This window comes from Lepisma saccharinum, chromosome 5, assembly GCF_977018435.1.
Source record: "Lepisma saccharinum chromosome 5, izLepSacc3.1, whole genome shotgun sequence".
Lineage (NCBI taxonomy): Eukaryota > Metazoa > Arthropoda > Insecta > Zygentoma > Lepismatidae > Lepisma > Lepisma saccharinum.
The window spans coordinates 33,231,763-33,372,454 of NC_139233.1; the positions used below are offsets into that span (position 1 = coordinate 33,231,763).

General features: G+C 37.8%; 5 protein-coding genes across 5 annotated transcripts; 4 read left to right on the forward strand and 1 right to left on the reverse strand.

Annotated features, from left to right (window-relative positions):
* Positions 1 to 10,594: 10,594 nt before the first annotated feature.
* Positions 10,595 to 22,494, forward strand: LOC145988294 (uncharacterized). The gene is made up of 4 exons (XM_083123160.1): positions 10,595 to 10,669; positions 13,390 to 13,451; positions 21,344 to 21,632; positions 22,417 to 22,494. Exons 1-3 carry the CDS (start codon positions 10,652 to 10,654, stop codon positions 21,618 to 21,620), a joined length of 357 nt encoding a protein of 118 aa, XP_082979286.1. The 5' UTR covers positions 10,595 to 10,651; the 3' UTR covers positions 21,621 to 21,632; positions 22,417 to 22,494.
* A 17,544-nt stretch (positions 22,495 to 40,038) lies between these two features.
* LOC145988295 (uncharacterized) lies at positions 40,039 to 54,502 on the forward strand. The gene is made up of 4 exons (XM_083123161.1): positions 40,039 to 40,118; positions 48,131 to 48,192; positions 50,282 to 51,924; positions 54,253 to 54,502. Exons 1-3 carry the CDS (start codon positions 40,101 to 40,103, stop codon positions 51,891 to 51,893), a joined length of 1,692 nt encoding a protein of 563 aa, XP_082979287.1. The 5' UTR covers positions 40,039 to 40,100; the 3' UTR covers positions 51,894 to 51,924; positions 54,253 to 54,502.
* An 11,565-nt stretch (positions 54,503 to 66,067) lies between these two features.
* LOC145988296 (uncharacterized) lies at positions 66,068 to 76,002 on the forward strand. The gene is made up of 5 exons (XM_083123162.1): positions 66,068 to 66,147; positions 71,414 to 71,460; positions 73,133 to 73,354; positions 74,639 to 74,826; positions 75,873 to 76,002. The coding sequence occupies exons 1-4, from the start codon at positions 66,121 to 66,123 to the stop codon at positions 74,820 to 74,822; spliced, it is 480 nt and encodes a 159-aa protein (XP_082979288.1). The 5' UTR covers positions 66,068 to 66,120; the 3' UTR covers positions 74,823 to 74,826; positions 75,873 to 76,002.
* A 30,784-nt stretch (positions 76,003 to 106,786) lies between these two features.
* LOC145988297 (uncharacterized) lies at positions 106,787 to 115,108 on the forward strand. The gene is made up of 4 exons (XM_083123163.1): positions 106,787 to 106,840; positions 110,267 to 110,319; positions 112,012 to 112,913; positions 114,970 to 115,108. The coding sequence occupies exons 1-3, from the start codon at positions 106,826 to 106,828 to the stop codon at positions 112,877 to 112,879; spliced, it is 936 nt and encodes a 311-aa protein (XP_082979289.1). The 5' UTR covers positions 106,787 to 106,825; the 3' UTR covers positions 112,880 to 112,913; positions 114,970 to 115,108.
* A 14,860-nt stretch (positions 115,109 to 129,968) lies between these two features.
* On the reverse strand, positions 129,969 to 137,014 carry LOC145988298 (uncharacterized). The gene is made up of 4 exons (XM_083123165.1): positions 136,935 to 137,014; positions 134,409 to 134,467; positions 132,859 to 133,103; positions 129,969 to 130,053 (listed from the first exon to the last, which is right to left on the reverse strand). The coding sequence occupies exons 1-3, from the start codon at positions 136,947 to 136,949 to the stop codon at positions 132,869 to 132,871; spliced, it is 309 nt and encodes a 102-aa protein (XP_082979291.1). The 5' UTR covers positions 136,950 to 137,014; the 3' UTR covers positions 129,969 to 130,053; positions 132,859 to 132,868.
* Between the last annotated feature and the right edge of the window lie 3,678 nt (positions 137,015 to 140,692).

Below are 140,692 nucleotides of genomic sequence, written 5' to 3' on the forward strand. Positions count from 1 at the left end.
ATTCTCTTGGTATAGAGTTGAAGAATGACGTGATTAAGATCTCACTTGGCCAGCCAATTCGTTGTTGACTTCAGGAGTACAATAGAAGCATTGTATCTTTGTCCAACTGTTGTTATGAAATTAAATAAAGCCATTTTTTTATTTAATATTTGAGCATTCCTTCATCACAGCGCAAAGCAGCATTTGTTTCGAGACACTCCAATTAATTGTGTTGTGAAGAGATATTCTTCTTCTCATGGTGATATTGCGTGACACAAGTTCACACACTGTTTTCTACTTCACAGGTATTATTTTCTTACCGGCAAAAGCAGCGCCTGTGACTTTCATGAGCATCAAAATGTCATTATACACTGAGGGGAAAGAAATGTCACAAATAGGCATCCCTATGTAACTAATTTATTTGGCCTGATGCATAAATATATAAAAGAATATTTTGTTATATTTATTTACAAGTTCTGTATTGCAAATGCTTTCCCAATTCTACACTTTTAGTTCAACACCTCTGTCACGTACTTAGAGAACCATTGCATCTTGCTGATCTCTGGGGGTTTCTGTAGTTAGGAAAAGTCCACAAGCACAAAAGGTGCAACCCCAGTAATATAATTTCCGGGTAGCGTTTAAATGGCTTTTCAATGGAAAGTTATAAATGTGACATTACTGTGCATGCGAGCACATTTGCACAGAAGGAGCATAGTGGGCGTAACAAAATCAGTGCGCGTTGCTGCAAACGGCTGATAATCGCAGCTGCGTTTTCCCTCCATGCTACCCATAGACATACTACTACAAGATGTTACAGCTGCGGGTTAAAAATGGTTGACAGTATGGCGGCACTGGAAGGTCGTTTCCTCGCGACCACCGACGGCAGCACCGTCGGGGAAAAAACAGAAGACGAACGCTATGCGCAAGGACTCGCGGATTGCTCGAAACGACAAAAACACTATCGTGTTCCGTACCATTAGCGTTCCGATACTTTCTAACCGCGTTCAGCCGATTTGCGCGTATAATAAATTATACGCGCAAATTGACTAAACGTAGTTAGAAGTGGCGGAAATTAATTATATCCAATGTTTTCGTTTAAGTACAAACTTTTCGCATTAAAATTGATTTCTATCACAAAAATAAAAGTATACGAAAATTATATGGAAAACGTACTATTACCAAAACTTCCTGAAATTGCACTCTTACTTTAAGCGGAAATATATAATTTCCTCTAAAGGCATTTTTAAAAACATTCTTCATCATACGAAAATGAGTCTTAAAATAGGTGACTTTTTTTTTCTTGGGTGGAGAAATGGAATGAAATAAGTATACAATAATTCAGAACGATTTATGTCATGCTAATCCATATTTGCAAAAAAAAAAAAAAAAAAAAAAAAAAAAATCCTGACTGATCCTTCCGCTATACAGGATTGTATTGCAAGATATTACACCGATCAATAAAACATTTTGTTTACCACATATTAAAACGAAAAAAATAACTGCCTACAGCAACTACGCTCCATTCGATAATAAAAATTTCAATACTGTCAGGGATCAGTTCACATACCTTATGGCCATGGACGTCCGAAAGGGGGGCCGGGTAACCCCCTTCCCCCTGGATAATGAATGTCTGACAAAAGGTATATATTTCACACATAATTTTATTTCAGTCAGTAATTTATGTTAATTATTATAAGGGCGTTGAAGAACATGATAATTTCAGACTGAAGCAGTGTTTTTTGAAGGGACATCACTATTATGGGGGAAAATATGACTCCTTTGCCCCCTGGAAAAAAAAATTGCCTTACTTGCCCCTCCCTGGAAAAAATCCTGTGGACGCCCATGCTTATGGCACTGATTAGAAATAGGTTAGTCTGCACAGAAACAATATAATAATTACCAAGAGAATGCTCGGAATTTTTCTCAAAAATCAAATAAATAAAAAGTACTAGGTTGAATGCTACGAAAAGGTTCAGCCTCTTAACACAAATTTACTGTCATGACACTGACCATTAAGTTGAAGTGAAATTTCATACCTTATTGTAGCAAGTGCAGCAGCACCTACTATATATATATGATTTTTACACTGAAAGAAAAGTATGAAAATATACTTTGGAAAATTAATAGTTGTTCCTTCTTTCAGCATTTAAAGCAACTGAAAGAATGAAAAGCCCTAATATTGAAAATTAATATTTCTACTTTAAAAAAACAGAAAATATTAACAAAAATAATATTTACACACACACACACATGTATATATAAAATGATATCTACAATATCTCTTACATAAAACAGCTTATTTAAAAACCAAATTCTCATCATTTACTAAATAGCTGAACATGAATGAAGAAATGTTGATTTATTTCCCTCCACGATGAACTTTGTGCCAGCTGATACGAGACTTAAACAGAGAAGTGCCATATTTATTACACTTCCCACGTCCAAGTCCCATACCGGACTTTGCATTTGTATCTCTTCTATCTTGATGTGTGCATAAAACACGCACACAGGTGGATAATTCCTAGAAATTAAATAAATGCTCTACAGTGCCGTACAGTAGGATTCATTTTCTTGCATTTTCATCTTAAAATACTATGTACTGGAAATTGCCCAATGGGTAACATAGTTTCCCTGGTGACACTAACATTTCAGTAGCCAACATGCTAGAATGCTCACCACATAAATGAGAGTACACTTTGAAAAAATAAAGTTGACCGACGCTATGGCAAACAAACAAAAATAATGTACTTAATGTACTCACTTTAAGAAATGCATGACTTAATTATCAACTTTGGCTGCTTTTTCCTAAGGACATACGAGCACCATTACAAAAATGAAAAATTCATATTGGACCTTGCTACTCCATACCTCCTTCCTGTAGTTATTACGCATAGTTTTATAACATGAGCAACTAGTATTTAATGAAGTACAGTGTGCAGCAGAGACTACTTACTTTCATACATCTCACTGGACTTGATTAATCTGTTATATCAGTAACTACTGTACTGCGTGTATCATGATACATGCATGTTACTGAACACAAAAATGTTCATCAAAATAGATAAATTGTGGAAATGATCACACTCTGAAGTGTTGTTTTTTTCCCACAGAAAGGTTTCTCCGAACTGCAAAGTTATTCCCACAGTTTGCAGTACTGAAAGCACCTTTTCATTCTCTTGTTATGGTAACAGTTTCATACATCGGAGACACATTTCTTCATTTTTACAGAAGAAACTACTTATGGAAATGAGTTTCTCTAAGGTTTCCAACGTTAGTAGAGGTATTTTCTTTCATCATGGTATCTATTTGACCGGGAAATCATGTCAGTGTTTCCAACCCACCCTTTTTTTAACTATTCTTGCCTAACCTAACCAAACCTAACCTTATCGGAATGGTTCGTGGGTCTGTCCGTCAGCTACCAGTGCATAATGTACAATTTGCACACCTGACGAACACAATAGTAGGTATTTTTCGGTGAAGGTTGGAAAACACTGATATTCGAAAACAAAAAAAAACGATATCATTCATAAAGTAAACGATATAGCACCGTTACGTGCGTTCAGTAGCACTTAGATAAATTAGTAGAAAAAGTGTTTGTTTTCGTGTAAAAAGCATATTGGCACCTTGAACTATGTTCCACAATACACAATTGGTAAGTACGAACCATGCAAAACACAAAATATCTGATTTTAATGTGTCTCGGATCTATGAAACTGGTACCTTTATTATTAAGTACAGATGCTATTATATTTCACACATTGTCAATTTTTGCAAGTTAAATCACTCAACTAACCACAGAGCTTAACACAAATTAAAAATGATGATTATTGATTATTATTACCACTTTTTAGAGAGAGCAGTGATATCACATGGTATAGATGATTATTTTTTGAGACATAGAACCTAACAAGCAATGCAAAACAAAATCTTACAAGAGAACGTGACTGTTTTATAAAATAATTCCCACATTGTGAGGAATCATGAGTTTAGGTGAAAATTGCACAAAAACGAGGTTGACCACTTGGTGAAAATAGTAACTGAAAATATGTTGCTTTCAATACAAAGTTGCATTTACCTCAAATGATCCTTAAGCATTAGCTACATACAAATAGAAAAGGCTGCGACTATTTTCAAATAATTACCAGAATCATAAAACAAGTAGGATAGGATCATTAGGTTTAATTATCTGATTATTTCCGCGCGTGTGTATAATTATAAAAGTAAGAGAACCAAACCTGGTCCACCTAAACCATTCAAGCAAGAAAATACGAGAGGAATTTAAAAAATAAGTTATTGTAGAAGCATAACATCACAGAATAAGTTATACACGTGGAACTTGGCCCTTACAGAACAGTATATAATATTATTACCATTTCATTAAAATTCCTGAGTTTTTATTTTAAACAACAAATGATACACAATTACAATCAGAAAGTTCGATTTCGATACTGAATGCAAGCCTGTACCACAGAGATGAAATGAACGGAATTTGGTTCGCGTTTGGCGATACTTCTTTATCACTTTTTGAAAAAAGCTTTGATACGTATTACGCAGTGATTTCATACAATGTTAAATTACGATTTCATTAACTACATTAGGCAACACTTATCGCATCCCCAAAATAATATTCTAATGACAAGAATCAGACGACACAATTTCAAAATGTAAACAGACTGGTCGGCCGGATGAAGCTACTTATCCAAATTAGAAACTAAATATTGTGTAAAATTCGGACACGGCCTTCTAAATGGCATTTTCATTAATGTCGTCAAAGCATTGCACCGCTTAGGCCAATTACCACAGTGCACTCTGGTGGTGGAATAATGTAACCTGTTTAATTAGACTACAGTGGCGAACTATTTGGCCACAATAAACGCAGAATGGCCGTTACGAGGAGAAGAGGAATTAAACCAATTTCTCTTCCAGTGCAAAGCAACAGGAGAGACAAAAATTATTAGGGAAATGGATGAATGTAACATACTAAAGATAGAGAAGGCAAAGACGTTGAGAATGAAATTCAATGAAAAATTATTTCTTAAAGGCACTAAGAACCATTATTTAATAAATTAGTAGTAAACGTGTTGTGAAAGCAAGGATGAAAAATATAGAAGTTGTGCACTTGCATTATTACACGAAGAGTACACTCTATATACAGCTGCAATAGTTCATACTTCAAATGTATTATATCCCATTCCATTAATTGGAATCATTATGCACGTAGTTAATTTTCTAACAGAACTCGTTCTGCACATAATTGATCAATGCTAAAGTCCGTTGTGAAATAATGAAAATGTGTCAAAAATCAGAGTGACAAAAAATTAAATCATTAATATTAAAGGGAATTACGTTATAATTTTGATCATTCTACCTTATCTACTTTTCCAGCATGAACATTAATTCTATCAAACCTAACTCGTTTGTTTTGAATTATATCATACATTTCGATCAGTGTTCTTTGAATTGTAATGCTATGTTAATATGGGCTACAAATTACAGTAAAACCTGTCTATCCCGGAACATGATGGTTCCGAGCAAAATTTTCTGTCTTAACAGTTTTCCTTCTTATACAGGGTTGACTTTAAATACAGTATAGAGCGCTGCAGGAAATAATGGAAAGACAGATTTACATTTCGCATTACTTATAATGCAGAGTACTAATGCATGTACGTACATGAATAAAAATGCGATACAGTCGCAATAAGCATAGCAGAGATTACAATTATGTAACTACACAACATGTTGGTACACTTTTTACAGTATTGTAAGAACGTAGAGTATGTACTTATGTATCTTGTCGAACCCGGGACCCCTGGCGTCGTAGCGCGATGTGCATAGAGGGAAAGAGAAAGATTGAAAGATGGAATAAGAGAGGTGAAGTAAGATTGAGATAAAGGTGAAGAAACAAGAAAGAAACAAAGAGAGATAACAAGAAAAATAGAAAGATGACGAAAGAACAGAGGAGAAATAGACAAAGAAAGGTGGAGAAAGAGGGTAAGTGATGAAAGAAAGAAACGGAATCGTAACAGCTGTGAGTATTGTAGCGCATTCTTTCATATCGACAATGTTACCGATAAGCGAGTGGCAACAGAGGCGTGTTCCACTTACAGTATTGCACTGTTTTCTTGCGAGCGAAAAAAAATATAGGAAGAAATTTCCGTCTTACTGAGAATAAAAACATCTCGTTGGTCTTTAAATGGTGTTCCGTTTCCGCGTTAAGGAGGTTTCCGCCTTTAACAGGTCATTTTCAGGTATAAAATCGGTCCGTTCTGGGAACTTTTTTTTCGTATTTACAGGTCTCCTTCTTATAGAGGTTCCAGGATATGCAGCTTTTACTGTACTACATATACCACCATCTAGCGTTGTCTGTATTAGTTATTTGAACATAACGTAATTACAGTTTAAATTTTAAAATATGTTCCCATAGATCTTTAGATTTTTCAAATGAGAAACAAGTTAAGCTGTGAATTATAAATAGAACGGCTTTTGTAAATTATTTCCTTCGGTTTCTCCCAACTTTTGAAGCCCCCCCCCCCCTGAACCATAGGCAGCGCCAGGTATTTGAATCTTCGGGTGCAGAGAGGGCGAGGGCTTCCTACAAAGGGTACGATGTATGCCATATAACACTTAAACAAACACAGGAAGTTGGTCTTCTGAAGTGATCGATGCTCGAACTGATACTAAACGCAGGGCCATGAAATTAGGCAGGTGGCAAAAGTTCGCGCTGTTGCCACGTCGGAACATAACCCCGTTTGTTCGGAGGCTTAAGAGAATGAAGGACCTCGTTCTAGAGTTGGTCTTTGTAATCCATGTGATACAAACTGACAGAATTTGTGTCATGGATGACACAAAAGTGGTCTGACGCTCGAACTAGGCAACGCAGCCCTGTTGACGTTGCCACACGGTATGCGGGAACCAGCGACTTTTGCGCCGCTCTCGCTTTGCTTTTCCCATATGTGGCACAAACGCAATTCTATCCAGCCGCCTATTTTCAAGCCCGTGCGTAAAATCTAAAACCAGCAATATCTTTGGTATGTGCAATATATACAGGGTAAGTCAAAATGATGGACCCGATTACAGAAATTTATTCTGTGAAATCTAATAAACATATGTTATTGTGAGACATGCGCTTCGAAAGATTAACTTTCAAAGTTTAGTTTAAATGTAGTGTTTCCACTTTCTACCGCTAGGAGTCAGCAGCGAGCAGGAAAATGGCGTGGACTGGAGAACAGAGATCTTTCTGTGTGCTTGATTATCATGTGAACAAGTCTGTGATTAGTATGCAATTGCATTTCCGTACCAAATATCGGAACCACCTATGGGGAAGGCCAATCGTAAGTGGTATGAACATTTTAGACATTCGGGCTGCATCTGTAAACGAAAATCGACTGGCTGTCTGTTGACTGGGGAAGAGACAGTGGAACGAGTGCGCACATGTTTCGTGTGGAGTCCACAGAAGTCCACCTACTGGGCAGTGAGAGAACTTCAACTTCCACAGAAAACTGTCTGGCTGGTTCTGCAGAAACGTTTACAAATGAAACCCTACCACTTGCAACTAGTTCAAGCCTTAAAAGACACTGATTATGCTTTGCGCGCGTCCTTCTGTGCTGATTTTCTAGCATTAATAGAAACGGATGGGTTCTCTGAGAGGTTAATTTGCAGTGATGAAGCAACTTTTCACCTTTCAGGGAAAGTGAATACACACAACGTAAGAATTTGGGGAACTGCTAACCCCAATGAATCTGTGGAACACGAACGCAATTCTCCCAAAGTGAATGCCTTTTGTGCCATTTCCCATGAAAAGATTTATGGGCCATTTTTCTTCCATGAACGTACTGTGACAGGACTTGTTTTCCTTGATATACTGCAACTATGGCTCCTTCCACAGCTTGCAGAGGATAGCGCAGATTTCATTCTCCAATTGGATGGTGCCCCTGCGCATTACCATGGCAGCGTTCGGGGCCTTCAATGGGGCATTGGAACAACGTTGGATAGACCGTGCATCTCCGGAGGATCGACCTCTCCTTCATTGGCCAACTCGTTCCCCCGACTTGACACCATGTGATTTCTTCATGTGGGGTTTTGTCAAGGATCATGTTTACGTACCACCACTTCCAACAACATTGGATGACCTGCGTGCCCGCATAACAGCAGCCATTGCTGATATTGACCGCAACATGCTACACAAGGTTTGGCAGGAGATAGACTATCGGCTTGATGTGTGCGAGGTGCTCACATAGAACACTTGTGATTTGTTGGAAAAAAACTTTGACAGTTTACCTTTCTTAACACTTGTCTCACAATAACATTTGTTTATTATATTTCACAGAATAAATGTCTGAAATCGGGTCCATCATTTTGACTTACCCTGTATAAAGTATGCCCAAATGAAAAGGAGACTACCGTTATATCTAAAGAATATTATATTACAGAATATTAGCATTACATGATATGTGAAGTACAGGTAATGTGTAACATGATACATACACATAATTGCCATTGATATTCATGCACTGATCCCAGTGCGTAGGAAGGGAGTGGATGGCTTCAGTGTAGAAACTCCTGTGTTGCTAACAGATCGAGTTTTCCACGGTGGTCTGCACTTCCTCGTCACAGGTGAACCGTTGACCTTTCAGTGATTGTTTTAAGGGGCCGAAGATATGACAGTCATATGGGGAAATATCAGGGCTGTACGGAGGATGTGTGAGGACTTCCCATTGAAATGTTCTCAGCAGTTAGAGGTTCTTCCTCGCCACATGTGGCCTAGCGTTGTCCTGGAGCAGCACTATCCCCTTCGAGAGCTTTCCTCCGTGCCTGTTTTCGATGGCATGCCTCTCCGTAAACGTCCTTCATCCTGTGATAAATTTGTGAAGCATGCTCGCCTTCTCCGTGAAGAAATTGGATTACAGCTCTCTCCACTGGTCTGGAGGAATCCATAATGAACCCGTCCGCGCAAAACAACTCTCGCCAACTGAGGAAACAGCATGCGAAGCCGTTCGCTACACCTGCAAACTGGGACAAACACCGCGCCATCTATCGGCAAGCATATTTACCTTCTTCGATTAGATATAACGCCGCTACAGCAAAGGTCTCCTTTTCATTTGGGCATATTATATCATCGATATTTAAGTAGCTTCAGTATTTTCTCCTTGTAGTGAGATACTTCCCATCTAAATATACCGATAACTGATATTTTCGGTATTTCGATACCTTCGGTGTTCCTTATCGATATATGCTCCGTATGCATTAAGATTTAAAACTGGACAACCCTAACACATGCAGCCTACCCTTAGAGTATTGCAAGAAATGCTCACAGGACATCGTGATTGAATTAAAATCGTTTTTAGCTAATTATAAAGATCGGTAGTTATAGCTATTGTATGTAACCTAGTATGTACTGAAATTAGAGTTTGGCCATGACTATTTCCAACAGTAATCGTACGGTGATTTATTTTATTTGGGTTTTGGTATTAGGTCCACTTTATGCACAGGAAGGCTAATCGAGACTAGACCTACAGTTTGAAGTGGGACGTTACCACTAAGCCATCGGGGAGGCCTTGACGACCATTTTATTAGAATATTTATATATATATATATATATATATATATATATATATATATATATATATATAATATTGAGGTGCTGGTTGACAGTGAGGTGTTTAAATTATTCGGTGCGAAAACACAGCCTTTGATAATATCAACAAAAAGCTTCGACATTTTAAAATTTGCACAACATACTTGAGTCTCAATTCGATTTACGTTAAGATTTACCGGGTGTCCCAGAAGTCTTTCCCTGATTACAAACTCTATTCATATCCGCTATATGCAATGTAGAGATGTGAAAGTGATGCCAAAATGTTGGAAAACTAACCAAGTTTATTTGTTGCAGGTTTCAGTAATGTGGCTGTAGTGTAGCAGTGTCAGTGCCAAGGAATCCGGAATTAATGCTCTTCACATCGGGTGGCATCTTTCCATTCAATATTTTTTGGACTTGACACGATTTGGGAATGAAGATAAATTTCATTTTTTAAATACCAACTTATTGATGGCAGATATTCTAGACGAAAGAATTCTGTACCTCTGCACTGTTATTGGTGACCGGGTCTCGTGATACCAGAGGACATGCTGAGCTTTTTCCTCATTTGTGAACATTTCCGGTTTTCTGGTCACTGACACTGCTACACTACAGCCACGTTACTCAAACCTTCAACAAATAAACTTGGTTAGTTTTCCAACATTTTGGCACCACTTTCACGTCTGTACCTTGCATATAGCAGATATGAATAAAGTTTGTAATGAAGGTAAGACTTCTGGGACACCCGGTAGAACAACGTTCCGATGTACATATAGAGTCAGCAATTACAAACTTAAACAGAGAACAATCATAAAGGTAAAGAAAACACGTCTCTGGCAGCGATTATTTTATAAAAGAATATGCTCAAACAAAACCGTAATTCTTGCCCATTGTTGTATTATGTGTGAACTTAGCACATGGCATTAAATGACAGGAACTGAGAAAATGAAGTGAAAGCAGATGTCGCGCTCCGTCTGTCGGCATCATTCTCCTGCAGAAGTTATAAAAGTCATCTCGATTCGACATCACACTTCAGTCTCTTCTCTTGATGACGTTCGACATCTTGAGGACCCAGTTCGACGCTCGAGCTAGTTACCCATGTGGAGACAGGCTGTGGTAAGATTTAGTTGTTTTTTTTAATCATGAATCAATTGTTTTAAAAAAATATAGGTGAATGATTTTTGGTAACGTACTTACCTGAACTTATGTAAACTTAACGAGTGATATGGGAACAACATTGATATCGCATAGAATTCTTGGAGGAACAAATAATAGAAGTTTGTTTACTTGAGTTTCTACTTTAAGCTCACTTTATGCACGCATAGGATAATCGAGAGTTGACCTACATACAGTTTAATGACGAATCCGAAACACTATGTGCCTCCACCTGGTAATGAATCCGAGACCTCTTGATTGCAAAGCGACGACAGTAGTACTGTGCCATCGGATGAACCAAATAATTGAAATATGTTCAGTTTTGTAAATAATATTTTAATTGGTTCGTATGATAACAAATAAATTATCCCATTTAGCATAAGGTACAATATATGATGATAGAAACCAAAATTATTCCCAATAAATCCAAGTAGACATTTCTCGTTTCTTCGCAATAAGTTGGTTCAACATTTTCATTGTAATATGTTTAGTTGGTTTATTTGCTGTTTTAAGTGCACTTTATGCACAGTAAGGCTAATCAGGACTGGCCCTACAGTTTAAAGTGGATACTAACCACAATGTACCTTCACCAGGTATCGAACCCGGGACCCCTTCACTGCAATATGTATAATTGAAAATCATATAGTATTTTACTTAATTTAGTTAGATCATTAATCCTATTCTCTGCTCTATATGTGGCACTAAAAACATGGTATTATTATTAATTTGAGGTTTTAATATGGTAATTTATGGATTTATTCGTATACTGTATTTTATATGGTAGACTTAAATGCAATTTTCAGTTTTGTATAATGAATTAATTACACATATTTTTATTCTCAGAATTTAAAGTAAGAAATCAATATTTTTTCTTAAGCAACAACGATGTATTAAATTAAAGAACAGTTATATGGTGCATATGTTCAATCATGAACATGTTATAACGGCCCCATTGTCTTTAAATGTGATCGTCCAAGATGATGTATCAGCAACTTTATCTATTAGAGCTATGGAATTTGTTCTAAACACTGCCAGAACGGATTTAACAGTACACCAGAAACTCAAGCAATTTCCCAATGTTTCACAATTTCTTATCGTTTCAATAGATTTGAGAAAATAAAAAAAAAATATTAGCAATAAATTTAAACATGTATACTCCGTTAAATTAATGATTAGCCACGTAGAGAAATGCGAGTTAATGAAAAGGTGTATACATTGTTCAAAGGGCGAAGAAGACATTTTTTGTCATTTTGTTGTGTATTGACCGGTTATTAGTATAGCCAAAATTATCGCATGATGCTTTCTTAGGAATTAATGACTCAATGAAAGTGCAGCATTTAAACAACCTAGCAACCGATCGCAAAGATTTTATTTTCCGTTCTGTAGTACAGCATTATTTGTACTACTGCAATAATTACAGTGGAATTTCATTACCCTCAACAACAATAAAATATTATTTAACATTCTTTTAACAAGACTAATCCCATATGCTAATGAAATTATAGGTGATTATCAATGTGGATTTAAACGTAACAGATCAACTACAGATCAAATTTTTCACATCAGACAGACACTTGAGAAAAAGTGGGAATATAATCAAAATATCCATCAGCTATTCATTGACTTCAAAAAAGCATATGATTCGGTCAAAAGAGATAAATTATATAATATATTAGTAGAGTTTGGAATACCTAAGAAGCTTGTTAATATGATAAAAGTATGCACCAGAGAAACAGAAAGTAAGATTTGTTTGGGTATTAATGTGTCGGACAAATTTACAATTCACGATGGGTTAAAACAAGGAGATGCATTATCTCCATTGCTCTTTAATTTTGCCTTAGAATATGCTGTTAGGAAGGTAAAAGAAACTAACGAAGGACTAAAATTAAACGGTGTGACTCAGTTGTTAGCATTTGCAGATGATGTAGACTTATTAGGGGATGATATAAATACAATTAAGAATAATGCTAAAATATTTTTCAAAGCAGCTAAAGAGATAGGTTTGGAAGTTAGCAAAGAGAAAACTAAATATATGCTTACAGGCCGAAACCAAGTGTTAGGTAATAATCAAAATGTAATTAATGATAACAACTCGTTTGAACCAGTTTCAAAATTCAAGTACTTAGGAAAGATACTAACAAATGAAAATGATATCAAAGAGGAAATAAAAAGCAGGCTTAATTCAGGAAATGTATAATTTTGCCTGTTTTGTATATGGATGGGAAACGTGGTCCCTTACATTGAAAGAGGAACATAAATTGAGAGTATTTGAAAATAAGATCCTTAGGAAAATATTTGGACCTAAAAGGGATGAGGAGACAGGTTACATAATTTAGAACTACATAATTTGTATTCATGTCCAGACATAATTAGAATGATTAAATCAAGAAGACTTAGGTGGGCAGGCCATGTGGCACGAATGGGAGAGGAAAGAGGAGTTTGTAGGATTCTTGTTGGGAAACCTGATGGTAAGAGACCTGTAGGAAAGCAAATACTAAGATGGAGGGATAACGTTGAGACGGACCTAAAGGAAATCGGTATGGAAAAGAGTATATAGATCTTGCTCAGGATAGGGACAGATGGAAGGCCTGTGTTGCTGCAGCCATGAACCTTCGGGTTAGGCTAGAGAGTTAGTTAGTTAGTTAGTACAGCATTATCTAAACGTTTTCCCTTTTTTTCAGATTGGATGCATTCTGATTTCATTTGTGGCCATGGATCCTGTCGATTCAGGCTACAAGAAAGCGTAAGTTCCAGTTCGCTTAGATGACTCATTTGCTTCACATTATTTTTGGAATTTGGCATAACTTCATTCATTCATATAGTCGCTCATTCTTCGAGATTCTTCTTTCAAGGGACAACTTCGTTAACAATAATCTTTCAACCTATTACAGGTGTTCGTAGCGTTATGTTGTCACCGAGCTTCAGTTGTTTAGTGGAGAATGTAAGTCAGCTAGATCTGGGGAGTTTTCAGACAAACGCAACAGGAGACATGGATCCCCTCTAGTCTATAAGAAAGCAATCACTGAGCATGGTCTACCATTAGACAGATGACACTATGCACGCTATTGAGGAAACAGGCCCAGTTCGAGCTTGTGGCACTTCGTTACGAAAGGTTGCATTTATTTCTGAAGGTTCGTTTCCAAGTGATATGTGTTGCCTTTCGCTCAGGTTCAAGATGGATTGATTTAAATCAGGTTGATTTAAATCAGTCGATTTTGTGAAAAAATCATTGATTTAATTCACTTTAAGGAAATAATTTATAGAATGATGTACATAAGGATTTTGTAGATATCAGAAGTAAAAGTACATTAATCTTGTAATCATTTATTGGTGTTTATTACACTCTAAGTAAGGAAAACAGAAGGGAATGTAATATGTAAATTGTAAACATGCTTAAATTTCTCTTAATTTAAAATTAAATAATTTATATAGGCAAAAATTGCAAACTTTTTGTGCAGCATAATAGTATAGACAAAATACCAATCATGTTAAACTATAAATAGTGTCACTATCATTAAACTATAAATAAACCTGGCAGCTGACATTTGCAAACTAGCATTGAAAGCATTGCCATAATTCAGAAAATAAAAAATATTTTATAGTACATCTGGAATGTTTCATTTTCATTGGAAGAAAAGTTACTGAAATTATCATAGTTTCATTAACATACCTGAGAAAATTTTTCATTGTAGGTTCATATGTACAGTATCAGAAACAGAAAAATGCACATTGACATTTTTTAATTTGCTTTAATCAAACTATTCGAATATTTTACAGGTCCGTTTACCAGAAAAAGCATTTCTACATAAAACATATACGTATCTGTATGTATGGTGCCCAAAAGTCATACAACTTATATTTAAAAATTATCAAGACTGATTTTTAAAAAAAATCATGATTTCATCCGTCCTGTTTAGGTTATATCCTAGTTTAACTGTGGTTAGGCACACAAACTATTTGAACAGGTACCATGGCATCTACTTGTGATTGGTTCATTTGACTTAATTTTGTAGGTGGGTGCGTCTAGTGCTATTCTTATCCCTCCTCCCTCTCTCTCCTCTTTCATTCCTTTTTCCGTTTCTCTACCCATTTATTTATTTCTATCTTTCCGTGTTTTGCTCTTTCATCTTCTGTTTCTGTATCCGTTCTCTGTTTATCTCTTTCTACAGCTTTTTTCTTATTTCTATCTAATTACTTATTTGTTAAAACACTAAAACAACACACAAACAGCACGATGAAAAACACTTAGGAGTTCTTCCGAGCTTTCCACTCCTTCATGGACTCATCTTCAGGGCTGGTTGAGGGAAGACGGAGTGGACGCGGTTGTAGTTCCAATGACGTTACTTGATGTGTCTGCCGGCAGATGTCGTTGCTGTCTTGCAGTGTTGGTAAGACTTTGTATGTTTGAATTGTTGGTTGCGGAGATGGAGTTTTAAGTTTTACTGTGTTGTACCAAGATGAATAAAGATTTCCACATAAATTGCCATTGAGGTTATTTGTGTTTTTGATCATGTGTACCCCTTCCTTAACATCCCGTTATATTTTTCCTTTCGCCTGTGCAAGGAAGGAAACGCAATCCTGTGGAAGTTGGTGGTTGGTTTCTATAATATGTTTGGATAAACCAGAAGAAATTTATTTCCTGCGTAAGCATCCTATGTGGTTTGCGAATTGATCTTTGATGGCTCTTTTGCATTGTCCTATGTATTTTCGGTTTCATTCGCATTTGATGCTGCAGATGCCAGAGTTTGTTAAGGGATCTTTGTCGTAAGTTTTGAAGCCTGCTAAGTTTTGTCTAGAAGAGGTAGAGAAACTACTTGCCAACAAAAGAATCGAACCACTCATCAGAGAGGATTACCTGAATATGCCTCAACAATGAATTCTTCACTTTTCAAAAGAAAATTTTCCACCAAGCAGAAGGGTTAGCCATGGGAACCCCACTTTTCCCGTGGCTAGCAAATTTAGTTCTTGAAGCCTACGAAAATGAAATCAGGTCAAAACAATCCTTCCCACACATCATTTCACACCAATATGTAGATCAAGATTATTATATATCAAGATGAAGAAAAGTTCGAATATTACGTCAACAGCTGGAACCGGGTATGTGACTCCATTCAAGTTCCCACAGAGAAACAAAAGAACGGTACCAAAAATTTCCTCGACATCACCATATTCAGAGAAAACAAATCGTTTCGCAACCAAAATCTACAACAAACCCACGGCAGGATCCCGATTCATACATAAACATTCCAACCACCCACCAGGCCAAAAAGACAACATCTGGAACAACTTCGTCAGAAGAGCCTTGCACTTAAGTTCCAACAACCCAGTGCTACAAGAAGAATTGGACATTCCAAGACAACAGGCCTCCCTCAACGGCTACAGCCCCAGTGTAATAGACCAGAACCTGCTAAAAGTGAAAGAAAAGGAAAAAAACTAGATAAAAGCCAGAAACCACCATCCCACAAACAAAGAAGAAGATCCCCGACTATGGTTAGGGATACCATTTGTACCAAGCCTATTAACCAAACTCCGACACATCCTGGAAAAACGGAATTACAGAATAGCACATAAACCCGGCAAATCCATAGGAAAAAACCTAGCAGGCTTCAAAACTTACGACAAAGATCCCTTAACAAACTCTGGCATCTACAGCATCAAATGCGAATGAAACCGAAAATACATAGGACAATGCAAGAGACCCATCAAAGATCAATTCGCCGACCACATAGGATACATACGCAGGAAAGAAAGTTCTTCTGGTTTATCCAAACATATTATAGAAACCAACCACCAACTTCCACAGGATTGTGTTTCCTTCCTTGCAAAGGCGAGAGGAAAAATATAACGGGATGTTAAGGAAGGGGTACACATGATCAAAAACACAAATAACCTCATTGACAATTTATGTGGAAATCTTTATTCATCTTGGTACAACACAGTAAAACTTAAAACTCCATCTCCCCCAACCAACAATTCAAACATACAATGACTTACCAACACTGCAAGACCGCAACGACATCTGCTGGCAGACACATCAAGTAACGCCAGTGGAACTACAACCGCGTCCACTCCGTCTTCCCTCAACCAGCCCTGAAGATGAGTCCATGAAGGAGTGGAAAGCTCGGAAGAACTCCTAAGTGTTTTTCATCGTGCTGTTTGTGTGTTATTTTTGTGTTTTAACAAATATGTTGCCGCCACGTGACGTAAGAAGTTTTCTACTGTCCTAATTATTTTTGTTTCTCATTCTTTCTATTTGCACAATGTTTGCTTTCTCTCTCTCTCTCTCTCTCTCTCTGTTTTCTCTTGTGTGTGTGTGTGTGTGAATCTTGCTCTACTACAAGCAATTCAGAAAATTTCTCATGGGCACGAGGGTGGGTTGTTAAAATGGGCTAAAACCCACGCTCGTCCACCCGATGACGACGCCCCTACGTGCATCAGCACTGACGCTATTTCCATTCTTTATCTAATACGACGACACAAGACACTTAACAAAATCCAAATATAATTTGGATATGCATGTACATTAGGGTGCATCGAAAAAGGCCTCAACATATATATATATATATATTATAAACTTATCATAAGAAAGTCTGTTAGCACACTAGTCTTTAACCTTTATCACTTACGTGCATTTACATTTACCCTACACGTGCATTCACCACTTCTGGACTCAAAGGGGGGCAGGACCATTCAATTTATTCCTCGCAGTGAGGCGCCAGGGGGAGTATAGGGACCTAATTTTATTTAGGGCGCTGTTTGCGGCTGACGTCACGGGCTCCCCTGTAAGAGAAAGTACAAGTAGAATGTGCGCGGTACCCCCAACCACAGCTGGGAACTGGCCGTAGCCAGCCGGCACCTCCGACAAGCGGGCGCTGGATAAAGGATTAAAGGATGCCGCGACACCCCCGGCGTTAGCTAGGAATCAGCAAGCCGACCGGTGTCTCCTGTACAAGGGCGGCAGGTTAGGAAGGAGGTCCTGGTGCTCCCAGACAAGCCGGGCAGGTAGAACTTGGCACATATCAGCCGAAGCGATTAGACCGGATAGTTATGTTGCTGCTAGGCTCTTCTTCTTCTTTCTTCCTTCCTTCCTTCTGGGATGGCCGGTTTTTCCCAGGATGTTTGCCAGTTGACATCCGGGAGCCAACTGAGCTCCGGTCTCGCTGCGCTGGGTTTTATACTCGCGGTGGCGCATGGGTGGTGAAAATTTTAACTACAAGTACGCGTTGCTAACTCATTTTTTTACATATTGCAAACTTCGTACTCAGAAATATCAAGGTTTTGACATTGAGAAATCACTAGTGGGAAAATTACTAGATGCACGTGACAATATAAACTAAAACTGTGTGCATTCAGACAATACAATTAGTAATGAGCCTCGCAGGACTCTGCTATTCTAAACAACACGTTGAACAGTGAAAATGAAAATAATTGATAACATTAAAAAGAATATAGCGACCACGCAGGGTCTAATAATAATTGAATGGCGACCAAGCAGGGTCGTTACAGAGCAAAAGTTGCGTAATGGTAGCAAAACATCTCACAATTTTTTTTAGCCAAATTGAAGAATTTCTAGCCGCGCCTCCAGAAAGGTCTAGTTAATCTGCCCAATGGAAGAAAGTGCAGCTCTTTGCTTGATGCAAACTGCAAACTTTAATAACTAAATGTAACTATTTAGATTAGTTAAAACAAAAACAAATATAACAATGAAACCAAAATATATTCACGTGCATGCAAGTGTCTGGTCTAGTGTAGTATAATGCTGCAGATTGCACCAACCCAGAACTCACCACGTGGCGGTGGCTGCCAGCGAGTTGCATCAAACCCTCCCTCCATCCACTTTTCACTCGCCTAAACTGTTGTTTTAATTTTAGTTTTACTTCTTTCTTTGCTCAAAATAATCAGATTTCTTCTCATATGTTGGTAATTGCTTTCTTGCATCAAGTTTAGATCTGATATAAGCATCTCTCTCTCTTTCACCAAACAGAAGCTGAAGCCTCACTCACTATTTTAACCAGACTATCTCAACTGCTTGAGTGTGACACGGGAAGGATGCAATTGCTGTTTCTGCAATATTCTGGCCATCCACCATCTTTTCAATGTTCTCGGAATTCAGATGGGCAACTAAAGGTGGCTCTGTTACAAGGCACACATCCCAGTCTATCATGTTGATGTAGTCCTCTGTCATGAAATTTATTCCTGGTACTTTGAACTTATGTATTGACCCTTCACCGGATGTTTTCCTTGCCCGAGCATCTAAAATCCTTCTCACAGATATTTCTCTGATTTCGCGTTATCATCTGTCAGCATACTGAGCAACAAATTCTCTGGATGAGCAAAAAATGAATTCCTGGCGATCACCTTATTCACTACAGTTTTCAAAGGTTCCTCAAGGTACCTTGAGAGCTTAATTGCCAGATACAAGTGCCTAGCACCATCTTTGCATGTCGGGTTTGATTTCACAGAGAACCAAAGAGGGGCATAAACAGACACAACGAACTTAGCAAGAATCTTCAGTTCTTCTGTTGGGTTTTCTGTGGAAATGTAAAGGCGACAGGCAGTAAAAGTATTAAGCCATCTAGCATGAGATAATTTTTCGGCCTTCTTGTTTCCTAAACGTGTGTCGCACTTGGCGCTGATTACAGCTTGACATATTTGCAGAAGATACTGCTGATCTGATCTCAAATTTTGTATATCTAAGGCTGGCATTTCGGCAGGTATAGCCTCGAAGTTTGTAACTGGAATATCATCACAATTATGGAGCATTTTTCCTACAGGGCCCGAAAATGTATAAGGTCCTGTTGTGTGTCCATCAATTGTCTTCAGCACGTGTCGAAGTGGTAATTCAGTGAAAGGCAGGAGGCAAATTAACCACTGCAATGGTCTTTGATCGTGGTTCTCGAGAAATTTTATGAGTCCTCCCCGAACTCCCGACGTTAATATTAGTTCCATCGCAACCAACTGCCCTCAGATCTATCAAGCACACATTATTATCTTTCAGCTTATGAATTATCGAACTTTCAATGTTAATAACAGTGGACGATCCTGACACAGATGCATGGCCAAGGTATCGACTGTTTGGTTCTTCAAATAACACATAGTGTTCCTAATTTGCAGTTTTTTTGTGTTTTTGATCGGCAATCTTCTTTAACATTACAGTCTCATCCTTCTTACCGTCAAAATATAAACTTTGAGGTTTAATGCCTTCCTTAAGTTCTCTTTTTTGCAGAAAACTACGGTTTTTTGCAACCTCTCTTTGAACCTTACTTTTGTATATCACTTTCTGTTGATCTTTGCGTGAAATTATGTTCAAATCTTCTAAAAGGCAGAAGCGATAGCAGCAAACTTTCTTAAAGTCACACCAGTTTTATCCTTTACTTTAGCTAAAGTTGGAAGTAGTGCCCTCATCTGTGTTGAAGATTGTCTTTTTCGCCTCTTTGATCAAGACTCTAGGGGATAAGACCATTTAAAGTCACTGTCATTTACGGTTTCCACTTCTGATGAACTGCGTGAATCACATGCTGTCGCTTGCATCGCACTGGTCGACGGTTCTTGCAAATCATCTTCTACGGCAGCACGTTTACTTACTCTCCTTTCTTCCAATTTCAGAAGAGTTTTAGTTTCCTGTACATCGATGGTACCTATTGCCATTTTTCTGTCTGTTCTCTGATCTATAATAAACTGTCTCTCCTTTTCAGGTATATTCTTAGATTTTTTACATCTGCACGAAATGAAATCCGCACATTTGCAACTAGCAAGATCAAAAAGTTTTTGGGAATCTTCTTTAAATTTCCCTAGTTTTTTCTGTTTGCTTATTTTTTCACATTTTTCAAAATAGCCTTGACGCCTTTGTGATATTCTTCTATCATACTAGTAATCCTAGAAAAGGAAACTGTGGGAACTGAGAATCGCAACCACGCTTCTCCCAAATTTTTTGCTACGAATCGCTGGTTCTTTGCTCCCCTCCCCTTTCAATTCTAGACGAGTAAGTCTATAGCATCTCGTCACATCACTGTATGAAGGTAACGTCCTGGAACTGAAAGCACATGGAGTTCCGAATAGAAATTCATAACTCGTACTTATGTTGCTTCTTGTACGAACAGATGATTTAGCGGTAGCCATGGTCACCACAAACACCAAAAACTACTGAATTCTGAAACTTCGATGTCGAAACTACAAGCAGGGCTGAAATTAAGCGTTCGTGAATACTTTTAGCACAACCGCGTGAACCACTTTGGCAGCAACCCTTCGCCCATGCAGTAGAATGTGGGGACGACGGTCTCTGGCCTCTGCTCCACCTCCCCCTTCCCATTCCCAAACCTATAGACCCAAAATTTTCTATTCTCACTGGTTCATTGCACTGTGTAGATAAACACAAAGCTATTTTCTTCACATTTCCCCGTGAATTTAATTACACAATACATTGTAAATTCACCAAGTGCAATCTTAATGATGTCATTGAAGAAGTAAAGAGGCTCGGCTAGAAATCTTTCAATTTGGCTATTTTTTTTGTGTGATGTATTGGTACAATAATGCAACTTTTGCGGACTATATGTTTTTGAATTTCGAAAAAAAAAATATTTCGATACACCCTAATGTACATGTACCTGAAAAGTTATTTGTCTCTCTGTTTTGCAGACACCTCGTAACGCATGCTCCGAAGATCATCATCCACCAGCACAAATATGTGCACAAACATAAACACCACCATATCCACCAGCATACGCAGTACAACCACGCACACGGACAAGCACCGCAGAAGCCAGTGGTCAGCTATACGCCCCAGGTGGAATACGAGGTCGACGGGGTAGGCGATGAAGTTGCCTACAGTCACAATAGCTACGCCTATGAGTATGGCTATGTGCCTAAATATGGCGGGGGATTTGATTTCAAGAGCAACTTTCACAGTTGGTGAGATCGTCACTAGGTAAGCGATTGGTTTGGTTTATTTTATTTGGCTTTTCTGCCACTTATGGCTAATCGCGACGATGCGGATGAGTGATGATATGATGCAGCTGATGAAGGGGCACTCACAAGGAACGCCTATTCCCAGGCCGAGATTCAAACCCAGTCAGTAGGTAGCTGAATATATTCGAACATATAAATGGAAGTGTTCCGGTCCGGATCCATCAATAGTATAATAGACTTACGTAATCGCGAAACGTTTGAGAATATCTAGATAACAGCGAAAGCGAACTACTCGAAAATTCATGTCAATGCTCTAGAAGGAATTCTAAGCGTATGTATTTTTTTCATATTTTGGAATATCACAGCGGTTTTTCGAATCAAGACGAAAGTTTGAAAAATCGACCTTTTGGCTGCCAGGGATCCAGTTGAGCCTTTAGCCAAAAATCAATACAAATAAACAAATATCGCAGACGAACTTCATTATCTTATATTTCATAGTAACTTCAAACAAAATAGCATGTTATAAAAGACACACATGTCATAAAATGTTGTCCGATTCGTTTGTAGTACAAACATAACTGACAAGACCGTGGTGAAAAGATGACATGGAGCTATATTGAAATATAAAACATCAACGTAGTACCCATGGACAACCTTTCATATTCGATTTTATTACATCTTACTGTGCTATGACACTTCAAAATCAGTTTGGAGAGATGAAGAATTTTGTAAAATTTAATATCATATTATTTTTATGTGTAGAGTGTTTATGAATGATTCTCCTTTCATATTTTATTTTGCAGATCCATCAGTATTTATTACTATCTTGTGCTTTGATTGGGTCACTTTCAATACACATACAGGACATCGATGCCTTGTGCCATCTGTACATTATAAAGAAACAATTTTATTAAATGAACTGTTTTGTTATTTTTTCTCACCTACTGAACAAACCAAGTTTTAAGTTGTAACATGTGTTGAAGTGATGGTGTATTCGTTCGAATTTGTGGTATCTTAAAATAATGTGGTTATAAAGGGTGTGCTTGTGTGATGAACTTTTAGTTATTTAAAATCGCTTTTCTGCTTCTTTTGGCTAATTTGGATGAATGACGAAATGAATGACGGGACACTTGCAAAGGACACCCATGCCCAGGACGAGACTCGAACCCTAGAACTTTCGTGACGAGATCGAAAGTCGACAACTTAACACAATCTACAACCGAGACGGCGAAAACTTTTCGAATTTAAATTAGAACATTCGCCAATAAAATCATTCCTGCCGTAGGACACTTGGCATTATGAACACCTCCACTACGTCACTGACATAACTTTGTGCAGCAATATTTTGTCCAACATAAGACAACATCAGACATCTTAAACTCATGTCTGAAGCTGTTCATCACACTTTATTCTTTTCGTGTGTCATCTCAGACAATACTTTTTCAAAAGACAAATCTTGCAGGCAAACGAGAACATCTTCAGCACTTTTTTTTTTAAAAAAATGCACATTTTGCAGTTGAAATGTTATCAGAATCTCTCTCATGACCGTATTTAGAGGCCTGTTAGAGGTTCAGCTCAGTGGCGTAGCAAGGGGTGGGCGAAGTGGGCGAAAAATGTAATAATAGAAGTGTGGAAAAAATATGGAAAAGGGTATTTTTTTGTGGTCAATAAAATTAAAACACTTGTTTTTTTCTAGTTTAAAATTCTAGTAAAGACGTTATCATTTGAATTAATAAGTCAAAGCAGGGGAGTAACATGCAGGTGGGCTGGCCCTACGCTCAAGAGGCCTGAAAAAAGTAAAAAATATTGTCGTATTTCTTATGTGAAACATTTACGCAAAAATTGACGAAAACTTGCTTGGAGTTGTACATTTTTACCCATTTATTCCTTTATTAAATAAAAAAATAATTTGTATTGTCTTTCCTTCTTTCTCTTGACCTTGCACTCCCAGATATTAATATATTAACAATAAAACACCTGCAACTCCCACGGGGAAGGTGTGAAGCATTTCAATGCTCTTATTTTCAACACATGGAGAGCATGGATAATAATAGCAGCTTTTCCTTCCTTCCTACAGCTTCAGATTTTAGCTCCCGGAAAAAAACAGAGAAATACTTTTTTTTAGGGTAAATGAAATTATTAAGTATAATTTTTTTAAGTAATTTATTATTATTATTATTTAAATATGATAATTTCTGACGTATCCCTGAAGATATTGTATCGGTTCATTTTGAGATTTCCAATTTAAAGAACGGATGGGGCCATTGCATTCTTATCTCGCCCAGGGCCTCGCGATATGTTGCTACGCCACTGGTTCAACCCACCTCCCTAAAGAAACTTCTAGTATGTTGAATTAATGGAAGTTCAGAAGCCAAAATCAGTAAATAATTTTTAATAAAATATTCAAAGATGTACGTAAATACAACATGGAGACAATGCTGAGACATCGAGCGAAAATTTTCAAACTTTTGGAATTCCTGAATCCTTCGTAACAGGTGTTATTCTTGAAAGTGCAGCTCACTACCTACCATATTACGGAAATTACGGGGCCAAAAGAGCAACTGGGCACATATTGAACCCTACATTTGGGAAGCACACTGTCGCCGTGTCGTCGGAGGGAAGGGGGGCCACCACGCCTAGAAGTTACGCGGGAAAGATACTTTTTAGGGGATTTCGTTCTGATTCTCGACGGAGATATAGTTTTCGAAGAGATAAAAATAGCGATAAGGAAATTGAAAAAGGGAAAAGCGACAGGACTTGACTCCATTCAGGCAGAATATTTCAAAGCCAACGAAACTGATTTTCATATGGCGGAAGCACAAAGCAAATTAATGGACAAGATTTTTAAAGAGGGGTACTTTTCGAAGGACTGGGCAAGCTCCATAATCTGTCTTATTTATAAAGGGAAAGGGAACAGAAATGACACAAACAGTTTCAGGGGCATTTCTTTATTACCTATACGGAGTAAAATTTACACACACATCTTAAACCGTAGGATTCAGAAATGGACAGAAATATTCGACAAAATCTCACCACTACAAGCGGGCTTCAGGAAAGGGTACAGCACGTTAGACAACATATTCATATTGCAAACACTCGTACAGAAGAAAATAAAACAGAAGCGGGGGAAATTATACACATGTTTAATTGATTTTGAAAAAGAATTCGACAAAGTTCTTAGAGACATTTTGTGGGGAAAATTGTATGAGAAGGGAAAGTCCGCGCGCATGATCAGAGCACTGCAAGCAATATATGCGAGGGTAGAATTCGGAGTAAGATGCGAAGGAAACCAAGTCTCGGCACTGCAGCCTTCGCTCAGGGGACTCAAACAAGGATGCATCCTATCACCAGTGCTATTTTCACTGTTCATAGATTGGGTAGCGCATGAAACTAAAATGGACCAGGATTCTACCCCATGTATAGGAGTACAAAGTATACCAGTCCTTATGTATGCAGACGACATAGTCTCTTGTCCGAGACAATAGAGGGTCTACAAAGGGGCATAGATAGATATATGAGGGGTGCATCAAATATAAAATAATTGTAAACATTAAAAAAACAAAGATCATTGCTTTAAAAAATGGCTACATATTTAGAAGACAGGACACATGGACATACGGGGGGGGGGGATCTAATCAAGCTGGTTAAAAACTTTACATACCTAAGGGCAACACTCTCCATGACAGGGAGCTGGACACACCACATAAGAGCAAGAAAAGCTAAAACAAAATTTACAATAGAACAAGTCATAAGGACAATAAATAAGGCATCTCAAATGACTTTCATCATGCCAGATAGTATTAGGTACATTAAACTATGGAGTAGAACTGTAGGGGTTAAGGGGGGACAACAAAATAATTGGCATACAAACCGAACTTTATGAGAGAGTAATGGGCGTAAGCAGAGGCACGGCCAACTGTGGGATTCTTAAGGAATTGGGCCTGAACAGAGACGCGGTACAAGCACGGATGAGGGTTGTTAAATATTGAATGCGATTATCAAAAGAGGGCCAATTTACGCTGAGGAGACAATGTTTGGAAATACAGACAAGGGAGGAAAACGTTTACAGCTCGGACCTGGAAGTGAAAAATCTCTTATATAATAGCGGAATGGGTTGGGTATGAGAAGAGGGAGGAAGGGGGGCATCCCAACAGAAAATCAAATCAGAGACAGGTTACTGAACATAGACAGACAAGAAATAATAACAGACTGCCAAACAAAGACCTGAATCAGGGAACAGTAAGAGTAAGATAATGGTGGAAAGCGAAATATATCAAGGTTGTGGGAAAAAATGAAAGAGGCGCGCTGGCATGGTTCAGATTAGGGGGATGGAAACAACTAAGAAAGAAACGACGCAGGGGAAACGATATGTCCTTTGTGCGATGGGGAGGAGACGAACGAGCATATCCTACTGAACTGCCCTTCTACACGTGACCTAAGGGACAAATGGCTGAACAACTTAACAGGGAGGGAGGTGGTACAAGTGCTGGACGACAGAATAAAGATAAAGGAAGCGGGGCAGCAAGTGGGGAAATACCTGGGAGAAGTAAGACAACGGCGGGGGAAAGCTATTAGAAAAGGCAGCGAAATGAGTGATCATGCTCCAGACGAGCCACCTTTATAGTGTCAGTGTGTGTAAAGTAAAATGTATGCGTTTTTTGGTGAAAGTGCAGAAATAGAGAAGTGGGGCGAGAAAGAAAGAAGAAAGACTGGAAGAAGAACTGCCGAGGGAGGGGAAGAATGTGTATATAGGGGATAAAGTAAGAGACAGCGTAAAAGAAAACTAAATGTAAGAAAATATTGTAGAAAAAATCAAAACTATGTAGTGCGTACAGGCGGTGGCTCGCACAAAAATAAAATAAAATATTCTATTCACTACCTACCGATCCCTCCATTTTCACTTTTGTTTTTCTATTTCCAGACTTGTTTCAAGTTACAAAATAGTAAATTTGTTATTTTTTTCATTATTATAATAAATAAAATTCCGTTAGTATTCAAACAAAATAACGAAAGTTAAAATTGGAATAAATTTATTGTAGAATGCATAAATCAACTTATGTTTTTCATAATGAACTTTTTAATCGAAAGAATAAAAGGTTCCACAGTTTTCAAAATTCCAAATATTAAGTTTCAGGCAAGAGGTCAAACAACATATACTTTACGACTAAAGTTTTCATCTAACATTCAGAGATTTTTTTCTTTAACATGGTACCTAAAAGTTATTAACAAAAACGAATAAGTGCATTTCAGTACACTGACTGTATGAAAAAATAATAATGTAATGAAAAACAGTTGTGCTGGATATTCACTATTAAGTAGAAAAATCTCCTCAAGGATATAATATCAATAATAATAATAATAATAATAATAATAATAATAATAGTAAAATTACACTAGACTCTCGCTAATCCGGCCATTCCATGCACACATGGGTGCCAGATTCGCGGAAGTGCCGGATTATTGAGAGGGTCGGAAATTACGTACTACTATATAGTTTAAATACATAGGGACTATACAGGCTGTACTTTACGTGTTTCCTTTTAGAAGCCATAGTATGTACTGAACTTTTCCGTAAGAAAGTCACAATTTCAAATATTGTACGTATGTATAGCATTGTTTAACATTTTTAAAACAACATTGTTGAACACGATAATTCATTTTTGTGAGCTTCATTTCTGCTTGAGTGACTGCAGGCCGGATGTGGGCGGGATTACTGAGAGGGCGGACTATTGAGGGCCGGATTAGTGAGAGTCTAGTGTATTTTATTTTTGTGAGATTTTAATTACTATTGTATAGCTAATAATATTCAATCACATTTTCATTATTCAAATTTTACTACTGGCCCGACCCCTCCTAGAAGTTTCTGGCGACCCCTCAGTCCCGAATTTTTTTCCCTTTCTACGGCCATGGCACCTAAAAGCCATTGCCTAGGAAGTCCGATTTTTAACTTTCAGAGCTGTTTGAAGAAGCCGTACTCCCGCAAGTGGTTTGATGCCGGACACACTGAATTGAGCAGAAATAAGCCTGTTGTCTTCTTGATTCGTTTATAATGCAAAAAGTCTGTCCACTACGTTCACACGTTTTGTTCTTTCCCGACTGAAACCTACCGCTGGTGAGGCAGCCAGACGGAGCTAAAATGTTTGTACCTTGAATTCTTCCTCTTTTGATTTGAATTGGTCCTGATTGGCAAGTATCATCCAGTCGGCGACAAGTTTTTTTTTCACTTCGTTTGACTAGGAATTTCTATATCCATATATTAATTGCGTTTATAGATGTGGTTTCGAACTATGCGTCATATTCACGTTGGTTTGTGTTTCACGTTGTGGATTGTAGACACGTTGTTAAACTGTGATGGTTGTACATCCAGTTAAGTGCAGAAATCGGATTGACATTTGAGCCAATATCTATAAACGAAACACGAATTGAAATGCTCTCCTCTGCGAAAACAATCGTTTTGATTTCGCCCTTGCTTCAGCAACCAGGTATTGAAGGGGTAAAAGCTCATCTTGGCCCCCTTCATTGCTTACTTAATAAAGAGCTACGTTACTTGGGTTATAGCAGGGGTGCCCACGGAGGGGGGGGGTATTATGGCGCAGGTTGCGCCATCGAGATTTTTTGGGGGGATTTTTCCCTTCAAATAATATAAAATTCAACATTTATATCTTTTTCCAAAATATATGTACACATCTTACACCTTAAATGCACCATATTTAATCCATTAGATGAAGAAAATAATGTGTTAGGCATTAATTGACGGACGCGTGGGTTCTAAGGGGAGGGGATTCTCAATTAAACGTCGGAGGGACAGTATCCAACTGTAGGTCTTAAATTATGGCGGTATTTTAGTTAGAGGGGGATTGAGCATTAAATTGACGGGGGTTTCCAATTCTTGTTTATTATTTATTGTCTTAGACTGTTGTGGAAATTCTGGTGTGGAGACTGAAAAATTGAGAATTAATTTTTTGTAGGAGATTAAGTCTTCAAAATCAACAGTAAATCTAAAATTGGCATGGAAATTTTGGTCGTAGGATTGAGCATTAAATTTAAAGGGGGAGATAAAGTTTTAAATCTTAGATTGTCAAGGGATTTCTGTAGTGGAGAGAGAGTTCGAACATTAAATTTTGGAGACTATATTTTGCGATATGGAATCCACACGTTTTCGACCCCGAAAGTGCCAAAGGAGAAGCTGGAAAAGAGTAAATATCTCGGGATCTTAAGAAAGTACTGACTCCCCATCAAATTAATAATATCCTTGAAAACTTCCAAAGAAATGGATGCAAAAATTTTCTTGCTCGCTTCGCTCGCAATATTGTGTTGCAGGATGCGTGTTTCACGCTTTACTGAGGTGAATGTGAAGTCTTTATACTATAGCTGCATTACAAGACAAGCAATATTCTCGAATATGAGGAACAATTTTAGGGGTGGTCTTGAGTGATGGCATACCTGTTTAGGGAGGAGGGGTAGAGCAAGTATAGTGTTCAGTAAAGCAAAGAAAAAAGTTACTTTCGGTAGACACGCTGTCGTAATTAATTGATTGATTGATTAATTAAGTTTATTTTACTTTGCGTTTTGTGCCTCTTCTTGGCTAATTTGAGAAGATGGGGATGAGTGATGAAATGATGAAATTGATGAATGGACATTCGCAAACAACCAAGCCCGAGCGGGATTCGAACCCGGTACCCTTGGTGTCGCAGCGCGATGTGCTGACCACTTGGCCACATGGTCCGGCCCTGTCGTAATTAAATACTTTTTGGGGATTACAATATAGTTTGAGGGCGCGAAAGATATGATTTTGGGGGACGAATGACATGATTTTGGAGGGGATGCGCCATTGGCTTTGGGGGGATGGGCACCCCTGGCTTATAGATACAGCTACTAAAGCTGACGCCGTGAAAGTAGTCCAGTCAAGGTCACGCCTGCTCCCCTACAATAAGCAACGAATAATACGTACATAATATACCAGCGAAGACGAAATCAACCGCATACGATCAATGGGCAATGTGTCGACTGTGCAGTTAGAAGAAGTGTGGCAACATTGGAGGGCCAGGGGTGTGGAGGAGCCAAGGGAAAGCTCCGACCTTGTTTTCGTGGAGATAGCTATAGTCTTCTTTTAAAGGCTGTATTAAAGAGTTACTCAACTTAAAAAGCAACTTGGTTATAATTACCCAAAAGACTGTATTAAACACTACAAATGTCGTTAACAAGGACACAATAAAGGTGGGCGCACCCTATATCAGGGTTGTTATAGGACCAGGAATTTTAAATAAATTCAATTTCGATCCAGGAGAGAAAATCAGAAGGCACAAATGGGTTCTGGACCGTAAAGAATCTTTTTATTAGTAAAGTATTTCAATTCGGTCCAGGAACCTTTTTTCTAGATCAATTTAAATACGGTCCACGAACCTCTTTTCCGGATCAATGCAAATAGGTCCAGGGATCTTTTTTTTCAATGAAACAATACGCAACTTGGATCGAATTTAAATCGTGCGAGAAAAACTGCCCTGGTCCTGCAGTGAAGCCCAATAGAACCAATTACATTTTATGAGTTCTTGAACCTTTAACAACCCTGCCTATAACTTGTTACATACAGGAGATGTGTTGGGAAGATTTATTTTAAGCGTAAAATGCAGGCTCGACAAGGGCTCGAATCGTGTAGCTGTTATACACAATGACGTAATGCGTCTCCTGTGTTTGTGCTAAGTTATACAGTGTTATTACAAATGATCTTTCCGATTACAAACTTCAATAACTCACGTTTAATAACACTCAGATACATGAAAGTTGTATCAATGGTCAAAAAGTTTCAGTGGTTGGTACAACTGTCACGTAGTTATTGATTTCGTCGCTAGGGGCGGTAGGAGAGGAAATGGCTGCCAACGAAGACAGGAAGGCGTTTTGTGTGCTGGATTTTCACGTCTGCCAGTCTGTTATCACTGTGCAACGTAATTTTAGAAGGAAGTTCAGTGAATATGCACCCAGTAGGCCCAGTATCCCAGTATCCGTAAGTGGTATTCTGACTTTAAAGCAAGGGTTCCATCTGCAAGCGAAAGCAACCGGTCGTCCACCAGTAAGCGAGGCAACTGTGGAGCATGTGAGGGAGAGTTTCGTACAAAATCCACAGAAATCCGCCAGCAGAGTATTAGACATCCCGCAACCAACTGTGTGGAAGATTTTACGCAAACGTTTCCGGTTCCATCCTTATCGTCTGCAATTGTTGCAGGCCCTGAAACCGGACGACAAAGCCAAGAGACTGACTGTCTTTCTGCGAGGACATGCAAATCGAAATGGAAAAAGATGGTTTCACGGAATCATTGGTGTTCAGTGCACAAAAATAATATCAGGATCTGGGGTCTGTAAAATCCAAGAGGTTATGTGGAGCATGTACGCGACTCCCCCAAGCTGAATTATTTGTGTGCTATCAGCCATGAAAAGGTGTATGGCCCTTTCTTTTTCGACGAGAACACAATCACGGTGATTTCGTACCTACAAATATTACGGACATGGCTTCTTCCACAACTGGAACAGGATATCGAAGGTTTAATTTTTCAACAGGATGAAGCACCACCCCATTTCCACTTAGATGTCAGACGTGAACTGAATAGTCGACTACCAAAGAGATGGATTGGGCTTGCTGGCCCTGACGATAGTGAACGTTTGCGTTGGCCTCCACGTTCCCCCGACCTTACACCCTGTGACTTTTTTCTCAGGGGTTTTGTAAAACAACAAGTGTATCGGCCACCTTTACCACCTACCATACAGGATCTTTATGTTCGCATCACAGAGGCCATTGCATTATTGGATCGTCCATAGTTACAACGTGAATGGCAGGAATTGGACTACAGGCTCGATGTGTGCTGCGTGACACAGGGAGTTCACATAGAGCACATGTGATGTTGTCATGTGAACCAAACGTAATTTGTAATACAACACTTCTTGAGTTTCCCTTTCCATTGATACTACTTTCATGTATCTGAGTGATTGATTGATTGACTTAGTTTATTTTACTTCGCGTTTTCTGCCTCTTGGCTAATTTGCGAAGATGGGGATGAGTGATGAAATGGATTAATGGACATTCACAAACAACCAAGCCCGAGCGGAATTCGAAGCCGGGACCCTTGGCGTCGCAGCGCGATGTGCTAACCACTCGGCCACAAGATCCGGCATGTATCCGAGTGTTATTAAACGTGAGTTATTCAAGTTTGTAATCGGAAAGATCATTTGTAATAACCCGTAAGGTAATGTAGAGCACGACAGAGATCAGGGTTCGAGTCTTGGTCGAGTCTGCATTTCTCGCTTAAATTTCTACGTACACTAAAAAAAATGTATTAAACAGACAGAAGGAGGAGATCAACACCACAGTTGTGTCATAATGGTGCTGATTACAGCCATTGTGGTATTTTAACACCACTGAAGTTAAGCGGTGATCGAAATGTGATATTGACCTTGTACTTGTGTAGCCAACACCAGTGCTTTTCGGCGCATGTTGTCGATGAATTTCATACCATGTACCCACATTAATTCAAAGATACACATACGAGCTGACAGCTCGAGTTACACTCTGAGAATCGCGGCTTAGAAGTCCCTTAAATAACACATATAATTGCAATCATAACACGAAAGACCTCTCTCACACACGCAACCTTTCTCGGGTTCCAACACGGCGGAAAGGAAAGGGAAATTTTCCCCTTTTGACTCTGGCAACATTGACAGCAAAGGAGAAATTTATGTAACCATCGACCCCCCACGAAAAAAACACGATAAGTCACGACATCTTACGGCCTTCATATCGCACTACTGTGAGAGACTTTCCTATTTTAATGATATTGTTTGAAACCGACAATGTCACTTTTTATTGTTCTCAGGATTTGTAAAGCGTTACGAGAGAGAGATTAGGCCCACGGGGAAAAGTCAATGCAAAAGAACAGAATCGTGAGCATTGTTGGGCATATCATGAGAAGGTAGTAACATTTAATGAGTGTAAATATTCTTCAATGATTTCCTTTTCTTCCTGGATAAGTTATTGGTAGGGACGTGAAGTTCTAGTTTTAACGATAACAGTAAGTTGAGTAAAGCAAAATAAAGTGTTTAAAATGTATTTGGGTACGTTAAGGAGTCAAGTTCTTGGTTTTTCGGAATCGCGAAATAACGCGAACTATTCAATTTTTCAGAATAATACCGAATTTTGCACTTTAACGCGAAAAAATCCGCGAAATATAAAATATAAAAATGGATGTGTGTGTGTGTTTGTTCCGGCATAACTCTCGAACGCCTGGAGCGATTTCAACCAAACTTGTAACACGTATCACTTACAATCTCGAAAGAAATACTGTGGGGCTAAGACACCCCTGGCCCTCCTAGGGGTGGGGGTGGGGAGGGGGTGACATGCAAAAATAAAAAACGACCGATATTAGTGTGGAATCCATAGTTTTTGGGGTCGCTAAGATGAATAGCAACACTCATAATACCGTTCCACTTCAAGTTCATAACCTATCGGGATGGGGGGTGAGAGGGGGTGAAAATGAAAATGTCAAAAATACCAAGATTAGTGTCGAATACATAGTTTTTGGAGTCGCTAAGCCAATTGGTGACATTCACGATGACCAAACTTGGTACACATTATGACTTACAATCTGGAAATAAATACTGTGGGGGTAAGACACCCCTGGCACCCATAAGGGTGACATGTAAAAATAATAGAAAACGACCGATATTAGTGTGGAATCCATAGTTTTTGGGGTCGCTAAGATGAATAGTGACACTCCCAATTCCGTTTAACTCCAAGACACCCCTGGCACCCCTAGGGGTGGGGGTGGGAAGGGGTGACATGTAAAACGACCGATATTAGTGTGGAATGAATAGTTTTCGGTGTCGCTAAGATGAATAATGACACTCCCAATGCCGTTTAACTCCAAGACACCCCTGGGACCCCTAGTTGTGGGATGGGAAGGAGGGACATGTACAAATAATAAAAACGACCGATATTAGTGTGGAATCCATAGTTTTTGGGGTCGCTAAGATGAATAGTGACACTCCCAATTCCGTTTAACTCCAAGACACCCATGGCACCCCTAGGGTTGGGGGTGGGAAGGGGGTGACATGTAAAACGACCGATATTAGTGTGGAATGAATAGTTTTCGGTGTCGCTAAGATGAATAATGACACTCCCAATGCCGTTTAACTCCAAGACACCCCTGGGACCCCTAGTTGTGGGATGGGAAGGAGGGACATGTACAAATAATAAAAACGACCGATATTAGTGTGGAATCCATAGTTTTTGGGGTCGCTAAGATGAATAGTGACACTCCCAATTCCGTTTAACTCCAAGACACCCATGGCACCCCTAGGGTTGGGGGTGGGAAGGGGGTGACATGTAAAACGACCGATATTAGTGTGGAATGAATAGTTTTCGGTGTCGCTAAGATGAATAATGACACTCCCAATGCCGTTTAACTCCAAGACACCCCTGGGACCCCTAGTTGTGGGATGGGAAGGAGGGACATGTACAAATAATAAAAACGACCGATATTAGTGTGGAATCCATAGTTTTCGGGGTCGATAAGATGAATAGGGACACTCCCAATGCCGTTCAATTTATTTATTCTTGCTCCTGGAGGTGGAACTAAAAATTTTGTTCATAAATTGTTGTTAAATTTATATTATAGTGAATTTGTAAAATATATTACTTTATAATTTGTAACACCATTAAGCCTTGTTTCCATGATATGAAAAACTCTATATGCTGACCAAAACAGATATTTATTTTATTATAAAACATAAACTAAACGTAATGTTTCAACCTTCTACCAAGGTCTTCTTCAGACTCTGCACCAAGAACAAATGTAAGAAGGTACACAAGAGCACGATATATATATATACAAATCTTACTCCCCTCCAAACTATTAAAAAGTTGTTCTGGAACATTCTAGCAGATGGCTTTCGCTTGTCAACTGTACTTTCACCTAAAAGGCTAAACATATTTTCCATTGTAGAATGTGGTTGGACTCTTTATCTCACGCTGTTTTTCCTTCATTCTTCTTTCTTCTTCTCTCCTCTTTCTCTTTTGTCCTTTCCACTCTTTCTAAGACCTTTTTCCATTCTTTGTTTATCTTCAGTCCCCCCATTCCAGTTCATTGCGTCTTCTTCACCTTTCTTCTCTCTTTCCTTGGACTCCTTCCATTTTCTCACTAGTATTCTCTTCTACCTTCCTAGCCTCATCCCACTCTATGTCATGTCCTGTTTCTCTCGTGTGCTTAAATATCGTATTTCTCTCTTAAGTCGTACATCATCCCTATGTTGTTTCAACCTGTCTTTCAGCCTCTTTTTCGTTTCTCCTATGTACACACTCTGACATTATTTACATTTCACTTCGTAGATAATCCCTTCCTCTTTATCTTCTCTGTTTTCATTTTTCTTGTTTGCATTCTTCGCTATTCTTAAGATGCTTCTCCCTCCCTTCCGGTAAGTTTTAATGCCCGCTTTCCTAAGCACTTTGCATATCTTTTCTATGGTCTTCCCCATACTCCTTATTCCAAACCTTCTCTCTTTTTATTTGTCTTCCAATTCTCCCCTGCCCCTTTTCTTCCTTCTTCTGTTTATATCCAGTCTATCCTCCTTCTCATAGCCATTTTTTTCCAGCTGTTATGTTTTATAATAAAATAAATTTCTGCCTTGGTCAGCATATTGAGTTTTTATAATTTGTATACTGTACTTATACTTTTAAATACCTGTAAATAAAATTAGTTACATTTTACGCTATAATTAGAATTCATTAAACACACGGGCAACGCCGGGTAATCAGCTAGTATGCAATATGAATTTGGAATAAAACTTCTTCTGTTCAAAAAAGAGTTAATTGAAGCGCTATGAGTTCTCACATTTTTAGTCTAATAGGTGTCGATTCAGAAGAGATGGTCATGTTTCATTTATTGCAGTTTGGCATAAACATGACTGACAGTGCTTTGATCTCATCCTGAAATATATAACTGTGAGGATCTTCCGAATCACAGAAAACTTGCCTCCTAGCATAACCAAATATTTTAAACATTTTCAATGGAAGTTTCCTACTGTATCGATGTGCTAAATACACCACCAGAAGGAAATGGAAATGCAAGACGATGCACATGCCATGTTTTCTTAAATTCACTTTTAGGTTTACAGTAACATTGATGGTTCTCCACGTCGTAGTAGTTGTTGATAGTATTAGGCGAAAAATCTGCTATCTTTCTGTTTAGAAGTGTGTTTTGCATAGGAAGTGTTGCGAGTGAATTCTGTAAACGTTTACTACGACATGTGTAAAAACCATCAATGTTATTGTAAACTAAAAAAATACTTCAAGAAAACAATTTTGAAAAAAAAAATTCTGGAAATATGAGTGTGTTCAAAGATTTGGGTGAAATCCTTCAATAAGCATTTCATATTTAGTGGCCGACGAGATGAAATAGTTTTCCAAATGCAAGAAATTTGGTTAATTCTCGTAAAGGTAAGCCTTAAATGCAATGGCAAATATAGACATATTTTAGTGTTAATAAAATAATTAAGAGTTACCTTTGTGAGAAATGGCCAAATTTCTTCCATTTGGAAATTCATCTCGTCGGCCAGTAAATATGAAATGTTTATTGTGAAAATTTTTAGCGTACGAGGAACAGTAAAAACGCATGTAAAACTAACACAGATATTTGTGGAACAATAAAACGAAAAGCCGGACCCCGTGGCTGAGTGGTTAGCACATCGCGCTGCGACGTAAAGGGTCCCGGGTTTGAATCCCGCTCGGGCATGGTTGTTTGTAAATGTCCATTCATCAATTTCATCACTCATCCCCATCTTCGCAAATTAGCCAAGAGCCACAAACCGCGAAGTAAAATAAAACAAATCAATCAATCAATCAAATATTACGAAAACTTCACGTCCCTAGTTGTTGGCCATTTTAATGGGATATTGTAGGCGGCACCAGGAAATTTTGTTACGAAGGCACGAGTACGAAATACTACCATGGTGTTATTTTCTCACTTGTAGAAATATTAAGTCAGGAACTTCCAGATAGAGGGATCTTTTGTCATTTGGTAATCGACAGCGGGTATATGATTTTTCATGTGCTCAAGACGCCTTTCTCTGTGACGTCAATCTTCTGCAGTTACCCACAGTCCCTCTCGATGATGTCTGACGTCATGCACGAGTACTTGAGATCTCCATATTGTAAATCAAGCAGCTTCCTCGCGGTCGAAAGAAGCATTGCATCTTATAGAACGCGCGTCATCAGGAAACACTAAGTTTTTAAGTTATTTTCAAGTTATTTGTTTTCGCATACAAGATCAGAACTATAAAATACAAAAAATGGATCTATTACATGTAGCTTTGAAAAAGAAAAGTAGTCAGATTTCTTGTACTTTTAAAATACAGACTTTAGAGAGTTCATTCTGCATTTAGACATCATGAGAAACCTAATATACGAATTTCGGTTTACAAAGCTGTGCCACTGAAGAACTTCATAAAGAAGTTGTTAAATTTCTATCAAAGGAAACTTGTGGCAAGAATAGTTTCTTTTTTCCTCAACAAGGCTAGGTCGGAAATTGAAAACAAAATCTCCATTATGGTGAATGAGCAGAAGTTAGAGGAAGATTATTTCCGTAACATCTTTGGCTGTTATGCATTAGAAGCTTCGGAACGAGTCACAAATCTCGAAGCAGCCAATTAACCAAGCGAGCCGCTGACGTCATCTCAACACAGAACCTATCGCTAAGCTCCTTGCTCAGGTTCTACACGCCCACTAGGCTTGCTAGACAGACTCGCGCAGTCCGCCGGAGATGTTCCGAAAGTAATTCGACTCTACAATAAACTGCTAATGAAGAATAACGCCATTGGCACATTTTCTATGGACGTAAAACTACGGTTAACTCACCGACCATAAAGACATAAGTTCTTAGTGAAATGGTGGAAATACTAATCCCGAAATACCCTCTTCCCTGCAATGTGTTGTGTGTGTTGATTAAAGTTCGGCGGATAGCAGAACTTCCTATTGAAAAAAGTTTCTGTTGAAATTGACTCGTCTCTCTAGACTTAGGCAACACACGCACTGCATTGCAGGGAAGCTAGTATTGCAGGATCTAAGTGGCCCATTATTATTGCCGGTGACTGTACCTGTTGAGTTAATTAATTAATAATCAGTACAGTGCATTAACAGCAGTCACTGCAGCAATATTTTGTCTACTTCTTCGATAGATTACGAGTACTTGTTTATCAAGTATTGCATTATCAAGATGCTCTGTGGGTATTAGATGAAAGCTGACTTCACATAGAGAGACGTCTACAGAAGTCATAAAATCTCACACGCACACTTTTGGTTCGTCTAGGTCACGGCCATTCTGTTCTAGGTTCCCGTTCACTTCCTACCACAATATGACTCAGTTTGCGAAAGGTATATTCTTCTCGTTCTGTTTAAGCAGTGTTAAATATTTGAGTTCTTGCACCTGTCGAAAATGTGTTTCTCATTTTTCTGTACCTTTTCCCCCCTCCTCATTCTTCCTCTTTCTTTTTAACATTTTCTCTACTTTTTTCTCGGTGGCCGCGGTGGCTCAGTCGGTAACGCGTCTGACTACCATGCTCAAGGTCCCGGGTTCAATCCCCGGCCGGTTCAAATCCGGGAACTTTTCTAACGATGGAAGCGGCCCCAGCGCCCACCCAGCGTCGAATAACATGGGTACCTGGGGGAAAACCTGGGGGGTAAAGGCGGTCAGGGGCGTGATGCTGATCACATCACCCCCACTCACGACCGGATCAAGAAAGTGTGGGGCGTTACCCCCACACCCCCTATACGCCTTCATGGCGTTGTGCTAAGCACAGGGGAGCACTTTACTTTTTTACTACTTTTTTCTCTGTTTTCTTTCTTTTGTAACTTCTTGCTCTTGTATTTATTACTCTGTTTTTCTTTTTACATTTTCCCTCCTTCTTCTAATCTTCCTTCCTCTGTTTTCTTTTTTACATTTTCCTCTAATATCTCTTTCTCTGTTTCTCTTTTTACCTTTTATCTATCCCTTTTTCCTCTGTTTCTCTTTCGTCTTTACCTTCCCCCTCCTTTTTCTTCCTCTATTTCTCTTTCTTCTTAACCTCTTCCCCTCCTCTTCCTTTCTCTATTTGTCTTTCTTTTTTACCTTCTTCCTCTCCTCTGTCTTCCTCTGATTCTCTCTTTTTTACCTCTTCCCCTCCTCTTTCTTCTTCTATTTCTTTTTCTTCTTTACCTCTTCCGCTCCTCCTTATCTTCCCTTTTACCCTTTGCTCTTCTCTCTTTTCCCCTATTTTTCTTTTTACTTCTTCCCCTCCTCTTTCGTCTGCTATTTCTTTTTCTTCTTTACCCTTTTCCCTCCTCTTCAATCCTCTATTTATCTTCCTTTTTACCTTTTTCCTCTCCTCTTCTTTTCCTTTATTTCTCTCTCTCTTTTACCTTTTCCCCTCATCTTTCATTCTGTTTCACTTTATATTTACCTCTTTCTCTACTCGTCTTTTTATCATTTGTTTCTCACTCTGTCTATCTTGCTTTCTTTCATTGTTGATTCTCTAGACAGAGGTCCTATAGATTTGAACCCTGCTTAAGGCAATGATGTATCAATTTGACATAATCATCCTTTCATCTCGTCGTCGCGATTAACCTAGAAAAGCCTGGTACAATAACCAAAAGAGAAACAAAATGTCACTCTACGTATAATACTGTTACTTGGAGGATACTTCGGTGGATGGCTCATCTGCACCTCAAATTCGACACCCCTTGAGATAACTAATCATTCACTCGCATTCAAGCTGGAGGGGGTGTGCAAGGCACTTTCTTCCTATACCAATAATTCACCTAAGGAGGGCAGAGTACCTTTTACCCTTTGAAATTCCAATATCTGAAAATAGAAAGAAACTAGTAGATATTCTATCTAAAAATGCATGTATTTGTTCAGTAGGTAATAAGGTATTTGGATATCTATAAGAAGCAGATAAGAAAAATACAACAGAAAAATAATGATTTTATACTGCCAGTAGAATAATATTGTACAATCAAATAATTATAATTTGTCTCTTAGAATTGGATATGTGTAAGTTATCAACATATATATCTCTCATAAAACGTAAAGTAAGCACCGCTGTACTCAACTCTTTACTAACAATACAACAAAGATGCGGCGATACCTCCTTAAGAAACATTCATCACAAGATTTAACCTGATGCTCATTGTTAAAGCCTGCGCAACAAAGACTCCCCATTGTTGCGGTATTTAGCACCTACGTTCCGGAGAACTGTCACAATTCTTCCTCTGGAAGGACTCCAGCCGTGACACTGGAATTTCACTCATTACTCACCCTTGGTCCTGCACCCAGTGAAAGTGTGGCGGGGCAATTACTGAAAGTGCAAGGCGTATAAAGCGTCAAGAAAATTAAGAAGCAGAACATTCACACGTCGATCTCATGCTTGTTAAGGCTACAAGTTGTCCAACGTTCGTTTCTCAGTGCCAACAATGTCCTATATACTAATCGTAAGTACTCATTGCAATCTGTTCGCAGGTCGCTTTACATGTGGGGGTGGTGGGAGTGTTATATCCAGGGAAGGGAAATACATATTCACGTGTGAAGCTGACATCAGTTATATTTAGTATTATCTTCACGCATCGTGGCATGTAGACTCGAAAATTCACTTTTTATTTTTAAATTTGTGCATATTTTGGCTGATATTTATATGAATGAAAAAAAATGTAAAAGAGAATGCCATAGCATCCTATGAAATACTTTCTGCCGTAATAAATCAATATTTTTTTTCAATTTGCAAAAATTTGGATCTAAAAATTTTGTTGCTCGCTTCGCTCGCAGTTTTCTTCATTTCTGTAATGCAATGTAAATTACCAGGGAGATAAGTTATAACTACTATGTACTTCAGAGACAATTTATTTATTCGTTATGGTGCGCCTTTGTTGCTGCATTTATATATACACGCACGCGCACACACACACTCACATACGCACACGCACACGCACACGCGCACACACACACACATACCCAGTCAATGCGATAAAACTAAGAACAGTGAGATAAAGTGAAGTTTTTCTTTCCCGACTGAACTTTTATCAAGGCTTTTGCCCCTCTAACCACAGGGTCTGTGCACGCCTATGCGCTTCTTCTATATATATATTTTTAATTTTACACTCACAACTCTTTGCTTTTGCTATTGTAAACACTTTAAATTTTCCTTGTTATTTACAATTGTTGTCAACCAAGAGAATGAGGGCATTGAGATATTTTCTCAAAATTTCGTAGGGGGCTAAAACCCCCTCAGCCCCCACCTTGCGTATGCCAGGGCTCATGACTACTCCAGCAAAAATCAAGTGCATTAGTCTGGACGGCATTAACATAAAAACTAAAATCCGTGCGATGTGCTTTTTGATTTCTCTTTTTAAATTTTGTTTTAAGCCCAATTTTATGCACAATTATACTAATTGGGACTAGACCTACAGTTTAAAGTGGAATCCGAACCATACGCACCTCCACAGAATACCGTACCCGATTACAGGAGGTGTGTTTATCAATTGTAACTCAACTTATCTTAAAAAAATACCAAGATTTGCCGCTCCTGAAAAATCTGTCATATTGAAAAAGAGTGAACAAAGTTTAATTACATGCACCAGTACAATTTTCAACCATAACTAGCATGCTACTCAACATATGTAAACTTTCCAGTAACTTCGTTTATACGTTTTTAAAAAAATATTTTTACTCTAATAAAAATGATTCTTAAATTAAAAATATTTCTACACAATAATATTTTGCCATTTTATTCTGAAATCACGAACAAAATTGCTCCACCTAGAGAAAGAGTTTATTAGATGTAGCGATGAACAACATGGGAAATTTGATATGGCTATATATCGTCACAGACGATACGATATTTTTTCGTATCGTGATATCGGCAATATATCGTCTTCACGACATACAGTGCTCAAAAAAATTTTGCATATTCAGGGTTTGTGATGATTTTATTTTACTAGATATATGGAATCATATCCAAGAGTACAGGGGATACATACAAACAGACAGTAATCATTCAGAAGAAACAAAATCACACCAGAATCACACCAGAAGCATAAGATTGAAAATGTGGGATGCGAGACACAAAACAAAGGCAGTGCAATACCGTGTACCTACGGCTCGCAGGCATGCTTGGGATCAACAGATTGGAGTTCAGTTCCGTGTATAGCCACCTCGAACCCGAAGGCATGCTTGAACACGACGGGGCATGCTAAGGATCACAGCATTCAACTTCTCCTGAGGAAGATTGTCCTACTCTTGAAAGGCAGCTTCCCGCAATTGCACCTTGTTCACAGGAGGATTTTCACGGCTGACAATTGCTCGCTTCAGGTGTCCCAATGCATGTTCTACACAGTTCATGTCTGGAGAATACGCCGGCCACACCATGCGTCGAATGCCATGCATATCAAGGAACTCTTGAATCACTCTGGCTCGATGTGGTCGAGCATTATCATCCACCAGCGTGAAGCCATCCCCCACAATTGTAGAGAAACCTGCTCCCAACGGTTCGAGAATAGCGTTTCTGTACATCAGACCAGTCATGTGACCCTGGAGGGGAATTAGGGGCGTACGTCGACCAAACATGATTCCACCCCCAAAACATGATGGAGCCCCCTGCTGCTGGTGACGTTCCTGGATGAAGAGCTCGTTCAATCTCTCCTCTGATCGTCTCCAAACCCTTTTGCTTTTGCTTAACTGGTGCAATCTGATGGTGACCTCGTCTGTAAAGAGCGTGTGCCCCCACTGTTGCTGACTCCATTCGCTGTGCATTGTTGCCCACCTTACACGGTCTCTCTTATGGTGTGGTTTCAGAGGAACCTTGGGTATGGGTCTTCTTAACGTCGGTCCTTCCTCATGAAGTCTATTCCGCACTGTCTGATTGGAAACATTTGCTCCTGAGGTTCTCCGCAGATCCTGGCACATGTCTACGACATGCTGAAATCACCACGAACCAAACTTCCCTGCGTGTTGTTTTGCATCCTTGGTCGATCAGCAACTGATTGTGTCTCCCTGAACTTTTTCCACACTCGAGAGACATCACTTTGGCTCACTCCAACACGGGCAGTGACGTCCACTTGGCGATATCCCTCTTGCAGCGGCGTTACAATTCGAATGCGGTCCGTAGCAGAAATGGTTGCTCGAGGCATGTTGCCCTTCGTTTTCCACCCGCTCTCTGTGCAGTTTCCAACTCACAAGTGCGGATAAGACACGGACAATGCCTCCCATCGGGCTGCTTTCAAATCTGCTCAGGGATCATGTGGCAACTACTGCCCTCTATCTGCTGAATATTGAACTCACTGTGGACATTATGTTGGTTTCTGTCTCGGGCATTGCTCACATAATGAACATTGTATAACTTTTGGGAATATCGCGACCCAAACCGCATGCAATCATAATATGCAAAACTTTTTTGAGCACTGTATAACGCCAAATATCGTGACGATATATATCGCCGACACGATATACATCTCCAAAATATATCTTAACGATATATCGTCTAGTTGATATCACCTGGACGATATTTTATCAATATCGCGATATATCGTCTGGACGATATATCGCCAAACATTAAAATTTTAAAAAATATAGTAATGTATAAGTTTTGGTAGAAAAACTGAACTGATCGATACAATTCACATGGCTAACATTTTTCAAGATGGCAAAATTTCAAGATGGGAAATTTTCGGGATATATTCAAGGTAATTTGAGACACACATACCAAAATGTTTATTTTTCCTATACTTTTGACCATGTTTATACATATATATTCACAATAAGTTTTTATAATCAGAAAATAGATTTCAATTCTCTCATTTTTAAAATTGTGACTATTAGATGCCGTGTTCCATTATACTTTAGCATATTCAATTATTATAAGTAAGAGAGGCGCATATAGAGGCCTAAAGTTGACCATTTTCCTGAAACAATTAGATATAATATTTTTATAAAAAATATTTACTTCTGTGTTGATAATAATTATAATAAAGTGGATATGAAAAAAAATTTACTTACATAAACTGCCATTATGTTGGAAGTAGAAATTGCGTCTTGCATTTGTTGCCTGAAAGGAAGAGAATAGTTTCAATTGTACAAAAAAAAGAACATTATAATTCTTTTTCTACTACTCATAGTAACGTTTGTCTGTTCCTCCCCTTTACATTAACTATTTCTGCACTGTGTATATCAATGTTCGTGTATGCGTTTCATTTACATTACTTCTTTCTCTACTACTCATGACAATGTTAGTGTATTCCTCTTGTTCTCCTGATTTTCATTCTTGCTCCTTCCGTCTGACATTTCTTCATCTTCACTTTCAGAATGTAACTTCCTTTTGCAATTTCCTTCCGTGTGAGTGCTATTTCAATCTTTTTATATCACTTTCCTTCCTTGTCTTTAAACATTTTGGTTTGACTGCTTATTTTCCTCCTCCCCAATTCCACTCTGTGCTACTGACCTTCAGCCACCATACAGATTACATCAGTTCTAAAGCCATAGAAACTAGTGGATTAAATCACAGATATCATCAATGCTTCTGCCCTCACAGCAAGCGTTTTACCCATTCTTGAATATGGTTCTTGTGTTTGGTCCGTGGCTTGTGAAAACAATATAATAAGCAAAGTTGATTTTTTTTTTGACAATTGTTAGGCATCGATTCTCGGTCCTTATAAACCTTTCCAAACCTGAAATTCTATTCTCTTGAATCATGAATTCTCCACTAGAGAATCCTTGCCATATCTTGATCCCATATATGAATAAGAAATGCAATAACTTGTACGCAAAGCTTCAAGGTTATTCTTTAGGATAGGGTCACTTCTTTATGGCGAATTTCTGCAATTCATTAAATAATCCTCTACGCTTCCATATCTCTGTCCAGACTTTCAGAACGGCGAACATCAAGCAGCTGTTGTTATTGTTATTCTTATTGCGTGTGTTTGTATACCTTATTGCTTTTTTTTACCGTTGATATTTTGATGTACTTATATGAATTTAATCTATGCTTATGATTTTTGAATAAATGAAAAAGGCTCTTCTTCTTTTACGATTTACATGCATCTGCCTCTCTTGCTGTATCTTCTCTTATCGCTCCATATCTCTCATCAAATTTCTCTTCCTCCTTTTTTCTTATAATTTTTCATTACTCATATTGCTTTTACATGTCTTACTCTCCAAAGCCTTCCAAGTCCAACCCTTCTTCTATCAGGGAGGTCTTCTATCACTACACTGCTTTGGTTGGTGCATTCCCAGGATATGTATCAAAAATACATCAAGCAGTATAACCGGTCACGGTGTTCCATCATCACGATAAAATTCACACTTCGTTCTTTACATGGTAGTATGTTTTCACTTTTTCGTTGTAGCAGCACGGTACAGCGGAGAGTTTTGTTCTTTCACTGCTCTTTCAGGATACACACCTCATGCGATGTGTTCACGTCTCGTCACCCGACATTTAGACAAGCACTTCTGACTTCATTCTGTCACAATGCGTGTCCTCACTCACTTTCTGCGTAAGTGAAAATATAGAGGCAGTGAAAGCTACAGCGAAATGAGAGTTGGAAGTTCATGGGCCTTATTTTGACTATTTCGCTTGGATTTCTGCCTTCGTAGACTGATAGCGAAGAGAATGGCCCGCGAAATATATAAGGGAACAAACACGATGCTCAAACTCAGAGCTCGAACTCAGGATCTCTGCACTGTAAAGAAGTTGACTGGAGAAATGTTGGTCTATGACAATAGAGAGACATACATCATTATCATACATCGAGAAACGGACAGACAAGAGAAAAATAAAATAAATGAAACATGAAGAAGCGAACCAGAGGGAAAAAGAGGAATGGAGAGAGAAAATGAAGAAAGAATAAAACACAGAGAGACAGATGGAAGTAAAATTATAGAAGACATACGTGAAGAGAGAGAATAACATAAAGAAAACTCGAGGATGAAAGAACATCAATAGGCAAACAGAGAATGAAAATCAAATAGTAGCCTACATAAGAAAAAAGAGATAAATAAGGGAACTCCAGAGAGAAAAAGAGAGAAATGAAGATATAAAAGAAAAAGGAAGGAAAGAAAATTTAGAAACAGACAGAAGAAATAAGAAACAATACACAAAAGATGAGAGAGATAGACATAAAAAACTCGAAAAAGAGGGAAATGAAAGGAAATACAATATAGAGACAGATAGAGGGAAGGAAAGAAGGATTAAGCGACAAAGTGAATACAGGAGAAAACAATGCAGAGAACGGAAGACAAATGCTTGAAAAACAAAATAAGGAACGAGAGAGAAAGTAAGTAAGAAATAAAATCCAAGACATAGCAAGAAAGATGAACATCTAGAGGAACAAGGAGAGAAGGATAGAAAAGGGAGAAAGAACATAATGAGGCCATGCTCTCATATTCCACCGATGAACCCTATGAAGGTTCTCATATACAGTGGCATCCATTTCGATCTTCAGCCGAGAGATCGGGAGAGAAGCGTGGCGCGCGGCGCTGACGGAGATGCCGACATTTGCGGCCTGTAATGCCCGCTTATTTTTATGGACATATGCAGACATTTATATAAATATTGCAAAACGAGCACTAACCTGTGTTATAATATATCATCTGTAATTCATCCAAGTTCTGCCCTTATATACACAAAAAATACGCTTTAGAAACGATGTTAAGAGCCACAGATAATAGAACATTTTAACCATAATTTTGACCAGTAACGTCCTGCTTAAGTTTATATCCTTGAAAGAGTTTTGTGTCCATGGGGATCGTTTGGAGGTTTCGAATGTGCAACACTGTATCAAGATTACGCTGCAGACGAAACCGTTAAAAGTGAATGGTTTTCGTGAGCTTCCTTGCAATCCGAAATCTCCGAGCTCGAGTATTTTTGTTCCTTCGCGACTAGATGAAGACAGAGCTGTGAATATAGTGGCGAGCAATGTAAACCAAGAGCGTGTTAATTTCGTACTGTGCGCAAGAGTGTTATTCTTGGTTACTTGCAGTTACTTGTTTGTGTTATTGCAGTGTGTATGTGTGTTGTGTCAGTTAGACGATTGGAATGCCAGCCGCAAGGTTCACGTTAGAACAAAGATTTATTATGTATGACACGTACATGAAAACAGACTCGTGTCGAGACGTGTATAGGCAATTTGTACAGAAATTCCCAGGCGTTTCAACTCCACATAGAGATACGGTTAGACATCTTGTCCTTAAATTACGAGAAACTGGATCGTTAAATTTTAAAACACCTAAGCAAAAACGACGGATTCTAACCGAAGCAAAACTCGATGATATTATTGCAGCGTTAGAACGTTCTCCATGCCTATGCCGTGTTTCACAAGAGGTGGGCGTGTCAAAATCATCGGCACATACAGCCACTAAGCTACTAAAATTAAAACCGTAATCTTATAACACAGGTTAGTGCTCGTTTTGCAATATTTATATAAATGTCTGCATACGTCCATAAAATTAAGCGGGCATTACAGGCCGCAAATGTCGGCATCTCCGTCAGCGCCGCGCGCCACGCTTCTCCCGATCTCTCGGCTGAAGATCGAAATGGACGCACGGTAGAAGAGAGTAGGCTAACGGTGTGACATGGGTCAAAATACTTCCACGGTTGTGACACCTAAGGTGTAGTCTAGTGTTAATCTTTATTTACCTTGCTTACATGCCAACTATGTATTATCATAATGAAAACATTAAGGGAAGAAGTGACAGCCTTTGAGGGTGTCAACATATTGCCTGGTACAAGTAGCCTTGAACAATAGCTTCATGCGTACGACACTTAACACAGTATAAAGCCATTTATCGCAAAAGTGTTCATGTTATTCAAAATCAAAATTTATCCTGGAGAAGGAGAATTAAAGTAAAATACGTGAATTGAACAGTGCTATGAAGAGGAGTTGAGTTGAATTGGTGTTTTAAGTCCACTTTATGCAGAGTAAGGCTAATTGGGACTGAACGTACAGTTTAAAGTCGGATCAGAACCATTATGTGCCTTCACCGGGTATCGAACCCGAGACCCCTTCATTACAAGGCGACGACGCTACCACTGCGCCATCGGGGACGCCCGAAGGTACAGAGAAAGCTTCGGATTAGGACCCTACACATTCTCGATATCGGTCACAGTGCAGATGATGCGATCAGCGCCACGCTTTTGCCTGTAAAACTTGATTGATAAATTAAGTTTATTGACTTCGCCTTTCTACCACTTTTGGCTAATCGCGAAGATGAGGATATGAGTGTTGATATTGAAGAAGGGGCAAACACAAATATATGGGGACAGCCATACAGAGGATTATCCTGACTATAGCTCTAGGCGCCAGAGCCTCGTTAGTCTGCAAATATGTAGTCCAGGATCTACAACGTGGAAGGGAAGTTGGCATTTGAGTGTCTCTATAAAGGGTCACCCCTTAAACCCCTGCATAGCTTGACTTGCGATGCACAAATTAATGAATTTGTTCATTTCTTGTTCTTTCAGATACGTTTTCTATTTCTTCTTCTTCTTATCCTCGAGACTAAAGCAGAAGGAAAACATACAGGGTAAGCTTTATTATTTTGAATTTTATTTACCTTTCTTTATGATTCACGTTCTCAATGACGACCAAACAGCTGAATTCTATGCATATTTTATTTTATCATACATATAACATGGGATCCATGAGTATAACCGTTCAAATTGTCCGTGACTGTTTTCTAAATTTTTGCTCTTACATCCTATGTGTTTTTAAGCGATGGAATTTTATGTATGCTGGTGCAGAGCTTGTCAACAGCTTGTTTTGACTTTTCTCTTAATTCTTGAAGTGCTTATCGGATTAAATAATCTGCAAGAAAATGGCGATGGACAATTTGCACTGTAATACTCATGGGTACCACTTGTACCACGTGTATGTATGACCTCTCAGTAAATCTTCTTAAGGCACGCTGTATGGAAGCAACACAGGTTCTTAATATGTAAATTGCTATGTTCCACAGTTTAGGAAGGGAAGAGAGGATTAGATCCAGTATTTCTTTTAAAAAAAGAACTTCAAATACTTCAAAACTTGGTCAAACTTAACACCCCCGACTACTAAAATAATTCCCTTACTGCTTTCCTACTGAACATGCAAGTAAGGTTACTATTTTGAAAATTACCTGTATGCATCTACCTTGGTCAAATTTACGCGAAGATCTGCCAACATGGCCCTCGGTTTCCATGACAAACGGTGCTGCCATCTGTTATTGTAAATTTACCGCAAATCGGCTTTAGTACAGCCTTAACATTAATCTCAGATTCAGTACTCAAATTTTAATGATAATATGTGATAAAGCACATTGAAACGACTTTTTTTCACAAGAAAAATAACAGAGAGAGAGAGAGAGAGAGAGAGAGAGAGAAGAGAAGATTGATGTTCTTACACACACACACACACAAAGACTGAACGACAGACAAATATTGAGAAACCGAGAGAGATAAAGATGGGAAGAGAAGGATTGGTGCGGAGCACATCCAGCTGCTAACAATTCGCGAAAATCGGTTTCTCAAACATGCTTGTAACACAAAACTTATCCATCCTAACGAACTTACATGCATTATTTTCACAATTACATTACTAATAATGTCTACGTCGTTAGGTTAGGAGGCCAGGTTTAGGCCTGCTAGCAACCAATTTTCACACTTTGTTAACAGCTGATGTGCTCCCACCCGAACCGGAAGAGATTGAGGAGATCCCTTAAATAAAGTAAGACCTACACGCGTCAGAAGCAGAGGGATAGAATCAGTAGGAATTTTAATAATAGCTAGTTGCATTTAATGCATCATAAAATCAAAAGTGGATGATAGCGAGAATGAATATAATGAGTTATTTATTTGAGAAGGATTTTACGGAAAAAATATTACGGTAATTAGCATTAGTAAGTCAATTAAATAAAAAGTACGCATTACACCGTTAGAATAGGAAACATTCTTGAAAACTTGCATACTTCCTACCAAATTGACATATTTTCCCCTCCTGTTTATAATTTTTTTAGCAATTCTCAATCTATAATCTTGGTAGCTTCTTACGAGACATCTAGTGGCAATATATGAGAATACCATGAAGAATATCAACGACGGAATTTAATAGTCTTTCCCATACATATTGGTGCACAGAATGGGTCGAAAATGAGTCCCTTTCGCGGATTTTCAGAAACATATAGCGATAAAAAGTTGAGTCTGATCCCCTTACGGCATATAGAAAATATTAATGATTTAAGAATATTTCTAGCCGAATCACGTTGGCGTTAAATATTAGTATACTTTGAAAAAATTGTATTCCGCCTTCCCGAAAAAGAAACATATTATTTTTGGAAAATTCAGAAATATTATAAGCACAAAAGAGACATTATATGATCCTATTACCTCCATTAAAAGGAAAAATCATTTTTAACTGTTTCTGTTTTTCATGGATAATGCTTCTCCTAGACATAGAGGAGAGTAACAATCAGTTGTTGACTGGCCCAGTTGCGAAACTAATGTCTAAAAGTGAATTATGAACCTCGGCCTGCATCCACCGTGACGAACTAATGTCAAGAGGGAGGCTGGAAGAAGACATATTCATTGTACTTACTGTAGTGAGTGATAGTTTTTTTATAGTCTCTTGTCCTTTTCCAGGAAGAAAAAGAACATGAAGGTGAAGGAAGTCCACGTCCCACATCTCATCCACTACAACCACCACTACTATACGAAGCACACGCACCATCATCACCACCACCACAAACACGTGAAGGTCGAAACACACTCGTACGAGGACAAAGGAGACTCGGCAGTGGAACCCTCGCATGACCAGGACAACTCGGCCAGTTCGACGGCGAGGGTCAGGAGGTACAAGGTAGCCCGGTACGGCTCCAAGGGAAAGCCTGGATACATCCCTGGAGAGGGAAGAGGATACCATCGTCACAGGGAAGGACCGTACAGCAAACTGTTCAGAAGCCACGCCAAGAAAGGGAGTCCAACAAGATACGGGAGCGACTACGCCAAAGGCCACGGCCAATACAGGAAGTATCCTCACAGGAAACACAAGATGACAAGGCCAAGAGACTTGCAGAAAAGTGAATCTAAAGGTGCGCATCTTTTCTCTGAACCGGGACACAAGCCGAAACCTGAGCACCATGGAAACGTGGTAAGGCATCCCGTGAACGCATACATTGAACCTAAACCATACAAGCAGCTTCCGCACCAAGAGCCGAGCCAGAAGGGAACTGATGCAGAGCTTGTAGAGAGCGAACTGAAGGCGGAGAAGCTGGCACAAGAATTATTCGAAGAGAACCTGAGGAAGCAGAGGAAACAGAAGGAGATGGCTCAGCACCAAGATGTACCTGATGTGGACACTGGTCACCATTATGGAAGGAAAGCGAAGCAGCAAAAGCTCTCGAGGAACAGAACTAGAGACCACAGTCGGGAACCTGCTTACGTGCACGTTGACGACACGAACTTAGGAGGATCACTAGCGTATGCAGGGAGTGAAGCCATCGAGCACAGAAAACCAGTGAACTACGGTGATGTTGAGGCACAATCGCATCTGAGACAAACTGTGTACAACATCCCGCAAGTCAGCACCTGGGAGCACCACATAGATCACGACAGCGAGCAGTGGTACCCTGGAGACCTGGGAACCAGCGAATCAAGACACCAGGCGCAAGGCAGCGTCTTCCAAGAAGCGTCTCGCTACGTTCTAGACAACCTCAGTGCACGACCAACCGACCATCCTCTGGTCCAGTACGCCAACGAAGACACCAGCAGCCTTCACACACATGAAGAATCTGCACGATACGGGGACAAGCGATCCCAGTACACACACGATGGAAATCGAGCTATATACCCGAATCCAAGTGAGGGCGAGTACGAAGAACCAAAGACCGCCTACGATCAAAACTACGCACAGTCGTTCAGCCATCAAGAGCACTGGCAGCACCACACGGCAGAACCATACCAGAGCCCCAACGAGTATTACCGCACCCTGGAGGAGGCCCAGCAGAGCACTGAATACCATGCCCAGCACCCCACAGGGGGTGAGTTCGGATCCCGATTGAATCTTCACCAAGAACATTTCTTCGAGAACTTTCCTGAAGATGACCACCTGCTTGAGGAGCGATCCTTTTCGGAGAAAAGCGACAGCCTTTCGCCCCCGGAAAACATCGAGCTGTCGCAAGAATCGACGGAGACTACAGACTTTCATCCGTTGCTGTGGAAGCCAGAGTACTTTGTGAAGTTGATCGGTAACTGAAGTCAAATCAATGAAATGATGGAATACAGAGGTAAGGAATAGTAGACTTAATTTGATTTATTTATTGAATTGGTGTTTTAAGTCCACTTTATGGACAGTAAGGCTAATCGGAACTGGACCTACAGTTTAAAGTGGAATCCGTTCACTATGTGCCTCCACAGAGTATTGAACCCGGGACCCCTTGATTACAAGACAACGACGCTACCACTGCGACATCAGGGAGATCAGTAGACTTAATCTAATAAACTAACTAACTAAATCTCTAGCCTTCTTAAACCCGAAGGTTCATGGCTGCAGCAACACAGGGCTTCCATCTTTCCCTATCTTGAGCAAGATCTATATACTCTTTTCCATCCCTACCGATTTCCTTTAGGTCCATCTCAACGTTATCCCTTCATCTTCGTCTTGGCCTTCCTACAGGTCTCTTACCATCAGGTTTCCCAACAAGAATCCTGTAAACTCCTCTTTCCTCTTCCATTCGTGCCACATGGCCTGCCTTCCTAAGTCTTCTTGATTTAATTATTCTAATAATATCTGGACATGAATACAAAGTATGTAGTTCTAAATTATGTGACCTTCTCCACTCACCTGTCTCCTCATCCCTTTTAGGTCCAAAGATTTTCCTAAGGATCTTATTTTCAAATACTCTCAATTTATGTTCCTCTTTCAATGTAAGGGACCAAGTTTCACATCCATATAATAGTACAGGCAAAATTACTGTTTTGTATATTTTAACTTTTAGTTTCTTAGATATTAAACGAGAAGACAAAAGTTTATGAAGAGAAAAGTAACATGCATTTCCTGAATTAAGCCTGCTTTTTATTTCCTCTTTAATATCATTTTCATTTGTTAATATTACACCTAAGTATTTGAATTTGGAAACTGGTTCAAACTAGTTGTTATCAATAATTAGATTTTGATTATTACCTAACACTTGGTATCGGAATGTAAGCATATATTTAGTTTTCTCTTTGTTAACTTCCAAACCTATCTCTTTAGCAGTTTTGAAAAATATTTTAGCATTATTCTTAATTGTATTTATATCATCCCCTAATAAGTCTACATCATCTGCATATGCTAACAACTGAGTCACACCATTTAATTTTAGTCCTTCTTTAGTTTCTTTTACCTTCCTAACAGCATACTCTAAGGCAAAATTAAAGAGCAATGGAGATAATGCATCTCTTTGTTGTAATCTCCTTAATCTGATTGTTATATGAAATATTCGATGGCTAGGGAGAGCATAGAAAGGTGAAATCATACATCAGAAAAATCTATGAACGAACGAACTACTCAAACTGACTCAGTCGAAAGCACAAAACTTTGACAAAAGAAGGGATTGATGTTCCAATGCTTGATTTTATTGTTGAACAGGGTCATTAATATGAGTAGAGGAAAAAAAATTGGAAGAAGGCAAATATAATTAAATATCTCAGGACACAAGGCTACAGGGCTTCATATTGCTTCTAATGGGAGTCTTCCACAGACCTTTGTATATGCCCTTATCCATAACAACTTATGCATAGATGCAGTGTGCCGATGATTGGTGATTTTAATTCCTAATTCGCCTTTCCTTTTTCCTTCTTATCTGAGCTCCTATCCATTGATCGATTGATTTGGTTTATTTAATTTCGCACTCTTGCCACTTTTGGGTAATCGCGTCTATGGGTATGAATGATGATAGGACAATAACAAACATGTATGGAAGACACAACACAAGTGCCGTATAGGATTAATGTAGCTGTGAGTCCAGACGCCAGAGAGGTGTAAGGGGTGGCCCTTCCACGTAGTACACCCAATTGTCAACCTCACTTCCACATAGTACACCCTGGACTGCATTTTGCAGACTAACGAGGCTCTGGCGTTTGGACCCACGGCCAGTATAATCCTTGTAGGGCTGTGTGTGTGTTGCCCTCTTTTTTTGTCCTTATGTGTGCTAAGTGCCCCTTTACAGCTTCAACTTCTAATTAAAGTAAGAATATGTTACTCTGACATTACAGTAATGTTATGTTAGTTATACATTATTATTGGTAAAGGGATGAACCCCGTATAATTTGACGGGTGCAAGATAGCTCGAGTGCTGACGCACTTAAAATTACATATTCAATAAATCAATCCAGGCTTCACAGCTTCGTTGGCCTACAAGGTGCAGATAGCGGGGTATACTACGTGGAAGATAGGTTGACAATCGTGTGTTAAGGTCACCACACCCTATATATACCCCTCGAGCTCGAATTCACTTGGGCTTCCTGTCTCTTGGTTATTTTCGTGAGAAGCATGATTCACTTAACCACTTCCATGCTTCACTTACAGACCACTTGCACAGAATAATGTATTTAAGTCTTACTTTCTTTTACAGTTAAAACAGATCGAGGGAGAATCTGGCCAGTAGAGACTACAGACTGGAGAAAGTAATTTCGGCAACGATGACGTCACAATCCTCTGTGCTGCAGCGAGTTGCATCGGATCGAATCGATTTTTGCCTGTGTAGGGACATTGTGATAACGCCCTCACATTATTGCTATTACTATAATGTTGTCAATGATTTATATTGTTGTTGTTTTGTTGTTATACATGTTTAATGAACAAATATAAAACACGAAAACCTTTCTTCTTTTCGGAAATTATTAGATAAACATGGTTACCTTGCCTACGTACAGTCAGGAGGAATTTTAAGTCTATGAGCTGAAACCTCTATTATTTACCACTTGGTGGCAAACAAGGCAAATAACTGTAAAACGTAAGAGATAAAATAACACATATACGGTGCAAATTGTGAGAATCTTAGGTTAGGTTTCAATAAATCCATATAAACGCTAAAGTTCTTCCGATTGTATAAATTTTGTACCCTTGCAGATGAGATTTGTTTCTACTTTATCGTAAGAATCAAGGTAAGATATACTTTAAAGTCATGCGATACGAATTTCTTAGCACATTATTTCTGAATTAATTTGCACGCTGAAAAAAAGTTAATCGTTTCAAATGATTTGACATATTAATAAATATTTTCGATTGGATTGTTGTTTTTAGTCAACCTTATACGCAGAAAGGCTAATCGGGACTGGACCTACAGTTTAAATTGGGATCCGAACCACTGTACGTTAAAAAGCTCCAAAAAGAATATTGTTGTTTGTGGAGATTTTAACATTAATGTATCTAAAGACACAGCAGAGAAAATAGTTTTCTGGATGTAATGAACTCTCTTGGTCTGTTTCATACAATTACAACTCCAACTAGAATCACCAACAAAACAAAAAGTACAATAGACAATATTTTTACCAATATAAACGTTAATAAATATTCAGTAGAAACTTGTATAGGTTTTTCTAACCATGATTCTCAGCTTATTAAGGTAAACGCAATAGAAGACAATCGAAATCATAAACCACGCGTAAAATTCAGATTTGTTAAACCCACAAACAATGATAAGAACATTTCAAAATTCAGAAACGCGCTAAAATCAGAAACATTGGATTTTATAAACAATATGGCTGAACACGTAAACGAGAAATTTGAAAAATTTCTTGATACTGTAAGATACCATTTTAATAAATGTTTTCCCATTGAAACAGCATGAGTTCACAACAAAACCAATTGCCTAAGGATAACCAAGGAAATTAAAAATCTTAGCAAATTAAAACGACCATTGCATAAACAGAGTAAATATGCAAACAGCCCTATCCTTAAAGATCATTACAAACAGTACAACAAAGATTACAAACATTAAAGCATTGCAAACAGTTGTATGTACATAAAAAGTTGAATAATTCAGAAAACAAAACTGCAGAACTATGGAAACAGGTAAAAAAACGAACACGAATCAAGAAAAGTTAAATAACGTGAAAAGATCTTTCACGCATTCTTTTTATATGGCCCCTACTACAGACGAATACATTTCCAGCATAATTCGCAATATGAAATACAAGAAGTCAACAGTGCTAGATTCAATGCCTATTAACGCGATCAAAGAGATTTGCACGTACATTAACGAGTCTTTGGCTAAATTAATTAACGAGTTTATGAAAAATGGCAGCTTTCCAGACTTTCTAAAATATCAAAAGTAATACCCTAATATAAGAAAGGAAATAAAACAAAAATTGAAAACTACAGACCAATTTCCTTATTGTCAATATTTTCAAAAAGTTTCGAAAAATTAATTTATAATAGGATAATAAAGTATGCAGAAGATAAAAAGATACTCATAAAGCAACAAAATGGGTTTGTGAAATCGAAAACAACAAAAAATGCCATTTTTTATGTAATTGATAATATTCTTTCCGACATAAACAAAATGCATTCTGTTGTTGGATTTTTTTTGTGATTTATCAAAAGCGTTTGACTGTGTGAATCATCACTTGCTACTAGAGAAATTAAAATACTACGGAATCCGCGGTCTATCAAACAAATTAATAGAATCCTATTTATCGAATAGAAAACAGATCGTTGCAATAAATAGTTTATCCAATAATGGGAAGCAAACAACATATTACTCCGAATTGAACGATGTGGTTATTGGAATCCCCCAAGGATCGATACTAGGACCGCTATTGTTTATATTGTTCATAAATGACCTTCCAGCAAATGTTGAAACAGCCCAAGTTACTCTTTTCGCCGATGATACTACGGCTTTAGTATATTCTGTTAACGATGTAACTTTAATTTAAAAAAAAAAACCGGAAAAAGCTCTTACTGAACTATAAAGTTTGTTTTCAGCAAACAAACTTTCTATTAACAACGAAAAAGTAATATAATAAAATTTGGTGTATCTAGAGCCAAAAACTCTTCTATTAAGCAAGATAATTTCACAGTAGGACATGCCGTTATAACAGCTACTAACAATACAAAATTTCTTGGAATATTTATAGATGAGTGTCTAAACTGGAAAGTTGCTTATTTAAACTTCGCTAAAATTTACCTATTGAGACTTCAGTAAAACGCCCGATAACTCAGAAAATGGTCATTTTAATGGAAAACTACATTATGAGCATTTAGCGATTTTCGACTGAACATTTAAATCAATCAAAACGATTTATTTCACGTTACAATATCATAAACTTTATCTTGATTTGCAGTAAATTTGAGATATTCGCATTTGCCGACCTCCAGGATATAATAAGCTCGCATTAGAATTAATTTGCAGCACTCAACTTTTCAAAGAACAATGTCTCGCATTTTAATAAACTACCCTTCATAATGCTGATGCAAGGGCTGGACTCTCCAATGTGTCGTATCTGTAATGTCATTTTAAGTGTTCGGCATATTCTTGTTGAATGTATACTCGGTGGCGGCACATAGTGGTTCGGATCCCACTTTAAACTGTAGGTCCAGTCCCGATTAGCGTTATTGTGCATAAAGTGGACTTAAAAACACCAAATCAAACAACCAACCAAATCTTATTGAATGTGCCGATATTGCCTTCCTCAGGCAAACTTTTCACCATTCCAACTGTTTGCCATCTTTGCTGGGAGATGGCGACAGTGTTTTAACAAATGTTTTTAGCGTTTTATGAAGAACTCATCTCTTCCACTGTCTATGAAGAAGTTATTAGTTTATTTTTACTTTTTAATGTGTGGTGTTTGTTTTGTTCAGGTCCCTTTACAACATTGTAGTTTTAACCTATCTCAAGGGCCTTCTTACACCATTTGTTTTAAACTTTTAGGTAAGAATTTTAGATAAGGGATAAGGTACAAAATGACCATAAGTGCCGACCGATTTATAATCAATCAATCAAATGCTATCCTGATGATGTCACAATTACAGGAAAAGGAAATCTATATTTGAACAATACTTTGAAGATGTTGGGAAAATTTACATAACGTCGAAGATAAAACAAGAAGAATGCGCGCCAATTCTTTAAAATTAAGTAGATTACTAGCGTATAGCTTTAAGTAACGAGGTTGTGCCTTTACAGTAAAATAGTCAATTTTAGAGTGTCTTTAGCCTAAAAATATAAAGGCCTTAACGGATTATCTAGGGATGATATCGTTTTTTCATAACTGCATTCCAAACATCTTACTGATTCCATACTTGTATGCGTTATTGAAAAAAATTATGTGTACAGGGTGGTGCAAAAGTAGGTTAACAGTAAATCATTATGTAAATCCATGGGCGTAATGTCTGCAGATCGTGGGGGCCACTGAATGCCACCTCTCAATGTAAAATACAGAAAATAATACAAAAGAAATACAAAAGAAAGACTGCCAACCTACTTGGCACCACCCAGTACAAGGAAGAGTTTCAGATTCCAAGAATCCATAGAGAAAAGCTGAGATATTACCTTCCTTTGATCCTGGTAAGGATATAGTGTTGGTTGTTGATGAAAGTCCATAGGAACTTAATTGCATAACCCTATGAATGTTCTACAAGTATTTATGCGGAAAGTATTTTGAAACACACACAGTTTCATTGTTTGTAAAGAATGTTCGCGTATTTGGTAAATAATGCTTAATGAAGTTGTCAGAATGTTACAGATTACTGCGATGGATCCCGTTGTTGGCTCAGTATAATATATACAAAATAGTATATATAGTGAGAGTGGGAGTAGCAGATTTCCTATGTCGACATCCACGTACGGGAGGGGAGGGGGTGTCAGGGTCGCCTGTTCACCCCTTAATGTATTCTCAACAAATAGAAACTACAAATAAAATAATTAAAATATTATCCCTGTTAAGAAAATAAGGATGATAAAGTAATGTTAATGGTATAAGATTGATTCCTTTTGCAACCTCAAAGAATTTAATTGTGAAAAGTACCACATTTAAACATAAAGATATCCATAAATATACCTGGTCTTCTCCAGATGGTAAAACTCATAATCAGATAGATCATATTCTCTTTGATAAGACAAGGCATACTAGTATAATTGACGTTCGTACACATAGAGGTGCTGACTGTGCCAGTGACCATTATTTAGTAATTGCTAAATTAAGAGAAAGACTCACAGTGATAAATCATAAGCAACAAAATCTAAAAGTTCTAAAATATAATACAGGAAAATTTGCTGATGAAAGAATTAAGAAAGATTAACAATTTAAACTTTCAAATAGATTTGATGTCTTGCAGGACTTAAAGAAAGTATAGGATACCATAAACCAAGAAAAAGTAAGCCATGGTTTGATAATGAATGTCATAATCTAATGGAAATAAGAAATCAGGCTAGACTAAGGTGGTTAAATAACTCTGATGATACAAATCTAAGCAATTATAATACAATAAAGCGAGAAGTTAACCGCACGTTTAGAAGTAAAAAAAGAGATCACCTGAAAAGCAAAATTAAAGAAATTGAAACAAACAGCAAAAACAAAAATATCAGAGATTTATATAAAGGTGTATATGAATTTAGAAAGGGGTGGCAACCTAAAGTAAACTTGATAAAAGATAAAGATGGTGATTTTCTAGCTGACCCAAGTGATATTCTAAATAGATGGAAGAACTACTTTAATGAACTCTTAAATGTCCATGTAGGAGATAAATCAGAAGTAAATGAAGTTCACACAGCAGAACCTTTAGTTCCAGAACCTAACTTGACTGAAGTTAAAGGTGCTATTAAAATGCTAAAGAATAACAAAGCACCTGGCATTGATTTAATACCAGCTGAGTTAATTAGATATGGTGGAAATTCATTAATATGTCAAATTCATAAATTAATTTGTTTAATATGGAATAAAGAAGAATTCCCTCAACAGTGGAAAGAATCCATAATTGTTCCTGTGTTTAAAAAAGGTGATAAAATGAACTGCAATAATTACCGTGAAATTTCTCTACTCTCAACAACATATAAAATATTATCTAACATTATTTTAACAAGACTAACCCCATATGCTAATGAAATTATAGGTGATTATCAATGTGGATTTAAACGTAACAGATCAACTACAGATCAAATTTTTCACATCAGACACTTGAGAAAAAGTGGGAATATAATCAAAATGTCCATCAGCTATTCATTGATTTCAAAAAAGCGTATGATTCGGTCGAAAGAGATAAATTATATAATATATTAGTCGAGTTTGGAATACCTAAGAAGTTTGTTAGTATGATAAAAGTATGCACCAGTGAAACAGAATGTAAAATTCGTGTGGGTATTAATGTATCTGACAAATTTACAATTCATGATGGGTTAAAACTAGGAGATGGATTATCTCCATTGCTCTTTAATTTTGCCTTAGAATATGCTGTAAGGAAGGTAAAAGAAACTAAAGAAGGACTAGAATTTAATGGTATGACTCAGTTGTTAGCATATGCAGATGATGTAGACTTATTAGGGGATGATATAAATACAATCAAGAATAATGCTAAAATATTTTTCAAAACTGCTAAAGAGATAGGTTTGGAAGTTAACAAAGAGAAAACAAAATATATGCGTACAGGCCGAAACCAAGTGTTAGGTAATAATCAAAATCTAATTATTGATAACAACTCATTTGAACCAGTTTCCAAATTCAAATACTTAGGAGTAATATTAACAAGTGAAATTATATTAAAGATGAAATAAAAAGTAGGCTTAATTCAGGAAATGCATGTTACTTCTCTCTTCATAAACTTTTGTCTTCTCGTTTAATATCTAAGAAACTAAAAGTTAAAATATACAAAACAGTAATTTTGCCAGTAGTATTATATTGGTGTGAAACTTGGTCCCTTACATTGAAAGAGGAACATAAATTGAGAGTACTTGAAAATAAGATCCTTAGGAAAATATTTGGACCTAAAAGGGATGAGGAGACAGGTGAGTGGAGAAGGTTACATAATTTAGAACTACATAATTTGTATTCATGTCCAGATATTATTAGAATGATTAAATCAAGAAGACTTAGGTGGGAAGGGCCATGTGGCACGAATGGGAGAGGAAAGAGGAGTTTGCAGGATTCTTGTTGGGAAACTGATGGTAAGAGACCTGTAGTAAGGCCAAGACGAAGATGGAGGAAAGGAAATCGGTACGGATGGAAAAGAGTATATAGATCTTGCTCAGGATAGGGACAGATGGAAGGTCTGTGTTGCTGCAGCCATGAACCTTCAGGTTTATGGAGGCTAGAGAGTTAGTTAGTTACTTTAAGAAAATAAGGAATTTTGTTTAATTTAAGATGCCCTGCCCTCTCTCTTTTTAATATGTGATCACTTAGTGAAGATGTTTTTCGCTTTATAAATCTCAGAGAGCTCCTGCACGAATCGGCCAGCACTTACTTATCCCTCTCCTGAGCACAGCCTCAATTTATAATGCAGCCTTCTTCAACTCACAAGGCGTATTTCTTTATTTACAAGAAGATTGCAGTAGTGATCGAAACCGCACCCACAAGAAAAATAAATACAAAACGATTTATGGAGGAGCTCTCCGCAATTTACAAAAATGATAATAAATATCGGCAAATAGTAATTATGCTGTTATTTAATTTATTTAATTAGAGCGTTCAGCTGATATTACCTGCAAGGATAGAATCTTGAATTTGACATTTGTTAAAGTTGGTTATTCTGTACAATATTGACTTTGAATTGTTTGGTCAAAATGATAGGAAAACCTGTGCTAAAGTGATGACGAATACTCAGACTATAATGTTAAAGTTTTATCTTCATATAACTAACAGTTTCTCTGAGTGACAAAAGTGATATGATGTAAGACAATTAGGGGTACATAAGTATTATACGGACTACCTTATTTGTCTAGGTGGTAGACCAGCAACAGCTGAACCTCGCCCAGCAATAAAGTTAATTCAATTCAATTCAAAAATGATATTCCCCTCGTAAACATGAGTCATTTATCGTACCGCGCAAACCCCCCGCTTTTTCTCAAGGTCAAGCGTTCAATTGAATACTTTTTTTAGTTTTCTAGAACGAAAAGAATTACTGCCGGGGTTAGGTTAGGTTAGGAGAACAGCTCGTCATCATCTGGAATCGTATTTGGCGGAATACATGTGGCGATCGGCGGTGGCTGCGTCGGGTGTCGACGTTTTCAACGAGCTACTCGGTGATATAACTGACTTTTGGAAATCACAATTAACAATATGCTAATTGTATGATCTATATCTTGTAAACTTTCAAATACAGTGTTCCTATTATGCCCATAAGTGTTACTTTTGCTTTCCCAGAAAACAGACTGTCTGAAATGAGGATCCCAAGGAATCGGAAAATTCCATTGGATGTTGAGCCTGTATTATTACAGGCTATTACAGAGGCAACGAAAAAAGGTAAATTGCTGAAGCAATAGAATTGATTAATACTGAGTTTCCAATTGGCTAAGGATAATCAGAAGACAGTTTTGGCGCATTCTTATGATAAATACAAATGAAGGATGTTTGAATTGTGGGAAAAGAACTGTAGTCACTGCACTGTGTAGAAAGAAAGAAGAGTTACAAATATTACATGCAGTGCATGTTGGCTCTTAAACAATGAAGTATTTGGCAAGATAAGTGGTATGGTGGCTTCATATTGAGGCAGTATGTAATAATTGTAAGCAATGCTGCAGTTACCAAATAAGTGCATCCAAAAATTCGTACATTGCATTGAAACCCATTGAAATTCCATTTGCACGTGTACGTACGTTAGAGTTATGTGGTGAAAAACATGTATTGTTCATCAATAGTTCCTCGCAGTGACAAGAGGGGCAAGGGAGCAGTTGGCCCACTTTTTTTGCAACCCCTCGCATCAATGCTAAGCCTTGTCTACCAGGAAAATGTAAGCTTCGTTGCACCTATAATTTTGTCATCCAATTGGGGCCACTGCTTCCTCCAGGTGGATAGAAGTTGTGCCATGCTACATCTACCATTGTAATCAAGACCATTAATACGTAAAGAAATGATGTGTAATTTTCTAATGAACAGCAGTCATAATGACCAACCTTTCAAAAGCAATTAGTTTACATGGTTTTGTAAAAAAATTAGAAGAAACATCTTAAGTAAAAGTATTAAGTTGATGTATTCTCCACCCAGAGCAATGCAGAACCTTGGGTGCAAGCAGTGAAAGGCATGCTGAGGAAGAAAGATGCAGAAAGAGTTAAAGAGAGAATAGACTGGAAGTTTCCCACGTTCTTCATTGGAAAAAAAGACACACAAGAATAGGCCCAAATCATTTTTCAACCTTTTAATTTTGATAAAATTATAGAACTTCCAAAATCCGCCTTCCAATTGCTTACAATGGATCACATGACTTTCGGTGATGCATCTAGCGGTGGAATTAGTCCCTACGAATATTCGCTATAAACAATACGTTTCGAAGAAAACTTCTTTGTTCTTAAGTTTAGTATCATAATTCAAACATAGTGGAGTTCACAATGCAGATTACCTGCATTAAGTGATAAATGTTTACTTTCAAATTGTGCAAGAGAAATATCTAGTTCAAGATAGAAAGATGCAGTATGGTGTTGTTTTGAAGTGACTAATGTCTATTTAATTAATAGTCCATCCATTTGTAAATAGTTGGTATGAGAATTTTTCTAATAACAAAAGCAAAGGAAATGAGAGATAGAAAAGAGAGAAACGAGGGCGACTGAGCCAATAAGAAGAAATTGGAGAGACATAAAAGTGAGGAAAAAGAAACGTGCAAAACACAGAAAGAAAGGGAGACAATGTGAGAAAAAAAGTGTGTGTGTGTTTGAGAGAGAGAGAGAGAGAGAGAGAGAGAGAGAGAGCAGAGAAATGGAAAAATAGAGGGGAGAGGAAGGGAGAGGGGGAAAATGAAAGAACAGAAAGAAGGCGCGGAAATTTAAAAATTAAAATAGCCAGAATGAAAGAGCGGAAAAATTGGCAAAGAAAGAGAGAGAGAGAGAGAAAGAGGGAAAAATTGGAGAAAGGAAAAAGAAGGAATGGAAAAATCGAGAGAGGAAGTAGAGCGGAAAATTGAGAAAGAGGGAGAGAAACAAAGAGCGGAAAATTGAAAAAAAAGAGTTAAAAAAGAAACAAAGGAAAGGAAAAGAGGAAGTAGAGTGAAAGAGTGGACGAATCACATTACCACCGAACCGGAGCCCACTAGAAAATATACGTATCTTCCACCCTTGAGCGGATACAAAGGAAGTTCGTTGGACTGACACGGCAACCACACCTCACAGTCACACCTCTCGACAGGAAAACTGAACATGCATAGTGGCATGGCAATGAGATGAAGCAACTGTGGAAGCAGAAAACAGTAATTGTTCTAATCATGGAGCTGTGTCTAAGACTCAAAACCTCTTTCGGATACTCGGCGTCCGTTTGGAACACCTGCTACATCGTCAGAGTTGAATAATTGTGGAATTGAATTGTTATTTTAAGTCTTTACGTACAGAAACGCTACAGTTTAAAGTGGGATCCGAACCACTATGTAATGTGCCTCCACCTAGTATCGAACCCGGGACCCCTTTATTACAAGAGGATGACGGTACCACTACACCATCGGAGAGGACACACTATGTCAGAGGATTCCTAACCCAGTAGACCTCACACCAAGAGACAACAGTAGCATATCGACTGCCTGAAAACTATCTGATTTCCTGTGTTACACCGAAATGAAATGATGTATGCTTCCCTTTATATTACATGACATTGGTCGCGTTCCAAAATTCACATGTATTTAACGCATTAAACAAGTTATGACAGTTGGCCGGTTGTGAAGATTAAGAAACTCCGAAAGTCGATTTTCGTTCGATCCGTTAAGTTCTTTCCGACAAGAAACGCACGAAGTGTATACAGGTTTGTTCCGTGAAAATCGCCTTAGACAACGCGTGTGAGGTTGCTGCAAATTCCACGAGATCTGAAAACCAAAATTTGGGAAGAGAGCGATATGAGGCAACATGCACAAGATGATTATGTCTTAACTGTTCTTAAAATGTAGCTAAAATGAGCAAGGACGTCTAGGAAAGAATGTACTTACGACAAGTGTGGTCTGCCGCTCAGAGGGAGATTTATCCACACACTCAACAACCCCTAACACCCCATCAAAGATTCCTCAACACCCTCCTAAAATTTTTCAAGAATGCCCAATGTATGGTAATTTTTGCTCGAAATTTACCCTTTCACCCCTTGAATATGGACTTACACACCCTAAATGGAAAATTTTGTACGAACCCCTATCCCGCTGGACACCATGTGGAAATATTCCATAAACGCAACTCATGGTTTCGACTTGTGTGTTCGGAAAGCTAGTGAAATAACTGGATCACAAGGTCACAATTTAAAATTCGTTATTAGGTAGGCGTCCATCGTATATTGATTAAAAATCAACATTGAGTCTATCGTAGTTTGCCTCACACCAGGGCTGATGTATCGGTATCGGCCGATACCTGTGATAACCGATTCTTTCAATCGGTTGGATTTTGTTTACCGATCCCGGCCGATACTTCTCCAGCGTATTGGTCTTTTGCTTGGGCCGAAAAAATGCCACGCGACATTCTTGCGGAGTCTAATTATCCTGCAAATTATGCAAAATTTGAGTTAATTTGCACAAATATGTTGCGGGAAAACTGTATTTTGTTTTTACACATTTCAATATTCTGATTTAATTCTTGAATTTTTCGAAGGAAAAACTGATAAATTGATACTTATAATTCGAAAGGATTACTCACCCATAACAGTGGCGGCGTTTAGGGGGGTATTTGTCCCCCAGCCCACTTTTGCCATTTAATCGGTATCGGTCGAAATAGGGATAGTATCGGTTCGAAGTGATATCGACTCAGCCCTATTTTATGGTCTATTTTAGAAACTGTAGTTCCTACATTAGCTGTTATAGATACCAAAATACTCAAAGTTGTCTGAAAATCTCAGGTCTTGTTATCACTTACGGCCAATTAACAGCATATACAATTATTCCCACACTAAAACAAAAGAAACAGAAGAAAGACAATAACATTTTAAAGACAGCCCATCCATCCACACGCGAACAACAATGTCAGCACCTCAACAGCACCAAATTACATTAATCTGAAACAATAACATGAAAGTACATCAATTAAAACAACACATAATTACACAGCGATAAGATGTTATCCGCCAGTCAGGCAGACCCGGATATCTTCGAAGAGAGTAATTAAGAATGTTATCGGGTTGGAAAGGTCATATGCATACAATTGACGAAGAGAAAAGTTTGGAGAAAAGCACCGGCTACTTTCTAATTAAATGATGCCCCGTTAGGAGATCACGTGTTGTAATTCGAGTTTAATTTCTTCTTGCAGTGCCGAAAGGATAACATCTTATTGTTTATATAGGCTGTTTCGTGAGGCGATGGGCGTAGAGTCGTGTGTGTGTAGGTGGAGTGAACGGTTTCCAGAATGGCTGTAGGTCCGACTGTGCTCTTGGTAATGTTTTTTCCGTTTGTTGTCATTCTTGATGATTGCTGATGTGTAGTATTATTGGGAATCCTTTCGTTTCTTACTGGTTTGTTATTTAGCCTCGCTTTTCTGTCACTTTTAGCCAATTGCGACGATGAGTGATGATATGATGAAATTGATGATAAGATATTTGGGCTCATACTTCCACATCCCGTCATATACCTGCACGGCTTCTTGCAATGTGCAAGGTTAGATTTCCCTTGTTACTTAAACACATAAAACATGTTCAATAGAATCATACTGAAAGTGCCTTTCACGGTCGAGTCTTCCGCGGAGCGTCGGCTATTGCACCGGGCAGCGAGAGCGCGTCTGCCGGCAAACTGGCTGCAACATCCGCGTAAATGGAACCGTTAGCTATGTAATGAAATAAGCTCGTACAATTACACGGACAGTTAAAATTAAAATGAACACGTACCTTGTTACAAGAGGTGTTGGAAATTATGTCCTCCGGCACCCACACATTTACGGCATATTTTTAAGAAATTTTCAGTAGCACACGTAGGTCCTCTTCCGAAATTTCTTCAAATTCCCTAATGATATTTCCTTTCAATTCATCTAATGTGTGCCTTGAGGTTTAATAGTTTGGTAGCTCGCCATGCAGACGTCATGCAAATGTCTGTTTCTTGTGCACCAGAGGGTTTTTTGAAAAGTGTGTTCCAATCGTGCTCTAAGGTCGTCTAGTTTCTCCCCAGTAAGCACACGCCGTTTCCCCTTCGCTTCTCATCAAGAAAATACCCTGTTTCCCTAAATATAAGCATAAGTTCTCGAACAGTTTCAGCTGTATTTGTCCTTTCCTCCCAAGAATATTAAAAATTCAATTCGCGATATAAATTATGATCTGATCAAAATCAGTACTTGGTCAGCTACTCATGGGCTACTAATTAATCCTTCGCAAACCCAAACTATTATTATAGGTTCACAAAAAATGCTTTCCGCGTTTGAAATTTCGTCCCTCCCGCCCATAATAGTCTTAGGGAAAGCTATTAAATTAAGTAAAACAGCCAAAAATCTGGGCGTAATGTTTAATCAGCATCTCTCATGGTCACATCACGTAAATTTAACTAGTAAAAGAGCCTTCGCTGCATTACACGCTCTTGTTCGGCTTAAACATTTTCTACCCGTTAGCATTAAAATCAAACTGGTGAAAGCACTTGTTTTTCCACACTTCGACTACTGCGATTCTGTCTATTCCGAACTACCAGATGATCTCGCTCAACGTCTTCAACGAGTACAAAACACCTGCGTCCGCTTTATTTTCGATCTGAAATATAGGGACTATTTATCAGTTTACTTTACAAAGCTAAATTGGCTCAAATTAATTGATCGGCGAAAGGTACACAACCTCACCCTTCTCTATAGGGCAATCAGGTCAAAGGAACCGGCTTATCTCTCGAGCAGATTCTCAATGCTTTCCGAATCGCACAGCCTTGATATCAGATCGCGAGGGAGAACTCAACTACTCATCCCCTTTCATAACTCAAATTTTTTATTCAAAATCTTTCACCGTTTCTACTTCTCGTCTTTGGAACTCACTGCCCCTCGAAATCCGGAACTCATCTTCAGCATATGTCTTTAAGACACAATTAAAATATTTTTTATTGGGTACAAATAGTTAGCACATTATATTTTAGTGATAAATTGAATACAGTTAAGAGTAGAAAAACACTGAAAACCCTTATTCACCTTAATATTTCAAATCCCTGACTACTGTCATGAATATGTGATTGTGTGTGTGTGTGTGTGTGTATGTTTTGTTGTATGCTCGTGAGTATAGGTTAGGTTTTTATTCCCGTATGTATTTTCTTCTTATCCTTTTTTTGTAATTTTTTTATATTTGTAATGGTTTAAATGTTGTTTTATAATTTTCATATGATCAAATTTCGATGTAAACATGGTTAACCCTAGAAAACTACCGTGTTCCAATATTACAGCATAACTACCGCTACGTAAATTTTACGTACATGAAGAAATCTATTTTTAAAACAACCTCTACATCATGAAAACAAATTTCTATTCATTGTGAACATTATTTTTTTTTCCTTATATTGGAATTTTTTTCTTCATTTTAAAATGTATAAGCATGGTTTTATTAAACATAGAATATTTTAAGAGAAGGTCTTGGTTGACAAGCCCGTTCGTACATTAAGAATGAAGGCGAAAAGTTCGAACAATAAAAAGCAAACAATAATAATATTCATAACGCTGTAAATAAGGAACAAATGTAAGTCTTACAAGAAAATAGTGCATGCTCCTAAACTTTTGTTTTCAAAATGTATCTATCCAAATTGAATTTACAAATGTCAAAATTACGCGGAAGATACTTCTCGTTTTACACAGCTACGTAAATTGACGTACAGTGCACAACATAACAAACGAAATCAAGATGATTAGCGCTTGCACCCTCCTTAACACAGTGCTGCCTTATGTCTGACAGACAACTTGCGGCACTGCTATGCAGAGGGGTGAGTGGGTGCGAGGTGGGAGGTAGGGGATGGATTTGAGCGCAAAGGATACGTAAATTTTACGTACGGTAGTGTTCCACAAATTGGCTTCCCACAGGAGCAGTACATAGTTGTCATCCTCCTTTTCTTGTAGTTGCAGAATCTGCAATACTTTCGGTTCTCTTGTGACGTGGCTGCTACTGTACTTGTCTCTTCCTTCCCCAGTACCTTCAAAATTGACTTTCTTAACTCCTGTGACAGTCCCGTATTTATTAGCCTTTGCTCCTGCCAGATCTTGGTCAAGTTCTCATGGAGGTGAAGCATGAACTGAATTCGTGTGAATGGTCTCTTTTCTGAGTTGCCCTGATTGTTGTAGAAGTTGTGAGTGTGAATAATGTATCCATTGATCGCTGCGATGTTCATCATATTATAGAAAAATGAGATATTATAGAAAAATTCACGCAAATGTTACTTGAATAAAAATGGCGTTATTACTACATGCACGTCAATATTACGTGCAAGAGTTTTCTTCTGTTACTATCGCTACGTATTATTGACGTGCAGAGTCCCACATAACGCACAAACTAAAGACGTTCACTGCTTCCGCCCTCCTTACCACAGTGCTGCCACGCACCTGACAGAATGCCCGAGGAATACCATAGGTGGAGGGGGAGGTAGGGGAGGGAATTGAGCGCGAAGCATACGTAAATTTTACGTACGGTAGTGTTCTAGGGTTAAGTGGTAGAAAAGGCTACAAAGCCTTAACTTCGTCATGATAAGCAAGACTTAATAAATAAAGAAATAAATAAACATTGTGTCTGTGTGGAACAGGAACATCTGGGAATTCTGCTGCCAAACGCCTTTTGACTTCCCTACAATAATTCGTAATGACGTAAGAGTCGTATATAAAATTTCCTTGTTTGAAATTGTAAGCATAACGTGGCATAGTTAGACTGCAGAAAAGCACCAGTGACACGTAAACTAAAACAAAACAATCTAAGACACTTGTAAACACCTTAACACTTCACAAAGTGCACATTGGACACCAGCTACTGAAGCACTGACGCGTCCAGTGCCAAGGTCAGCGTACAGCTGTGGGTCTAAATACCGGCAGACGCCCTCCCACTGCCAGGTGTGTTGGCAGCCGCTTCACGGAAGACTCGACAGTGAAAGGCACCGTAGAAGTTTTGCATAAAAAAGACAGTAGGGACATTACCGCACTGAGACACAAGAATAAAGTCAGTATTAAATGAGAAAAATCATTAAAAATAATCTAAGAAGAAACAGAAAATCAACACATCTTGCAATGAGTTTAAATAGAAAATACACAACCTGGAATGTAAGAAAAAGATGCCAGGTTAAGATAAGACTGACTTGCTGGGTGAGAGGGTGACGCAAGTGTGGAGGAAGGAGGCCCGCCTCAAATGTATGTATGCATTATTTATAGCCACGTTTATGCAGTCGGTAGGACGTTTGACATCCAGGCAGGAGACACGTTCAATTCCTGGGTCATTCCGTTGATATACCTATCTGTATAAAGTGGCTCTGGAGCACATGTAGCCTCCAATCAATGTGCAACTGGAGGGGTGATGAATGTGGCCGAAGTGGGATTCTATCACACAGAACTCGAAAGGTTCATGCACTTTTAAAGCATGAATTGACAGAGTTAAATGTGTATTTTTAATCTTTATCTTATATTTTGTTATGTTTGAGAAGCTCGTGGCTGTTCTTCCCAATTGATGCATTTAGTGCATCACACGAAACAGAATCTGATAAAACTATCCATTATGCATTTCTGTGTGTATTTTAACACATCAAAAAGTGCATCATTTGCAGTTTATGCACGATAATGTATTGTTGGAGTCAACATTGTGTGTCAATGGACACGTTTTGGGTCCTGTGTGAAGCAAATCATCTCCACTATGGACAGGATATGCGGGCCATTTTCAGAAAACAAAAACAGGGTGGTATTTCAAGGAGTTGAGGAATTTTCACCTACGGTTGATAATTTTTGGAACAGAACTGTAGACCTATATACAAATTACATTATATAGTCTACCGATGCATGTTACTTTTCTCTTCATAAACTTTTGTCTTCTCGTTTAATATCTAAGAAACTAAAAGTTAAAAATATACAAAACAGTAATTTTGCCTCTAATATTATATGGATGCTAAACTTTGTCCCTTACATTGAAAGAGGAACATAAATTGAGAGTATTTGAAAATAAGATCCTTAGGAAAATATTTGGGCCTAAATGGGATGAGGAGACAGGTGAATGGAGGAGGTCACATAATTTAGAACTACATAATTTGTATTCATGTCCAGATATTATTAGAACTATTAAATGAAGAAGACTTACGTGGGCAGGCTATGTGGCACGAATGGGAGAGGGAAGAAGAGTTTACAGGATTGTTGTTGGGAAACCTGATGGTAAGAGACCAGTAGGAAGACCAAGACGAAGATGCAGGGATAATGTTGAGATGAACGTAAAGGAAATCGGTAGGGATGTAAAAGAGTATATAGATCTTGTTCAGGATAGGGACAGATGGAAGACCTGTGTTGATGCAGCCATGAAGCTTCGGGTTTAAGAAGGCTAGAGAGTTAGTTAGTTAGTTTGTTAGTACAGCATTAGTTAGTTAGTTAGTTCGTTAGCCTACAGATGCCTCAAGAGTAATTACCCCATTGAAAATATTTCAAATACCACAATAAAATGATTTTGACTGTAGCGAATATTAAAATAAATACATGTGTTCACAAATATTAAGGCGGGATCTTTCCTCCTATATTTCAGATCTCATTCTTGGCATCGGCGATGTTCCTGGTTCCGGTTTGTTCTAGGCAAGTAGCAAATGTCATGTATACAATAAATGTTTCTGATCATCTTTCTGGTGCACAATATTCAGTTTCCGTCACTCTCTGTTTCTATCCCCTTCACTTCTTTGTTGTTCTCTTTCTTCTTCTTTCTCTCTCTCTTATTTTTCTCGGTTTCGCTCCCCCTTCTTTCTACCGTTTCTCTCTATTCTTCCTTTATCTCCGTTGTTCTTCCACTTCCTTATATTTCATTCTTTTTTCCTCTGCTCTCTCGGCCTCCCCTATGGGGCAGTGGTAGCGTCATTGCCTTGTAATAAAGGGATCCCTGGTTCGACACCCGGTGGAGGCACAAGTGGTTCGGATCCCACTTTAAATTGTAGGTCCAGTCCCGATTAGCCTTACTGTGCATAAAGTGGACTTAAAACACGAAATCAAAGCAAATCCTCTGCTCTGTTTCTTCGTCTCATTCTATCTCTCTGCGTTTCTGATTATTCTGATGTTCTTGTTTTCCAAATTTTCTTTCGCTTTTCTTCTTCCCCTATTTCTCTCTTTTTCTCCCTATCCATGTATGTGTATTTGATACTTTACGATAATTGATGTTACAAATCCTACGCCTAAGCTATTAGTGCTAAGGTCCACACTGTGTGGGCTAGAGACAACGTCCCTGCTTGAAAGTAACACTATGTTCTTTGTATGGAATAATGTTAATCTTTTCAACTGTATTTTTAATGTAAATCTGGTTATTTCAAAGTCTCTCTTCTAGATCCCTATATTAATCGCGATGATGAGGATGAATGATGCCTGTATAAACTTTATGCCTGAAGCAAACATCTAGATTCGAACACACAACTTTCAGAATCGAAATGCGTCTCCTGTATATTTAACTTAGGGTAAATATTTCTGGGCCGTGCCGGTTCGAAGTTCAAACAACCGAAAATGCTCTATAAATAATAAAACCAGTAAAATATGACCTCTCGCACACACACACATACGTGCAAACTATACAATGTATGTGTGTATAGATCCACCAAGACATTTGAAACCCCTGCCGTGTAGGTAGTGGCGCTAGTGTCGCAAGGCTAAGTTAGAGGGAAGCCTGTAGTTCGCATATTTTCCGAGGTTTCAGAAAGCTTGGTGAATATATATATATATATATATATATATATATATATATATATATATATGATATCTGTGTGTATGTGGGTGTGTGTGAAGTATATTGTGAGAAGTGAGAAAGTGTGAAAGAGAGATGGAGAGAAAGAGAATGATCTTTGGTTCAGCTCGATTAATGGATATCTCATCCAGTAAATTCTGATTCTCCAGTTTTATATTCGTCGCACAGTTGTCAGCATAGTTTCTGAAGAATTCAGAAACTCCGGGTTCCAACACTGTTGAAGGCATATTTTCCCAATTAGCTATACAGTTCATCCTAGTCGTTGCAATTAACCAAATCGGTAGAAAAGCGACGTACATTAACCTAACCGAGGTAGGGGGAAGGTAGACTCACTGAAATGGACTCTGGAAGAGAATCGAACCGTTGACCTTCTGACTTTATAATTATATTAATGCATCCTCTCCCACTTGATTTTATCATGAGCATAACAAAAGTAGAGAGGCGTTTCATGCTGTTAACTATATTATTTGCCTCAATGTAAATTAAAATTTACCACTAAATAACTTCAATTTTTTGTTGTTGCAGAAGAGAAAAGATTCTTATTCATGTGCCGTACGTAGTTCACTTCGTTCACCACAAGAGGTCTCACCTGGTGACGACAGAGGCCCCTGTGGAGGAGAGCAAGGACTACGCGGTGGACGGGGACTACAGCGGGTACAACAGCTACTCCGTAGGGGAGATCGACTACTACGATGGAAAGTCAGGAGACCAAGGAGGCCAGGGTGGAGAAATCGTTCAGGAACAAGGGTAAGAAAAATATTTCGTTCAGTTTTTCGAAAAAGCACGTTAGTTTTTGGAAGCACGATTTTTCTGTTTCGGAAGTTTGAAATTACGTACATTTGGAAATATTACGATACTTTCCGTAAGCTCGTCTTACTTTTTGGTAGAAGCTCGTTCCTCTTCGGAAGTATTTCGTTGGGTTTTGGTGGAAGGTGCCGTACAAGTAAGATTTCCACAGCAACTCAGGATTACTTGTATCCGTAGTCGCACTCAGGACTTCTTCAATAGAGGGTTGGATTAAAATGTTCAAGAAGCATTTCAAATGAAATTATGGGTAGGAAAATATAGTGATATGATAATATTCGCCTATTTTCGTCAGCAAAGCAATTTTTTTGGGTATTTGCCCAGTATACTCCATCCCTTCGGAGCATCTATCCATGTAATACCAGACTAAGCAAGCATTAGTTCAAACTGGCATGGAAACATTTTTTTTCTCTCGTGTGATGGTGAAACATTTCTTATGATAATGCAGATCTACAAAACTTTGTTCAATACTCAGATCATGCAGAAATTGAAATTAGACACAGGTGTAACCGTTTTAAGAGACAACATTTCCTCCACGAGAAATGTACTCACTGGTCCCAGCACTTCAGATGCGTGGCACCAAGTGAGTGAGATGGGCTCTAGCAGACGTGAAATGATCATAGCCTAACCTTCGGTCCACCCTACATGAGAGATTTTCAATGAGATTTGCAGTAAGGAAAGAATTACACACAGAGAAGGGTAAAGACACACACGCACAGATAATAGGAAGAAGGAGGGACAGGAATAAAGATAGAAAGTAATAGAATAATAGAGAGATAGGGAAACAGGAGGATAGAACGAACAAGGAAATGCTAGATAGATACAGTTTCTTTTAGTTTTTGTTTTAAGTCCGTTTCGTGCACCGATAGGCTAAAAGACACTGAACCTACAGTTAAAGTTCAAACTACTGTACCTCCACCGGTTATGGAGCCTTGGACCCGTTGATTACAAGCCGACGACCTTACCAGCACACCATCGAGGAGGCCTATATAAATGCCGAAAAGAAAGGAAGAGAGGAAAATACAGAAGAGCAGACCAAGGAAGAAATATAGAGAGAAAAAAAACAAGTGTGTGAATCTTAATATTCATGTCCACTAAGCAGAACCCAGCTGAACATATTTCGTTCACGATTAGCCACACCCTACTCCAGTCCTTAGACCTGCGCAACAACTGGCTCTACCTTGCATGTAAACAGGTAACAATCGTTTCATTCTCATGTGATTACAGGCAAGCCAACGCAGACACTGACACAAAGAAGCCGCTGGCAGAGACCCACATCCATGAAAATGGCGACAGCGGGTTCGTGTCTGGGTCTCAGGGACTAGATCTCTTCGGGAAACACGAGGACGGATTCTCCGCTCAAGATTTCAGCGAGGACTTCAAGCATTGGAAGGAATCGCACTTCAGGTGACAAGGTAAGTCAATATTTTACCAGTAGCTGCAATATTAGAATATACGTTGTCTCCCTCGTACTCATGTATCTGTCTTGAGATACACGACAATGCATGCTCTTGTTCTGCAGCTCGTACACAATATTAGCTGTTACGGCCAGGGACGATAGCGATCTGTTTCCCTTTCGAGGAAGAATTGACGCTTATACTAGGCAACACTGTACGGTGCGTTGCCACATCGTGCGCAAGAATCAACCGTTCTTGGATCTCGCTCGCTCTGCCTTTTCAATATGTGGCAACATAGTACTTCTGCAATACATCTAATCTCATGACCGCTGGTATGGGGTGGAGTGAATGCTTTTCAATGTGGAAACAGCTATTCTTGGTCCTTGTTCGCTCTGCCTTTCCCATACGTGAATTATCTCAAGTCTCATGGTTTCGCAGCACCTGTCTGAAATAATCTTCCCACTTAATTATATTTGACAATCGCAATGATGTAGCTCAATTATGACGCAAACATTGTGCGATTGTCATTCTTGAAATAGCATTCACAAGTTTAGTGTAATGATGAAAATCTTTGATAAGAAGAAGGATATGTCATTATTACTATCACTGTTGTAAAAATATATTATTATGGGATATATAGTGGAATACATGAAAGCTCATAATTTGATTTCTGGGGTTTATTTATTACAAAATGTACAGATTTTGTATTTATTGCTAATGTTAAACCCAACAGCAACAAATGCCGAAGTTATTTATGTTATTATTTCGATGCAGAATTACAAAAAACAAAAAAATAATAATTTTGATGCCACGCTATGATAGATTCAATAATTAAAACATTACTTAATTTCTCAATTCCACCTGAATTCAGCTGATATGTAAATGGCTTATGCAAGCACACTGGATGTTATAACCATAAAAAACATTAGTGAATTTAATAGAAAATGATATTTATACTTAAAACGCCTAAATCGCAGAGAGAATTCATGTGCATTACATACAGTGATATAGTTGTTAACTGTCACATACTTCACAACCTAATGCAATATTTTCTTATGTTTCAGGAAGTGACGACATGGGTGTGTGCCAAACATCACTATTCATTGTAAGATTCTACTCATTACTGATTCACCCTTTTGTAAATTTTAGCAAATGTAAAGAAAATTTGTTGAATAAATTTTGTTTTTACATCTACGAACTTGAGTCAAAATTCATTTGATTAAATTGATGTAAACGTCAGTTTGTCATGTATATTTGAGAAGAAAAATCAGCGGGTAAGGTTGATTCTGTTCAATTTGAATAGAACTACAGATCTCAATTACGGCGTGGACTTCGGCTTCAGCTTGTGAGGAGTCCGAAAGTTTCCCTCGTCTCCTAGAACTGAGGCCACAATTGTTATTCTAGTATGACACTGCAGGACTCTGTACCATCCAAAGTCACTCTAGAAGTCTAGGTAGTTAGTCGATAGCGTCGGGTTTCGGCCATCCAACTAGCGTACTGGAAATTTTCAAACATTTCCAATAAGCATTTTAATACGTTCAAAAACAGAGAAAGAAAGATAGAAAAAGGAGAGAGAGAGGGGAGGGGGAAGAAATTGAGAGTGGGGAGGAAGGAGATAGGGAGAAAGAATACGCTAGAGACAGATATAGAGCGAAACGGAGAGACAATAAAAGAACTTGAGACACACGGAGAGTACACACAGAGAGAGAAAGAGGGGGTAGGAGAAACAGGATAAAGAATAAAGGAAGCTAGGCAATGGAGTAATACAGAAATAATAAAAGAGTGTGAACGATGATTACCAAAACAAAGTCAACTTGAAACCACATATGTAGTCCGCCCTTGTACCAAAGCAAAGGAAATTCTCTTGAGACGCCACTGGTACCATATTCAATAACAAAAGTTGAACGTAATTTCACCAACAGGGATCTTCCACTCCTGGTAAACCAAAGCTGGTATGTACAGTCACCGGCAATAAAATGGAACACTTAGATCCTGAAATACTGGCTACTCTTCAATGCGTTATGTGTGTTGCCTAAGTCTACGGCTATTGCAAAACTTTGCAATTGAAAAGTTTTATTGAAGTCACTAATTGCCGTGGAGTTAGGCAACACGGAGAGAAGCCAAGTGTCCCATTTATTGCCGGTGACTGTATATCCATGACTGTACTAGAGGAGTGATGACGAAAAAAGAAGATGTACTCACATTCACGGGCGTCCCTGGGCAATAAATGTCCCATTATCCAAGTGGTCAGTTTATCTTCAAGATTAACCCAATAGAAGTCGAAATCGAAGTAAAATAACCACAGAACAGGAATATGTAGCGCTACTACACTTGAGGTGTACAATATATCTGCGTTAGTCGAAACCAGCGACGCAAGTACGCATGCGCGACTGGACGAATCCACAGCCAAAATTGAGGCAACAGAATTGCACACACTTTAGATCCAGGATTGCGCACAAATCTCACTGACCTGTTTTGCGCACAGATTTTGATCGAACATTGCCACTTTGATAGCTTTCAAGTCTGTGCGCAAAACTGTTTTTTCTTTAGACAAGAAGAGAGAGAGAGAGAAATTAGAAATAAAACAGTAAATCATACCAATTCACTCAAACTCAAAATTTAGGTTAGGTTAAGTTAGGTTAGGTTAATGGCTGCAAAAACACGTGTAAGTCCGAACACACACAAACAAACACAACAGAAGTGAGAACGGCTTGAGAACATTTTACATCTGACAACATCGCCTCATTTTTTTGTGCTCAATCCTGTACGTTGTGACAGCTTGTCAACGGCTTATCAGATACCACTGATAAAACCGGAAAAGTGTGCGCCATCCGGCTGTGTCCGTCAAAATAGGGTTAGAACGGAAATCGCCTGGTGCTGAAACAACACTGAATCTTCAGTCACAGTCACGTCGTCGGCATAATACGTTAAGATTTTGTAAATAATAAACATAACAGGTGAACACATACTGATCCGAAATCTACCTACCTCCCCTTTCGTAAGTAGATTCGTCCTCTCAAGCTACCCTCGTTTTCCGCGCTCTACTTCTTAATAACTTATGCTCGTACTCATAGTGCATTAGTACTAAAAATATTGTTAATTTTAAATTAAATTTACATTTGTAAAGATACTGAGTATTGATGTTTGTTCAGTTACTGTATGTTTACAAACTATTCGCCTTAAGGTAATAAATATATGAGATGCCAAGACAGAGGCGCGAACATTAATACTTTATAAATGTAATTATACATAAAGTATGTCCTTCTACGTGAATTTGGGGGGAGAGTGTGCCTTCCCCCGGTGTAGCGTCAAATCATCGCCGACAAAACATCGCCAACAAAACATCGACTGTACAAAACATCGACGGTACAAAACATCGACAGCACAAAACATCGACAGTACAAAACATCGACAGTACAAAACATCGACAGTACAAAACATCGACGGCAAAAACATCGACGGCCAAATCATCGACGCCAAAAACATCGACGGCAAAAACATCGACGGCAAAAACATCGACGGCAAAAACATCGACGGCAAAATCATCGACGGCAAAAACATCGACGCCAAAAACATCGACACCAAAAACATCGACGGCAAAAACATCGACGGCAAAAACATCGACACCAAAAACATCGACGGCAAAAACATCGACATCAAAAACATCGACGGCAAAAACATCGACGGTAAAAACATCGACGGCAAAGACATCGACGGCAAAAACATCGACGGCAAAAACATCGACACCAAAAACATCGACGGCAAAAACATCGACGGCAAAAACATCGACACCAAAAACATCGACGGCAAAAACATCGACGGTAATAACATCGACGGCAAAAACATCGACGGCAAAAACATCGACACCGAAAACATCGACGGCAAAATCATCGACGGCAAAAACATCGACACCAAAAACATCGACGGCAAAAACATCGACGGGAAAATCATTTTTTGACAAAGTTTTCCACACTAAGGAATTCAAATCTAATCCCGAATATTTTGAGATGGCTGCCCTAAATTATAAAGTGAAACGAACAATGCGTAATGAGCGAACTCAAGTTGCCAACTTACAGTGCTACCAATGTACAATGGTCATTGTTGTAAGAACGGCCCGCGAGGTCGAAACACGCCCTCTCAATAAAGACGTTATTATTAGAGCCCGGAAGTTCAAGCATTTATTTTCGTTAAAATAGGCAGGCAAAAAGGCATTTATAATGTGGAAAATAGGCACTAAAAATGAAAAAAGGCAAAATAAACCGAAAAAATGGCACATTTGGAAGTCGCTTACTTTTATATATAATTTCTGGCAACATGTTAAAATCTACATTGGGAAGAGCATTTCAATTTTCTCCGTCTTGATTGCACAAAACTACAAGGTGTTTTTTTAAGTTCTCAACATTCATTGATAGTCGTCTGTCAGAGAGAATGTTTTTCATAATAGAAAATGATCTTTCTACTTCGACAGAAGTTATTGGAGCATACATAGAACAAGCTAATGTAGCTGGACTCATTTTGGTAACAGCATTTTCATCTTTTAGAATATCACAAATTGTTTTCAATTGTTTCAAGTCCTTATTTGCACTCACTACCCGTTTGCACTTTTCCGCAACAGCTGACCCCTTTTCTCCTGGCACTTCCATCATCTGCTGCATATATTCGTCGAAGATTTTTATGGATGCTACAAGAGTCTCACCTCTTTTTTCTAGCTTTGTAATTGTCTCTGGCAATGCACCATAATGTGCAAAAATAAACGACAGTTCATTCTTCAGTTCTGAATAGCACAGAAGATTTTCACTTCACGAATTGAAGCCGCTTCATTTTCTGGACGAGCATCGATCACCTCACTGATTTTTTCAAGTTTGTTAGCATAATATATAGCTGCTGATATCCAGGTTCCCCATCTTGTCAAGACTGGTTGCGGAGGAAAACTAAGCTCAGGCGTAACTTCCTGACATTTTGGGGTTCGAGAGGGAGATTTCAGAAATATCTTTTTTGTGTTCGAAATCAACCTCTCCACTTCAGCAATCATGCACAAGGAAATGTTAACCGAAAGGCAATATCCTAACTCAGCATGAAATACTTTTTTCTCACACTTTTCTCCTTCAGCAATGTTGAAACATGCGTGAGTTCAATATTACTTAAATAAGGCGAAAATTATTCACGTAATAAACGGAAGAAAAATAAATGCCAACATTTTTTTTAAAAAAATGGTCAAATTTCATTGAAAAAGGCAGAAAAAGGCATTATAATTAAAAATAGGCAGTGGGGTCCCAAATAGACAAAATAGGCAAAATGAAAAGGCTTCTAAAACATTCGAAACAACATAAAAAACGTATATCCGGAAAAATTTTATCAATATATGCAGTAAATAAAAAGAGGCATTTTGCCAAACTTCCGGGCTCTAGTTATTATTATTATTATTATTATTGATAAAATTACAAACAATGAGATTGCGCAGTGAACGTGATTGTTTAGTTTCTGGTAACCATTTATCACTTCTCGCCGGCAGCGTTTGTGGTCGGGCGAAAGGAGAAGGAAGGCTCCTCCGTGTGAAAGATGAAAAGACCACCGACTATTGTTATTTCTTGTTTATTAGACGCAGGAGACCGAAAGGACCAAATACAACTTGACTTTTCCGTAGTGACTTTCTTTCGGTTCATGCACTGGTATACAACGTGTGCAAGTAATATAACTGCCCCCTTGCAATATTGTCTTGCCCCCTTCCCCTCCAGACATTTTCCCTGGGTGCCGCACCACGAAACGCCGTCACTGTGTATCGGTACCGCTGTTGTATTTGAATCAAGGGGTCCGAAGTTCGTTCCCCGGTTGAGGATAGTTGCACAGTGGTATGGATTCTTTAAACTATAGGTTCAGTTCCGATTAACCCTTCGTGGGTCACACGAGAAAAAATTACCTTGTTGATCGCTCATGGTGCCAGAGACCGGGCTCTTAATATATGTTAAATTAAAGGTCTAAAACGCCAAATCCTCAATTAATACGATTAAATATAATTTGTTTTTTTGTTATAAATATATTTGCAAACAATTGAGATTGTATAAAACTACAAATTGCATGTTTCAGTTTTAAAAAATAAATATACAGCACAAAATAAATAATAGGCTATTCCAAATACCGAAAATTTCAATGTTACATGTGCACCCATAAAATAATAATAATAATAATCGTTTAAGTCCTCTTTATGCACAGAGAAGTTAATCGGGACTGGACCCACAGTTTAAAATAGGATCTGAACCACCATGTGCTTTCACTGTGTATCGAACCCGGGACCCATTGATTACAAGGTAACACTGTGTTTATTGCAGAGACAATTGGAAAAATTAGTTTCTTTTGCAAATAAAGTAACTGGTGATTGAAAGTATTTTTAAATTTTTCACTGCACTCTTACAAATATTACAGTGATGGGTATCAATGACCATCTGAATCAAACTGTCCATCTAGTGAGTCACTTTCCCTCAGAATATTTGCTCTTATTCCCTTATGTCCACCTTATCAGGAACGGCGTTCCAGGCGGGCTACGGGACTGAAGCCCCACAAAACATCTCTGGCTCCCTTCTCCCCAAGATTATTATTAGGGTGACCAGATATTTGTTGACCAAAAAGAGTATAGTCTATAGCTTGTAGGTGCGCATGCACAAAACATAAAAAGACAACGAAAATAAGGGTGGCTATTTGTTATTGCTTCTATTATAGCCCCTATAAAATAGGCCTACACTCTACAGATTCAAATTACTTATTGGTGTAATGTAATTAGCTACTTACAAATACTTTCTCACCAATGGGCACCGTCATTCATACTTCTGGGATGATTTTGCTTTCTTGAGTATAATCGTCCTCAATTGTGGTCATGTCCACATTAAATTTCAGTTTCATTACTTGTTTGAGTGTTGACACCAGGAGTGTACGTTTTTCCTCTCGCCAATAAGTTTTAATAACACTGAAGAGTTTTCACAATCAACATTCGTACCAGGCAGAGTAGAGTAAACAAGAATTTTATGAGGCACAATCACTTTTAAATTTGACCCAGCCTGTACTAAATCTTTGTACAGTGACCTCCACTTACCCATCATTGCTTCTTTTCTCCCCCCCCCCCCCAATCTTCAAGATGTTTTTCAACGGCTTTTGAAACTGCACAGTAAGTGTCAAAAATATCATTCTCATTAAATTCCAATGAATTTGAAATATGTTTTGCTTGTTGATGGATATATGAAAATTACTCTTGAAATTGTTCATAGGAAATTCTTGAGTCAAGGAGTAAATACCTCAGTTTCTTGACATTTTGAAAAAAACGAAGTGACCATGTTTCTAAGTATTTTACCACTTCACAATACGATACGGTAAAACCTATTTGAAACAGAGTATGCATATTCCTCCTTCATACTCCCTTCTTTTACAAGTTTCATTAGTAAATTTTTTGCTGAGAATGGGGAAAAGTTCTGTTCTATTCTGTAGGAGTTGAAATATTGAACAGAAACTTCAATTACTGTTATATCACACCTTTCAAATTTTAAAATAGTATCATTAAACAGGAGTAGCTGTGCATGCAGAAAATATAGCCATAGTTCATTTGTATCATCTTGAAAAAAAATGACTATAGCAATTGGGGTATTTTCCTCACTCAAAAAATAGGCCTTTATCGCTTCATACTGACGTATAATTAAAGTAAATAGAGGAATCTTATCTTTGAGTGGTATAAAAGACCCTCATAATGGCACCCAATAAATTCACAGAATTTTTTCAAATTTTCTGTTCTCACAGTAAAAATACTAAAATGATTGTATATTTTGAAAACCAAGTTCTCAACATCTATGGGTATTATTTTCGCACATGGTACAGAAATTGCATTATGTAGAATATGAGCTCCACAACCAATAGGCAAAATATTTTTTTCTAATCTGCACTCTAACTGTGCACATTTTTATTTCCTGATGTTGTCTTGTTTATACTACCAAAATTTAATTTTGCATTATGTGCTACAAATCCAACAACCTTAGTTTCCAAACCATATTGACTTACTGTATCCATCAATACACTTGAAGAAACTATCCAACTTACGTGTCTCAGAAACCGATGAACATTCTGTGTGTGACTTCGATTTTATATGTTGTTCAATATCATATTTACCTTTGTTTTTATGGAAAAGAGTATATTTGGGGATTTTTGCAAATTGAAAAGAGTATAGAGTATATGAACCTCTAAAAGAGTATAATACTCTTAAAAAGAGTATGTCTGGTCACCCTATTATTATAGTAGGTTAGACGCATTTCGACCAAAAATTGGAAAAACTAGAAAATTTCTCACTCAATATTTTCCATTAAAAATCTTCCATTTGGCCAATCATAATTCACCAAACTTGCTACAAAAATTGAATCACTATTTTTAGGAATAGGTCTATAAGGTGTGAAAATATTTTTTTTATAAGTAGGAGGACGTTCAACACCTAACGAACCTTTAAGCTTCATTTTCATAGACGTGCGCACAGGGAGGCAAGGGTGGCCGACTGTCCCACACTAATCCTTTACTTAGAAATGCAATATAATCTTATTGCAGTTATAATATTATACTCTAAAAGAATGTTACCTATTTTTAAGCCGATACATGTCCAAGCAACTACGGGAGAGGGAGTTGCTTGTATTACTTTGTATATAATTGAACTATTCCACTCCTTTTTGTAGGAAATTTCTTGTTATTAACACTCACTCATACTTTATTCGTTAGCTGTGAGTTGTGATCTGTGTTGCTTAATGTGGCTGGCGAATAAATGGCTCATACTTGGAAATTAATAAATTATGTGTAGTTGTTTTGAATCTGAACCTGAGAGATTAATTTAAAGTCACATATAATTTAAACAGTGTGATCTTCTTTTTAATAATGCAATACATATATAGCTTAATTCCAAGTAGTCCAACAAGACATATTATCTTCGAAAGCATCTTAAGAGATGCAGGATAGAAACTAATTCCTTTAAAGATCCTATCTGTAACAAGATGGGCTTGCTGTGCGAATGCTATGACAGTCATAAATTCTTTCCGTAAATATTTGACATAGGAAATAGTCTCAAATACAAAAGTAACTGAAGTGAAGGCAATAGAAGAGGACTGCTTTCGCAAATGAGAATGGCGGAAGCAAGGGTAGCATTGACCGTCTAAAAGTTTCCGGTTTATTAAAATTTACAAGTCAATGGTACTTTTATTGACCTCTTCGGACCAGAGGAGCAATTTTTATGATTTCACAAATGTGACAGTTGTTTCACAAAAAAAAATAATCTTGGACGCTATTTTTATGGCCTAGAAAACTTTTTAATCCTCCCCAAAAAAGTTAAGCGGCAAGTTCGATTGTGACCCCCTACAGTTAGATTGCAAGTTACGCCCATGAACTTGGATAGAGAAATTCCTCGTGAAACAAAAAAAAAAAAGATAATACGTGGCAAAATGATGTCTAAAAGTGGAGGCGATTGGTTTCCAAAACTGTGGGGGGGGGGGGACAAGGACAGTTTACTTTCCCTTGGTACATAAGGTTTAGCATAGTGCGAAAGATAATGTGGCAAAATGTATGGGGGGTGGAACTGCCCCCCCCCACGCCCCCATAATCCGCCACTAGTTAAATGTGAAAGAACATTTTTCTACTTTGCAGCAAATCATGGGTTACCTTCGTAATGGGATTGGTAACTGGAGGTTGAGTGCTGTATTTATCCACTCAAATGTAACAGTTATTTAACAAAATAGTCCTGGATATTATTTTTATGGGATGGAAAAACTTTTTGATTATCGATTAGTGCAGTGGCGGCGATTATGTTGGCATGGAGTGCAGATGCCGCCCACACTTTTTGCCGCTTTTGCCCCCGCATTATGCTAAACCGTATGTACGAGTAGAAAGTATATTGTTCTTGCCCCCCCCCCCCCCCCCAAGTTTTGGAACCCAATCGCCTCCACTGCATTTAACTGTTGATGAATAACACAAAGCTTATAAAGTTCGTTAAAGACAATTTCGAACGTTTCAACCATTGCAGGCAGTTGCTGAAGGGTTCTTATTTCTAATTCCCTTCCATATCACAACAGTAGTGAGCGGCGGAAGACTGTAGCTTTCCATAGTTCATAAATTCGGAACTTTCTGAATTGAAACGGCCAAATCCAATTAACACATCACTTACTGTCCTTCGTAAAGCTTTCCTTTAATTTAGAAATTAATAAATCATAATTTTAATATTCTCTTCACATGTAGCTCTTCTGCTTTCACATGCTGGAATCGAAATGGGCTACCATGACAGTGCACAAATTATTTTCTAACCTCAGAAATGAGGTTAATATACATCCAACCAACTAAATACTGCAATACGGTGCAAAAATCAGCACGCTTGGGGAATGTAGGCATACTCCTAAGACTCCGAAGAGCATTAACTTGCCCAAGCGTGCTGACTTTTGCACAAATTGCAGTATTTTATAGTGGAATTCGAGTCACTTAATGAAATGTACCCCCACCAGGGATCGAACTCGGGATCACTTGGTTACAAGGCAGCAGTCTTATTGCCAGACTACCTGGGTCTGGAACTCAATTTTAATATTTCTAATTCATAGTTTGTTAACTTCATGCACAATCTACATTTGGGACAAAAATTTCTAGCAACCCTTCTGGTGTGATGTTTTTGCCGTCGATGTTTTTGGCGTCGATGTTTTTGCCGTCGATGTTTTTGCCGTCGATGTTTTGGGCGTCGATGTTTTTGGCGTCGATGTTTTTGCCGTCGATGTTTTTGTCGTCGATGTTTTTGGCGTCGATGTTTTTGCCGTCGATGTTTTTGGCGTCGATGTTTTTGCCGTCGATGTTTTTGGCGTCGATGTTTTTTCCGTCGATGTTTTTGGTGTCGATGTTTTTGCTGTCGATGTTTTTGGTGTCGATGTTTTTGCCGTCGATGTTTTTGGTGTCGATGTTGTTGCCGTCGATGTTTTTGCCGTCGATGTTTTTACCGTCGATGTTTTTGTCGTCGATGTTTTTGGTGTCGATGATTTTGTCGTCGATGTTTTGTGCTGTCGATGTTTTGTACTGTCGATGTTTTGCACTGTCGATGTTTTGTGCTGTCGATGTTTTGCACTGTCGATGTTTTGTGCTGTCGATGTTTTGTACTGTCGATGAAATGTAGGCGATGTTTTTGTTGTCGATGTTTTTGCGTCGATGTTTTGACGTATAACCTGCCCTTCCCCCCACCCCTCAAAGCCGCCGCTTATGTGACAAGAGATGGTGAGGAGACAGGGGAGGCATCTTCAAGTTTCTTTTTTTGGATCTTTTAAAGAACAGAGAGAAATATGATCCTCTTCCCGTGGTATATCAATGAAGCCGGTTCGAAGTGTTGCGCCATCTTTAGCCAATTACATAGGATTCGGCATGTAATTTTACCTGTTCATATTATAAATACTTGCGTTTAAGTTTTATTGTTATTTGGTTATGCTACCACAGCATGTCAGCCTACTAGGTGACCACGTGCGTTATGTAGTCAACTTTCGAAGTTCCCGGGTTCGAGTCGCGTCCTGGGTATGGCTGTTGTTTGCGAGTATATCTTCATCAATTTCAACCAATCGTCACTTATCCTCATTTACTCATTTAGTTAAGTAAATTTCCCAGACAGAAGAAGCCACTTTAAAGAGGAAAATAACAATACTAAAACATCAGACCAAATAGGATTAATGAAAAAACAAACAACAATACAGTACCAAGATAAAACATAGCTCGTATCACAATACTTACGGACAAATGTATCTGTAGATTTGTAAATCGGTTTTCTGCCACTTTGATCTAATGGGTAAGATGCGGATGAATGGTCATGCGATTAAATTGATGGAAGGACAATAACAAACACACAAGAACAGGACACAATACAAGCGCCACGGATGAAAATACTGGCTGTGAGTCGAGACGCCAGAGCCTCGTTAGTCTAAAAAATGCAGTCCAGGGTGTAGAGGAGAAGGTCTAAATATGGGCGAAGGTTTAAATATGGGCGAAGGTTTAAATATGGGTTTTGGAGTTATCAGCGCTCCCGGGTGCTGCAGCCTGGCAGAGGCTATTGGAACTGGTTATCTGTCAAGAACAAAGGTTGCGGCGCCAATTCGCAAGAGAAAGTGGTGGTTAGTTTCGGCCCTGGACGCTGTTATAGAATTGCGACCTCCGAAAACTTTTTGCAGGTATGTTTTAACTCGTCGTTTTCTGAATTCTCATCTGCTTTGTATGAGTTATGATATTAGCGGTACATGAAACAAATGTTGGCTTTTATAATGCCATGATTTGTTTGTGAAATATGTACCACAGAGAGCGAAAATAAATTGAAGCAGAGAAATAGCGTGATGGTCTAAACATGGGCTATGACATTAGGTCTAATGCTGAGATCACATTTTCAACAAATATTTGGATGTTTTTCTTAATTTCGATTTTTCCCATTCCGCGTGATTTTCAAAACAACAGATTATTCATAAATATGAATTTGATAATGTTTTAGCGATAAATGACTGTCTTTTTTGTTTTAATTGCTTTTTGTGATATTTCCACTAGTAGCCAAAATTTAGACCACAATTTTGAAATACATCATTTTACCATTTTTTGGAAATTGCTTTTTTTAAAAAAAAAAAAAAAAAAGGAGACCTATTCTTTAACATGCTATTACATTTAAGTATATATTTCATAGATATGCATTTTAAAGGCAGGTGCTTGGTATATTAATTTTTTTCCTCCGAAAATGACAAAATAAAAAGGGGGCGGGCCCATATTTAGACCTTTTCCTCTACTGGCTTGGGGAGAGGTTTACGTTTGGGTGTCTTCACCCCTTACGCCCCAATAAAAAATGAGTACAGCTGCATTTGATTTGAGATGGCATCCCATCTTGACGGTTTTCTGGCTTTCGAGACCAAGTATGCTAATGTTGCTTTCAAGCTTCCCAAATTATCTGGACGATACTGGATGAACATTGAAATTTTTTGGGTCAAACACGGGACCGCTCGCACCAATGGCTGAAGTGCTAACTGTTAGGCTACGCCAGAGGTTATAGCAAATACCATACAAAGGCCTACATTTATGTTAAACTCATGCGAACTGGACGAAATTATTATTATTAATAAATCGTGATAAAGATGTAATGTGGTACTTTTAAACATTATTAATTTCTGGAAGACTTGCGAGAATTGTTTGCCAAGAATAGACACTAAATAGTCTAATTTCCGGTAAGAGGCCAGCGGGAAATGAGTATAGACTATTAACAGCAGAGGGAAATAGAGAAGTTGCAAGGCTACTTTATTATACTCTCTTAGGGACACATCAGACCGAAATGACACGCGACACAAAGGTTTCACACCAAAATGACAAGTGGCACGGGTCCTCTAATATACAAAGGAGCATTCACTGTGCATACGCCACCACCAGACCAAGACAACACAATGCACGATATTGAGAAAACCGTCTCAGTCCGAGCGACACATGCAACTTGTATCACTTCGGTATGAAAGGTTTAATTTATTTCTGAAGATTCGTTTTCAGGTGACACCAGTTGCGTCCAGCTTGTCGCCTTAATCTGAAACTTACCTTAGATTCATCGCTATGTTCCAATTGACGAATTTCCAAAATTAATATATCCACGATTTCAAGCTTTTAGAATATGACAGAATTCCCACACCCTAGCAATTATCCCTATTAGATTCTAGTTTGCCATCAAAATGAAATACATTTTGCTCAGAAGAAACAACTAATTTCAAGCCCAAATACAAGGTGGTTATAATTAAAGTGACGGTGTTCAGAGTGGTACAGCACGGGCTGTAATGAGAGTAGCAGTCTGAAACTTCGTAGATATGCTAATGAAGCAATGCGCTCGCGAATTATGCAAAAAAAAAAAAAAAAAAAACGTTCCAATTCTCGCCACCAGGGTAAAAAATGGCGCTGTAAGCAGTCAAAACTTGGTATAGTTACAGGAAAAACACTATAAATCGCAGAAAACAATACTCTTTGTAATAAAATATCGCTACAATTTCACTATTCGAATTACATGAACATTACTAAAGGAAAAAGCAACAAGCGTCACCAACAACAACCAGGGAGCTCACACAATGGTTAGGCAATTTCACCGACTTTGACGTCAGAGTTATGGAAAATTCCACGTTTTGACTGCTTACAGCGCCGTTTTTTACCCTGGTGGCGAGAATTGGAACTATTTTTTTTTTTTTTTCATAATTCGCGAGCGCATTGCTTCATTAGCATATCTACGAAGTTTCAGACTGCTACTCTCATTACAGCCCGTGCTGTACCACTCTGAACACCGTCACTTTAATTATAACCACCTGGTATATAGCTTTACTCTGCTAACATAAAAACAATTAGGATAAGTGTTGCAACTTGTATACTGCCACTAAATATCAGGGTCTGCACAATATACCCTTAAAATACATTTTCTAAAAGTATACAGTGCCCTTACAATAGCCACAATGGGTACTTCACATTCTGGGGACGCAACCACCCGAGTTACTGTGGCAAAAGTTCGGTCATATCACAGACAAATGTATTAGGTAGAATGTATTGGATAGGAAGTATACAGTATTTGCATATAACCTCGTATTTGTAAAGAATGATTAAAAAACAGGTATTCTCCAGAATCTAGTCTTTACATTGATGTACGATACGGCGCGTCATCCCTTCGTTTCCGAACTGCTGACGCTGTAATCATAGTCACCCCTTAGGCCAGCCGCACTCCGGATCTGACACGACGAGACACAAAGCGACACGATAAGTCACTTTGCTTCCGACAAAACGACACAAATATTAATTATTATTATCAGTGCTTTTTCTGGAAAGAAAGTACAAGTAAGTTTGTTGTTATTATTTTTATTGTGTTTATCATAAGAACTGCTATAAATATTTTGGTATTATACCTCGATTTTACGTATTTAAGCTATTTTTGCCTTTGCAGGTAAATGAGAAATAAAAAGTTACATCAGCGTTTCATTAAAAAAATTCAACAACTGATGAAGTTTCATAGTGCCTAAAATAACCTATTTTGCTTGTTAGAACCTATTTTAGGTTTTTGTACCCAAATCAAACCTATTCTTAGGTTTTTGTATATCTTTTAAGGTTTTATATTATTGTTATATCACACAGAGGTATTTGCTCTGTTTCGTAACGAAAATATTCAATGACTAGTTAGTTTGCTAATGGTACAAGTATTAGTTTTACAACAATTAGTTGATCATTTTAAAAATGATGCATAGAAATAAAAATTTGGTTAGAAAATTAATATTTCTGATGGATATATATCAATTAAAATTTCTCACGGTCCCTTTGAAATTTTGTTTTTAAAAATTGTATCTAATTAGTATTTTTCAGGAACTATGAACCATTTTAAGTTTTTTGGAACCTACTTCAGGATTCTTTTAGTTTAATTTAATATTTTTAGAACCTATTTTAGAATTTTTAGAACCTATTTAGGAACTTAAAAGTACATTTTTTAGAACCTAAGAATCCAAGGTCTAATGATCATGCACACATGCACTCACTCACACACACACAAACACACACGCACACACAAACACGCACACACACACACACACACACACTTATTTCGTTAAAATTAAATTATTTTAGTTTCATTCTCACATATAAATGTTACCGGTATGGCGTGCTGTTGCGTACCATCTGAAAGAAAAGCATTAATTTATATTATTATTGGATCTAAAGTAAATGTATAGCTAAACACAAGATCTATCACATGTCATTTCAGGAAATTAGGTTCTCATTTGCATCTTAAACGAATAGCACTCACCGCAATATGTAAATTTTCTACATTTCCACCGAACAGGAGGCAAATTTCATCTATTCTTTACAAAAATTAATGTGACGAAGAATGGAATTTTGTATGGTTCATCCAATAAATAAAATGGATGTCCAATGTCGCTGCAGGAACTGAGTTTTGCCACAATGGAATTCCGGTGCATTCCGAATAACTTTAAACGCTGCTTCCCTCCAAGAAAGGAAAAAATTTAATTCCCGTACTGCAAGCACATAGTTATTCGAGGAATAAATATCAAACTGCCCTGAACATCGTTTTTTTGCACAATTTATGAAATGTTTTGTACATTACAAGATAAGGCTATTTCTTTCACGTAATGTAATAATTCATCTCCTGTGCCACCTCTTTCCATAGCACATTAATTTTGTCCTTATTATTGTACCCATAACCTTGACCGCACTATCAAACTTATAGTATATATCGTCGATGTTTTCACGAACTGGCGAATGTGTCAACTCCCTTGCATCACGAACCGGCGAATGTGCAAAATATTGATTTTGAGAAAAGCGAAGTTGAAAGTAGCCAATTTTGCGTTACTTGCGAATCATTGAAAAACATATTCGAGCTAAACTATATTTTGAGATAACAATAAATGCTGTGTGAGAAGGTAGTTCACATGAGAAAGAACACCGTAGATAGAATTTTAATGAACAATAAATGAACAAAGGATTTCATTGAATCTATTCGTCAGTTCGTGAAAACAAAAAAATAAAAAATGGAATATTTTTAGCTTGGTTCGTCATTGTAATTTTCACTAAAACTGCGAATTTTACAGTTCAAGGCTAAAACTTTCAACTTATTTATTGGATATTTATACAGAGTTAAATATGAGGCCAATCATAACATACACCATAACAGTTTAATACGTAACAGTGAGAAACAGAGAAATTCACACAACACTAGACGTACCCGCAAATAAATTTCGAGAATAATAAAATTCAGGAAATAAAATGTAAGGAACAAAATGGTAATACATTGACCAACGCTAGTCTGTTATCAAATACAAAGTTAATAAACGCAAAATTGTTGTACAATTAGTGAGGTAATCTGACATAGAAGTCTTTATAATCAGGATGAGAAATTACTGGTATTACTCCTTGACATGATGACAGCAAGTCCTGGTATTTTTTCATAGGCAATTTTGGCTTTGAAGTAAAAGCCCTTGGTGGTAAATTGTCCTGCGTGGATTAGGAAGTGATATACTTGAGAGTGTGTTTAGGTTATGCGACGTTTTTATAAATATATTGGGACAACCCTTCCGCACTTGAATTTGCATGACTTTTGTCCAGTCCACGGGTTTACCCTCATTTGTTGTTCTAACTTTTAGGATACGCAGGTACTGCGAATATTGTTTCCAATCTAAGACGTCTTTAGTATGTAACTCATGAACAGCATATGGTTGTTTCTTTCTTGCCATCCTGATTACCGGGATGAGTTGGGCAGGGATGAAGATATCTTCACTCCGTCGAAGTGCGTTTTCTATTGTACTGTGAATAGCATCACCTTCACATTGTCCGTGACTCGTTTCGAAGAAGAAAACATGTATGGTGTTGATGTTTTGTGCTTCATTGTTTAAAAAATAAACGAACATAGAAGGCAGGATACTATTTTTGTTCTGAGATGCACATCCATCGGCGAAGAACGCTACCTGTTTTACACCTTGTTCATATTTCATCAGCAGAAACTTCCTTAAGTTTGTTGCAACTTCATTCGGACCTTTTTTCGCTAATCCTTCGTGCCAAACGTAGCAATGGCCGTTTTTACTAGCTAATTCATAAATTGAAAAATTATAGGCTGATAATTTTCTTTTGTAATGCAGTTCAGTTCGTTTGCTCTGTGGTAGATTTATGACTTGCTCCATAACAAAGCAAGCAGCCACGAACTCCTGTGGATTTTGTAGAGCTGTATCTTTCATCGCACCTTTAATTTCCCTCACCTTCTGTTTTTCCTGTATTTGCCTGTTATATTTTTCAATCAAGTCAGAATGATTAGATAAACAATTAGCTGATTTCAATGAGTTGTACGTCTCACACAAACCACAAAGATCTTTTTTTGGAGAACGAAATTTTAACTTCATACATTTAAAAACTGATCTGTATAAGGAGTAACATGCCGGGTTTTTTGGAAATTCTTTTTTGAATAGTTCATACATCTTTCCAATACTCAAGTTGGACGACAAGTACTGTTGGCTAGAACTTCTGCGGCAAAAATGAGATTCCATCCTAGGCAACATATTTATGTCCTTTTTAATATCTGTACGCATTTTTTCGTCTCTTTCTTTTAACGTTGTCTGACGTCCACCTCTCTTTTCTTCTTCTACGATGCACTGGTTCTTTAAGTTCATTAGCATTGTCCTTACTTGTCTCTCAGCAATTGCAAGTGTGTTAAGAAACATTTTACGACATACTCTTTGTCTTACGTTATGGTCATCTGGTAAGAAATAATGAAGCGTTCTTTCCTTCCTCTTTTTGTCTTCTGACTTCGTTGACCTTACACGATGAACTTACTCAACCATTCTCGTTGTCGGGAAACATTTCCTAAATTATAATACGCATTATTAACTTTCATTCTTGTGTTGACATCAAAATCGTTGCACTTCAATCCTGTTGTTTGGCATGTCCGTGACGCACAACGTGGACGAAGCAATCTCCGAGAAGGAATAACTTGATGACTCTCTTCACTTACATACTCATAACCCAAAGAACGACAGGCTTTTACATTTTTTCTTACTTTTTCCTTTTCGGAAACCCTTCGCTTTACTGGAGTAACATCCTCCTTTTGAGAACCATCTACTTTAAAATCTGTGTGGCTTGATCCCGGAGGGTTGTTTTTCTCTTGTACTCTAACACGTCTGTTGTGCTGGGCGCAATCCAATATGAAGTGATTGTAACAAACAAAATCCTGACACTTTACGCATGCAGCAAATATTTCTTCTTCACAATGCAAGGAACTACGTACAGGAATGTACGGACGATTCATTATTACTGGAAGATATAAGAAAATCAGGATCCTTGTCCTCATCATCCTCTAACGTTTCTGAAGAACTGTCAATGTCACTAACTACTGCACTCGAGTCATTGATCACACCACCTGAGCTCTTCTTTGGCACTGACACCACAGTATCACCACTTTCAGAATCTTCTTCCATCCCGATCACAACACCTTCATAATAAATTTTCTCAGGATCCCACCACATTTTTACTTTCGCTCCATATTGCAACTTCTTCATTCCATGGGGGAAGGTAAGTTCATGGCTTCTGACGATGTTAGTACTGCCATCAGTCCACTTCACAAGCACGTCCTTATTCATATCTTCTGAATAATTACACAACGAGCCACACCACTAGAAGGCTATTCTTCAAAATAATATCAAAGAAATATGGCATTTCTTTTATAAACCATTCAAAATAATTTAGTTGCGAGAAGTAAATCAGATGATTGCCAATTTTATTAAAAGTCTCAAAATATAGACTGTACATTGTTCCAATAGAAACACAAACAACCGTGCCTTACATGTTAACTGATATCTTACAAATGGGTTACATTTCTTATGAAAAAAATGAAATATAAAACGTTTCATTACAGCGGCATCTGTTACGTAAAATGTAGTCGAACTGACACATCCTGAATGGATTGTAAAATGATATCATGTTTTTCTCCACGAAGCGGCGAATTTCATATTCGCCGGTTCGTGAAATTATCACAATACTAGTTTTCATATTCGTCAAAACGTTGTCCATCTTTATCTCCTAAGCAATATTTAATAGAAACTTGAAACTTTGTGAGAGCAAAGTACAAGTTGTTCCAACATATACAGCGTCAAAAACTCAAAATGTCAAATTTTGCACATTCGCCGGTTCGTGATGCAGGGGAGTTGACATATTCGCCAGTTCGTGAAAACATCGACGATCGTCGATGTTTTCACGAACTGGCGAATGTGTCAACTCCCTTGCATCACGAACCGGCGAATGTGCAAAATATTGATTTTGAGAAAAGCGAAGTTGAAAGTAGCCAATTTTGCGTTACTTGCGAATCATTGAAAAACATATTCGAGCTAAACTATATTTTGAGATAACAATAAATGCTGTGTGAGAAGGTAGTTCACATGAGAAAGAACACCGTAGATAGAATTTTAATGAACAATAAATGAACAAAGGATTTCATTGAATCTATTCGTCAGTTCGTGAAAACAAAAAAATAAAAAATGGAATATTTTTAGCTTGGTTCGTCATTGTAATTTTCACTAAAACTGCGAATTTTACAGTTCAAGGCTAAAACTTTCAACTTATTTATTGGATATTTATACAGAGTTAAATATGAGGCCAATCATAACATACACCATAACAGTTTAATACGTAACAGTGAGAAACAGAGAAATTCACACAACACTAGACGTACCCGCAAATAAATTTCGAGAATAATAAAATTCAGGAAATAAAATGTAAGGAACAAAATGGTAATACATTGACCAACGCTAGTCTGTTATCAAATACAAAGTTAATAAACGCAAAATTGTTGTACAATTAGTGAGGTAATCTGACATAGAAGTCTTTATAATCAGGATGAGAAATTACTGGTATTACTCCTTGACATGATGACAGCAAGTCCTGGTATTTTTTCATAGGCAATTTTGGCTTTGAAGTAAAAGCCCTTGGTGGTAAATTGTCCTGCGTGGATTAGGAAGTGATATACTTGAGAGTGTGTTTAGGTTATGCGACGTTTTTATAAATATATTGGGACAACCCTTCCGCACTTGAATTTGCATGACTTTTGTCCAGTCCACGGGTTTACCCTCATTTGTTGTTCTAACTTTTAGGATACGCAGGTACTGCGAATATTGTTTCCAATCTAAGACGTCTTTAGTATGTAACTCATGAACAGCATATGGTTGTTTCTTTCTTGCCATCCTGATTACCGGGATGAGTTGGGCAGGGATGAAGATATCTTCACTCCGTCGAAGTGCGTTTTCTATTGTACTGTGAATAGCATCACCTTCACATTGTCCGTGACTCGTTTCGAAGAAGAAAACATGTATGGTGTTGATGTTTTGTGCTTCATTGTTTAAAAAATAAACGAACATAGAAGGCAGGATACTATTTTTGTTCTGAGATGCACATCCATCGGCGAAGAACGCTACCTGTTTTACACCTTGTTCATATTTCATCAGCAGAAACTTCCTTAAGTTTGTTGCAACTTCATTCGGACCTTTTTTCGCTAATCCTTCGTGCCAAACGTAGCAATGGCCGTTTTTACTAGCTAATTCATAAATTGAAAAATTATAGGCTGATAATTTTCTTTTGTAATGCAGTTCAGTTCGTTTGCTCTGTGGTAGATTTATGACTTGCTCCATAACAAAGCAAGCAGCCACGAACTCCTGTGGATTTTGTAGAGCTGTATCTTTCATCGCACCTTTAATTTCCCTCACCTTCTGTTTTTCCTGTATTTGCCTGTTATATTTTTCAATCAAGTCAGAATGATTAGATAAACAATTAGCTGATTTCAATGAGTTGTACGTCTCACACAAACCACAAAGATCTTTTTTTGGAGAACGAAATTTTAACTTCATACATTTAAAAACTGATCTGTATAAGGAGTAACATGCCGGGTTTTTTGGAAATTCTTTTTTGAATAGTTCATACATCTTTCCAATACTCAAGTTGGACGACAAGTACTGTTGGCTAGAACTTCTGCGGCAAAAATGAGATTCCATCCTAGGCAACATATTTATGTCCTTTTTAATATCTGTACGCATTTTTTCGTCTCTTTCTTTTAACGTTGTCTGACGTCCACCTCTCTTTTCTTCTTCTACGATGCACTGGTTCTTTAAGTTCATTAGCATTGTCCTTACTTGTCTCTCAGCAATTGCAAGTGTGTTAAGAAACATTTTACGACATACTCTTTGTCTTACGTTATGGTCATCTGGTAAGAAATAATGAAGCGTTCTTTCCTTCCTCTTTTTGTCTTCTGACTTCGTTGACCTTACACGATGAACTTACTCAACCATTCTCGTTGTCGGGAAACATTTCCTAAATTATAATACGCATTATTAACTTTCATTCTTGTGTTGACATCAAAATCGTTGCACTTCAATCCTGTTGTTTGGCATGTCCGTGACGCACAACGTGGACGAAGCAATCTCCGAGAAGGAATAACTTGATGACTCTCTTCACTTACATACTCATAACCCAAAGAACGACAGGCTTTTACATTTTTTCTTACTTTTTCCTTTTCGGAAACCCTTCGCTTTACTGGAGTAACATCCTCCTTTTGAGAACCATCTACTTTAAAATCTGTGTGGCTTGATCCCGGAGGGTTGTTTTTCTCTTGTACTCTAACACGTCTGTTGTGCTGGGCGCAATCCAATATGAAGTGATTGTAACAAACAAAATCCTGACACTTTACGCATGCAGCAAATATTTCTTCTTCACAATGCAAGGAACTACGTACAGGAATGTACGGACGATTCATTATTACTGGAAGATATAAGAAAATCAGGATCCTTGTCCTCATCATCCGCTAACGTTTCTGAAGAACTGTCAATGTCACTAACTACTGCACTCGAGTCATTGATCACACCACCTGAGCTCTTCTTTGGCACTGACACCACAGTATCACCACTTTCAGAATCTTCTTCCATCCCGATCACAACACCTTCATAATAAATTTTCTCAGGATCCCACCACATTTTTACTTTCGCTCCATATTGCAACTTCTTCATTCCATGGGGGAGTGTAAGTTCATGGCTTCTGACGATGTTAGTACTGCCATCAGTCCACTTCACAAGCACGTCCTTATTCATATCTTCTGAATAATTACACAACGAGCCACACCACTAGAAGGCTATTCTTCAAAATAATATCAAAGAAATATGGCATTTCTTTTATAAACCATTCAAAATAATTTAGTTGCGAGAAGTAAATCAGATGATTGCCAATTTTATTAAAAGTCTCAAAATATAGACTGTACATTGTTCCAATAGAAACACAAACAACCGTGCCTTACATGTTAACTGATATCTTACAAATGGGTTACATTTCTTATGAAAAAAATGAAATATAAAACGTTTCATTACAGCGGCATCTGTTACGTAAAATGTAGTCGAACTGACACATCCTGAATGGATTGTAAAATGATATCATGTTTTTCTCCACGAAGCGGCGAATTTCATATTCGCCGGTTCGTGAAATTATCACAATACTAGTTTTCATATTCGTCAAAACGTTGTCCATCTTTATCTCCTAAGCAATATTTAATAGAAACTTGAAACTTTGTGAGAGCAAAGTACAAGTTGTTCCAACATATACAGCGTCAAAAACTCAAAATGTCAAATTTTGCACATTCGCCGGTTCGTGATGCAGGGGAGTTGACATATTCGCCAGTTCGTGAAAACATCGACGATCGTCGATGTTTTCACGAACTGGCGAATGTGTCAACTCCCTTGCATCACGAACCGGCGAATGTGCAAAATATTGATTTTGAGAAAAGCGAAGTTGAAAGTAGCCAATTTTGCGTTACTTGCGAATCATTGAAAAACATATTCGAGCTAAACTATATTTTGAGATAACAATAAATGCTGTGTGAGAAGGTAGTTCACATGAGAAAGAACTCCGTAGATAGAATTTTAATGAACAATAAATGAACAAAGGATTTCATTGAATCTATTCGTCAGTTCGTGAAAACAAAAAAATAAAAAATGGAATATTTTTAGCTTGGTTCGTCATTGTAATTTTCACTAAAACTGCGAATTTTACAGTTCAAGGCTAAAACTTTCAACTTATTTATTGGATATTTATACAGAGTTAAATATGAGGCCAATCATAACATACACCATAACAGTTTAATACGTAACAGTGAGAAACAGAGAAATTCACACAACACTAGACGTACCCGCAAATAAATTTCGAGAATAATAAAATTCAGGAAATAAAATGTAAGGAACAAAATGGTAATACATTGACCAACGCTAGTCTGTTATCAAATACAAAGTTAATAAACGCAAAATTGTTGTACAATTAGTGAGGTAATCTGACATAGAAGTCTTTATAATCAGGATGAGAAATTACTGGTATTACTCCTTGACATGATGACAGCAAGTCCTGGTATTTTTTCATAGGCAATTTTGGCTTTGAAGTAAAAGCCCTTGGTGGTAAATTGTCCTGCGTGGATTAGGAAGTGATATACTTGAGAGTGTGTTTAGGTTATGCGACGTTTTTATAAATATATTGGGACAACCCTTCCGCACTTGAATTTGCATGACTTTTGTCCAGTCCACGGGTTTACCCTCATTTGTTGTTCTAACTTTTAGGATACGCAGGTACTGCGAATATTGTTTCCAATCTAAGACGTCTTTAGTATGTAACTCATGAACAGCATATGGTTGTTTCTTTCTTGCCATCCTGATTACCGGGATGAGTTGGGCAGGGATGAAGATATCTTCACTCCGTCGAAGTGCGTTTTCTATTGTACTGTGAATAGCATCACCTTCACATTGTCCGTGACTCGTTTCGAAGAAGAAAACATGTATGGTGTTGATGTTTTGTGCTTCATTGTTTAAAAAATAAACGAACATAGAAGGCAGGATACTATTTTTGTTCTGAGATGCACATCCATCGGCGAAGAACGCTACCTGTTTTACACCTTGTTCATATTTCATCAGCAGAAACTTCCTTAAGTTTGTTGCAACTTCATTCGGACCTTTTTTCGCTAATCCTTCGTGCCAAACGTAGCAATGGCCGTTTTTACTAGCTAATTCATAAATTGAAAAATTATAGGCTGATAATTTTCTTTTGTAATGCAGTTCAGTTCGTTTGCTCTGTGGTAGATTTATGACTTGCTCCATAACAAAGCAAGCAGCCACGAACTCCTGTGGATTTTGTAGAGCTGTATCTTTCATCGCACCTTTAATTTCCCTCACCTTCTGTTTTTCCTGTATTTGCCTGTTATATTTTTCAATCAAGTCAGAATGATTAGATAAACAATTAGCTGATTTCAATGAGTTGTACGTCTCACACAAACCACAAAGATCTTTTTTTGGAGAACGAAATTTTAACTTCATACATTTAAAAACTGATCTGTATAAGGAGTAACATGCCGGGTTTTTTGGAAATTCTTTTTTGAATAGTTCATACATCTTTCCAATACTCAAGTTGGACGACAAGTACTGTTGGCTAGAACTTCTGCGGCAAAAATGAGATTCCATCCTAGGCAACATATTTATGTCCTTTTTAATATCTGTACGCATTTTTTCGTCTCTTTCTTTTAACGTTGTCTGACGTCCACCTCTCTTTTCTTCTTCTACGATGCACTGGTTCTTTAAGTTCATTAGCATTGTCCTTACTTGTCTCTCAGCAATTGCAAGTGTGTTAAGAAACATTTTACGACATACTCTTTGTCTTACGTTATGGTCATCTGGTAAGAAATAATGAAGCGTTCTTTCCTTCCTCTTTTTGTCTTCTGACTTCGTTGACCTTACACGATGAACTTACTCAACCATTCTCGTTGTCGGGAAACATTTCCTAAATTATAATACGCATTATTAACTTTCATTCTTGTGTTGACATCAAAATCGTTGCACTTCAATCCTGTTGTTTGGCATGTCCGTGACGCACAACGTGGACGAAGCAATCTCCGAGAAGGAATAACTTGATGACTCTCTTCACTTACATACTCATAACCCAAAGAACGACAGGCTTTTACATTTTTTCTTACTTTTTCCTTTTCGGAAACCCTTCGCTTTACTGGAGTAACATCCTCCTTTTGAGAACCATCTACTTTAAAATCTGTGTGGCTTGATCCCGGAGGGTTGTTTTTCTCTTGTACTCTAACACGTCTGTTGTGCTGGGCGCAATCCAATATGAAGTGATTGTAACAAACAAAATCCTGACACTTTACGCATGCAGCAAATATTTCTTCTTCACAATGCAAGGAACTACGTACAGGAATGTACGGACGATTCATTATTACTGGAAGATATAAGAAAATCAGGATCCTTGTCCTCATCATCCGCTAACGTTTCTGAAGAACTGTCAATGTCACTAACTACTGCACTCGAGTCATTGATCACACCACCTGAGCTCTTCTTTGGCACTGACACCACAGTATCACCACTTTCAGAATCTTCTTCCATCCCGATCACAACACCTTCATAATAAATTTTCTCAGGATCCCACCACATTTTTACTTTCGCTCCATATTGCAACTTCTTCATTCCATGGGGGAGTGTAAGTTCATGGCTTCTGACGATGTTAGTACTGCCATCAGTCCACTTCACAAGCACGTCCTTATTCATATCTTCTGAATAATTACACAACGAGCCACACCACTAGAAGGCTATTCTTCAAAATAATATCAAAGAAATATGGCATTTCTTTTATAAACCATTCAAAATAATTTAGTTGCGAGAAGTAAATCAGATGATTGCCAATTTTATTAAAAGTCTCAAAATATAGACTGTACATTGTTCCAATAGAAACACAAACAACCGTGCCTTACATGTTAACTGATATCTTACAAATGGGTTACATTTCTTATGAAAAAAATGAAATATAAAACGTTTCATTACAGCGGCATCTGTTACGTAAAATGTAGTCGAACTGACACATCCTGAATGGATTGTAAAATGATATCATGTTTTTCTCCACGAAGCGGCGAATTTCATATTCGCCGGTTCGTGAAATTATCACAATACTAGTTTTCATATTCGTCAAAACGTTGTCCATCTTTATCTCCTAAGCAATATTTAATAGAAACTTGAAACTTTGTGAGAGCAAAGTACAAGTTGTTCCAACATATACAGCGTCAAAAACTCAAAATGTCAAATTTTGCACATTCGCCGGTTCGTGATGCAGGGGAGTTGACATATTCGCCAGTTCGTGAAAACATCGACGATCGTCGATGTTTTCACGAACTGGCGAATGTGTCAACTCCCTTGCATCACGAACCGGCGAATGTGCAAAATATTGATTTTGAGAAAAGCGAAGTTGAAAGTAGCCAATTTTGCGTTACTTGCGAATCATTGAAAAACATATTCGAGCTAAACTATATTTTGAGATAACAATAAATGCTGTGTGAGAAGGTAGTTCACATGAGAAAGAACACCGTAGATAGAATTTTAATGAACAATAAATGAACAAAGGATTTCATTGAATCTATTCGTCAGTTCGTGAAAACAAAAAAATAAAAAATGGAATATTTTTAGCTTGGTTCGTCATTGTAATTTTCACTAAAACTGCGAATTTTACAGTTCAAGGCTAAAACTTTCAACTTATTTATTGGATATTTATACAGAGTTAAATATGAGGCCAATCATAACATACACCATAACAGTTTAATACGTAACAGTGAGAAACAGAGAAATTCACACAACACTAGACGTACCCGCAAATAAATTTCGAGAATAATAAAATTCAGGAAATAAAATGTAAGGAACAAAATGGTAATACATTGACCAACGCTAGTCTGTTATCAAATACAAAGTTAATAAACGCAAAATTGTTGTACAATTAGTGAGGTAATCTGACATAGAAGTCTTTATAATCAGGATGAGAAATTACTGGTATTACTCCTTGACATGATGACAGCAAGTCCTGGTATTTTTTCATAGGCAATTTTGGCTTTGAAGTAAAAGCCCTTGGTGGTAAATTGTCCTGTGTGGATTAGGAAGTGATATACTTGAGAGTGTGTTTAGGTTATGCGACGTTTTTATAAATATATTGGGACAACCCTTCCGCACTTGAATTTGCATGACTTTTGTCCAGTCCACGGGTTTACCCTCATTTGTTGTTCTAACTTTTAGGATACGCAGGTACTGCGAATATTGTTTCCAATCTAAGACGTCTTTAGTATGTAACTCATGAACAGCATATGGTTGTTTCTTTCTTGCCATCCTGATTACCGGGATGAGTTGGGCAGGGATGAAGATATCTTCACTCCGTCGAAGTGCGTTTTCTATTGTACTGTGAATAGCATCACCTTCACATTGTCCGTGACTCGTTTCGAAGAAGAAAACATGTATGGTGTTGATGTTTTGTGCTTCATTGTTTAAAAAATAAACGAACATAGAAGGCAGGATACTATTTTTGTTCTGAGATGCACATCCATCGGCGAAGAACGCTACCTGTTTTACACCTTGTTCATATTTCATCAGCAGAAACTTCCTTAAGTTTGTTGCAACTTCATTCGGACCTTTTTTCGCTAATCCTTCGTGCCAAACGTAGCAATGGCCGTTTTTACTAGCTAATTCATAAATTGAAAAATTATAGGCTGATAATTTTCTTTTGTAATGCAGTTCAGTTCGTTTGCTCTGTGGTAGATTTATGACTTGCTCCATAACAAAGCAAGCAGCCACGAACTCCTGTGGATTTTGTAGAGCTGTATCTTTCATCGCACCTTTAATTTCCCTCACCTTCTGTTTTTCCTGTATTTGCCTGTTATATTTTTCAATCAAGTCAGAATGATTAGATAAACAATTAGCTGATTTCAATGAGTTGTACGTCTCACACAAACCACAAAGATCTTTTTTTGGAGAACGAAATTTTAACTTCATACATTTAAAAACTGATCTGTATAAGGAGTAACATGCCGGGTTTTTTGGAAATTCTTTTTTGAATAGTTCATACATCTTTCCAATACTCAAGTTGGACGACAAGTACTGTTGGCTAGAACTTCTGCGGCAAAAATGAGATTCCATCCTAGGCAACATATTTATGTCCTTTTTAATATCTGTACGCATTTTTTCGTCTCTTTCTTTTAACGTTGTCTGACGTCCACCTCTCTTTTCTTCTTCTACGATGCACTGGTTCTTTAAGTTCATTAGCATTGTCCTTACTTGTCTCTCAGCAATTGCAAGTGTGTTAAGAAACATTTTACGACATACTCTTTGTCTTACGTTATGGTCATCTGGTAAGAAATAATGAAGCGTTCTTTCCTTCCTCTTTTTGTCTTCTGACTTCGTTGACCTTACACGATGAACTTACTCAACCATTCTCGTTGTCGGGAAACATTTCCTAAATTATAATACGCATTATTAACTTTCATTCTTGTGTTGACATCAAAATCGTTGCACTTCAATCCTGTTGTTTGGCATGTCCGTGACGCACAACGTGGACGAAGCAATCTCCGAGAAGGAATAACTTGATGACTCTCTTCACTTACATACTCATAACCCAAAGAACGACAGGCTTTTACATTTTTTCTTACTTTTTCCTTTTCGGAAACCCTTCGCTTTACTGGAGTAACATCCTCCTTTTGAGAACCATCTACTTTAAAATCTGTGTGGCTTGATCCCGGAGGGTTGTTTTTCTCTTGTACTCTAACACGTCTGTTGTGCTGGGCGCAATCCAATATGAAGTGATTGTAACAAACAAAATCCTGACACTTTACGCATGCAGCAAATATTTCTTCTTCACAATGCAAGGAACTACGTACAGGAATGTACGGACGATTCATTATTACTGGAAGATATAAGAAAATCAGGATCCTTGTCCTCATCATCCGCTAACGTTTCTGAAGAACTGTCAATGTCACTAACTACTGCACTCGAGTCATTGATCACACCACCTGAGCTCTTCTTTGGCACTGACACCACAGTATCACCACTTTCAGAATCTTCTTCCATCCCGATCACAACACCTTCATAATAAATTTTCTCAGGATCCCACCACATTTTTACTTTCGCTCCATATTGCAACTTCTTCATTCCATGGGGGAAGGTAAGTTCATGGCTTCTGACGATGTTAGTACTGCCATCAGTCCACTTCACAAGCACGTCCTTATTCATATCTTCTGAATAATTACACAACGAGCCACACCACTAGAAGGCTATTCTTCAAAATAATATCAAAGAAATATGGCATTTCTTTTATAAACCATTCAAAATAATTTAGTTGCGAGAAGTAAATCAGATGATTGCCAATTTTATTAAAAGTCTCAAAATATAGACTGTACATTGTTCCAATAGAAACACAAACAACCGTGCCTTACATGTTAACTGATATCTTACAAATGGGTTACATTTCTTATGAAAAAAATGAAATATAAAACGTTTCATTACAGCGGCATCTGTTACGTAAAATGTAGTCGAACTGACACATCCTGAATGGATTGTAAAATGATATCATGTTTTTCTCCACGAAGCGGCGAATTTCATATTCGCCGGTTCGTGAAATTATCACAATACTAGTTTTCATATTCGTCAAAACGTTGTCCATCTTTATCTCCTAAGCAATATTTAATAGAAACTTGAAACTTTGTGAGAGCAAAGTACAAGTTGTTCCAACATATACAGCGTCAAAAACTCAAAATGTCAAATTTTGCACATTCGCCGGTTCGTGATGCAGGGGAGTTGACATATTCGCCAGTTCGTGAAAACATCGACGATATATGTGCTGTCAAACAATACAGTGATGACTCATGCAGGTGGTGTGCTGAGAAGAAAAGATTCGCGCATGCGCAGAGCGTTTTGTCCTATCGTGCTCCTCCGAGAAAAAATTCCCGGGACCTTCACTGTTTTGTCGCAAGCTGACGCATCGTGACTCGAGGTCACTCGAGTCAAATGTTTCGTCCGGTGTGCGGCGGCTCATACATAAGAGCACCATGTTAAACGTTCCCTCGAGTCGGTTTGCAACAAAATGACTCGTCGTGTGCGGCTGGCCTTAGCCCCAACCCATGTGACCGTGACGTCACGTTCGTCAGTTGCTTGAAATTTACAGCGCCATCTGCTGTTTGAGAGTTTGATCCAGAAGTAAAAGCGAGCGCCTCCAAGCGGACGATACGGTGAACTTCTTGCAGGCGCTAAATTAAACCGCAGGAGGTTTGCTGCCTGAGCAATGTCTATCTAATACATTTGTCGTGGTCATATTCAGAAGAAATACCACTTCAGCTACTACTACCACCACTAATAAAAATAATTGTAATAATAACACTAATGATAATGATCCTGTAATAGACAATTCCGCAACAATTGTATATCCACATTGCATTAACCACACCTAGTCTATTTTCAAAAGTTTGATGACCATGCACCGTACATTGCACCGCTCCAGAACGTAGTGCAAACGGTGCAACGAAGTAGACGAGTCGGTGTTGCACCGTTTAACCAACTAGACGCGCAATTGCAAAAAGAGTAAAAAGTGCAGTGACTAATGTACATTTAAAGCAGCAGACAGACATTTGTTGAAACTCTTACGCTCTTCTTGCGTAGGTGTCTACTTGGTGGAATGAAATTTACTTGCACGAGCCTGATACTGGGATACTACTGCATTAAACCTTTTGTTATAAAGTGAAGGAGCTAGTAACCGCTAAACCATGAAGGTCCGTTAAGAAGTAAGGTGAAAGCAGCCACAACCTATGCCAAAAACACAATTCAAGGCCTTCACCAGAATGTGCGTGCTGGCAGTTGCCATTGAGTTTGATATCAATCCGTAATCGAAGCGAAATTTCACAAAGCTTCGTCGCGTTCATGTTTTCTTGAGCTTTTCGGCAAGATTACAAGTCAAAACGAAACGGCGATAAGCTAGCCTGCTTGAATTATGCACCAGTAGCTTTGATCGTGTCTCTAGAACGAATCGTTTGCAACGCATTGTCAGTGTCCATTGCATGAGCCAAAACGTCCACGATCGACAATTATAATGAATTATGTTACAATTGTTGCCATTATTATTAATCGTGTCGATAGATCTATGTACAATCGTACAGATTACGCGAAAAACGTGTTTAAAAGGTCACGCAATTGGTGGACGTGCAATCAGAAACAATTTTCAATTTGTACTTTCTTCTATACATTGTTGCCTTACGTAAGAGATCTGCATTGATTAAGGAAGTACAAATTATTGGAGAGCATTATAGCATTTCATTCTTTTAATTGCCACTTTTCTTGTTGGAGGCACCCATTGTTGAGAGAAACTGCATACTGTTTTATCAGATAAGAGAAATCAATGCCATTGTTAATGACGTGCGATGACACGGTGTCGGTGACCGTACTCTATGGAATTTAACGCTTTGGTAACTGATTGACGGCACAACAATGAATGTTTCGACATCTTTCGTGATCAATTTTTCCGGACCTTTGCCACAATTACACGAAGCATACGGGGAAAGAGTGGAGCGTATAAATGAACATTTTGACCGATCCTACTTCATTCGTTTCGAAAACGTTGGACAGTTACAGTGTTTCAAGTGGCTGAGTGCAAGATGAGGGTGTTAACGGTAAGTGCTCTGCTTAGTTATTCAGTAGTGAGTGTTGCCAACCCCAAGGAACTGTCCGTAGTACTTCAGAGTTTTGAATATAATCGTGCTTGCCAAATTCCTACTCTGCGATAATTTCTTATTCGTTTTTCTCCATGAAATTGTCAATTTAAAAAAAAAAAACAACGGAGAAATCACTGTCTTCGAATCGAAATTAAGCGATCAGTTTTTATAATGGCGAAAACGTGGTGTGAATACCACTCACCGATTCCATATTATAGCCATATCCGTGCGCAGACTAATTTATTTGGGGGTGCCTTGAGGGGAGTGTCAATTGCCTATCTGGACAATGTTAGCCTAATTATCGTAACTTCATGTTCCTTTTTTCACAGTAATTAAGATGAAATTTTAACATTATAGCCAGTATTCGTCATCACTGTATTACAGCCTTTCCCATCATTGTGACGATATTTATATTATTATTATTATTATTTAAATAATGAAAGTAAGCAATTGAAAATCAATATTTGCACAGCATAACAAGCATTAACAAATGTAATACAATACAAGATCTCTCCATATAATATTATTTCAATGGTAGTTTCTACCATTTAATTTTTTTGAGTACACATTAGGGGGTGGCCAGCACCCCTGACAACCCCATGCTCATGCTGATTATAGTTGATCAAAGTTAGGATTTGATTGAGTTTGAAACACTTCATATTAATTATAACATCACCATAAAGTGCAGAAAATAATGCAATTGGTATACAATTGTACTTGTAATAAAAATTACAATTTACTATTTAATATATGTACGAGTACATGTACACCGCTATTTTTTTGACTGGAGAAATGATCAGAGATCGTGCACTTATACAGTAATTCAGATTCCACTTCAACTCTCCCGGAATGACCCGGAGTCTCCCGGACAAACTTAGTTATCTCCCGGAATGTCGAGATTTTGTATCATTATATATTTTTATTATTATCTTTCAATTTTCTTATAGTATGCATCTGCCGAGCGAAGAAATTATAATTGCAAACCAAACGGTAAACTTCACAATATTATTTTGAAAACTCGTTGAAAAGGAGACATTGTTTAAGTAAGTAAGAGTAGAGATAAATAGGAAGTTTATACACACACATCGTTGCGTCGATAGCTCAAGACTTCTTTACTTCCCTCCACCCAATTTTTATTCATTATATAGATTTAATTCGTAGCATGTTACAGTGGGTTAATATTAAGTACGTTTTGGGGTTCGAGTTGTCAAGACTCATTTCGAGTCACGAGAAAAAGATATTATCTGCGTATAGCATATGACTGTGTGCCTGTGCTTAATATACCAATGGTTACCGATGCCATGTTTACGACTCATTTTAGAAACAGCTCAAGTGACGTCATCAATGCCCATGCGCTCGCAAAAAAAGGTTGTTGCGTCCTGGTTTTGTAGCTTAACAGGAAGCTTGTAAAATTTTAACTGTACAATATTTTAAATTTTGAACTAACTTCTAACAGTGTAGAAGACATTAGAACCTCTTAGAGCAATTTACATAAGAAGTGAAGTAAAAACAAAACATATTGTACATAAATAGCACTACGAAAATAACAGTCACACAGCAATACACATTAATAAAATTTGCAGAAAAGATACTAGTATAATAAACCACTATCGTTGTAATATTCTTTAAGCATTTTTTATAATCAATTGTATTGACCTTATTGGATGTTTAAATTCCATTTCGTCCTCTTCTGATCCCATAACAACAGAAGAAAAGTCTTTATAAACACAAATAAAATATTCATACTTTCCCTCCTTTAAGGGATGTTATTATAAAATAATTGAAAGAAAGGGAGAGAATTTCTTATTTGTTGAAAGACCTCCCATCTACACGAAGTTATTACATAATCCCCAAAAGCAATGATTTTACTCAATAAGACAGGGTTACCTAGGTACATAAAGAAAACTTATAACTAGAGCCCGGAAGTTCAGGCATTTATTTTCGTTAAAATAGGCAGGCAAAAAGGCATTTATAATGTGGTAAATAGGCACTAAAAATGAAAAAAGTCAAAATAAACCGAAAAAAGCACATTTAGAAGTCGCTTACTTTTAACTATAATTTCTGGCAAAATGTTAAAATCTAAATTGGGAAGAGCATTTCAATTTTCTCCGTCTTGTTTGCACATAACTACAAGGTGCTTTTTAAGTTCTAAACATTCATTGATAGTCGTCTGTCAGAGAGAATGTTTTTCATAATAGAAAATGATCTTTCTACTTCGACAGAAGTTATTGGAGCATACATAGAACAAGCTAATGTAGCTGGACTCATTTTGGTAACAGCATTTTCACCTTTTAGAATATCACAAATTGTTTTCAATTGATTCAAGTAATCATTTGCACTCACTACCCGTTAGCACTTTTCCGCAACAGCTCACCCCTTTTCTCCTGGCACTTCCATCATCTGCTGCATAGATTCCTCGAAGATTTTCATGGATGCTATAATTGTAATTGTCTCTGGCAATGCACCATAATGTGCAAAAGTAAACTTGAATAGCACAGGAGTTTTTTCACTTCACGAATTGAAGCCGCTTCATTTTCTGGAAGAGCATCGATCACCTCACTGATTTTTTGAAGGTTGTTAGCATAATATATAGCTGCTGATATCCAGGTTCCCTATCTCGTCAAGACTGGTTGCTGAGGTAAACTAAGCTCAATCGCAACTTCCTGAAATTTTCGGGTTCGAGAGGGAGATTTCAGAAATATTTTCTTTGTGTTCGAAATCAACCTGTCCACTTCAGCAGTCAATCATGCACAAGAAATGTTAACCGAAAGGCAATATCCTGACTCAGCATGAAATACTTTTTTCTCACACTTTTCTCCTTCAGCAATGTTGAAACATGCGTGAGTTCAATATTACTTAAATAAGGCGAAAATTATTCACATAATAAACGGAAGAAAAATAAATACCAACAACGTTTTTTGGGAGAAAAATAATTTATATACACATTTTTTTTTAAAAATGTCAAATTTCATTGAAAAAGGCAAAAAAAGGCATTATAATTAAAAATAGGCAGTGGCGTCCCAAATAGGCAAAATAGGCAAAATGAAAAGGCTTCCAAAACATTCGAAACAACATAAGAAACGTATATCCGGAAAAAATTTATCAATATATGCAGTAGATAAAAAGAGGCATTTTGCCAAACTTCCGGGCTCTACTTATAACTAACACTTGATAGTGGATTGTGGTCAGAGTATAGACAAACATTCTTTTCAAATGGGGCAAGGAAGGTTAAACGCAGAAGTTAACTCGCATTTCATATACCAAACTTAAAAAGGACTAAGTAATGCACAGATCTCAAGTCCTTCTGACATTGTACATAATGTGAATTTAAGAAAGCACAATTTTTTTTAACCATAATTCTTATGCACTATATTTTCGTTTCAGATTTTTGGTATATCAATATTATTGATTCAAGAATTCACCGAAAGCCAAAATGCGTAAGTACATTGCTACAATTCTGAATATTTTTTTGTTAATGTAATTTCACTGCACGATCTATTTTATACTTCACAAGTGTAAAGGATTCTTTATTCTAACATACGATTAGAGTTCATAATACTCACTAGAGGGGAGAAGTATAACATTATATTATTATTGTTTTAATGTGTTTCATTAGTAATTTTTTTGTGAACTTCTACAATAACTATTTCACAATAAAACATTTATAACAATGGAAGAAAACTACTCAAATTTTATGGTAGTTTCTAATATATATAATCTATGTTTTATTGAGGGAATTAACTTATATTATTTAAATCGTCATAATTAACCTGACGTTTGTGTCGTTACATGTTAAATTGGAGTTTCGTCTTGCAATGTAAATGCTAATGTCCAAGTTCTAGTAGAAATTAGATATTGATGGTCTACTTATCATTATAGCAATGTAAAAATGTAACTCACAATATCTAGTTTCTACGATGGTGTAATATATTAACGTTTCTATTATAAAACAAAATTCAATATTTTTTTATACATAGATGTAATCATGGCGGCAGAGTTGATGCTTGTGAAAATTAAAGCAACAATCGTCTAGTTTACAATTGAAGGAATGGAATGTTGCACTATATGTTATAAGGCTCAACTACAATACACTAATACTCATTGAAACCATATATCATATTTACCATATTAAATAGCACAATAGGGCATTTTTGTCATTAAGAAGTGGATATTCTGAAATTTTAAATTTCCAATTCTGCTTTTCACATTGAAATAAACTTTATTGCCCTATATCTGAGCTTGGTATCGTCTGACACTGACTTCACGCACAATTTTCCTATTCTTTTACTTTTATCTATGATACCTAATTTCTGTCACTTTTGGCTAATCGCGACAATGAATATTAGATTAAATTGATGACAGGCACACAATGGCCGGGACTCAAACCCGGGAAGTTCTGTGGCGAAATAGAAAGTCGACCCCTTAACTCGCTGATTATTTCAGTTATTTTGAAGGGTGATGTACTTTCTTTGAACACTGTCGTGATGGAATAAACACAAATAGTCTTTTAGCAATAATATTCATTGTTCATCCCTTTTAGAGAGCATGCTGAAATCTAAAAGTTGAATTTTTGTATCTCCAATCAAACCATATAAAGGATGAGGAGACAAGTGAGTGGAGAAGGTTACATAATTTACAACTGCATAATTTGTTTCATGACCCGCTATTATTAAAATAATTAAATAAAAGAAGAAGCAGATGGGCAGGCCAGGGGCCCGAATGGGAGACGAAAGAAGAGTTTACAGGATTCTTGTTTTGAAACCTGGTGGTAAGAGACCTGTAGGAAGGCCAAGACGAAGATGGAGGATAGCGTTGAGATGGACCTAAAGGAAATTGATAAGCATGGAAAAGATTGGATTGATCTTGCCCAAGATAGGGACAGATGAAAGGCTTGTGTTGCTGCAGCCATAAATCTACGGGTTTAAGAGGGCTAGAGAGTGTGTTGGTTAGTTCCAGTCAAACCATGTACATTGGTATTTGGGTGCTACAGTTTAGTTTCACTTTTCCATTATCCCGTATAGCGTTACGTCTTAGAAATTAGTACAAAGTATATACCTCATGGTTTACCAAATCGAAAACCTTAATGAAGTCAGAAAATATTCAACTGATTTATTTTTCTGCAATTTCAGGAAAGTGGTGAGGATTCACTTGCCGAAGTCTAAGTACCCGTACCTGTATCCTCCCCAAAAGCACCACGATCATGACCACCACGACCACCACCATCACGGACACGAGAGTTCTTACAGTCCCGCGGGGGTGTACCCCGGTGCGGGTTACCGGGACGACGGACACAGGCTAGAAGAAGCGGCGTCCGGACACAAAGTCCACACCAGTCACAACCACCACCACACACCGGACGCCGAAAAACTGATAGGGCAGATCAAGGAAATGCACGGACAGATCAAGGAACTGAAGAGTCATATTAAAGACATACGTCACAGCGAGCACCATAATGAAAGAGATGAATCTAAAGTGAAGTACCATAAGAAGCCTAGTCATCCACAGGCGGATGTACAGTACAAGAAGAGACCAGATCATCATCATCATCACCACAACCACGATCAGCACCATTACGACAACCATGGTGGGCACAAGGTTAATAGTCATGAAAAGCCCAAGCATGGAGGGCACAAGCAGAAGAAGCCAGTCTACAAGCAACCACAAGAAGACTACAGCCACAGTTCCGTTGACTATCATGATTTCAATGACTTCTCCTACACTCACCCTAAGGAGAACCACGAAAGCTACATGGACGATCAGAAGAGACCATACCACGACACTCACCCTAAGAAGAACCATGAAAACCACGGGGACGATCAGAAGAGACCATACCACGACACTCACCCTAAGGAGAACCATGAAAACCACGGGGACGAGCAGATGGGACAATACCATGACAGCAAACCAGAGGGGACGGAGATACTGGAGGAAGAAGCCCCAGCATGGAATTTTCCCTGGAACCCCGAAGAGGGGATCGACTGGCCCAAGTGGATATGAAGAAAGCATTCGATAAGATTATGCTCTGTTTAGGGTGAGTATTAACACTTGTCTAAATTGCAGGGTGTGCGTTATGACTTTCAATTTCTTATACCAAGACTAAACATGTGAGCTCCATACTCATTTTCCAACAACTTAATGTTCTCTCAAGCTCATTAATTCTCATCAAAATTCAATAAAACCCCGTCCTGAAGACTGCTGAATTAACTTGTTTTCGAGTACTCACTAGGGCAAAAGGCGTAATTTCTTAAAGCCAGGTCCGTAGCGAGGATTAGGCTAGGAGGGCTGAGGCCTAGGGTGCCTCACATAGAGGGCGCTATTCAAAATTTTTACTTTTTAAATAAGACAACGAAGTCAGAAAATGCAAAAAGAAATTTACACTTGGCAGAGATATATTCTGGTAACACACTGCTCGAATTTTCTGTTTCCAAGATAGTAGTTTTTAAAGTACTTTTTTGAAGATGTTCTTCAGACAGTAAGACATAATTGAAATGTACCTAAATATGCTAACTTTTTTAAAAATCAGAAATGCAAACGATGAATCTTTAAATATAACCTATGTTATTTTCAATGAGTTTTTTCTGTCCCTCGTATCAAAATTTGTAAGATGTAAATATCACAAACCACAGCATAAGAAGAAAATATCGAAGGACACAAATATAATGTCGGTGCTTGAGAGTGCGAGGGGCGGCGCCAAACCATAAACCCGCGTAGTGCTCCAAAATATCTAGCTACGGGACTGCCTGAAGCATTTTATTGTAATTATTTGTCTAAAATTTGTACACTACTAAATGCATGTAAGCATGAAGTGTACACAAAATAAATTCTGAGAAATAAACTTTTGAAACTTCCACATTGTTAAAATAATGGTCGTAAACCAATACAGATAAATGGTTGTAATCAACGTCATTTGAAAACTACCGAGGTTAGGTTAAACCTGGACCAAAATATGATGTGGATCTCCTGGTGAAAAGTACCTTATGTAACGAAGCGTGCTACGAATGGATGTCTCCAATACATATATTTTGAGGAATTAAATCTTTGACGACGCTCAAAGGCAATAGAGTTGTTAAAACGTCATTCATTCAGTACATCCAACCCCTTGTATGGCCTATTTCCCAACAGACAAGAAAACTTGGTTGTTTAACGAACTTTACCAATTCATTTTCATTTGGTTTAAAGAGACACTAACAATGGTCCCAGGATATTCACACCACACTTTTCCCTATGTTTATATTCAGTGGTGCTAGAATAGCACAGATAAATGAGCCAACACACTTTAATATACGCAGGTAAAAATACTCTCTACCCCAAGCAGTGATGTGCCGTTTACGTCTACATGCGTTGTCTACACGTAATCTACACGTAGATTACATTGGGTTGTAGTTTACATAGACTACGTAGACAATCTACAGTGCATTAAAATTAATTTTGAAGGCTTTCATGAAAGGAAAGTGACATTTTCAACTATATTGGTTCCTAACGAACAGAAAAGAATCCTATTTACTTGTACAACAAAATTTCTTCTATCATGAACTATGGAAGAAGATAAATAGTATGCGAAAAAACAACAACAGATGGCAGTCGTGAGGCAAGAGTGGTCTTTTTCCAATAAAACACTAGAATATTTCCTATATTAGGTTTTTCCTAGGTGAGAAATTGTTCGAATTTGGAAGAAAGAGTATGAAAAGTTCTCTTCGCATATCAGCAACTGATACGCAGTATAATTTTCTTTTAATTCCACGGCGCCCTTTGCTAAGTTATCACCTTTCGCCATGTTGTTTACATAGATTACGTAATCTACGTATATAAAATAGTCTACGTGTAGAATGTAGATTATCGTTGTTTACGCGTAGACGCACATCACTGACCCCAAGTCATACAAGATTAGGAAATTAAATCAGAGAAACAAAAATGCTGAAACGGGGTAGTTCTTCATGCGTTAAAGCGGTGAAAGCAGTTGCAACAATTAGTATTTTCCTTATTGTTTAAAAGCAACAATTATTAGAAATGTTTGTTCGTGCCAAGGAACTAAGAATCTTGTTTTGAACGTCATGCTTGCTCAACGAATTTCTTTTGTTTTGTTCCAGGAGCAGTGACCAGAACGTCGAGTACCAAGCACATCCATCGTCACCTGAGGCACTTGGGTACTTATCAAATACATCTATGTATTGTTGTTATGTTGTTAAACTATGAGTGCGTCGTGTAAATATAATTTATCATCTGCAATTCGTTATTTTCATTTTGAGTCTACCTTACATACGGCTTATGTACTATGTCACATCAATGGCGTACTTTCGTTTTCATTTCGGAAGGACAATTTTTATGTTTTTGTGTGTCTCTAGCCCGACATACGCATATAAAAATAGCCCTATTTCATAATGGGCCTGGTCAAAGCGAACTATTGTAGGTGGCAGCACCCCTGTTGTGTCCCCACGCTTTTGATGGGCAATTGTTATCCCATTTAAATGCATGGGGAATTTGATGCTGAATGTGCTGCTATTACATTGAATTGCAAGTTTAATATCATCTTAACATCAGAGATTATGTTGGAACATGATAGATAAATAGGGCTAGGACTTTTATGACTTAAAAATCACCAAAATATGCATATGCTCTTATGACTTAAAATGTTACAAAATATGCATTATAATTTGAAAAATATGCTGTTATAACTAGACTGTTTCAAACATCAATATCTAACTTATGTTGTAATATTTTCATATAGCTATATACTATTTTTAGTTCACTTTATGTGCCCTGATGAGTTGCAATGCACAATAAATACTTTCTGTAAATTATCAAATAAAAAAATCCTCTAGTGAACATGTGAGTAAGAACGAATCCACTTGGAAAATGACTGTATATTTCTTGAAAAAGCGAAAAAATGCTGAATATGACCGAGAATATATCAAAATATGCTTTATCACGTAGAAATGGACAAATATGCCAAAATATGCCCTTAAAAAGTACCTTAATTCAATTAGTTTCTTCACAATATGAATCTCTATATATATTTAGGGGACACATCACCCTTACCAAAAACAAAAACATATACTAAGTCATGAAAATCCTAACCCTATAGATAAATAATCAGTGCTGTGAAACTAAGAATTTTAATAAGACGATCATCAACAACAGAACAGATATCGGAACTTAAACAAGCCTTAAAATTTGCACAGAACATTGTTTACGTCACTAGCAATTTTCACCATTTATGTGCTTTATTCTTGTAAATCTGGTAAAGAATAATACATAATAATTCCACGCGACTGTACTTTTATTTTTATAGTTATTATTATTAACTGACTCCTTTTTTTTACGTGATATCATACTTTTCTTCATGGCTTGAAAATATGGTTCTATATTTTATACATACACATTTATCGAAAAAATAGTTATTACGAGAAATATTTTATATTCTGTTTCATGTTTCGCAACCTCTAGGGCTTTCTAATTTACAGGAATCATAATTTTAAAATTGTTGTAACCCAAAACAAAAAGGACGAAAACACGGTAGGAAAATGTCTGCTTAAAACAAAGAAAACATATGTCAATATTAAGTTATCGGATAGGGCATAGTGTATAATAATAAATATCATGCGCTTACTCACTTAATACATTCTTTCCTTTGTAATTTGGTGAGTTTCTCTGATTCCTACTCCCGCTGTTCAATTATACACACTCGCAAGTCGCAACAAGAGGAAACATAAAAGCGTAATATAAAATTCTAAATTTTTGTATTATAGAGCCATGGCAGCTATGGACGACAAAATTACGTCAAGTTTAGTGCTATTGTGCATAAACATTCTACCGGGTGATCCGTTTGAGATGTCAGAAAAGTAAACCTTTATACACAAGAGGTGAATGCACGTATCTCCGAGCAGCTTCTTGTAATATAAGCAGAAAGGATGTAAGTTTCGAATGAGTTGAGGTTTACAGACTTCAGCCACATGGCGGCGCTAATGTTCATGGTAACAAAGGTAGTGATCACGGCACAACAGCGCACACAGTATGTCGTATGGTATGCGAAATTTTCGAGTATTACATGCAGCTGAAGTCAGTTACATCTCTATTTGGTGCAAGGAGCATAAATCTTAATCATAAACCTCAACTAGCTTATCTACAGGGTAGGGTTCTTTGTAGACAACGAAACCAGACAGGATGCCTTCCAATGGAGACGTTTAAACGAATATATTATATAAACAAGGATAACTAACTAACTAACTAACTCCCTAGCCTTCTTAAACCCGAAGGTTCATGGCTGCAGCAACATAGGCCTTCCATCTTTCCCTATCTTCAGCAAGATCTATATACTCTTTTCCATCCCTACCGATTTCTCTTAGGTCCATCTCAATGTTGTCCCTCCATCTTCGTCTTGGCCTTCCTACAGGTCTCTTACCATCAGGTTTCCCAACAAGAATCCTGTAAACTCCTCTTTCCTCTCCCATTCATGCCACATGGCCTGCCCACCTAAGTCTTCTTGATTTAATTATTCTAATAATATCTGGACACGAATACAAATTATGTAGTTCTAAATTATGTAACCTTATCCACTCACCTGGCTCCTCATCCCTTTTAGGTCCAAAGATTTTCCTAAGGATCTTATTTTCAAATACTCTCAATTTATGTTCCTCTTTCAATGTAAGGGACCAAGTTTCACATCCATATAATACTACAGGCAAAATTACTGTTTTGTATATTTTAACTTTTAGTTTCTTAGATATTAAACGAGAAGACAAAAGTTTATGAAGAGAGTAGTAACATGCATTTCCTGAATTAAGCCTACTTTTTATTTCCTCTTTAATATAATTTTCATTTGTTAATATTACTCCTAAGTATTTGAATTTGGAGACTGGTTCAAACGAGTTGTTATCAATAATTAGATTTTGATTATTACATAACACTTGGTTTCGGCCTGTAAGCATATATTTAGTTTTGTCTTTGTTAACTTCCAAACCTATCTCTTTAGCAGTTTTGAAAAATATTTTAGCATTATTCTTAATTGTATTCACATCATCCCCCAGTAAGTCTACATCATCTGCATATGCTAACAACTGAGTCACACCATTTAATTTTAGTCCTTCTTTAGTCTCTTTTACCTTCCTAACAGCATATTCCAGGGCAAAATTAAAGAGCAATGGAGATAATGCATCTCCTTGTTTTAACCCATCATGAATTGTAAATTTGTCAGACATATTAATACCCACACGAATTTTACTTTCTGATATAAACAAGGATACATGAAAATAAATATTTACATGATGAGCTACTTTTCTCTATAATTCTCATCTACAGTCAAGTTTTATCTCAATATTTTTTTATTATTTCATTTCTTCAATTTGTATATTATTCTATATGGACTTCCTTCGTAATGGACGGTCTGGATCTGGACTTCCTTCTCAATGGATGTTCTGGATCTGGACTTCCTTCGTTAATGGACTTCCCTCTGGATTTCCATTTATTTATGTCCTTGACGATGTAATGAATTCCTTTATCCTTTTTCCAGTATTTTCCCTTAAGCTTTGGGAAATATACTAATGTCCTCCCTTGCGGCTGCGATTGGAAAGCGCCAACACTAACTGGGTACAACAGAGTGTATACTTGGTGCCAAACGACTGGCACGTGCAACCAAAAGTGCTGTGGGTCGTCGACTGGGCCGCGCCGCCACTGATGTAAAAAAAAATTCCACTATGGGAATGGTAAATCAATCAGACAGATGCAATATCTGTGCCAAGATACAAATTTGTATCAATGCTTTAACTTCTTTAGTTTTCTGATCAAATTACATATGATCACTGGTTTGATTTATCGAGTATATACATTAATTTCTTTATTTTATATTTATTCTTTATCATCTTATAGTAGATTCTTTCCAATCTTGTTTGTTCTTATATATATTATTTATAAATATAATATTAATATAATAATATTATATATAAAGTTATTCACATATATTATGTTAATTCTTAATCTTGCACGCCTGGTGCTGCCATCTCTATTCCTCTTTAGCAAACTATTTACATAAAAAAAAGGTAAAGTGTTCCCCTGTGCATTGCACCACGCCATGAAGTTGTATAGGGGGTGTGGGGGTAACGCCCCACACTTTCTTGATCCGGTCGTGAGTGGGGTGATGTGACCGCCTTTACCCACCAGGGTTCCCCCCAGGTACCCATGTTATTCGACGCTGGGTGGGCGCCGGGGCCGCTTTCACCGTTAGAAAAGTTCCCGGATTTGAACCGGCCGGGGATCGAACCCGGGACCTTGAGCATGGTAGTCAGACGCGTTACCGACTGAGCCACCGCGGCCTATTACATTACTTGGTCCTATTGGGTACGTAACACGGATCACCCGGTATATTTAGTCCATCGGAACTACCCTGCCGTTGCGCTTTAATATATTAATTCTTAGGTTCAGGAGAATGTAATTTTCGGAAACTTATGACTTGCTACATAATCTTAAAGGTTTACTAAACACATTGTTGTTATCGATTTACACGAAAAATTCTTAACTTCGTTGAAAATAACGTTTGAATAGCCATCTTATAGCCCTCCAATCTAAAGCTTAGGACAACCAGATGGCGAACGAAATTCTTTAGGGACACAACACAACGCCTCTAGCGGAAAAGTTTGGCAATGAACAGCCCAGCTCCATTGTGTTTCTAAAGCCGTGTGGTTAGCGCTTCTCGCCTTTGTTGCGAACGGTCCCGGGTTCGATTCCCGGATGTAGTAACGGTCTCGAAAGCCAGAGAACTGGGGCAACTGAACTTTTATTTTTTTGTACCTTTCATTCTATGTGTCTTCTTTCTAGCATTTAACCATTTTTCAGTTTTTAGTACCTATTCATTCACGTTTATTTCCTCTTTTCTTGACCATTTCATTTTCTTTGTTTCTCGTCCCATTTCCTGTTAGTTTCTTATTTATTCCTCCTCTTTTCCCCTCCCTTCTCTCTCTCTCTCTCTCTTTTTGCATAGATGTCTCTTTTCATTCTTTCTGTGTCTCTCTTCTTTATTTAAATTCCTCTCTCTCTCTCTCTCTCTCTCTCTCTCTCTCTCTCGTGCACACTCACACGCGTTTGTTTCTTTCTTTTCCCCTTCTCCAATTTTCTCTATCTCTCTCCCTTTTATCTACACCTTCCTATGTTTCTCTCTCCTCTTAGTTTCTTCCTCCCTCGCTTCTTTCTTTCAACTCTCTATATATTTCTCTCTCCTTTCGCTTCCTCTTCTTTATTTGCTCTCCTTCCCTCTGTGCGAGCATGTGTTGTCTCGCCTCTTTAATACTCCTTCTTGAATTGTCACTTATGTTTTCCTTGTCCTTTTCTCTCTCTCTCCGTGACTTCTTTGATTCTCTTCCGCTTCTTTAATCTTTTTACTAACTCCCTTAAAACACTTCTTTCTTAAGAAGACATGTAAACATGCTGTCTACAACTTAAGGATGGAAAATTTATGCAGACGCCTATCTACAACTACACAAAATATTGTAGTATGGCCTTAATGGTCGTGCATTTATATAGTTACTCGCAGTGATCGAATTGGGCCGGTATGGTACAACGGTAGTAAATTAAGATGCCGAAAAGCATACCGGCAGTATATTTTTAAAATTGGCACTTATTTATTGGAGCTAATCGCACAAGTAGCTACGCAATGGCCAACGATGTACTCGCTCATTTCTCTCTCTTTCTCTTTCTTGCACGTTTGAATTGTACCACAGAGCACCCTGCACTCTTTCTCCACCCTTCCGTCCACGACCGAGCGCTCCTTGTCGATCTTAGGCCATGATCATGAGAAACGTAACAATAGCATCTGCAGTTGAAAGAGTAATTTAAATAAGTGTTTATATCAATATCATGCAAATGATATTGATATGGGAGCCATTTGGCAAGAAAGATTTAGCTTTCTTATTACTTCTATAAAAGGAAATTACATACGTTTCTCTTTATGGCAATTAGAAATTAAGCTTTGTTATCTTCCTACATGTGATTTATCTTATCAGTTTTAAATAAAATTCTAAATTCTGTAAAAAAAGATCAAGATATTAACTCATTTCCACCACAGTAAAACATTCAGAAACAATAATGAAAAATGTTAGAAAAATACTTATAAGTCCAGAGCCATCTCTTCTTCACCATAGCAAACCATATATCAACATAGTAGCCATTTTTTTTAAAACTTATTTTATTTCAAATTATTCAACAATAAGTTAAAATTAGACAATATTGTAAAAACTATTCAAATTTGTTAATATTAAACTTTGTAGAAATTATTTCAACTTGTATTCGATTCTGGAAAGAAAAAATATCAATAAAGAATGAGGTAAAAAATTATCATGACCACCACTGAAATAAGATGGCTGAAGCCTGAAATCGAAAAGTTGTAAGTTGTTTCTTATTTCTTTATCCCAGGTTGCGTTTGTGTTTTACCGAAGCAATGAGACGTGTAATATTCGTATATTTCGCATAGAGTGCTTGAAAAACGCCATATGCTGAATATGTAAACTTCGCTTTTTGCACAGGAGAATTAAAATTATAGCATTACCTGCTTGTCCCTAACAATTATTTATGTGATTGATAATATTTATTTAAAAAGTTACACGCAAGAATGTAGTCACGTGGTCTATCCGTTTACTTATAACTGCCCACGAGCCTTTTTAGTTCTAATCTCGAATCTTGTGGTCGTGGATTGAAGTATAAAAACAAACGCTTTAAGTTGTTATTGCACTTTATAAATGATGTTTTTCGTCCAGTTGGCGCGAGTGTCACAAGTGAAAAATAAGTTTAGATTTGTAGCTAAAATGGACACTTTCCAACAAATAGGTAAGTCCAGTTTAGACTTATAATATTAGTGAATATGTTTTATTATTTAGGCGTACCTATTTACTAAAATATGACAAGTCCGTCACGCATATTTCTCAGCCTGTCTTAGGAACTTCTGCAGTAGTGAGTGGTTTAATGTCTAATACATTATTAGTTATTACAATTCATGCGTGGCACAAAAAAGGAGAGAATCGATGTATTATGTAAGAAATATAAAAGGACTGTATCAAAAGACAGGAATAATGTATACGAGCATACCGACAGTAATTTATTTCCATTTCGGCCACTGGTTACATATATCTTTTGTGTGTTTGTGTGATACCAGATGTGGATTTTTGAAACCGTGTCCTCTGAGGTTCACTCAGTATCAAATAAATGAGTGCCTGGGTACAACCCTGATGTGGGCCAAAGTCCACAACCCAACGTGCCTTCATGACATGTTACAATGCAGGGGGGAGTTTTACTCGTATAATTTGAGTCTTTGAATTATTGTTTGAAGTCCACTTTGTGCACAGACAGGCAAATCAGGATTAGGTCTCTAGTATACTGTGCCTCCACCGGGTATCGAACCCGGATAATATTTTTGGATAGTGGTTGCACTTCCAAAACCACCCTCTCGACAAGTGCCTGCTCTGGACATTCCTAATGGGAATATTTCTCGAGGGAGGTTGGTCAAATTCGACAGCCTTCTATATACTATATACTTGATAGTTTTGCACAATAGGGCAACATTTGGTAGTTAACTATCTTACTCCATATTTATCCATTTTCTCTGCTTCTGTAAAACAACTTATAAATGGGAGAAATAGGCATATGGATTTATAATAATCTCGTAATAAATACATAATTTAATTTTCTTCTATAATTATACATTCATTCACCAAAATACAAACTCCAGGCTTTTCTGATCATGCCTTACTCTTCATGTCAGCATAGAAACCACTGAAATGAATATCATCTATTTGTTGTTCCTTTCCCCATTAACCTTTTCTCCTGGTGCACCTTGTAGCAGAGAGTTCCTTCAATCCATTTTCTTCTTCCTGATCACTTTTGTTATTCTTTCGACAACTCTTTCCAGCACAACTTCATTTCTTACTTTCTCTATTTCACAGGCTCCAGTCTCCAGTCTCCACTAAAGCTAGAAGTTTCACTTCGTCGCTTCTTCGTACGTACCATCCCAGATAAAGATATATAAGCAGATCTGGAACGATGGCAGGAAAACCGGTGCACTGACCTCCTGCTGAGAATCGCCATTCGCAAGAAGTTTTGTAATAATCCGCGGAGAGGCACCACTCGCACTCTTGCTTCCACTTATTCTGCCAAAACGAATATGAGATGGCGATGCTGAATTTCACCGCTGTCGAGGTCAAAAACTGACGTCACCGGACTCCCCCCTCTCCGGAGGGATGGGGGTTCCAGAGAGAACTCCCCCCTGCGATTCTGCAAAGCCTCAATGCTTCGGCGGCTTCGCTATTGAAAATTGGCGTGAATGAGTGACTTTTACTAGCGCTTAGGAAAAAATAAAATGATGTACTTCTATGTAAAGAATAGATTCTGCAGATATACCTATGACGCTCCAGGAGAACTGAGAACTCCAACCGGTATTATCCCTTACTTTGGAGGAAGCCCCCCCACAGGTCACTCTCGCAGCGCCTGAAAGCGCAGGTGGGAGGAAATTTGCCGGGGGAGATCAACTACCCCAAATAAAATATGACGTCAGAAACCCCATCTAAGTATAAGTAATTTTCGTATGACGCTCCAGGAGAACTGAGAACCCCAACCAGTATTTTTCCTTTGTTTTGGAGGAAGCCCCCCCACAGGTCACTCTGAATAAAATTTAAATTACCATAAATCCTTTACCACTTGTGGTATTTAATTCACTCTCAATGAATTACAAACACTCTGTACACAGTTCAACTATTAATCATAGAAAAATACAAGATTCTTGTTTCTTTAACAAAGAATGCTCTAACCAGATAATGAAAACGTCGCCTGTCAGTTGATGTACATCATGACGTTGCACACGATTTTTGTGTAATTTATCTTGCAACACACGCCTCACACGAATGCATGCATATTTGTACACTGTTAATTTTTGGTAGATCTACCTAATTTGCGTCGACATGAGCTCATGCTAAAAGTTTGGAAAACAACAGCTTACCTTCTGTAGCCGGGAAAAGACGCCATGCCGTTGTCCCTCTGTGGACTATTTGGGCACGATATTTTTAACATATCACTTACGCATCTTCCTTCTCCAAATCTTAAAGACGTTCCTCACCCATTACCGGTGTGGAAACAACACTCAGTCCTTGTCTCACAAATGTGTGATCACCAAAATTTTACGGGAAAAGATTATCCCTTCTCTTCACCAACAAGCTTCTTCCGCTCCATTTTTTCCAGCCTCCACCGCTTTTTTTTTCTTCCTCTTCTTCTATCTAACCTGTACCACCGTCTTTTTTGTACAACAGATTTAACTCGGATAATTTGTTAGTTAAAATAGTTGTATATTATCACAATACTTGCAGATGCATATGTCCAAGATATTTTTGTAATAAACGTTTGAACAAACTGTCTATCTTTATTCATGCGATAGCATGGAGAATATTACGCTGTAAATTTTATAGGTTTTCGCCATCACTGCAAATTGTCCTTGCGTGCAGCCGCCGTCACATCAAAATGTCCTTGTGCATAGCGAAAGCAAACTGTTTTTGGCGGTAAATTTTACGACAATGAGATCTTCAACAACAAGAGATTAAAATTTGTTATAAAGGCACTTGCAAAACCATGACTTTGAATTTAACTTCGAAATAACATTCACGTACAATGTGATTAAAGAATTTTACAATTTATAATGACTTACAAATGGTGCCATCTAGCGTTATTTTCTGAACTTCGTATTGTACCGGTTTACGGACGTAAGTAGATTATTTAAATGTTCTCAACATTCATTACATTCTTTTAATATTATGATGCCATATGACAATAACCGTCATATACCCTTATATGTGGCACCATATAATGCTGGACTGCACACAAACAAAAGAATACCAATTCTCTCTCAGTTCATTACCAATAGCCTTCTTTTACGTTATGCTTCATTCAGGGGTAACCACATCGGGGAAGGGGGGGGGAGGATTATGGCGCACATCGCGCCATCGAGAGTTTTGGGTGCTTTTTTTCTTCAAATAATGTAAAATTCAACATTTATATATTTTTCTAAAACATATGTAAAAATTTAACACCTTAAATGCACCGTATTTTATCCATTTGATGAAGAAAGGAAAAATGTTTAAGGGCATTTTCGAATGGGTGGGGGAGGGAGAAATATCAAACTCTTACATATTAGACCTTAATTGACACGTGGGTTCTGGGGGGTGGGTATTCTGAATTAAGCGTTGTGGGGCAGTATCCAACTACAGGTCTTAGATTATGGCGGGTATTTTAGTTAGAGGGGGATTGAGCATTAAATTGAGGGAGGTATCGAATTATTGCGTATTACTATTGTCTAAGACTGTTGCGGAAATTCTGGTGTGGAGACTGAGAATTAATATTTTTAAGGAGGCAATATCCACTTTCAATATCAACAGCAAGTCCAAAATTTGGCATGAAAATTTCGGTGGTAGGATTGAGTACTAAATTTAAAGGGAGAGATAGGATGATCTTGATAAAGTGTTAAATCTTTGATTGCCAAGGGATTTCTGTAGTGGACAGAAAGTTCGAACATTAAATATTGGAGACTGTATTTAGCGATATGGTATCCACACGTTTTCGACCTCGAACTTGCGAAAAGAGATGTCTCGGGATCCTAAGAAAATACTGATATTAAATTAATATTCTTGAAAGCCTGCAAAGAAGTGGATGTAAAAATGTTCTTGCTCGCTTCGCTGGGAATAATGTGTTGCGATGATGTGTGTTTGGCGCTTTACTGAGGGGAATGTGAAGATTAATAATATAGCTGCATTACAAGACATAAGCGACATTTTCGATATTAATTAATAACATCACTTCTTAAAATATAAAGCTTAGTGTTGGTATACTGCTTAATTTAAAGTAGGTGCATCATTTGTAACAAAAAAGCTAAGATAAAAGTTACTTTCGGTAGGGGATTACGATGTGGTTTGAGGTTGCGAATGATATGATTTGGGGGGGGGGGGGGACGCATGACGTGATTTTGGGCCCGTTCCGAAAGTCGGACGAGTTTAATGCGTTAAACGAGTTATGGTAACTGGCTGTCCCATAAGTGCTTCCGTGCGTTTCGTGAGGTTCATTATGCTGTCCCAAAAGTCGCATTCCGTTCGTTTCATGCAAGTACGAGATTCACCAAACACACGAGCCAGGAGGCTGGTTTGTTTGGTGAGAATCGTCTGCTGCTTGCAGACAACGCGTGTGCTTGATGGATTCAAACTGCACTAGTTCGGAAAATTTATTATAAATTTAACAGATAGCGATATGAAGATGCACAAGATGAGTACGCCTTAACTGTTCTTAGAATGTTATTAAAATGAGTAATACTGTCCTCAGAAGAGTTTATTTTAGCCATAAGAACATTCGTTCCGCTGGACGCCATGTGGAAACTTTCTGTAAACAAAACGCTGTACCTGCGCTTTCGCCTAGAGCAAAGAAAGCGTCCCATAAGTCTGTTAAATAACTGGTTTCACCAGATTCACGAGCCCAGTTATTTTCGTTGAATTCGTTCGTTTCGTTAAGACTTTCGGAACGCACCTTTTGTTGGGGGATTCGCCATTGGCCTAGGGGGGGGGGAGATGGGCACCCCTGGCTTCATTCAATTATTATCAGTGGCGGGTTTATAAAATTTGGACTCCTAGGCCTATTCTTTGTTTTGGACCCTGTCAACATTATTATCGTGCTAATTTACTTTTAATAATTGCATTCTCTGTATTACTAGCACTTGTAAACTTTAAAATATAGACACATCTGATTAAAGATTAGTCATTAAACTTCGAAAAAACAACAATAAACAACAAGCGAACTATCACCCAAACTGTAACGCAAGAACCTCCTTCCTTCTACTTTGTCATGAAATACGAGCAAATAAATAAGCAGGCAAATGAACTTAACAAGTTGTTTAATTTTTCTATTGTCTTCCCCCTCCCCGGACGTGCGGCCCCTAGGCTATAGCCTGTGATAGCCAGCCTAGTGGCAAATCTCCCCCTGATTATTCACTCCCCCCAGTTTCGTTTAAAATGAAAAAAATATAATTTAACTTTAATATATAGAATTGGAAAAGGAAATGGATCTTTTGTAAGAACTTGTGAATAAAAATAAAATAATTAAAAAGGTATTTTTCAAAACTTCTTTTTACATTATGCCCATGAGGATGCAAAATCTATTGAAAGATGGTAGCACCGTTGACATTTTATAAAGAAATTATAACATAGTTCAAATGTCAATGTACTTAAATTAATTACGAAACTTTTATTTACAATGTAACATTATAGTTAAAAAGTTATTAAAGTGAAAATAAGAACCTTCACATCAACAAAATCTTCTACAGAAGAAGCAGGAACGTGTAGTTCACTTTTAATGAGATTTTTAGAAGGTTCAACTTCAGAGGCAGATTTTGTTTCATTCATTCTGACTACTTCGTAATGAAATTCTCTTTGTATCTCCTCGCTTAAGATTTGTTTTAAGTTGTTCCCACCTGTTGTTGTTATAATTTTCAATGAGTTGCGGATACCATAGGGTAAAACAGTGCTTGACTGACAAGGAGTAAAGAAATTCAAACTCCTGTAAATTCACTACGTTTGTACGATCAACATTCATATTCACTGCTTTTGGAGTGTACTATTATTGATGTTCACTATAATATTAATTTAACTCAAAACCTTATTATAAACAACATTTTTAGTAAACTAATTTTTAGTTCGTGAATGTCACGAATCAGCTTAGCGACTCCGAAAAGTATGGATTCGACACTAATGTAGGTCATTTTTTAAAGTTTATTTTTCACCCCCTATCACCCACCCCCCCATCATCCCGATAGGTGATGAACTTGGAGTTGAACGGCATTCGGGGTGTCACTATTCATCTTAGCGACCCACAAAACTATGAATTCCACACTAACATCGGTCGTTTTCTATTCTTTTTAAATGTCACCCCTTCCCACCCCCCTAGTGGTGCCAGGGGTGTCTTACCCCCACAGTATTTCTTTCCAGATTATACGTCATACGGTGTACCGAGTTTGGTTGAAATTGCTCCAGACATTCGAGAATTATGCCGGAACAAACAACCATCCATTTTTATATATATAGATAACAGAAAATGTTGAATGATGCCAGGGTGGCATCATTCGGTTTCGGAGTCAGATGATGATTACCAATGAAAAACAATAAAAACATTTTATAGCCTTTCTTGACAGTTCACGTAAAAAATTGTCTGACTACAAACATGAAGTGCCTATCGAGAGTTCATGTCACGGGTCACCAAGGAAACACACACTCGCTTTTATTCCGAGTTAAAAGGTTGTAATATCCTTGAGTATCACGTTTCAGTTGAGCTTTTTTTATTCGGGATTGTTAACCAACTTCACCGTCTTTTACTGCTACAAATATTGCTACAATTAAAAGTGTTTAAAATAAAACAAGTTTCACTTCATTGTACAAAATGCGTCATCATAACCTCCTACTGATGACGTCACACTTCTCACTCCTTGGGCCAAATAAATGGACCAGCCTGCATATAGGCTACCTGACTAACGACGTTCACCATAAAATAATCAAGCTGTAATATTCCGATGATTTCCATATCGGAGAGTCTTCGGTGGGATGATATAAATATAGACACAAATGCTAATGAAGGCATTTTTTACCAGGGGTGGGGTGTGGGGGGCAATAACTTGTTTTCTTCGTGATGAGGAAAGACGGTTAGAGGTGAATTTAACTATTGAAACGAAATCCAATTCTATGCACTAGTGTTGGAATATGCAGATAGGGAACATTGTCAGAAACTGAACAGGCAAAACCGAGTACACAAATGTGCATTTCTTGCTGTAAGATGTGCAGTTTAGGGTTGCATATAAAATGAATTTAGTGACGGTAGCTACTTACTGTATATAGTGTGAAATATGTTTCAATATATTACAATATAAACACAAAATGTAATACAAATAATACACCCTATAATGTAATTTGATGAAGATAATCACACGATGAATTTCCTGATCTGTGGTCCATGACTTCGTAACTTAAAGTTGCCGTCCAGCCGTTTGAGGGCGCTAGTGGCTACAGTATCGTCTTTTCCACAGGCTATGGTAAACATTCCTAAATAAAATTGTTCTTGTTCCGGTGTTTAATATCTGCATATTGTAATACTATCATTCGGTCCTTAACGTGGCTTGACATCCAAGGGATACATTAATTTTACCGCTAACACGTCATTGCACACTAAACGTGAAGCGTAACCATGTCAGAGGCACGGTCCGATTTTCACCTTCTGTCTTAAAGGGTTCAAATAAGGAAAAGAGATACAAACTGTATGTAGTACGTGAGTTGCAATTACGTACACGAGGAATAAACTTCTTAGTAAGGTTAATATCCGGATTTTCTGTATTACAGCCAACACAAGAAAGCTCATTGTAGCGTATTGGAGCACTCGTGCTTACTGCAGGAGGAGTAAAGTTAACTTCTTCATGACTAGGGCTAGGGATTTCATGACTTAGCATATTTTTTTGGATAAGGGTGATGTGTTCCCTAAACATATAAAAATTCATATTATGAAGAAACTAATTAAATTAAGGTGCTTTTTAAGGGCATATTTTGGCATATTTGGCCATTTCTACGTGATAGAGCATATTTTAATTGGTCATATTCAACATACTTTTTGCATTTTCAAGAAATATACAGTCTTTTTCGAAATGGATTCGTTCTTACTCCCATTTATACTCGAGTGCTCTTTTTTTTGGACTGTAGCAAAATCTTTTAGATTTATATTTGAAAATTTACAGAAAGTATTCATTGTACATTGCAACTCAGGACACATAAAGTGAACTAAAATTCAGTATTTAGATATTGATGTTTGAAACAGTCCAGTTATAAGGGCATGCTTTTCAAATTAAACTGCATATTTTGTAAAATTTTAGGTCATAAAAATCCTCGTCCTAGTGATGACGTAGGTGAACATCACACCTCACACGGTTCCTCAGAATTCCTAGTTTCCACAGAAGTGAGAGAGAATCCCATCTGGTCTGGGGAAATTTGAAGTTATAGCCTACATTTCTGAAATACCGCGAGATCAAAAATCACTTCTATGTATAAAAACAATATTTATTTACAATCTTTGTACATGATATAGAAGAACAGAAAAGCAACATCTTACAAACGCAAGTGAGAAGAGGATCAATACACCTGAAAAGAGAAGGAAATAAAATATTTAGATACAAAAGTCAACGTAACAATGAAAGAAAAAGGAGGAGTATTGTCTTCGTTATTGATTTTCATAAAGAAAGGTTAAATTTACAGTTCCTTTCCAGAACCACACACAATAATCAGAAGAATATACTTGGAAGACATCATAGACTATAAGCAGAGGCGTCTCGTGAACGCATGCGGTGCATGCTGCGCATGCGTCAATTGTGGGAAAAAGGACAGCTTGCTCTGCGACGACATTCATGAGCATTTCTACATTCTAATTTCCTCATATAGGAGAAGTATTTATTTTACACGAGAGCTCTGACCTAAGCTTATGTTACATTTCTTGGATCTGAAGTGACGCATGCATCAATTGTGGGAAAATAATAATTATTTTCTTTCACTTCAGATCCAAGAAATGTAACATAAGCTTAGTTCAGAGCTCTCGTGTAAAATAAACACTTGTCCTATATGAGGAAATTAGAATGTAGAAATGCCCATGAATGTCGTCGCAGAGAAAGCTGTCCTTTTTTCTCACAATTGACGCATGCGTTCACGAGACGTCTCTGACTATAAGGTATATTTCTTTAGAAGAAAATTGAATTATAAAATATTTAAACAAATATTCATGACAATATTAGGAGCGAATTTACAATATAGAGAAAGTCTCCAATTTTGTTAATTTTCGGTATACTAACTAATTTTGAGTTCCTAATCACGAATCTGTTGAAAGAAAATTTGAAAACAGCCGATTGAATTTTTTATATATATAGGTGTATATGCGTAGTTTTACGAACAAAAATGTAATATCCTGTCATTGTGTCCAACCACGTCGTTGTTTTACAAGAAAATTATTTATGATGTTCAATTCTAGTACGATCCCTATTTATTCGATGAATGTAGGGGTGAAATGAGTGCTAATGGAACCTAACCTAACAGGCCTAACCTAACCTCGTGTGAATGGTTCGTGGGGCTACCCGTGGATGGTTTTTGGGGCTAACGTCAATGGTTTGTGGGGCTAACGTCAATGGTCTGTGGGGCTACCCGTGGATGTTTTTTGGTGCTAACGAACAATTTTTCATCAAAATGTACAATTTCCAGACGTGACCCCCGGTTTTTTACAACAGATTAGTGATTAGGAGGCCAAAATTAGTTAGTATACCGAAAATTAACGAAATTGGAGACTTTCTCTATATTGTACATTCTAGCCCAATATTATCCACACGTTAAAGTTAATGTAAATAATCCCAACATATTCTTGACATCTGTGTAGCTTCGATTGTATTATGAATACAATACTTCTACTTCTCTTGACTTTGTATGGTTCTACTTATGTTAACAAATTATGGCCTACCCTACGTTACAACGCCTTCACATACGTTAAGAGGATTGTGTGAAGGAATCCTTACTTAAGTGGAACTCTATCTAAATAACAGAAAGAACATAGTGCCTTATACTTTTGTAGAACTATACTTATCTGAACAGTAAATAAACATGGTACCTCATATTCTACTTACATGAAAAACATCATTATCAAAGTGCACAATACTATTGGAGAACTGAACTTATCTAAAGAACAGAATTAATATAGTGTATAATATTATTGAAGAATTGAACTTATCTGGGCAACAGAATTATCATAGTGTCTAATAGCCTATTAGAGTACTGCAATTTTCTGATGAACAGAATTAAGCCTCATGGTTTTATATAGCTGTATTTCTTTGAAGTTAAGGTTAACATAGTGCTAATACTATTGGAGAGTTAACAGAATTACAAGTAACATAGTGCCTCATGCTTTTACATAGCCGTACTTATCTGAAGAACAGAATTCACATAAGGCCTAATGTTATTGGAGAATTGTACTTAAATTATGTAAAGAATAAAATTAATATAGTGTCTTATACATTCTTATTCTTACATTCTTGTTGGGAAACCTGATGGTAAGAGACCTGTAGGAAGGCCAAGACGAAGATGGAGGAATAACGTTGAGATAGACCTAAAGAAAATCGGTAGGGATGGAAAAGAGTAATAGATCTTGGTCAGGATATGGACAGATGGAAGGCCTGTGTTGTTGCAGCCATGAACCTTCGGGTTTAAGAAGACTAGAGAGTTAGTTAGTCTTATACATTGAGATAGCTCCACTATCCGAGCATAATGCATCTAATGTTGCAGGTGTTGAATCCAGACACTTTCCTACTGGGGGGGTATCAAATTTCATGGGCGGATATCATATGAAACACATTATAATACCAATAAAAATACTAATATTTTCTAATTAGCCCTTGGCTATGATATGCAATTAAATTAAGCTCTATACGTGTTCATTGTTGAGTTTCAATGAAATTGAATCTTATTTCATAGCTATTACTACTTAGCAGTTATAAAAAAAGATGATATTTAAATCCATTCATTATTTCTAATTTTAATTTTAAAGAAGATTGAAACAGTGCGTAATATTACGAAAAATCCATAAAAATTTTCGGGTGGGGGCTAGGGGTTTCGGGTTCTATCCACGGTGGAGGCACGCTGCACAGTGGTTCGGATCTCGCTTTAAACTGTAGGTCCAGTCTTAATTAACCTCCATGAGCATAATGTGGAGTTAAATTTTGAAAAAACTTTTCTTTGGTATCTAGTGTTTCGTATTTATGCAACCTACAATTATAATAACGAATCAACAAATAAGTTACAGTTTGGAGATCTCCTTATCTGGGAAGGAATTTTATTCCCTTACAAAGCTAAAAGAACTAATGCTTCAGATATTGGACTTTGTTAACCAGAGTAGTGGATTCACATACTTCTCACCTTAGTGGACCTAATCGTCGCCACCGCCGCCATCTTCCTGTCCGTGTTTGGAATAGTCTTCCTCCTCCCATCCATGATGCTCCTTCTTTTCGTGCTTTTCTTCCTTCTTCTCGTGCTTTTCTTCCTTCTTGTGGTGCTTCGTCTCATGCTCGTGGACCGTCTCGTGGTGGTGCTTGTGGATATATTTGTGGTGGTGGTGATGATGCTTGTGGATGTAGTACGGAACGTGGATGGTGATCTTCTTCCTGCAAAGTCATGATACGATCTTCGTTAAACAAGGAGATAGAAATGGCCCTTGCGATGATATAATTACACTGCAAGGTATTGGCAAGAATTCGAACTTCCGTGGCGTGATCGGAAGTCCACCACTTTACGCGGTCGGCTAAAGAGCAGGCGAAATATTTCCAATTGTGCTATGTTTCCGTAAATATACTTTTCTACCCCACCCTCTCTCTCTTTCTTCCTCTTCTCTGTTTCTGTGTTTTATCTTTCTTTCCCTGTTTCTGTATTTTTCTCCCTTATTTGGCATTCTTTCTTTCTCTCTCTTTCTGCTTCTGTATCTCTCTACCTATTTTTCTTCATCTCTTTCTTTCTGTTTCTCTCTCTCTTCTTCTTTCTTTTGTTTTCTTTGTCATTTCCACAATCTCTTTCTATAGTGCGTTTTCTCTCTCTCTCTCTCTCTCTCTCTCTCTCTCTCTCTCTCTCTCTCTCTCTCTCACACACACACACACACACACAAGAGCGCACACTATGCATCCTCTTTCATTCTCCTGTTTCTTTCTTTCTTTCCCTTTGTTTCTTTATCTCCTATTTATATTTCTATCTTTCTTTCTGTTTATTCTGCCTCTGAATGTATCTACCTACCTTTTTTCTTTCTTTCTATTTCTCTATCATTTCTTCTTCTTTCTTCACAAGTTTATATGCTTCTCTCTCTTTTTCCTTGTCTCTTTCCCTGCAGCCCTCCCTCTCTCTCCGTCTCTCTCACACACACATTCACTTTCTCCTTATCCCCCCTTTCTCTGTATGTGTGATCCTTTCTATACGATAAAATATTCTGAATTATTTTCAATGTTGTCTGACCTCCGACAATTTCACCGACTCCCAGAGTTCACCCTCGACCTCCCCTCACAAATTTGATGCATTTCAAACAAGTAAAGAAAATGCTTGTCGTTCATAGATCCACTCTTGGCTCCGACCATTTAATGAAAATATATATATTTTTGAAACGATGTTATTAGGAAATGACAGCACCAGAGGGCAGGATGTTGAATGTCTCAATCCAATCAACCAGTCCCATCCCACAGAACACAAGAACATGATATAAATAAATGACCTTATAGCCCAAATATTATTTTTTGTATTTAAGTGAATACTAAATGCTCCCACACCTCTCTGACCGCCAACTATTTGCTTCTGCTGGCATGAGCATAAAGATATCCTGGTACACATTCACATCATAAGGACAGATCACTTCTGGGCCACATTTAAGAACTTAAGTTAACTGTAACTGAAAATTAAGGAATAAAAGTTGGAAGAGAAATGATACTTACTTTTTGGACTCCACTTCCAGAAAGAGCATGGCTACAGACACCAGTCCAATGCACAAGAGCTGAGAAATATGGAGAATATTGCATTAGAATATTTTCAGGACGTTCAACTCTATCTGTCTTCCCTTCTTAAAGCGTCTTGGCGATTTATGGCTAACACACTAGTTTCCACATGAAATTAGCAATTTTTATTTTCATCTCTTGCCATGTAAATATGCATTTTAGTTGCTAAGCCCCGCGACAGGTTAAGTTTGCAGCAGGTTTTATGTATTAATACACGCGAGAACAGAGCTCAGCATCTCCCGTGCCAGTCTTGCCTCAACCGCCGAGCTGTTCACGTCATAGACAGTGAGCAAATCAGCCATATTGCAGCGGAACTACATTCTGCATGTATGTTTGGGTCTATATATGCTAAAAGTTGCTGCAAACTTAACCGGTCGCGGGGCTTAGCGTCCCATTGATACGATTGCTTAAGGCGAACTATATAAAAATAGAACTGATTAAAACGTCACACACTTGGATTATATTCAAACGCATAATCACAATATACGTTCGAGGCATTATATTTTACGTTTCCATAATAATTGCAACGATGAGGATGAAGGATGAAATTGGTCGCAGAAGTACCAGAAAGAAACACACACGACTGGCTGGGGACACGAAACCAGTTCGTTACTTCAACATGATGGCAACACTTATTAAACTCGAATATTTGCATTTTAATGGTGTTTTTCTTTTCTTTAAATTCATTTCTTCCAGTCCATATTACCTATCCCCATACCCCAGCAACTGCGATTGTGGAAAGTGAAATCATTTGGTTATTACATAGTAATGTTTTTATTGTGTGCTTACGTTAAAATAAACTTACACATCTTTAACCTTATTGGGTGTGGTATGCTATGTGAACAGGAGTGTACCATGTATAATACTACATATATATGTACGAGGGAGAGATAGAATGAGAGAGAAGAGGAAGAGAAATATCAACATTGGAATGTATGAAAACTCTGCGCCATCTGAACGTTGAAAAATCTACGAGAAATGTAAAATAAAATACAGGGTGGCCATAAAGTTTGGTACCAGTACAGGAAATCTACGCGACCAGCTGATTAACATGTTTCCCCGAAGATGGATTGGGAGAAGAGGCCCTTTTGAATGGGCACAACAGTCACCTGACCTCAATCACATGGAGTTTGCCATATGGTGAATTTTGACATTTCAGGTGTATGCAGTGAAAATCCGACATCTGGATAACCTCTGAAAAAGGATAAACCCTGCAACGGATACTCTGTATTCTCACAATGTGAAGAGAATTCGAGGAAACGTGTTGAAACGTTGGAAGAGGTTTGTTGAGACTAATGATGGGGACGAATTTTTCGTTAAGGAAACGTGCCGCCCAACATATATCCTATTGGTTCAGTTTTTTTATGGTCACCTCGTACAGAGAATAATAAACAAATATAGTACAAAGTTAGAAATCATATTAAAATATATAATAAGGGAAGCAATGAAGAAGGAATAAATATTTAAAATATTAAAGATGTAAAGCCAGGGCCTCCCCGATGGTGTAGTGGTAACGACGTCGCAGTGTAATACAAGAGTTCCGCGTTCGATACCCGAGGATGGACATAGTGCTTCATATCTAGTCCCGATTAGGCTTTCGGTTCAAAAGTGGCCTTAAAACTCAACTAAACTCAAAACTCAAGAAGTAAACAAAATATGAAAGTCTAAACAAAGAAAATTGGGTGGAATGGGAAATCTCTGTATAAAAATGTATGTGTGTATGTTTGTTCAGCAATAACTCTCGAACGCCTGGAGCAATTTGAACCAAACTTGGTACACGTATAAATTGCAATCTGGAAAGAAATACTGTGGTGGTAAGACACACCTGGCACCCCTAGGGGTGGGGTGGGAAGGGGTGACATGTAAAAATAATCGAGAACCACCGACATTAAATTCCGCACAAACAGACATCCGTGACTCTGTGCAATCCGCACAACGATAGTGTTTCTCGGGTTGTCTAACATTCAGGCAGTGTTGCGAATGGGATCCATAGTTTTCGTGACACTCCCAATGCGGTTCAACCTCAAGTTCATCGGCATGGGGGGTGAGGGGGGGAAATAAAATGCCATAAACAAATGACCTACATTAGTGTCGAATGCACAGTTTTCGGAGTCGCTAAGCTAATTGGTGGCATTCACCATCACATTTAAAATTAGTTACATTTTACACAATAGTTAGAATTTATTATTTTCCTGTCTAATCCAAGATTGGGATAAATAAATACCCGGGCAACGCCGGGTAATCAGGTAGTGGTTATAAAAATATGAAATTAAATAGAATTATTAATAATGAAATTACAAAAAGAGGAAGAGATCATAAGAGAAGAAGACATAGAATGCAAGAAGAGATAAATAAACTGTGAAAGAAGAAGCAAGCAAATAATGACAACTTTCTTCACAGAGAACTGAGCGATTGAACTATGCAAGAAAGACATGACGCATCATGGAGTATGTAAGAGTTATTTACCGTTGTTCGCCTCATGTCTACACGTGGGGAGAGGTCCTTTGGTTGTGTGAGGAGGAACTACTGACGGTTCTCGATCCGTTCCTTGGTTTATATTGAATTGCACCTTCCATTTTTTTCCCCAAGGATAAACTTCGCACATTCTCTGTAATGCCCATTGAAATACCAGGAAACCAAGAAGAGAGATTGTTCGGTGCGATATGAAGAGAACAGCGCGATCGCCTGTTACAACCACATTTTCTGTTAGATTACTTACATTTTTAATTGTTGCCCGCGTTCAATTGTGAAAGTTCCATTGTTCATGCACGAGGAACAGAGAATAACTTGTAATGGGTATCGTAGAGCTTGAGGGGTGGGTTATTGCACGCTTTGAGCCAGTCACTGATCACTGAGTGAGGGTTTGGTGTAAGAGGAAGATGGTCTGGCATGGATGACTGGTACTGTAGGATAATTTAGTAGCTCTCCATTAATTTTGTTACCGACGCTTAAGTGGCTGAGAGGGATCAGTATTCTACTCATATCTCGCTACTGAAGGTTCCGAGTTCGAGTCTCGGACAGGGCTTGTGTGCATGGACGTCCTGAAGGGCCACGCCCTCCCCCCGGAAAATGAAAGTCTCCAAAAAGTATATATTTCACACATATAATTTCATTTCAGCCACAATAATATACAGAGTGAGCATAAAGTATTTCCCTGATTACAAACTTTTATCGCTAAAGAACTCTGCTAGATACAGATATGCGGTTTGTTGGAAATGGTAGCTTAACTCATTATGTTTGTTATCAGTAGACTTCAGTACACTTCGACATGTGTTCCCTTTGTTGCCCTTAGAACGTCTAGGCGATACTCAATTTATCTCCATGTCTTTGCCAACATCTCTTCCGTCACCGTCTCTATAGCATCCCGCATTAGTGTCTGAAGAGTTTGCATATCAGGAACTGGTGAACTAAACACCGTGTCCTTAACGTAACCCCATAAAAAAAGTCAAGAGGGGTTATGTCCGGCGAACGCGGTGGCCATGATATGGGACCGTCTCTACTAATCCATCTGTCAGGAAAGGTGTCATGCAAGAACTGGCGAACAGTTAACACCCAGTGTGGCAGTGCACCATCTTGTTGAAAGACTGCCCATGGTTGAAATTCCTGTAACTGAGGCGCAACGTAAAAAAAATCACAATCAGGGAAAGACTTTATGCTCACCCTGTATGTTAATTATTGCATGAACATGATACCTTCAAATTGATGCAATGTTTTTTGAGAACACCATTATGAGGAAAATGTGCCTTGTTTGTCCTCCTCTGGGACAATAATACCTTGCTTGCCCCTCTCCGGAAAAAATCCTGCGGACGTACATGCTAGCGTGTGGGTGTTCACTGAATTTAATCTGTTTCAGCTAATGGCAATGGAGTCGCCAAAGCACTATGTTCTGTGGGTTAAAGGGCGAACGTAATATTTTCAACTCTCCCTGCTTCAGTTGTTGTGGCTGCTGCACGGTCCTTATCATTTATCGATAGGCGAAAATTCGGAGGTAGAATCTTGTTTTCAAGTGAACTAGATCACAGAAAGGCTAATAGGGACTGAAACCTGCAGTTTTAAAATGGGATTTGAACCACTATGTGCCGCCGCCAGATATCGAACCCCTGATTAGAAAGCGACGACGTAACCACTATGTCATTTGGAGGCCCCATCACAAGTGTATGCAGTCATACTGTGAACATGTTTTTGCATTATGGTCACACGTGACCGACCGATATGTCTGTTCTTCTCGGTCTTTCATTCTTTATTCCTGTGTTAATTTCTTTCTCTTTGTAACATTTTCTATTTCTCATTTACTCTGCCCCTCTTCCTTTTTTCATTATTTTACTTTGGATGTTAATTACTCTTTTTCTTTCCACTACTATCTCTCCGTCTCCTCTTCTTTATTTCCCTCTCAATTTCTCTTTTATTCTCTCTCTCTATTATATCCTCTGTACCCGTCTCTCGTTCCTTATTTCCTTCCTGTGCATTTTTCTCCATTTGTATTACTATCTCCCTTGTTACGTCCCCTGCTGATTTCATCCCCTCTGCTCCTGCAGCCTGAGACATGAAGACTCCAATGACCTACACTGAAATCTTTCTTCAGCGTAGGTGGTCAAGTATAAACACTGGATAATTGTTACTGCAGTTTTTTTCCTTCAAATGAGTTGAATACCTCCAGATGGCAGGATCACGAGGATTGGCTTTTCGGTACATAAAGTGGTTTGAATTTGCATGTGGAATAAAGCTAAATGTTTATAGTTAGAGTTTTAATAGTGTCGTGAATCGTAACACTTCTGATTCAAACCCAGACAGTGTAAGTAAAAATTAGATTTAAAATCCATCAAAATACTGGGGGTATTTCATGCACATCAGTCTCGAACCCCTGCCTTTTCGTGTTGTTACAAGCAAGTAATCTGAATAAACACAAGTTCAGTTCTGTAAACTATTCGAAGTGAACTGACATACAGTATTCCTTTAAGTTAACAAATCTTTCCACATCAAGAAAATAAAATTTTAAATTTACCGCCATTATTTAGTTACATAAAGGTTAGTGCATGAAAACGAATTATTCCACGATTGGCGAATCCACGTTTAGATCACATTTGACAGTATATTTTGTAAACAAGCTTTATGAAATCTCTTCAATATTAAACCTTTATAAAAATTGTGAAACATTGTGAAAGGGCGTTAACACACTGTTCCTCTCTCTCTCTCATTCTCTCTGTTCTCTCTTTCTTTCTTTTTCTTCCTGTTTACATTTTTCTCTGTCTATCATTATATATCTCTATTTTACTTTGTCTCCTCTTTATCCTTCGTATGTTAATTTTTTTATTTCTATCACTCTCTGCCTCTCCTTTCCTCTCTCTCTTTCTTTCTTTTCCTTCCTGTGTTAATTTCTTTCTTTCTATTACTATCTATTTCTCTTTTACTCTGTTCCTCTCCCTCTTTTATTTCTTTTCCTCTGGATGTTAATTACTCTTTGTCATTCTATCACTACTCTCCGTCACTTCTTCCCTCTTTTCATTCACATTCTCTTTCTTTCGCAGCTATGTAAATTTATCTTTCTATCATTCTCAGTATCTTTTTCTCCTCTGTTCCCCCTCTCTCTTTCCTTCTGTTCCTTAGAAAAGAGGTTTTCAATAACTAATACACAAAAAAGAAGAATAGCTGTAAGGGAATTAAAAAAATAACCCAAGCCATTGTGCTTTCGGTGATTATAGCAGTGATGACATCAGAAGGAGCTCAGTGATGTGGACATCCTCAAGCTCTTAGGTCCCTGCTAGTGGCGGAGCTATACTTTCTATTATATTTTAATATAAAACAACGCGAGATGGTCGCTAGTACATTTGTAAAAAGCAACTGTGGCTAGGAACGTCGGAAGTAAACAAGACGTACTTCTCTGTGTTAGTACGAAAAATGATATACTAGCAACATACAATTCCATCGAAATAAGTTTGCTTTCTCAAGAAGTGAATAACCTGTTGACTTCAAAACAACAATTATCTCTCCACGCTTTACACTCCGCTTATGCTGTTCCACTGGCCTACTCACAGAGGAAAGTGCATTATTACTGAACACTTCATGCACTTGGACTTTAAAGTGAATAGATTACGTAGCCTTTCTAGAAAATAATTCAACCGTAAACGACACTATCGGCATCTAACAACGGTGACCGAATAGACTCCCTTACAAGAACAGTCAGTTTCATATTGATGCCAACAGATGGCAGCGTACAACATATTAAG

Coding starts and splice junctions, on each gene's coding strand:
- LOC145988295 (XM_083123161.1), top strand. Junction 48,193..50,281: donor GCAGAAGGAAAACATACAGG/GTAAGCTTTATT, acceptor GTCCTTTTCCAG/GAAGAAAAAGAACATGAAGG.
- LOC145988296 (XM_083123162.1), top strand. CDS start 66,121: ATGGCTGTAGGTCCGACTGTGCTCTTG. Junction 66,148..71,413: donor TAGGTCCGACTGTGCTCTTG/GTAATGTTTTTT, acceptor CCTATATTTCAG/ATCTCATTCTTGGCATCGGC. Junction 71,461..73,132: donor CTGGTTCCGGTTTGTTCTAG/GCAAGTAGCAAA, acceptor TTGTTGTTGCAG/AAGAGAAAAGATTCTTATTC.
- LOC145988298 (XM_083123165.1), bottom strand. Junction 133,104..134,408: donor CTGGAAGTGGAGTCCAAAAA/GTAAGTATCATT, acceptor ATGACTTTGCAG/GAAGAAGATCACCATCCACG.
- LOC145988294 (XM_083123160.1), top strand. Junction 13,452..21,343: donor GATTCAGGCTACAAGAAAGC/GTAAGTTCCAGT, acceptor TCTGTTTTGCAG/ACACCTCGTAACGCATGCTC.
- LOC145988297 (XM_083123163.1), top strand. Junction 110,320..112,011: donor TTCACCGAAAGCCAAAATGC/GTAAGTACATTG, acceptor CTGCAATTTCAG/GAAAGTGGTGAGGATTCACT.